At 40.6% G+C, this 144179-nt stretch overlaps 1 long non-coding RNA gene across 1 annotated transcript; it reads left to right on the forward strand.

Moving 5' to 3' along the window:
- Window positions 1–36191: 36191 nt before the first annotated feature.
- On the forward strand, window positions 36192–101142 carry LOC149179497 (uncharacterized). Its single transcript, XR_016258289.1, has 2 exons — window positions 36192–36301; window positions 101022–101142. It is a non-coding gene; the product is annotated as an uncharacterized LOC149179497 (long non-coding RNA).
- The last annotated feature ends 43037 nt before the right edge of the window (window positions 101143–144179 follow it).

Raw genomic sequence — 144179 nt, forward strand, 5'->3', positions numbered from 1 at the left:
AGTTAGACACTGCTCGTACAAAACAATGCACTGCTTCCGCGACTTTTTGATGGATGAAATTATGTGTACTTCCACTATCAATCAAGACTCCTACTGGACGATGTCTAATAAAACCTCTGATTTTGAGAGTTTGAGGTGAAGAAATCCCTGCCCAAGCATGCAGCGAAATAACTGGTTCATCAGGGACATTGTCCTTTTGGTTGTCCTCTTCCACCACCTCATTTTCCTTCAGTGGTGGATATTCCTCCGATGAGCTGTAATCAGTGGCATCAATTTGAAAAAATTTGGGATCCTTGCATTTATGACCTGGGGATTATTTTTCATCACAATAGTAACATAATCCTTGCTTTCTTCTTTCGACCATTTCTGCAAGTGACACCTTTTGAACCTTAAGTGTTTGAGTCGTGCTGTGAGCCTGTGGGGGGCGACCCTTAGCGGTGAAATTTGGGCGATTGTACTGGGCTGATAACACACGTTCCACGTTACGAGCTACCTTACAAGCCTTCGTCCATGTGGGAGGGTGGTGCAGTAAGACGTGGGCTTTTATGGCTTCTTTAAGACCGTTGATAAAACATTCCGTGTAGAACACATCTGAGAGACCCCTAGTGCGGAAGGCTAAGGCTTCAAAGGCTGTAATATATCATCCACTGTGCCAGTCTGTCGGAGCTTAGTAAGACGACCCAAAAAAGAAGATTCCTGGTCAAAGCGTTCTGTAAGAGCTTTTTTGAAGGAGTTCCAAGTCCTAAAAGGTCCATTGCAACGTTGATGCCATTCTCACCATTGCCACCTTTCATTGTCCAAGTACATGCTCCCCACCATAAGCTCAGTCTCATTATCTAAGATGTTATTCAGATTGAAATACTGCTCCATTTGTGCTATCCATGCTGCCGGGTGAGAACCATCAAATTTATGCATATCCAACTTGGAAGGTCGCGGACGGGATTGTTGGTGGGGGCCCTCGAGGTGAAGAGAGTGGCTAGAATCACCCTCACTGTGTCCATTGTCAATAGACGCCTCCTCATGGGCTTCCTCCTTGCCCGTCGGGATTATGCTCGAGATCATGCTATTTAGTCGGTCAAGCTGAATGTGGAGGGATTTCAAGGATTCTTCAAGTTTGTCCATCCTTTCATTGGCCATAGCTTGAGCTCTAGTTTCTACCATGCACTGACCTGATGTTCTTGAAAATTGGGACCGCCTAAAAAAAAATTCACTAAGAATTGAATGGTACCACCGTGCTCAGCTCGTCCTTCCTTATGAATACTGCAGTCGCCAAATGCTCAAAATGTCAATGTGGCCAAAAGTCCTGCGAAAATTATGCCCGGGTATAGGAACCCCACACAACTACTCAGATCTGGTGGATCTGAGAGATCTGAATGGCGGATCAAATAGCTCTGGGCGGCGGAACAGACTGCTGCTGCGGATCTGATGGATATAATAGATCGGAATGGCTGGTCTGCTAACTCGGAACTGCGGAACTGATGTCTGCTGTTGCTGCACCTCTTTGCGCACTGATCTGGCAGAGATGATGCGTGATCCCTAGATAGAAAAGGGAACTATGGTCTCGATGAGTGTCAGGTGCTACAAATCGCAATATACATAAGGGTGTGACAGTAGTACTCGGCCCAATGTTTTAGGGCTCTAACTAAGGAGGATCAACCGTACCCTTAGCCATACAACCCGACTACCTTATCGTACGAGCGAGTAATCTCTCCGAGTGTTGTTCTCGGTGTACTGTAGCAGCAAGACGGCCGACGGTTTATCTATAGCGAGGTTGCAGAGGAGCTAAGGGGCTTAAGTTTGGTGTCTGAAATTTGCTCCTACATTCCTTTACTTTATGTCCAAACTTGTTACACGCATACCATCTTACATGTTTCATATTCCTTTTATTGCAATCAATAGATTTGTGACCAAACATATTGCAAGCAAAACAATATCCCTTAAAATACCTGGAACGTGATGATCTTTCTGTGTGATGGTCGTGAACCATTCTACTTCTGCATCTGGCTGCAACATGTCCAAAATAATGACACATAAAACATTCAACATCATTCATCGAAGGAAATAACTGACTATCACTTCCACAGTTAGGAGTAAAAGATTTTCTTTGAAGAATTTCTTTCCTTGGTTGTTGATGGGTTGACTTTTTATTTCCTTGTTGAGCATCTCAGATTTTTCATTGGAGTTTCTTACCTTAACTTGTGAGCTAGATTCACCTTCATGAAAACCAAGACCTGTCTTTATAATGGGCGAATGTTGAACTTTGAGGATTTCATCTAACGTTTCTGATCCTTTAGCAAATCTAAGATTCAGAGTCTTTGTCTTTTCAAGTTCTTTTCTTAGACTTACTACTTCACATTCTAACACTTCATTGTGTTTGTCCTTTTCAGTGAGTTGATGTGTCATTGTTTAATGACTGTATCCTTTTTTTCCAAACTGATTTTAAGTTGACTGATTTCTTTAAGGAAATATTCCTTTTCTAAGGCATTATTTTCATATGCCATGAGTAGTTTAATTTCTTGATCACGTTCATCACTATCGGACAAGCCATCACTATCATCATGAATATAATAACTTCTATTACCTTCTTCAGATATCTTTCCTTTGTCATGAGGGCATCTAGCAGCGTAATGACCAACTATACCACAAGAAAAGCATTTTAAAGGTAGCTTAACTTTGAACCTTCCAGAACCTCGTTGAAGCTTCTTGACAAAATTTACCTCATCTTCTTCTTCTGAAATGTGTCCTGATTCATTCAGTTTTTCTTTTCCCTTTGCTGATGCTTTAAATGCGGCTTCTCTCATATTTGATGGTCCTCCTTTTCTCATCTCAAAGGCAGTTAAGATTTCGTGAAGCTGCATCATAGTGATATTCTGCAGATCCTGTTTTTCTTCTATGGCAAACACTTTGGGTTCAAATTTAGCAGACAAGGATCTCAAAACTTTCTTAACTAAGGCAACTTCCTTAATTTCTTGACCCAGATTCTTCATATAATTGACAACCTCATCTATATGTAGGAAGTAACTAGCTATGCTTTCATCACTATGCATCTTAAGAGTTTCATATTGAATTCTGAGAGTTTGAAGCTTAGCACATTTTACCTGAGAGTCTCCTTCGTAGCTTAGAACGATTTTGTCCCATATTTCTTTGGCTGATTTGAGCTGCATGACTTTGAAAAACTCTAATTTTGACAAACTTCCCAATAAAATAGTGACAACTTTGGCATTGGTTTCATAATCCTTTTTACTTGCCGTATTAGTAGGAATTGATGTTGGAAATGTATATCCTCCTTCCACAATTTCCCAAACATCCATTCCAAGAGATTGTAGATAGGTTGTGGTTCTTATTTTCCAGTAAACAAAATTGCTCCCATCGAAGATTGGTGGTCTGATGGATCCCATGCGTTCTTGATTATTCATGTTGATGGATCTCCCTTGAAGCGATCAAGCTTCTTCTGAAGGACCTGCTCTGATACCATGTTGGAAATAATACTGAGAGGGGGGGGGAGTGAATCAGTATTAGTCAAATCAATAACCTTTTTCCTTTCATACTAAAAAGTATATACGCTACTTCAATGAAGGTAACTCACGTGTATACACAACTATATTTAAGGCAACCAATGTATATCTAACAAACTTATGATTCAGTTAATTCATCATATGTTCATCTTTAATCAATGCATCAGTACTTAATTAACCATATAAACAGTAACCAGGCGCAGTAATAACATAACAAACCATCACACATGAGAAACATACATGAACACCAAGATTTAAGGTGGAAACCTAATGCGGGACAAAAACAACCTGCTGTTGTCTTCTTTTAATATAAGAAAAACCTATTTACAATCTTGTACTGGTGCATACTCATACCAGTACACATGCACCCACCTGCAGAAGGCTACAACCTTTTCTCTTTCTCCAACTTCTACTGGAAGGGAGATACAACCCCCTAGCTCTTGTACTAGTCAATATGTTTACTAGTACATAAACGCCGACCTACAGAAGGCTACAACCTTCTCTCTTCCTCCAGGGACCACATTTCATAAATTTTCAAACTGGATACTCCTAGAACACAACACCATAATATGAAGGCCACGTTTCATCCAATTTTCATACTGGACCCATCAACAACATTGAAGCTCAAAATCAATCACCACTGCAATACAACCATCAAATACATCTGCATTAACCAATCATTGAAACTCAATCGTAAATCTCTGAATCACCCACAACTGAATCGTTGAAAACCCATCGTCACTAAAGAAAATCACAATCAATCAATCTGAACATTCAGATTACTGTCATCAACACAGTCACCAAAACACAGAGCAGAACCTAGAATTCCGCAACAACAACCAGATCCAACTGCAACTTCAAATATCATATCTCATAGTGTATACGCTACTCTGATGAACTGAACCAGCGTGTATATGTGCTTTTACCAAATCCAACCAGCGTATACATCTCCAAATATTAATTCATAATTTTGCAGCTATTCCAGACTTCAGTTATACCCAGATCATAACATTTACAGAATAACACATGCGTAAGTATTCAGATCTAGACTATACATGATCAAACCATATACTGATAATTCATTTCAAGCCTTAAGATTACGATCCATCATTAGATCTTATCCCTCATCAACCGCTAAGGTTCATCCTTGGTTTAGATCAAGCAAAGCACCTTAAGTCGATAACCTGCATATTAGTTCTCACACTTCATCAGATATTCGATACTTGCACCCTTGGCCTAATGATCTTCTCCTCCTTATATAGTTTTAGGCCTTTCTTAATACCATGGATCAAAACCACTTAGGACCAATACCTTGGACCAAATACCTACGGTCAATACCTCGGACAAAATACCTTGGACTAATACCATGGATCAAAATACCTTGGACCAAATACCACGGACCAAAAACTTAGTTTTCCAACATATACGCCCTTTTCCTTCTGTGAAATTGCATGTGTACATATACGCTACTTATGTTCAGTGAACCTACGTGTATACACAGCTTGGTCAAGATGAACCTGCGTATGCCTCTCTTTCTTCATTCTTTGTAGTCTGATTTGTAATTCTTTGTTGCATCATGATCTTCCATCTGAGTTAGTTGCCATCAAGGACAACACTTGTATCATAATGCCAACATCATGTTACCTCGGCGTTGAGGCTCGCCATGGATGTAGAATTTCTTTTATCCAGATACCAAATCCTATTTCTTTTTCTTCGTTAAACTCTTTTATTTCTTGGCACTAAGGTTTGAGACTTTAGATTATTCCTTTCTTTTTTTGGATAATGTCTCTGTTTAGGTGTTAAAGGGTATTATAGGCGCTTGCTGTCAACTATTATTATTCTGATATTTGAGTCTTAAAAACCCAATATATTGTTGAAAATGGCAACAAGAAATGCTAAAAATAGCATTGTTATAAATAGCATTTCAGGTACCAGTGTTGGACATAGCAACAAGGAATGAAAAATGGAAATGCTAAAAATAGCATTGCTATAAATAGTATTTCAAGATAGATTCCAATTTTAGTTAATCCCTGAACTAAAAGTGAGAAGTAAAATTCGAATTTGATCTTAGCAACTGTTTGTAAAATAATTAATTAATTCATCTTGAGTTAATTAGTTGTAGAAAATCAAACATGAAGTCTATGTGAAGACATGCAACAGTTTCTCCATTGATTCAGGAAGTTATCCCTTAATTAAGGAGATCAGGATGAGTTGTACTTTGAGTTGTAATTAGTTAGCTCAGTTAACAGAGTAAAGTCCAGTTAGATTAGTTCCAATAGTTTGTGGACTTGATTGTGAGTTCAGTTAGTTAATGCATGCATGCATGTAACTACTGCACTTCAGATAATTGAATATTCTCTCATAAATAACTCATGCATGTCAGTTCAGTGAGAGACCCAGTTGAGATCAGATGATGGGACAATGTACTATCAGTTGAAGGATTTTTCCTATATTGGAAACTCATCCATGCAGAAGGAATTATCTCCTTTAGGATTGCGTAGTTATTTCTGAGTTTAGTGAGTGTGTGATGAGGCCGATTCACACAGGTGGCAGCATTGGACCCCAAGGAAAATTGTGCAAGGAAATAGGAGGCTTGGAGGGTAGAGGAAAAGGTTTGTGAGAAGCTTTTGACTGTCTATGAGCAGCAAAGGGATTGTACTGAGAGCATGATAGCTTGTGAACTAATGCTTTGTGTAATCCAGACATATTTCCACTTGTATGATAATACAGAGATCGGGGTTTTTAGCTGATGATTTCCCCATAGTATTCTTCTGTGTTCATGTGTGATTGATTTCTCATTCTCTGTTATATGTGTTCTATTTGATGTTTCTCATAATCAATTAAGCTTTCGCAAGTTTGTTTGTAGAAGTAGATCAAGTATTTTGCTTTAGTATATTGCATTATCAAGTGATATACAGTGAGAATTTCTACATGGTATCAAAGAAAAGGTGATCAAAGTGAAGAACAATATACAAAGAAGGGAGAAGTTTGAAGTTTGAAGTTCCTGATTATAGAATTTGAATCCTTATCACATCTCAAATTTCCCCAATGGCGTTCAATGGTTTAAGACCTGAGTATGCTCTTGATTGCAGCTCAAATTATATAGCCTGGAAGGATCGCATGGAAGTAGTATTAGAGGACAATGGTTTAAAGGACTTCATTGATCAAGAAGTCCCCAAGCCAGCAGCAGCTAATGCTACAAAATTGGCAGAATGGAAGAAATGTGTTGCTAGAGCGAGGAGAATCCTCCTAGAGGGAGTTCGAGACCACATTGTCTCGAGCCTCCATGGGAAGGAGACACCGATTTTGATGTGGAAAACATTGAAAGATCTATATCAGAACAACAACGATCAGAGGAAGCTAGTGCTGAAAGACAAGCTTCGGAAAATCAAGTGTGAAAAGGGCGACACGATCTTTACATATCTGAACAAGCTCACCACATGCAGGGATGAGCTTGGAAGTGTAGGGATCATGACAGCCGATGATGACATGGTGAGTCTTGCTCTCCTTGGTCTTCCTAAGAGCTGGCATAGCTACCAAGACTCAGTAAATGGAAGAGAGAAACTGCCAGATTGGGAATGACTTTGGCCGAATCTGATGCAGGAGGAGATAAGAAGAAGCATCAGAGATGGTTCTTCATCCAAGGAGGACGAAGAAAATTCCACCTTAGCGAGTAAGGAAAAGAAAGGGAAGGAGAAGGATTGTCATCCCAAATCAAGTTCTTCCCATGGTGGGAAGAAGTTTGACAAATCAAAAGTGTGATGCTTTCATTGTCATGAGGTGGGGAATTTTGCTACAAATTGTCCACTGAAGAAATCCAAGATGGGATCCGAGGAAGGATCTGAAGGTGAGGCATTGGCCTCACAGTGCGAGTTGGATTTCACCCCTCTTTGCGTGCATGGTTTCATCCATGGTGGGATGTGGTTAGTTTCTTGATAGTGGAGCTTCATTCCACATGACCAGCGATAAGAGTTTGTTCAGTACCTTGGAGGAGAAAGATCTCCAGATACTCATAGCGATGGGTAATGATGAAAAGTATGGTGTCTCAGGAGTAGGCATAGTTGTTTTTCAGAGGGAGCATGGAGCAGAAATTACCCTGACTAATGTAAAGTATGTACCAGGTCTGAAGAAGAATATTATGTCCGTCGCTATGTTGGAAGACAAAGGCTATGATGTAGTCTTCAGTAAGGGAAAGGTTTTCCTTAGACACGTCACCACGAGACATGTGAAGCAGATCGGTTCACGAGTCAAGAACCTGTATGCTCTTGAGGTTGAAGATGCATGAAAAGCCTTGAGGAGCAAGACAACTGTTGGAGACTGTTATGCTCTTAACCTGCAAAAAGATACCCAAATAGAGAATATGCAAAGAAAGATACCCATAACATAGAATAGTGAGAGACAACAGAAAATATTTTATTATTTAGAAAGCAATGTTCACTGGCCTCTTCGAGGGGGCAACCTCCAATAGAGCAGAGCTCGATACAAAAATAAGACACAATGCTCCTTGCAGGGAGTCTCTATCCTTTATATATGACTCATACATGCAATACCAAGGATCAATACCATGGGTTTTATTAATACCATCTATCTAATACTACGGCCCATTTGCAACTAACTGTGGTCCTGTCATTAATTGCGGGTTAACCACTTACAATTATTAATATGGGCTTTATTGACTCTTGACTATGACTCGATCCCATGACATAAATAAGGGGGTTAGGGTGGGACCCTAACATGCCCTCCCCCTTAAGACTAGCCTTGTCCTCAAGGCTGAAGATGCAGAAACTGCTGAAGAATAGTGGCTGGTTCCCAAGTTGCATCTTCCGGAGAGGTGTCTTTCCACTTGACAAGGACTTCCCTAATCATGTGGCCCCACAGGTGCCTGTCTCGTGTGTCTAGGACCTGTTCAGGTTGGAGCCAGATTGACCCTTCTTCGTCCAATTCAGGTAGACTGGTTTGAATTCTGCAATTGTTCTCAATAACTTTCTTGAGGCATGAGACATGGAAAACTGGATGGATTTTTGCAGTAGGTGGCAAAGCCAACTTGTAATCCACTTCTCCAATGCACTAAAATACTTGATATGGTCCGTAGAATTTTGGAGATAGTTTCTGACAACCCTTGTCTTTGAGTGATGTTTGCTTATATGGTTGCAGCCTCAAAAAGACCTGATCCCCTTCTTGAAATTGGCGCTCTGAGCGATGTTGGTCTACCTGTGGCTTCATGCGGTTTTGAGCTTGATGAAGATTCTCTCTAAGATGGGCGAGCATGGTTGCGCGGTGTTGTAGGAGTTGATCCACTGCTTGTACCTTTGAGCACCCCTTGATATAAGAAGTAGGGGAAGGAGGGAGTTGACCATATACTGCTTCATAGGGGGTCATTTTGGTGGTGGCATGATAGTTGGTGTTATACCACCATTCAGTCAGAGGTAACCACTGTACCCAAAGATGTTGCTTTTCTGAAGTGAAACACCTAAGGTAGGTTTCCAGACATTTGTTGACGACTTCAGTTTAACCATCTGTTTGCGGATGATAGGAAGTACTGAGTTTTAGTTGAGTGCCTTGTAGCCTGAAGAGTTCCTGCCAAAAATTACTAGTGAAGATCGGGTTGCGATCGGACACAATAGAAGTGGGTATGCCATGCAATTTGAATATTTGATCCATGAAAGATTGAGCGACCAAAGTCAGTGTAAACGGGTGGGGTAGGGCACAGAAATGAGCATACTTCGAAAGTCTGTCCACAACCACCATGATGACTGACTTGTTTCCTGACTTTGGAAGACCTATAATGAAATCCATAGAAACCTCTGTCCAAATTGATGCCGGGATGGGCAACGGTTGTAATGTGCCTGGTGTGTCGATGGTCTCCCCTTTGTGGTGTTGACAGACATCGCATTTTGCTACGAAAGTAAGGATGTCCTTTTTCATGCCTGTCCAAAAAAATGATCTTCTAGTGCGAGCATACGTCTTCTGAAAGCCTGAATGTCCTGCAATGGGGGATGAGTGCAATTATGCCAAAATGCGACTTTTGAGGGTGGATGTTGGTGATATTACGACTCTGTCCCTGTAGCGAAGAATCTCATCCTGCCACGAGTAGCCCTTGGTGGAATTTGGATCTACCTGCAATTGAGAAATGAGTTGGGAGAGCCCGGGATGTGAAAACCATTCCCTGCGAGCCTCTTCAATCCATTCTGGAATGGGGAGGGAAATTGCTAGCAGAGTACTTTCCTCCTCAAATTGGCGAGATAATGCATCTGCTACACTATTGTCTTGCCCTTTCTTGTAAATGATCTCATAATCATATCCCAGCATTTTGGTGAGCCATTTATTTTGTTGTGAAGAGGATAGGCGTTGCTCCAAAAAATATTTAAGACTGTGATGGTCTGTGTGGATTTGGAAACGTCGCCCCAATAAGTAAGGTCGCCAGGTCTCTACTGCATGTAAGATGGCCATCATTTCCTTCTCATAGGTAGATTGGCCCAGATTCTTCCCACTTAGTTGTTGGCTTGTGAAGGCCAAAGGTCGCCCTTCCTGCATTAAGACCGCACCAATACCTGTACCTGAAGCATCACTTTCAATGACAAAAGATTTGGTGAAGTCAGGTAGTGCTAAGATTGGAGTGGAACACATGGCATTTTTGAGAGCTGTAAATGCCTGTTGTGCGTCCTCATTCCAGAAGAATGAATTTTTCTTTAGGATTTGAGTGAGGGGCTTCGCTATGCGACCATAGTTGCGGACAAATTTACGATAATAGCCTGTGAGACCCAAAAATCCTCTCAAGCTCTTCAAGGTCTTAGGTTGAGGCCAATCCTGCATTGCCTGGATCTTTTTGGGGTCCACCTTGACACCTTCACGCCCCACAATATGGCCCAAATACTCAACTTCTTCCATGCCAAACGAACACTTGGACATCTTGACAAATAATTTATGCTTGCGGAGCAGTTGCAAGATTAGATCTACATGCTGAAGATGTGCGGCCCAAGTGTAACTATAGATGAGGATGTCATCGAAGAAGACAAGGACAAATTTCCTGAGATATGGTTTGAGAATGTGGTTCATAAGGCTCTGAAAAGTAGAGGGGGCATTACAAAGACCGAATGGCATGACCAGGAACTCATAATGGCCTTCATGAGTTCTGAAAGCAGTCTTGGGAATTTTGACTTCCTTCATGCGAATTTGGTGGTAGCCCGAGCGAAGATCCAGCTTAGTGAAGAATTGAGCCCCATTGAGTTCATCCAGCAAATCGTCAACCACCGGGATGGGAAATTTATCTTTGACTGTCAACTTATTAAGGGCCCTGAAGTCTGGAAACATCCGCCATTCCCCATCTTTCTTGAGCACCATGACCACCGGTGATGAATAAGGACTAATGCTGGGACGAATGACACCTGCTTCCAAAAGTTCCTTGATTATTTTTTCTATTTCATTCTTTTGGGTGAACGGATATCTGTATGGGCGCACATTTGGGGGTTGGGTCCCTGGAACCAAGGTGATGCTATGATCATGTTCCCCTCTCGAGGGTGGAAGCTCATGAGGCTTTTCAAAGACCAGCAAATGGTTATTTAAAATCTATTGCATCTCAGGATGAATCGGTAGAGACTTGGTTTCGATTGCCTGGATGGCATTAAATTGAGCTATAACTCCATGATGGCCCTTTTTTAGCAATTTTTCCATCCTATGCAAGCTGATGATAGAGGGAGCTCCCGCCTGGAGTCCACGGAGGGTATGTGTGGAGTTGTTCTGTTTAAAACTCATATATAACTCCTGGAAATCCATTGTGATTGGCCCAAGAGTGCGAAGCCATTCAGCACCGAGGACAATGTCGCACCCTCCCATGTGTATGGCAAACATGTGGGTCTTCAACTAATAATCCCCCATTTGAAGTTTGACATTTTCACAGCGGCCTTCACATTTCATTGTGCCCCCATCCGCAATTTGGACTTGGAAGTTAGACGTTGCTCGTACAAAACAATGCACTGCTTCCGCGACTTTTTGATGGATGAAATTATGTGTACTTCCACTATCAATCAAGACTACTACTAGACGATGTTTAATAAAACCTCTGATTTTGAGAGTTTGAGGTGAAGAAATCCCTGCCAAAGCATGCAGCGAAATAACTGGTTCGTCAGGGACATTGTCCTTTTGGTTGTCCTCTTCCACCACCTCATTTTCCTCCAGTGGTGGATATTCCTCCGATGAGCTGTAATCAGTGGCATCAATTTGAAAAAATTTGGGCTCCTTGCATTTATGACCTGGGGATTATTTTTCATCACAATAGTAACATAATCCTTGCTTTCTTCTTTCGACCATTTCTGCAGGTGACACCTTTTGAACCTTAAGTGTTTGAGTCATGTTGTGAGCCTGTGGGGGGCGACCCTTAGAAATGAAATTTGGGCGATTGTACTGGGCTGCTAACGCACGTTCCACGTTACGAGCTACCTTACAAGCCTTCGTCCATGTGGGAGGGTGGTGCAGTAAGACGTGGGCTTTTATGGCTTCTTTAAGACCGCTGATAAAACATTCCGTGTAGAACACAAATAAGAGACCCCTAGTGCGGAAGGCTAAGGCTTCAAAGGCTGTAATATATTCATCCACTGTGCCAGTCTGTCGGAGCTTAGTAAGACGACCCAAAAAAGAAGATTCCTGGTCAAAGTTTTCTGTAAGAGCTTTTTTGAAGGAGTTCCAAGTCCTAAAAGGTCCATTGCAACGTTGATGCCATTCCCACCATTGCCACCTTTCATTGTCCAAGTACATGCTCCCCACCATAAGCTCAGTCTCATTATCTAAGATGTTATTTAGATTGAAATACTGCTCCATTTGTGCTATCCATGCTGCCGGGTGAGAACCATCAAATTTATGCATATCCAACTTGGAAGGTCGCGGACGGGATTGTTGGTGGGGGCCCCCGAGGTGAAGAGAGTGGCTAGAATCACCCTCACTGTGTCCATTGCCAATAGACGCCTCCTCATGGGCTTCCTCCTTGCCCGTCGGGATTATGCTCGAGATCATGTTATTTAGTCGGTCAAGCTGAATGTGGAGGGATTTCAAGGATTCTTCAAGTTTGTCCATCCTTTCATTGGCCATAGCTTGAGCTCTAGTTTCTACCATGCACCGACCTGATGTTCTTGAAAATTGGGACCGCCTAAAAAAAAATTCACTAAGAATTGAATGGTACCACCGTGCTCAGCTCGTCCTTCCTTATGAATACTGCAGTCGCCAAATGCTCAAAATGTCAATGTGGCCAAAAGTCCTGCGAAAATTATGCCCGGGTATAGGAACCCCACACAACTACTCAGATCTGGTGGATCTGAGAGATCTGAATGGCGGATCAGATAGCTCTGGGCGGCGGAACAGACTGCTGCTGCGGATCTGATGGATCTAATAGATCGGAATGGCTGCTCTGCTAACTCGGAACTGCGGGACTGATGTCTGCTGCTGCTGCACCTCTTTGCGTGCTGATCTGGCAGAGATGATGCGTGATCCCTAGATATAAAAGGGAACTATGGTCTCGAGGAGTGTCAGGTGCTACAGATCGCAATATACATAAGGGTCTGACAATAGTACTCGGCCCAATGTTTCAGGGCTCTAACTAAGGAGGATCAACCGTACCCTTAGCCGTACAATCCGACTACCTTATTGTACGAGCGAGTAATCTCTCCGAGTGCTGTTCTCGGTGTACTGTAGCAGCAAGACGGCCGACGGTTTATCTATGGCGAGGTTGCAGAGGAGCTAAGGGGCTTCCGATATACCCAGAAGGTACTTGGAAGACAGTCCGTACGCAGTTCTGTCTAATGCGCTACTACTCGAAGGGGTAACCACAGGGGTTACAAGGGAGTCTAACAAACATGACCACCTCTTGTATTTCCTGCATGCATGCCTCCCCAAATCCGCAGGTTTATGCGCTCAACGACAGATCCCGTGGTTTAAAGACGCCGGAACACGTCTCTAGACAAAAAAAAAATTGCTAAGAAATGGAGATCCCACTAGCCCTGGAAAGTGCTCTGATACCACTTGTTATGCTCTTAACCTGCAAAAAGATACGCAAATACAAAATATGCGAAGAAAGATACCCAGGAACATAGAATAGTGAGAGACAACAACAAATATTTTATTATTCAGAAAGCAATGTTCACTGGCCTCTTCGACGGGGCAACCTCCAATAGAGCAGAGCTCGATACAAAAATAAGACACAATGCTCCTCGCAGGGAGTCTCTATCCTTTATATATGACTCATACATGCAATACCAAGGATCAATACCATAGGTTTTATTAATACCATCTATCTAATACTACGGCCCATTTGCAACTAACTGTGGTCCCGTCATTAATTGCGGGTTAACCACTTACAATTATTAATATGGGCTTTATTGACTCTTGACTATGACTCGATCCCATGACATAAATAAGGGGGTTAGGGTGGGACCCTAATAGAGACTTGGTGGTTGAGAGGGAGAGTACATTACCTCTCAACATGCAGCGCCAGAAGAAGTCTCAGACAATTGTAGAGGAGCCCCAATTGGTGAAGTAGCTTCAGGAGGTTGTGGAGCAGCCACAGCTAGAAAAGCCAATAGGAGACCAAGTGGAGGCATCCACTCATGCAGAGACCTCCAGTAGGGGGAAATTTCGAGCCAAGTGGGCATAGGGTTCACATGCATCCATACCTCCAGGTTGAAGGTGGGGCGATGTGGAGTGACAGTCCCAAGAAGGCCGGAATAGGGGCAGGATCATTAAGGTACCTAACCTCTTTGATTAGACCTTGCTACGGGAGCCCCGATGAGGAGTAGCAGGATTAGCTGAGTGGGTAGAGACAGATGCGCATGGTGCAACAGAGAGAGCTACAGTACAGGAACCCCAAGACAGTGCAGTGCTAGCAGACTGCAACAATGCGAGAGGCACAGGAGTGTTGCACTAGTGCAGGATGGCACAGAGAGGTGTGCAACGGTGTTAGATGCATGGAGTGTTGCAACAGCTTAGAGGTCATAGAGGGAGCACTTGTTAGCGGCAGAGGAAGCTTTAGAATTAGAGCATGTTTCTAGCCCAACAGGGAGGTCCGTTGGGAGTTTTTTTTGTTTCTAGAGTTGCTGGAGCATGCAACACTTGGGAGAAGTGTTGCATGCAGAACATTCCAAAGGTTCAGGATTAGGTTCGAGTTGAATGCCTTTCTTGTTGAGAGGGAGTGTTGAAAATGGCAACAAGAAATGCTAAAAATAGCATTGTTATAAATAGCATTTCAGGTACCAGTGTTGGACATAACAACAAGTAATGAAAAATGGAAATGCTAAAAATAGCATTACTATAAATAGTATTTCAGGATAGATTTCAATTTTAGTTAGTCCCTGAACTAAAATTGAGAAGTAAAATTCGAATTTGATCTTAACAGTTGTTTGTAAAATAATTAATTAATTCATCTTGAGTTAATTAGTTGTGAGAAATCAAACATGAAGTCTATGTGAAGACATGCAACAATTTCTCCATTGATTCAGGAAGTTATCCCTTAATTAAGGAGATCAGGATGATTTGTACTTTGAGTTGTAATTAGTTAGCTCGGTTAACTGAGTTAAGTCCAGTTAGATTAGTTCCAACAGTTTGTGGAACTGATTGTGAGTTCAGTTAGTTAATGCATGCATGCATGTAACTGTTGCACTTCAAATAACTGAATATTCTCTCATAAATATCTCATGCATGTCAATTCAGTGAGAGACGCAGTTGAGATCAGATGATGGGACAGTGTACTATCAGTTGGAGGATTTTTCCTATATAGGAAACTCATCCATGCAGAAGGAATTATCTCCTTCAGGATTGCGCAGTTATTTCTGAGTTTAGTGAGTGTGTGATGAGGCCAATTCACACAGGTGGCAGCATTGGACCCCAAGGAAAACTATGCAAGGAAATAGGAGGCTTGGAGGGTAGAGGAGAAGGTTTGTCAGAAGCCTTTGACTGTCTATGACCAACAGAGGGATTGTAATTAGAGAAGGATAGCTTGTGAGCTAATGCTTTACGTAATATGGACATATTTCCACTTGTATGATAATACAGAGATAAGGGTTTTTAGCTGAGGCTTTCCCTAGAGTATTCTTCTGTGTTCTTGTGTGATTGATTTCTCATTCTCTGTTATATGTTTTCTATTTGATCTTGCTCATAATCGATTAAGCTTCCGCAAGTTTGTTTGTAGAAGTAGATCAAGTATTTTGCTTTAATATTTTGCATTATCAAGTGATCTACAGTGAGAATTTCTACATGGTATCAGAGCAAAGGTGATCAAAGCAAAGAACAGTATACAAAGAAGGGAGAAGTTTCAAGTTTCAAGTTCCTGATTATAGAATTTGAATTCATATCACATCTCAAATTTCCCCAATGACGTTCAACAGTTTAAGACTCGAGTATGCTCTTGATGGTAGCTCGAATTATATAGCCTGGAAGGATCGCATGGAAGCAGTATTAAAGGACAATGGTCTAAAGGACTTCATTGATTAAGAAGTCCCAAAGCCTGCAACAGCTAATGCTACAGAATTGGCAGAATGGAAGAAATGTGTGGCTAGAGCGAGGAGAATCCTCCTGGAGGGATTTCGAGACCACATTGTCTCGAGCCTCCATGGGAAGGAGACACCGATTTCGATTTGGTAAACATTGAAAGATCTATATCAGAACAACAGTGATCAGAGGAAGCTGGCGCTGAAAGACAAGCTTCGGAAAATCAAGTGTGAAAAGGGCGAAACGATCTCTACATATCCGAACAAGCTCACCACATGCAGGGATGAGCTTGGAAGTGTAGGGATCACGACAGCCGATGATGACATGGTGAGTCTTGCTCTCCTTGGTCTTCCTCAGAGCTGGCATAGCTACCAAGACTCAGTAAATGGAAGAGAGAAACTACCAGATTGGGAACGACTTTGGTCAGATCCGATGTAGGAGGAGATAAGAAGAAGGACCAGAGATGGTTCTTCATCCAAGGAGGATGAAGAAAACTGCGCCTTAGCGAGTAAGGCAAAGAAAGGGAAGGAGAAGGATTCTCATCCCAAATCGAGTTCTTCCCATGGTGGGAAGAAGTTTGACAAATCGAAAGTGCGATGCTTTCATTGTCATGAGGTGGGCCATTTTGCTACAAATTGTCCACTGAATAAATCCAAGATGGGATCCAATGTAGGATCTGAAGGTGAGGCATTGGCCTCACAGTTCGAGTTGGATTTCACCCTCTTTGCATGCATGGTTTCATCCATGGTGGGATGTGGTTGGTTTCTTGACAGTGGAGCTTCATTCCACATGACTGACGATAAGAGTTTGTTCAGTACCTTGGAGGAGAAAGATCTCCAGATACTCATAGTGATGGGTAATGATGAAAAGTATAGTGTCTCAGGAGTAGGCACAGTTGTTTTTTCAGAGGAAGCATGGAGCTCGCATTACCCTGACTGATGTAAAGTATGTACCAGTTATGAAGAAGAATCTTGTGTCCGTCGCTATGTTGGAAGACAAAGGCTATGATGTAGTCTTTTGTGAGGGAAAGGTTTTCCTTAGACATGTCACCACGAGAAAGGTGAAGCATATCGGTTCATGAGTTAAGAACCTGTATGCTCTTGAGGTTCAAGATGCATGCAAAGCCTTGAGGAGCAAGGAAACTGTTGGAGACTTGGTGGTTGAGAAGGAGAGTACATTACCTCTCAACATGCAGTGCCAGAAGAAGTCTCAGACAATTGTGGAGGAGCCACAATTGGTGAAGTAGCTTCAGGAGGTTATGGAGCAGCCACAACTAGAGAATCCAAGAGGAGACCGACTGGAGGCATCCACTCATGCAGAGATCTCCAGTAGGGGGAAATTTCAAGCCAAGTGGGCAGAGGGATCACATGCACCCATACCTCCAGGTCGAAGGTGGGGCGATGTGGAGTGATAGTCCCAAGAAGGCTAGAATAGGGGCAGGATCATAGAGGTACCCAACCTCTTTGATTAGACCTTGCTATGGGAGCCCCGATGAGGAGTATCAGGACTGGCTGAGTGGGTAGAGACAAATGCGCATGGAGCGGCAGAGAGAGCTACAGTGCAGGAATCCCAAGACAGTGTAGAGCTAGCAGACTGCAATAATGCGAGAGGCACAAGAGTGTTGCACCAGTGCAAGATGGCACAAAGAGGTGTGCAACGGTGCTAGATGCATGGAGTGTTGCAACATCTCAGAGGTCACAGAGGGAGCACTTGTTAGTGACAGAGGAAGCTTCAACATTAGAGGATGTTTCTAGCCCAACAGGGAGGTCAGTTGGGAGTTTTTTTGTTTCTAGAGTTGCTGGAGCAACAACACATGAGAGAAGTGTTGCATGTAGAACATTCCAAAGGTTCAGGATCGGGTTCGAGTTGAATGCCTTTCTTGTTGAGAGGGAGCGTTGAAAATGGCAACAAGAAATGTTAAAAATAACATTGGTATAAATAGCATTTCATGTACCAGTGTTGGACATAACAACAAGGAATAAAAAATGGAAATGATAAAAATAGCAATGCTATAAATAGTATTTCGGGATAGATTCCAATTTTAGTTAGTCCCTGAACTAAAATTGAGAAGTAAAATTCGAATTTGATCTTAGCAACTGTTTGTAAAATAATTAATTAGTTCATCTTGAGTTAATTAGTTGTAGGAAATCAAACATGAAGTCTATGTGAAGACATGCAATAGTTTCTCCATTGATTGAGGAAGTTATCCCTTAATTAAGGAGATCGGGATGAGTTGTACTTTGAGTTGTAATTAGTTAGCTCAGTTAACTGAGTTAAGTCCAGTTAGATTAGTTCCAATAGTTTGCGGAACTAATTGTGAGTTCGGTTAGTTAATGCATGCATGCATGTAACTGCTGCACTTCAGATAACTGAATATTCTCTCATAAATAACTCATGCATGTCAGTTCAGTGAGAGACCCAGTTGAGATTAGATGATGGGACAATGTACTATCAGTTGGAGGATTTTTCCTATATAGGGAACTCATCCATGCAGAAGGAATTATCTCCTTCAGGATTACGTAGTTATTTCTGAGTTTAGTGAGTGTGTGATGAGGCCAATTCACACAGGTGGCAGCATTGGACCCCAAGGAAAACTGCGCAAGGAAATAGGAGGTATGGTGGGTAGAGGAAAAGGTTTGTGAGAAGCCTTTGACTGTCTATGAGCAACAGAGGGATTGTAATGAGAGCAGCATAGCTTGTGAGCTAATGCTTTGTGTAATCCAGACATATTTCCACTTGTATGATAATACAAAGATCGGGGTTTTTAGCTGAGGCTTTCCCCAAAGTATTCTTCTGTGTTCATGTGTGATTGATTTCTCATTATCTGTTATATGTGTTCTATTTGATCTTGCTCATAATCAATTAAGCTTCTGCAAGTTTGTTTGTAGAAGTAGGTCAAGTATTTTGCTTTAGTATATTGCATTATCAGGTGATCTACAATGAGAATTTCTACATATATTGTCTAAAATGGGAAACTTGACAACTGATTTTGAGTTTTTCATGCAGGACCTTCCAAGAGTCTTTTAGAACATTTCACTAACCCATAATTTATTCAGGGGTTTCAGAGCTTTCGTTGTCATCAAAGAGGGAACTCTAAAACAACACCCCCTAAACAAAAACTCCTTTGACGCATTCTATTCAAGGTCTTTGCAAAGGTAAGAACCGGTTCAATGTTTAGACATTTAAGATACTTAGGAGCAAAACCACTCTTAAAGACTCGAACCGATGACTCCTGCAATGTCATATCACCCTCTTAGGGTTTTTCTTTTAGGTAACACGAGGGTTTTTCTGCCTGAATTCCTTCTTGTGTTTCGATCTAGGATTTCTAACTTGAATTCCTTTCAAGGTTTCGAGTGATGACATCATCAGATGAAGAAGACTCATGTTGACTCGACATCGAGGCCCGCCATGGATGCAAAAAAAATTGTCCTGGTTTCGAATCCTATTTCCTTTTCTTTGTTAAACTCTTTTATTTCTTGTTACCAAGGTTTCAACCTTTAGATTATTTCTTTCTCTTCTCTGATAATGTCTCCATTTAGGTGTTAAAGGGTATTATTTCCTTTTCTGTGTTAAACTCTTTTATTTCTTGTTACCAAGGTTTGAGCCTTTAGATTATTCCTTTCTCTTTTCAGATAATGTCTCCATTTAGGTGTTAAAGGGTATTAGAGGCCCTTACTCTAAGCTTACTATGATGATGTTTGGGTCTTAGAGCCAAATATATTGTCTAAAAATGGTTTCATACTTTTGAATCCCTTCTCTGGTATATATGATTTAAATTGTTACTTTTGACCCTTGTTTTAATTGTTCAGGGTTTTTCTTATTTAAGTCCCTTTTAGGGTTTTTGACTAAGAACAACACCTGTTTAGGACAAACCATTGTCATCTCGGTGTCAAAATTTTGTCGTGGATGTGATAACCTTCAACTAAGTATAAACTAAAATATTTTTCTATGTATTCTTCTTTGTTTTCTTGATTACTAGATTTTTGGATTCTTGATATCATATTTTAGAGGAAAGGGTTTTGACCTTGTGAAACATTTTCCTCATGTTTATAAGCTTGTAACTTTGAATGAATCCTTACATCCTTGACCACCATTATGCTTTCAAGAAGTCATTCAAGGCCATAATAACCTCAAGGCCCTGAAGGTAATTTTTTGTTGTCAAGTCTTTCAGTGTAAGGGTTTTGTTTTAAAGCTTTAAGTTTTACGGTGAGGAAACTTACAAAATTTTCTTAGTATTCTTATAACGGGTTTGTTATCCATAACAAAACTCAAGATTTCTCAACATAGAACATTAATTTTACCTCTCCAGGTAAGAACCCCCTTAACATCACTTTTCTTCCACATGTATTTAATTGACATAGAGGATAATGTCGATTAGTGATGCCCATGGCTTCTTCTTTACAACTATTTGAATATGGTTTATCATTCTTGGTCTCAAGTTATGTTGCTAGCTTGAGGATTAAATCTTTGAACTTGATATTCTATATGTTAAACCATTTATGAAAATTTAACTCAAGAGTATGCTCAGATAAACACATTTTGGAGTTATTCATGTTTTATAATACTCTATACTCATTTTTTTGTGGCCAGGGTTCCTAAACCCACAATTTATGCATGGTTAATGTATATATTTGAAGCAAGTAATTTGAATATACTACTCTGTGTATGTGCGCTTAGTCTTTAAAATTTTCAGTTATTTTATGGCTTACTTCAGTATGATTTTCAACCAAGAATGTATGGTTGTTCTCTTTTTATTGATTCAATACCTCTTTGTTTTAACAACATATACTTCCTTTGTCCCATAATGTCTTAGTTTGCATTGGTAATTTCTCCTTTAAAACACTCAACCGAAGTCAAGCTCTAAATTCTTCTAAGCAGACTTTGTAAATAAAGGGTAGTTTTACGGTACCTATGCAAATACACAAATATGCCTATCTTTTCTTTGTTAATCATAATGTTGTATGTATATATTTACTTTGTTTACTGTGTAACATACATGCTCCCATGATTTACTTGCTGTCAAAAAATCACAAGCATTCATAAGAATTACTATCTATCTACCATTGCATGCTAATTATTTCTCTTCCTTTCCCTGTTCACTAAGTCAATTGTTTATCATTCATACTTTGTACAAACACCTACATGCTAAATATCCTTAGTAAACATGTGTTTCAAAACCTATCATTCCTAATAACAAAACAACTACAATATTCTTTTTAATTATCTAATCACTTGGAAATACAGTAGGAAACAACAAGTTCCTCCCAACCAGTGAATTGAAACCACAACAATTCCCCCCGAGCCTCTCGCCTCTCTATTGTTAGTGACTTAACATTATCTAATGATATTTTTCCTCCCTCCCTCCACAGACTCTAGAAGCATCCAAACTTTTCCAATGTTCGTCCTTTTCTTCTCTTACCGAGGATTTTATAGGTATATTCTTTTCTTATTCCTCAACATTGCATTTCTCTCCCACTATGTTGTTTCTTCTTCCACCCAACATAACATTTATCTCTAGTTATGTTTTCTCTTTGGTGGTGATTATTCCTCCTGGAATCTTGGGGAATCATGGGATGATATAACTTTGAAAATTGCCATCTTTACTTGTCCACTACGTGGGACTTCAACCACTTAAACAAGTATTGACAATAGAGTAGCTTGACTACTCATGTTGGTTCCCACAATATTTCTAAGAAAAAAACATTTTATTTATATTTTTGCACATAATTATTTACACCTATGAAAATACACATATATGTCTATCTTTTCCTTTGTTAGTCATAATGTCGTATGTATATATTTACTTTGTTTAATACGTAAAATACATGCACCCATGCTTTACTTGCTATCAAAAAATCACAAACATTCATAAGAATTACTATCTATCTACCATTGCATGCTAATTATTTCTTTTCCTTTCCCTGTTCACTAAGTGCACTGTTTATCGTTCATTCTCGGTGCAAACACCCACATGCTAAATATCACTTATTATACATGTGTTTCAAAACCTAACATTCCTAATAACAAAACAACTACAATATTCGTTTTACTTATCTAGACAGTAGGAAACAAGTTCTTCCCAACCAGTGAATTGCAATCGCAACAACCCCCCCCCCCCCCCGAGCCTCTGGCATCTCTACTGTTAGTGACTTAACATTATCCAATGATATTTTTCCTCCTTCCCCACACAGACTCTAGTAACGTCCTACCTTTTCCAATGTCTTCCTTTTCTTGTCTTACCTAGGATTTTGCAAGTATCTTTTTTTTCTTATCCCTCAACATTGTAGTTCTCTCCCGCTATGTTGTTTCTTTTTCCACCCAACATAACATTTATCTCCAATTACATTGTCTCTTTGGTGGTGATCATTCCTCTCGGAATCTTGGGAAATCATGGGAGGTTATAACTCTAACAATTGCCACCTTTACTTGTCCACTACCTGTGACTTCAACCACTTAAACAGTTACTAATAATAGAGCAACCTGACTAATCATGTGTTGGTTCCCATAACATTTCTAAGAAAAACAACATATTATTTATAATTGCACATAATTGTTTACACATGTCATTCAATTGTTCAGTTTTAGTCTTGGCCCCATGCCCCATGTTTCTCACTTAATTAATTACAAGTGAACATAAAATTGTAAAGTCTTGTAAAAGTGATTGCAACGTGGCTATTACAAAAACAAACTGAATGCTAATATAACAAACTCATCCATGCCCACATTATGATCTACAAACTTTTATAAGGCGATAACAAACCAAGAGATGGATTGCATCAAAGAAACATTACGATGTAACCAATAAAGAAGGGTTACAAATAGATAAATACCATGCCCATATGCTCAAGCTATTACATCATGTTTGGGTTGAAGTTAAGAGATTCTCTGACTCAACTCTTTTAGTGAACAAGCCTTGTTCAAAATCAGAATTGAAAGGACCAGGGCATTCATGTTATTTATTAATGCCATGCAAACTTGCCAAAAAATGGTGACTCAAAGCCTCTTCAACTAAGAGAGATACAAAATAATAAAAAATGAGTCAGTTGACAAGACAAAAAAAACTAAGATCATATGGCAGAACTTCAATGTCTAAGTATTTTCCTTCTCCCTGGCTTAAAATAATCTTAAAATATATGTAAATAATGAAAACTAATCAAATTGTTAATGTTGATAAGTAAGATATTTGTTATACACTTGTTTGGATCAAATACATGCATATTATCAATTAAGTTTACAACAACCTCATCCATGTTAGGAAATTTAAGAGCAAAAGGTTTCTTAGGGACATGTAGAAGTTGTTTGGTGTATCTAGACTAGTATTACCACTCTTAAAAAAGTTAATGTTGAAGTCATAGGATGAACCAATAAACTATAAAAATTAAACAAAGAACAAATTAGTAGGTGAGGATCCAAGATAGACAGAGTGACCTCTTTCAATCTGTATCTCAATTTTTTTTTATTGATGCCAAATAATTTATGTTTCAATTATAGGAGGAAAAAAGTAGCATTTACCTTAGTGATGAGCTTTAATTGCTAGACACAATTATTACCATGAAATAAGGGCTCCTATGTTAGTATCTTCATAAAAATGCAACTCACTGACAAGATATCAATGACAATTGTATACTTTGAACAAGTTAAACTCTAACAACAAGTGACAACATCCTCTATTATAGAGATTGTGTCTAAACTTCACAGACCAATCTCTTTACAATCACCCGAAATCTAAAATATATGAGAAATTTAGCAATACACACAAAACTCCACCAAGGCAGGTATAGAGCGATTTGTGAGGACAATAATGAAGTAAACAATTATATCACTAGATCAACTCTATCAATATAACCTTGATCAAACACTAGAAATACTCATCTTGTTGAATTGAGGCTTCTATGATCCATATTAAGTTTAAGAGAAATTATTCGGCGTAAATCACAAGATAAATCATTTGTCTTGTGATTTACGCCGAAGAATTTCTCTTAAACTAGAAATACAATGAGAAAAAGGCATAAAAGGCATAATAATTTTTCTCAAATGACAACCTCTTAGTGAAAACACACTTTGTTTTATATGAATATGGGCATGCAATCCCATAATTTTCTACATCACTCTTTCCATCATGGACAAGAGGGTCTTTGAGGTTGAATCCAATCCAACAAATGGATTTTACTAAAGCGCACCATCAAGTGGATATCTCATTATTTTTGTCTTTCCAATTGTACATCACCTCTTCAAAATCAATGTAAAAAGAATAGATACTTTTCCATATGGTTGTCCCATCTCTAGTGAAGTTGACGTAGTATTTCACTATCCCACTATCATGTTGTAGATTTGATCTAACATAGTATCTTGAGAAGTATCATCAATAGGCTCAGTGTAACATTGTCTCAAATAAGGTGTCCATCGAGATTTTTAGGGTTTGAGTGCTCTCCGCGGCCTCACCTCTCGCCTCTGGTTGAGGCCTCTCGGTGCCCTGAAAGCCATGGCAGATCCGCAACAACATCCTGGTGTCCGCTCCTTCAAGGATATGGTCACTAGTCGACCACCAGACTAGGCTTCCTTTTTCACAAAGTTTGCCTCCAGCTCCGCCTTCTGCACGCCACCAGGAGGAAACTCTGACAAAGAAGGAACAACACATCCACAATAAAAAGAGTTGAATCAGAGGAATGAAGATACATCGAAAAGGATAAACAAGGATACTTGTGCATAAAAAGGTAAGGTCGTAGACACGCCATTCCCTGCTAACGTAAATCATTCAAAAACTTAGGAGAAACCATGGCATCAGGGGAAAAATACTAAGAATAACTACAATCCCAAAGCCAAGAAAATCCCAGAACTAGAAATCCAGAACCCCGAGGTAGCAATATACAAAGAATACATGCAAGAACATGCAATAATATGCAAGTTCATGGGCATCTGGCCAACTAAAAGGGCCTTAAACTGGTGCATTCAAAGCAAATGGACACCCAAAGGGGAGATCAAACTTCAGTTGTGATCCAAAGGATTCTTTACAGTCATCTTTGACCTCCTAGAAGATAGAGCCCAAATATTTGAAGGAGGACCCTATTTCTACAATTCAACCAGTTTATATATGAGATTTTGGATGGATAACTTCACATCGAAAAAGGAGGATTTTACGAGGGTTCTATTATGGGTACGCCTCTACTCCTTACTAACTGATTACCAGGCTCCTTTGGTCTTGAAAGGTATAGGAGACCAGCTGGGGGAGTACATCAAAATGTCTGAAGGCACTAGAATGGGTCACTATGTTTCCTACGCCCGAATCTGCGTATATATAGACGTCTCTGGTGCCCTGCCAGAAGCAATTAAATTAATCTTCAGGGACGAAGTCTAGCTGCAAAGTATAGACTATGAACATATTCCCTTTTGATGCAGAAAGTGTCATGAGCATGGGCATCTCTTCCGAGACTGTCCAATGAATAAAACCCCTCAATCGCAAGAGCAAGCAAGTAAAAGAAAATATAGCGAAGGATTTACTAAAGTCATCTCCAGGAACAAGAACAACAGGAAAAAGGCTATCCCCAAGAAGAACCAATTTAAAGAAGCAGGCCAGAACCAGTTCAATGCATTGAACAACACCCAGGAGCAAATGGATCCTAACGACCTGATAGGAGATGAAGTAGGAGAAGATGAAATGATCCCAGTAGACAGAGAATACGATGAGAGGGACACAGGTTATACCAACAGAGGAAAGGAGCATACACTGTTGGCATTATGATACAGGTATGACTCAAGTGTTGTCCTTGATGGAAACTCACTCAGATGACAGATCACAGTTCAGACTCACAAAATGAAGAAAGAAAGGTATACACAGGTTCACTATATACCAAGTCGCGTATATATGCAGGTTCACTATATACCAAGTCGTGTACACACGCAGGTTCACTATATACCAAGTTGCGTATATACGCAGGTTCACTATATACCAAGTAGTGTATACACGCAGGTTCACTATATACAAAGGCGCGTATAACGTACACATGCACTTTCATAGAAGGAAAGGCGTGTACATGTCGGAAAACTAAGTTTTGGTCCGTGGTATTTGGTCCATGGTATTTTGGTATTTGGTTCGAGGTATTGACCCCAGGTATTGGGTCCAAGGTATTGGTCCTACGTGGTTTTGGACCATGGTATTGAGAGAGGCCTAAACCTATATAAGGAGAAGAAGATCATTAGGCCAATGTGCAAGTGTGCAAGATTTGAATATCTGATGAAGTGTGAGATCTAGTATGCTGGTTATGGGTTTGTGATGCTTTGCTTGATCTAAACCAAGGATGCACCTATGCGGTTGATGATGGATGATGGATTGGGATCATAAGGCTTGGAATGCATTATCATTATGTGGTTTGATCATGGATAGACTAGATCTGAATTATTGATGCATGTTTTATTGTATAAATGTTATGATTTGGGTATGACTGATGTTTGGAATAGCTGCAAAGTTATGAGTAAATATTTGTAGATCTGTACGCGGGTTGGCTTTGGTAAAAGTGTGTATACACGCTGGTTTGGTTCATCATAGTAGCGTATACATTGTGAGATATGATATTTGAAGTTGCAGTTGGATCTGGTTGTTGTTGCAGAGTTCTGTGTTCTGCTCTGTGTTCTGGTGACTGTGTTTTGTTGACAGGGTTTCAGTGATTCAGTGTTTAGTGATTCAGAAATGAATGATGCAAGTGTAGTTGATGGTTGTATTGCAATGGTGATTGATTTTGTGCTTCAATGTTGTTGATGGGTCCAGTATGAAAATTGGATGAAACATGGCCTTCATATTATGGTGTTGTGATGAATCAAGAAGGTTGTAGCCTTTAGTAGGCCGGCACCTATGTACTAGTAAACGGATCGGCTAGTACAAGAGCTAGGGGGTTGTAGCTCCCTTCCAGTAGTAGCTGGAGAACGAGAGAAGGTTGTAGCCTTCTGCAGGTGGGTGCCTGCGTACTGGTATGAGTCTGCGCCAGTACAAGATTGTAAACAAGTTTTTCTTATCTTAAAGAAAACAGCAACAGGTGGTTTTTGTCCCGCATTGGGTTTCCACCTTATATCATGGTGTTCATGTGTGCTTCTTATGTGTGATGATCTGTTCTGTTTTACTGCACCTGTTTACTATTCATATGGTTAATGAAGTTCTGATGCACTGATTAAAGATCAACATATAATGGATTAACTAAATCATAAGTTTACTGGATATACGCTAGTTGCATTAAACACAATTGCGTGTACACGCGGGTTCCCTTAATTGAAGCAGCATATATGAATCTAAGTATGGAAATGAAAAAGTTAGTGATTTGCTAATATTGATTCACCCCAACCCCCTCTCAGTATTATTTCCAACATACATAAGAGGATACATAAATGGAGCAAATAGAAACAGAGGAAACACTAGAGGAAAGCGCCATAGAGGAAGCTCTGGAGGGGGTAGACCTTGCAACAATTGCAGAGGAATGGAAACAAAATGGAATAAATGCCATATCAGAACACCAGCTACAAAAAATCAAAGGCGCTTATCTCCTCCAGGAAGATCTAAAACTCAAAGCTCACCATCCAGCACAAGAAAGCACAACATCAAAGGGCATATTAGCAAATATTCCAGTAGAAGGACTCAACCTCAAAGGCTCAAGCCAAAAGCGAGGTCGAAAGACCACCAGTCAGCTCCTCCAAGAACTGGGCGCCAAATTAATCAATGAAGGAAAGGTAAAGGCTCTGGCTCTATACCCATCTCCATGTCAATGAATTGCATTTCTTGGAATATTAGAGGACTGAACAATCCTGGGAAGAAACATATCTTAAAAAATAGAATCTTGTCTGATCATCCTGACATCCTGCTAATTCAAGAAACTAAACTAGAGTCAGCTCACCCCCCCTCCTTCTCAACTCTTGCTTCAAGCCATACAGCTCCTTAGCCAACACGACTACTGATTCGGCGGGGGGTATAATGACCTTTTGGAAAAACTCCAAATTTGACCTCATATCCTCTCTGGCCACTCATCATTCCATAACAATGATCCTGAGAATCATAGGTACCAACGAGAGCATTTGCATAACTAATATTTATGCCCCGCACAAGGTGACAGACCAAATCAAAATGCTCCAAAGCATCTCCAATCTCCTAGACCCATTACACCATCCTCTCAAAATCATAGCAGGTGATTTTAATATGATAACAAACTTGTCTGAGAAGAAAGGAGGTATCCGGAAGCTTGATAAGGACTCTGAGGCTTTCCTCACCACCATTGAAAACCTCAACCTCATCGACATTCCCACCAACAATGGCATTTTCACCTGGAATAACAGAAGAGGAGGAGACTGTCAAATTGCCTCCCGTTTAGATTGCTTCCTTTTATCCGAGGAAACTTATCTTACCTCCTGGGAAACAGAGGCGAGAATCCTACCGCAAGCAGGTTCTGATCACTAGCCAATCTCTCTCAAGATTCAAATTTCCAATGGTCCGAAAAATAAGCCTTTCAAATTCGAAGCCTTCTGGTTGGATCACCAGGACTTCATGGAAAAAATGAAACAATGGTGGACTTACACTCCCATCAGAATTGGAAACAAAATGTACACTTTCCAACAAAAGTTAAAACATATCAAAGAGGAAATCAAAAAATGGAACAAAGAAACATTTGGCAACATCATCACGGATAAAAAAAACTTGGAGCATCAATTGGAACTTCTCCAACAAATTATCATTGAAGAAGGGCTAACGGAGAATAGTAAGCAAGAGGAACAAAGATTACAACAAAGATGGGAGGAAAGAAACATCTAGGAATAAAAGTTGTGGCAACAAAAATCCATAATAAATTGGCTGAAATGTGGGGAAAGGAACACGACTTTTTTCCATAAAACAATGATGCAGCATAGGATAAACAATAGGATTTTGGCTTTGAAGAACCAAAATGGTCATCTCATTCACTATCAAGAGGGTTGGAAACAGAGCTCAATCACTATTTCAATTCTCTTCTCAAAGAGCCAAGGAATGACCAGGATCAGGACATTAAAAAAATCACCAAGCATATCCCCAAAATCCTCACAGAGGAACATAACAAAATGCTCCTAACGAAAATCTCCCTCCAGGAAGTGGAAGATGTGGTCATGGGAATGCCCAATGGAAAAGCTCGAGGTTCAGATGGTTTCACCATTGATTTCTACAAAGCTTGTTGGCCTATCCTCAATTTGGATGTGCATGCCCTTGTGGAAGAATCTCGAATTCAGAAGTCTGTCCTTAAAGCCCTTAACTCCACCTTCCTAACTTTGATTCCCAAGGGAAATTCTATTGATTCCCTAGACAAATTTAGGCCCATAGCCCTCTGCAATGTCATCTACAAAATAATCTCCAAAGTTCTCGCCAATCGAATTAAAGTCATCCTCCCTCTCCTCATCTCCCATCAATAGTCTGGCTATGTGGAAGGAAGGAAAATCATGGATAGTATCATCCTCTCTCATGAGCTTATCCACTCTCTTAAATTCCAAAAAAAAAATTGGTATGATGATTCAGCTAGATATTTCCAAAGCCTTTGATAAAATTAGTTGGGACTATATGAGACAGGTCCTCGCAGCGTTTGGGTTCCACAAAGACAACATCAAGTGGATCATGGCTATGGTGTCAGGAGATTTTTTCTCCATCCTCGTGAATGGTTCCCCTTCGCAACCCTTTAATCCTTCTAGGGGTATCAGGCAAGGGGATCCAATCTCTCCCTTCCTCTTTGTCATAATGGCTGAAGGGCTAAGCCGCTCAATCTTTGTTGCCTTGCAAGATAATAAGCTCTCTGGTCTCCAGCCCCATGCCTCTGCTCCCCCCTCCACGCACCAACAATTTGTGGATGACACCCTTCTCATGGGCCTCCCATCTATCAAAGAAGCTTCCTCTTTCATATCCATTATGTCTGACTTCTCTATTGCATCTGGAACCTCTATCAACCCTGAGAAGTCCAAGTTGTTCTTCTTTAACACTCCATCGCCCATTCGTAGGAACATCGCCAAACTCTTGGCCATTCCCATTAGTACCCTCCCCTCCACTTACCTTGGTTTTCCCCTTACGGACATGCTTCTCTCTCGGGCCACTTGGGAGGACCGCTTAACAAGCTGGAGAAAAGAATGGCCATTTGGACCTTCAAATCTCTCAATTTGGCAGGTCATCTTATCCTGGTCATATCTATTTTATAGGCATTCTGATCTACTTATAGTCGGCTTTGGCAACCCCAAAAGTGATTTCAAACAAAATCAGAAATCTACACAGGAACTTCTTATGGAGAGGCACAGAGGTAAACCAGAAATGGGCTCTGGTGGCATGGGAAAAATTTTGCAAGCCGGAAAAAGATGGTGGCCTTGGTCTTAGAGACATAGACCTCCTGGGAAAGGCCGTGGGAGCCAAAAACTTATGGAGATGGATTGCAAACCCCAACTCCCCTTAGGGAATCCTATGGAAAGCAAAGTATACCCCCTCCCTCTCGTAAGAGCAAATTATCAAGCTAAATGGAAATATCAAAGGTTCAATCATTTGGAACCAAGCGTGGGAGAACAAGGATATCATTCAAAATCATAGTTTCTAGGAAATAGGCAATGAAAACAAGGCTCTTTTCTGGGAGGACACTTGGCAACAAAGGTCAGAATTTGATCAAGATCATTATCACCAAATCAATGTTGATATGCAAAATAGAGGGAAGATAAAAGTCAACTAGTACTGGAAAACGAGTGACGAAAAGGACAGATGGAGAATTTGGATGGAACAAGAGGATTGGACTCCCCATATGAATCCCCAAGCCTGGTCGGACCTCTCATCAGAACTACAAAAAAGACAAATCCTACTTGACTCTGCCAAGGACAAACTCAGATAGGGAAAAAACTCAACAAGACATTTCAATTTAAAAGAAGCTTACGTATACATCGCCAAGTTAGATCAACTTCAACCAAACCCGAAGTGGAACTCAATCTAGGACAGGAAGCACTAGCCGAAAATATCTATCTTTCTATGGTTAGTCATGCATAGAAAGATTTTAACGTGGGACAACCTAAGAAGAAAAGGCTTTATTGGTCCATCGAGATGCCCTCTCTGCCAACAAGAAGAAGAAACCCCCAATCATCTGCTAAATGTATGCCCATACACGTCCAATTTATGGGATTGGATTTCACTAGTTTTCAACAGCTCTGATCGGGACCCCTCCTCCATTCAAAGCACCATCACGAACTGGAGATCTGTCTTCTCCTCACATCCTCTAGTTAATCGCGCATGGAATTTAACTCCTGGTCTGATCTGTTGGGCTTTGTGGAAGGAGCGTAATGCAAGAATCTTTCGTGGCATCTCCACCCAGGAGGAAATCATAATCTCGAAGATCAAAAGTGCGATCCGGGAAATAGTGACCTCTCTACCCACTCAGACTATCAAAGCCCCTCCCACCATCTTCGAAGATAGAATTCTCTCAATGCTGGATTTCCTTCAGATCAAGGTCCATAAAGTCACCCCCCTCTCTAAGCTTGAAAAAAAAACATTTGGAGGCTGCCAAAGAAGGGGACTTTCAAGCTCAACTACGACGCGCAGCTAAAGGGAATCCGGGTCAAGCTGGTTTTGGAGGATCCTTCAAAAACTCTAAAGGAGAGATAATCTGGATATATGAGGGAAATATAGGTTCAACCACAAACAATGCCATAGAACTTCATGCCCTGGAAAATGGCATCACCACAACGCACAACCTAAAGCTCAGTCCTCTGATTGTAGAAGGAGATTCCACATTGGCCACTCAGATTGGCAAAAAACTTCAGCAGGGCATCGAGGTGGACAAAATTTCGGAAAACTGGCGCCTAAACAAAATAATACAGCAGATCAAGCAGAGAATTGACAGCATGGTAGGCCTCCACTTTCAAGCCATGAGAAGGAAGGACAATAAAATCGCGGACAAACTGGCGAATGAGGGTATGGTTGGGACCCTACGCCTGAATTCCTGAGCATGGTAGGATTTGAAGGACGGTGAACTCCGTCAACAATGCGCATCAATCAATGACGAAGATAACCACTCCATCGAACAATAACTGTTCGCGTCCCCTTCATCATTTCAAGGTCGATTCTCTATTCCGTAGGAAGGACAGATGTATGGCGCATGCGCACAAACTCATCCTTGGCTTGCCTGATTCTAGAGCCCGTGTTGCCACCTCCCCTCTCCCTTGTGTGACCGCCGCCTCCCAGTCACATCCTCTCTGCTCAGACATTCTTCCACTGCCTCGCATCATATCTTCGCATGCTTCCCCTTCTCACCCCTTTTCCCTACTCCCGACCTCCCACCATCCCCCGACTTCTATATATTTCCCCCTCCCCCTTATCCCCCTCATTCTTCTCTCTGCCTTCATCCCTCTCTTTTGGTCCTTTGCTCTTTGGTTCCCCTCACTCCCCAACCCTTTTTCTTCTCTCATGGCCCCGAAGAATTGCTCCACCCTTGGTTCCAGTCAGGGAGGTGCGCACAGTTGCGCAGCCTCCCGCTGGCAGTCCCTGGGTTCGCCCCCCACCACTCACGCAGAGACCTCTGTAAGGCGAGAAGCGTTGGGCTACACGACAATGGTTAATCCTGAAATTCAACAATGCATTTCTGAATTAGAAGCCTAAGCAAATGATCTTCGTAGAGAGGTCACTACTAAGGAAGTCGATGTTGACTTTGCATGGATTCTGGACACTGCCTTCACCTGAGCACGCGAAAACCTCTACACACAAACTATCAAAACGTGGTGGAAAATGAAAACCATCATGGGGTTAGCGATGCAAGAGCAGGAGGAGCGCACCAAGGCACTGGAAACAAAGATTGACCGACTGATTGAGAAGTTTGTGATTTATGTCGAAGCCATCCACCACTGTAGATTCATTTCTCGGGATGCACCATAATACATTGTTATCAAGAAGAACTCGATGACAAAGGACCATTCGACCTCTGAAGGATCCCTAAGCATCAAGAAAGAGGCTTTTGGGGCCTCTACAAGTCGACAGAACACTACCGCGTAATAGGAGGGAAGCTCTGAGGAGACTCCCATTCGTTTGGACGAGGATCTGGTAACCACCAACCAGGAGTGACTTCGTCAACCTCCTTTTTTTCTTTCTTCCTCCGCGGAGGACTGTCTATCGTAGAGGAAAATGACTCTTGCCTTGTCAGCCTCACTATGGTTTTCTTCTATTCTCTCGGTTTCTATACTCTCAGTTTTGAGAATGTTGTAAAGAGGGTTCTTCTCGGTTTCCACCTTCGGATTCAAAACCCACTTTTGACAAGGCTGCACTGTAAAAAAAGACAAATCCATGGCCATTTCAAGGATTTCTGTTGGGTCTTGTTTCGAGCTCTCTCTCCCACACAACCCAAATTATGTAATCTGTCAGTTTCCACAGTAATATATTTTATCTTATTCACAAAAACAAACATTGTCTCAAATACAAGTCTAAAGGTTCTGTAACTTAGGAACTATCTACCTAAAAGATCATGAATTATTCCTTCAAATAATTATGGCATTATTTTAAAAATCCCACTCTATCTCCCACATAGAGGGACAAGGATCCATCTCATCTATAACTTAAATCAGATCAAAGTTCCCAACTATCCTTACACTAGTAAGATCTACCTCCTTCTCTAGCGAGGCAATAAGTGAGATACAAAGTTGATTGGTTAGGCACAGTTGGATTGGGGAGTAAACAAGCATGTGTTGATGCATATCTAACCATAGTTGTGAATTGAAAATGCCTATTATTATTGTTGTTTAAGTTTTTTGGATCCATATGTATCCAAATCAATGTATCTTGAATTGTTTGATTGGAGTGTTAGACTAAAGCAAATATATGTTGTTTGGATAGATAGTTCTTCCCTTTCCTCTTTTATGATTATATTATATACACACACATATTGATATGATCATGAATGGGATTTTGTCCCATCTGTTTACTCCCCTAATATTTTCATTTTGCTCATTAGTGCACTTAAATAATCACAATAATGCACGTAGGGGCAATTGTTCAATGTTTCAGTAAGAAGGTGTGTATTGTTCAATGTAATGAAGAAGGGCATGATATAGTTATGGATAACACGGCATTGGTTCATTATTTGGGTAAGAAGGCGTGTATTCATTCAATCCAATAGGGAGGGGCATGACATAGTTATGGATAGAAGGAATGCCCTATCCTCCATAAACTTGGGCCACAATTGTATGAGTATAATGCAAGCTAAATTATTAATGAAAAAAGGAAGAAGCTTTATCATGATAATATAGATGTTTAATGAGCACAAAGCTACCTCTGATACTTGCGAGTTCGATACAAAAACAAAATTATCTTTTTTTGCCCCAAACACCGTTGATAAAGTCAATTTACCAACCCACTTTACCCTGCAGCTCAAATACCTAGAAACATAACATTGAATATAGGGCAATGATTTTTAAGAACTAAAGTCAAGCATAATATCATAAGCAATTCCAACATACTAACTAAATCTTACAAACAAAATAGAATGCAAACGAGCATTCCCCCGATCAATTAAAATAGGTATGAGGGGAAAAACCCCATTGAAATAATCCATGGGCTCCCCCCCAAAAAAAAAACCTACTTATGCGAATTACAATTGGATCTAAATTGGTAAGTTCATTGAAGGTATCAAAAACCACCTGGGGGGAAACTATTGCTTTTTATATTGCCATTTTTCTTTCTCAAAATCCAATGCTTCTTCAACTCGGAATCTATAGAATTTTCGTATCACGTAAAGAAGAAGCTAAAGGGAGCCCTTAAGGATTTTCTCACATAAACACTGACCCAAAAGAAGTGAACTCGACAGTTTCTTGGCCTCGAATGTTCAAGTTGATGCCTACCATTTCATCTATATTAAATTATGGAAGAAGATATGAAGGATGAAGGAGGTTGGAAGTAGAGCAAAGGTGGTGCAAGTGGTAGGGGACGATGAGAGAGACAAACACATGGACATGCAGATTCAATGTAATGCATTCACAAAGGGAATGATAGATGATGTATTTTGATGTAGATGATGAAAATAGCCAAGCCCACCCCCCTTAAAAGAACACCATTGATGTAATTATTTAAACAAGTGCTTTATTAAAAAAAAACTACTTTCATGTTATATTACTAAAGTAGACATCTCACATTATCAAGATTAATTTTTTTATTATATAAAAATCATTTATATTACTAAAGTAGACATCTCACATTATAAAGATTTTTTTTTATTTTTTTTTTTTATTTTTTTTAAATTATAATTTTTTTTTTTAAATTTTATTATTATTGTGATTAATTATGAAAATAATTGACAAAAAAATACTCCAACGATAATAAATGATAAGAAATTTTGTGATAATGATTTTTTTTTAATTAAACTGAAAAGCAAAAAAAATTAAATACATTTGAGATAAATTTTAACTCTCTCATGACTATTATTAAAAATATTAAATCTTTCACATCCATAATGATTAATTAAATTAAAATCCTAAAACCTTTATATCAAAATAAACACACTTATTAAAAAATAATAATAAAATCACTTAATTAATAATTAAAAGAAATCTTTTTCAATAATCAAAAGACACTGCCCTAACAAGCTTGTTAAAATTCGGCCTGGAGTATGCCGTAAAACTGCTTCTGCTTAGCTAAGAGCTCGTCTTCCTCGGACGTAAGGAAACAGGTTAACGGCCCAAGACCCAGAGGCATCTGGCAGGAGTGAGAGCCTGCTCCCGATTACGGACCACCAGTAGGGTTATGCCAGGTGGCGTGGTTTTCCTATTTAACAGTGATGAGTCAAACCCAGCATTTGCGGCTAGTAGCCAGAGATGGCTGTCCTCACTGTTGGTTTGACACCTGAGTTGATAGGTTTTACCACCTTCGGAAAAACAAAAAAAGCTTGTTAAAATAAATATAAAAGCAAATTCACTTAATCGATAGCTTAACAGAAATCTTTCGTAATAATCGAAAGGCACACAAACAGCTTCGCCTTTGATGTACTTATTTAAACTAATTTGTTATCATCAAAATAACTCCTCTTATATTAAGGAGGACAACCCAATTAGTGGATTAAGATATATCTTTATGAATGAAATGAATTTTTACTAAGTAGTTTAAAAATTAATAAATTGTTTTTATTTTTAATTATTTTGTTTCCTGCATTATACATATGTTTAAATTTTCCAAAATATTTATATATTAAGTATATTTTTAATTTTCGTATGGAGAAGAATTGCTTATCCGTCGAAAATAAGATATTACATATAAATTGTCAAAAAGCCAAAGCACTGTCAACAGCGTTCGGAGAACTGAAGGCAGGAGTCCAAGACTAACCTAAACTGTAAGTTGAATCTCCCGTTTCCTATAGACAGGATGGGCCATTAATTTTGTTCGTTACGGTGAGTATATTTCTTTGTTGATATTATTTCAATCAATCTTGTTGGCATTTGCTTGATATAAATACATTTCAGACGATTTTCATTGAAACATTTAATCGCCTGCGCCTGGCATTCTTCTCTTCTCCAGCACCTGGGGCCATTAACTACCCTCTCACTCTCATTGTTCTTGAATAAAGAAAAACTTTCTGATCCATACACATTATCCATTTACACAAGATACAATTTTTTTTGTTTTAACGAGTCGGTCTAAATTAAATTTGACTAGAATATTTGATTTCCCCTCTATTCTTCAGATAGCTGACCATCAAATCCACTTTAGTTAGTCATTCTATGGGTTGCTATTCTAGTTTAATCTATTGGAAAGTGCTTTGAAATTCAAATAATTTATCTGGAGAAAGAGGTTCCGTCATTAGCTTTAGGGTTTCCATGCACTGTCTGATAAGGACCGTTTGCATTGTCTTTTAAGTTAAAGCAAGTGTAGAATATGGCGAGGTAAGATGTTCCTGTTATTATTCTTATTATTGATTTCTATTAAAGTAGATGACAGGGCATTTTAAGACACTGTCAAGATAGTAAGGAATTATTTCATCTCAAGCTTGTACAAAATAGCCTTAAATCAGTTGTCGTGTTTATTCTACTTTAACTTTATATGGAAAATCTTCAAGTAGTGGAAGGTGATTTTTCTCAAATAAATCACTTGCTTTTTTTTCGTTGTTGTTTTGTAAATGGTATTTTGTTAACAAAGTGGGTTCCATGCTCGACTTAGATGCCACAATCAAGGAGTATCTACTTGCATCTGGTTTTGTCAGTTGAGATACAATACGTGGAACAAACCGCCTAGGCTCATTAACATTAAGATAGAATGAGATAGCACACAATTGGCTGCATTGACATAATGAAATGTACTGGGGGGATTGCTCTCAGGTTTTTTGTTAATAAAGCTCACTTGATTTACTACTTGACCACAACCTGCTTGACAGGGTTTTAAAATTGATAAAGAGAACATGGTGTTGGGTTTGGGTATGTAATATGGTTACATTTACTCCTTTCCAAATGTGATCAGTTCAACCCCACATCTATGATGAGTCCACCCCAACATCTAGCCGCAACCATGAATACCTCAAGGTGCTAGGTAAAGTCCATGGAAATGGAACCTTGGCCAAAGGTATAAAGATGGCTTAGGGTGGGCTTGGGTTTATAATATATGCATAAGTTTGACCCCTACCTCTAGGTGCCCCTATGACTACCTTAAGGTGCTAGGTAAATCTTGTGGGAATGGAACCTTGGCCAATGTTGTGAAACTCTTCTTTTCCCAAGGTTAGTTCCAATCTCAAATCAAGCACAATTTTTTTTTGCCAAAGTTATTTCACTTCAATTTTAACCAAATTCCTAACTAGAATGCTGTGCAAGTAGATCCAAATAAGTTTAACATTTTAGTCTAATTTAGCCACATGTGATGGCCCTTAGTTAACCTTAACCTTAATAGATAATATTAACAGATTGCTGCTGAAATGAATAAAAATTGAGGAAGAGCTTATCATAGTTATCCATCTTTGTAACGTTGAACCTTATTTATCTGGTACTAAATTACTAATACCATTTGGAACTTGGAAGTATAAGTCTCTTTGAAACAACAATTATCATTTGGAACTTGAAAGTATAAGTCTGTTTGAAACAACAATTAGTCAAACTTTTGTTGATGGCTTTTTACTAATGTTACCAGAAATAAGAAGTGCAAAACGAACAAGAAATGAGTTTAGAATGGGATACCAAAATTCTCATCTTTCATAATGAGAAAGGCTTTCTGTAATGTCCCTAGGGAATTTTTGTCCTTAGGGTTACAAGATTACAAGATAAATTCTACAATATTTCCTTTTAAATCCAACAGAGATGATATAGAGCACATAGCAGTGTAGCTAAGGAGTAGTTTGCACAATACATCAATAGTTCACATCCATTTCAATTTACAGCTACTCCAATGATATAGAACACATAGCAGTGTAGCTAAGGAGTAATTTGCACAATACATCAATAGTTCACATCCATTTCAATTTACAACTACTCCTACACCAGTAAACCTGGTTGCATATAATAGACTAATTTTCAGATTCCATCTTTTCCATTAGTTCTTTTGGTGTGAAGAGGCAGAGGCACCGCCTTGACCAGATTTGGAATGTTATGAGACCTAGCATCTGTTATGCATTTCCTCATAACACCTCCAATGGTAGCTGATCATTAGCATCATCCCATGAATTGGGATTGTTATAGCTCAAATTGTACAGGTGAGATGTGACAACGATGAGGTCGGGGGCTGTCACTCTGATCCCCGACCTCTCCGTTCTAGTTGTCTTCTTGCAACAGATTATGGGGGGTAGTCCCTATGAAATATGAAGATTGAAAGACCTGTCGACAATTGACAAGTCCAAGAAACACAACTGAATGACCTAGCAACTTGGTTAATTTAGCAAGTTTAAGGATTAGATTAGATTATCTTGAAAGACTAGTGCCTTAATGGAGTCAAGTACTTGCTTTATATAAATTATTTACCAAGTAACCAAATGAATAGTTGTTGCCTTAGGATGCTTCACTATCCTATATGAAATGCAACACCTAAAAAAAACTAAGTGAAATGCAAGATCTTGGTTTATTTTAGATTAGATGCCTAACTAGGTTAATCCTTTCCCTTCGCTGTTTTGAAACTAGTCTCTAGAGTAGGTTGTGGAGAGAAGCCCAGGGAAAGATAGCAATTAGCGATACCTCCCCTGGAAATCTAACCACCCAATGCCTCCACCACTGCAGAGACTGTGGCTTTGACGACTGCAAGGTCGCCGTGTTAACCACTAAAGGGGTTCTAGACTTCACAAGCTAGATGAGAATGGTGGTCCCAAGAGTCCTACAACCAAGCTTATGCTTGGAGGTAAATTACTTAAATGTAAGTATAATCCTAGGATGCAAACGCAGTATGAGAGATTACCTTAAGTGAGATTGTTAAATGTTTTAATGTTAAAATTGACAACTAGGGCCAAATTCCACCTTGGGACAACTCATATGATGGAGATGATTATTGCATTGGATTCCTCTTTCCAAGAGGTCCAATTTTGATATAAATATCATCTCATTCGGACAAGTAGAAGTGGAATTTTGAATTTATTCTCTCTCATGCACAAATTGTTAAGGTCGACTTTAGCTTAATGTAGGCTCAAGAAGCCCAATAGATGTGTCCTTTCACCCTCAACGAATTGTATAAATAGGAGTGACCTCTCTCCTCATTTGGACATCACACACTTCATCATTCTTCTCTCTCCAAAACAGATTGGTTCGTACAACTTGGGATCTTCTCTCTCTCTCTCTCACACGTGCAGCTAGGAGGACAGTTTTCTGGGCTGAAACAGGATGAAAATTTCAAGATTGTTGACTTGCATTGACCACTGCTGTTTTGACCAAGTTTGACTGTGTTTTCTGGGGCAAAATTTCGCTCTCTTGAGGCTGTATTTATTGGCACAGAAATCGAGGTGTTTGGCACTGTTTGACCAATGTTGAATTTTGTTTTGACCGCAAAAAATCATAGTAGATTTTCTCCTTTGACCGAGCTATTTTGGGCTGCGTTTGACCTCCTCTTTAGGCTGAGTTTGATGAAGGAAAACCAAGCTGCTTTGGTGAAGTTTTGTCGTTGTTTTGACCAACGTTGACTTTCTGGTTAGGGTTGAAATTGACTACAATTGACTGCAGAATTTACAGGGCTGATTTGACTATTTATTGGGCAAGTGAATTGGATTATTGTACTCTCTCTCTCTCTCTACTGAACTATTGAATAATAATAAGAAGATTTGATCAAAGGGTTTCTCCACATTGGGGTTTTTCCCTGGCATCTGCCAAATCTAGTGTCCTCTTGTCTTGGCTTGTTTTGTGCATATGTTTTTATGTTCTATCTGCATTTACTGTCAATGTGATTACTACTAGAAATAATTTGAAATTGTCATTGGGCTGCTAAAGGAACATTGAAGTAAATTGTCCTAAGCATAAAACATACCATTGTTATCTAAAATTAACATGGTGTCAGAGCTCAGGTGAAGACAAAGCCCAAGCAAGAGTGAGGAAAAGCAATCACTAAGGGAAGCTGTTGGACAAGAACTTGGAACTAGTCCCAATGACGACTACATCTTACTTCAAATTTGAGGACAAGCTTAAGGACAAATCCGACTATCATGCATGGAAGATGTCTATAGATTTGGCTTTGGAAGAAAATGATGCCATGGATTATGTCAAAGGAAGAGTGGAGCCTCCTTCAAGTGCACCTGCTGTTGCAAAAACAAAGTACAAGAAAGGTGAGGTTAAAGCTAAGAAAATTGTTGTTGATTCTATTCACAAGCCTTTAGTTGCCTATATTTCTGATTTGGAAACATCTAAGGAGATATATGACAAGCTGGTTGGGATGTTCAAGGTAAATAATGCAAATCAAGTTCTCTTTATCAAGAACAAGTTGAAAGACATCAAGATGGATAGAGGAGAATCCATTCAATCCTACTTCATGAGGATTACTGAAATCAAGAATGATCTCCTATCTATTGGAGAAGTTATTGGTGACAGGGAGCTCACTCTTATTGCACTTGGAGGCCTTATAAGCGAATGGGATGTGTTTAACACTACCATCCTCAACAATGACAAGATTCCGGGATTTGATGAATTATTGGCTAGATGCACTCAAGAAGAAATAAGGATGATGGAAAGAGACAAGCCCTCAAATGGAAACAATCCTATCGCCTTTTCCGCTCATGCTAAAAGGAAGAACAATGCTGGTCCAAAAAGATAAGGTCAAGGGTTCAAGCCGAGATTCAAAGAAGGAAGAAAAGGAAGATGCTTCAATTGCAACAGGTTTCATCACTTTGCTAGAGAGTGTCCTCATAAGAAGGATACTCCAAGAGTTGATGACAATAATAACAAAAATTGCAAAGGCAATGACAATCAAAGGAACAACAGGTTCAACAACAAAGGAAAGAGGAATGCTCCCGTTGCTCAAAATGGAAATGGTCATCTTCCCAAGAAGTCGAGAAACTCCAAGTATGAAGAAGTTAATGTTGTAGAAAAGCAAAAATAATTTTATCTTATTTATGCCCTTACCACTGCCTCTCCTCCTAATACATTGGATAATTGGTTGATTGATAGTGATGCCACAAGCCACTTCACCGGGTAAACTGAGGCCCTCCCAAAATTGATTGAAAAGAAGACAAATATGGAGATTATACTTGGGGATAATGCCACTTATCCCGTGAAAGGAATTGGGATTGTTACTCTTCACTTAAATCAAGGTCAAACCCTTCATTTACAAGAAGTGTTGTATGTGCCTGATCTGAAAAAGAACTTGGTCTCTATTTCTGCGATGGAAGATAAAGGTTTCAAGGTGACATTCATTGATGGGAAGGCTTGTTTTTGGCAAAGGAGCCCGAATGATGCATTCACACTTGGATTAGTGTTGAAGGTCTCTATTAGGTTGGAGGAAGTCCATTGGGAGCAATGACTTGTGATACTTCTCTTCAATCCGAATTATGGCACCGAAGATTTGCTCACCTTCATTACAAAGCCTTACCTGATGTAAGGAAGATGGTCATAGGTATGCCCGAATTCAACTTAGATCATGAAGGAGTTTGTCAGGGTTGTGCAACTGGAAAACATACAAGGGGACCATTCCCCTCAAGTGAAAGTCAAACTATTGATATTCTTCAATTGGTCCATTCTGATCTATCAGGTATGTTGCCCGTAACATCTTTGGGAGGATATTTGTACTATGCAATTTTTGTGGATGACTTCTCTCACAAAACATGGATCTATTTCTTAAAGAAGAAGGACGAAGTGTTCAAATGGTTCCGCTCTTTCAAAGGGAAGAAGATCAAAATATTGAGGACCAATAATGGGACTGAATATGTGTCAAATGAATTCAATGACTATTGTAGAGACACTGGCATTAAGAGGGAGACCACTATTGCATATACTCCTGAACAAAATGATGTTGTCGAAAAGAAGAATCGAACTATCATAGGAGCCACTTGTGCCATGCTTCATGACCAAGGTCTACCGAAGTTCTTATGGGGAGAAGCTGCCAACACTGCTATGTATGTTCAAAATAGATGCCCGCATCAAGCATTAGACTTCAAGACACCTGAAGAAGTTTTCACTGGTAAGAAACCTTGTGTTTCTCATTTTAGAATTATTGGTTGTCTCGTATATTTTCATGTGCCGAAAGAGAAAAAAAAAAGCTAGATGCATCTAGGAAGAAAGGAACATTTGTGGCTACAGTGAAGCTTCGAAGGCATATAGAATCTATGTACCTGGTCAAAGAGAAGTGGAAATAAGTCATGATGTCACTTTCGATGAAGATTTTGCCCTTAGGAAAGTCCGAGATCTTCCTATCCCTAGGAAGGACAATGATGATGATGCAGGAAAGCAGGATGAATCTCTGACAAACGATTCAATGCCCGATGGATCCCATTGATCCACCTCCTAGTGAGCCCTCTACTTCAAGAAAAAAACCTTTGTGGCTCAAAGATTCTCTTGAAGATGTCGAGAGACATGTTGCACCAAGAGGAACATTTCGTGAAAGCAAGAAGCCGAACAGGTACAAAGGGTACTTAGCTGCCATGAGTACCATTGTACAATCTAAGCCATGTACATTCGAAGAAGCTGTAAAGCACCAAGTCTGGAAGGATGCGATGAACGAGGAATATGAGTTGATCATGAAGAATGATGTTTGGGATGTGGTTCCTACCCCCAAGGACAAGTCAGTGGTCACATCAAAATGGATTTACAAAATCAAACATGGAGCTGATGTGAGTGCTGAAAAGTTCAAGGCCAGGTTTGTTGCTTGAGGCTTCTCTCAAAAGGAAGTAGTGGACTATGATGAGATATTTGCACCGGTTGCTCGATATACCACTATAAGTTCGATCATAGCCCTTGCTGCCTTGCAAGGATGGAGCCTACACCAAATGGATGTCAAAACTGCTTTCTTGCATGGCTCACTTAAGGAGGAAGTCTATGTGAAACAACCTAAGGGGTTCAAAGTTCAAGATCGTAAGACACATATATGCAGGTTGAAGAAAGCCCTCTATGGGTTGAAGCAAGCCCCCAAGGCTTGGTATGAGAGGATAAATAGCTATCTTATGAAGCTGGGATTTACAAGGAGTGAAGCCGACCCGAACCTATACTTCAAGGTTGAAAATGACAAGCCTCTCATTCTGGTCCTTTATGTGGATGATCTCTCTCTGACTGGTGATGACTCTCTCATTCATCAATGCAAGAGGGAGTTAGCTTCCGAATTCGAGATGAACGACCTAGGACTGATGCATTATTTCCTATGGCTAGAGGTCTGGCAAAAGCTAGGTGAGATTTGCCTTTCTCAAGGAAAATACATTGTGAAGCTACTTGAGAGATGTGGGATGGTGGATTGCAAGTCCGTGTCTACTACGATGGAACTCAACTTCAAGAAGCTATGTGGAAGTTCTGCTGGGCCCGGATTAACAAACCCTTCCGAGTATCGTCAAGCTGTGGAGGCCCTGATGTTCTTTGTAAACTCCTGTCCTAACATATGCTTCGTTGTGAACACGTTAAGTCAATTTATGGTCGAGCCTCATCACATTCATTGGATTGCTGCTAAGAATCTCTTGAGATATCTCCGGGGCACAATCCACTATGGACTGAGATACACTGTCGGCAATTTGAGGCTACATGGATATACAGATGCTGACTGGGCTGGAAGTGTGGTGGATCATAAGAGCAGGTCTCGGTGCTGCTCTCTTTGGGGTTTGCTTCAATATCTTGGATGAGCAGGAAGCAAAAATCAGTTGCTTTAAGCACTGTTGAGGCTGAATACATTGCTATGAGTATGGCCTATTGTGAAGCTATTTGGTTGAGAAAGCTCTTCAGTGAGCTATTTGAGCATGTGCTGGATACCACTGTGATCTTTTGCGACAACCAGAGTGGGATTCGCCTTTCAGAGAATCCCGTGTTCCACGACCGCTCCAAGCACATTGATATCGGGTACCACTTTATCCAGGATATGGTATAATGGGGAGCAATAAGGCTCCGACACGTCAGGAGGGATGAGCAGGTCGCAAGCATTCTCACGAAGCCCTTGGGGAAGGTCAAATTCTTAACCTTCCGAGGGAGACTTGGAGTCATGGAAAGACCCTCTTATGAGGGTCCTGTATGAGTTGGACACTGAGTTCTGGGAGCTCCTGGGGCTTGGGGTACTTCTTGGAGCTATGAGCGACCACAGGGGGAGTGGTTCACCTTCCCTTAATGGTGCGCTATGTACAGGGTGAGTGGTTCACCTTCTCCTACGATTGACATATGCATATGATGAGTGGTTCACCTTCTCCTATGGCATATGAGCAAGATGAGTGGTTCACCTTCTCCTACCGATGCCCCAACGTACATCCTACCCATGGAGTCCGGGACTCATGGGAAGTACCTCTCATCTGCCCAATGAGTTGGGAAAAGTGGTTAGGGACCTTAACACTATCAATGGACGCATCGTGTACTGCTGTACTCCCAATGACTAGGATGCATGGTGTTCAACAACTTGATCTAGGATCAAGGACTGACTTTTGTCAGTGGAGAGTGGTAAGGTCTTGTAACTCACTCCCGATCACTTCTTCTTCATTATTACTTCATGGTTCAACAGAGTAGAGCAGTGATGACAAAGATGATACATGATGGTAGGATGGCATGATGATGACAGATGGATTGACAGGTGGAATTCTCCCTAGTTGAGAGGGAGTGTTAAAGTTGGCAACTAGGGCCAAATTCCACCTTGGGACAACTCATATGATGGAGATGATTATTGCATTGGATTCTTCTTTCCGAGAGGTCCAAATTTGATATAAAGATCATCTCATTCAGACAAGCAGAAGTGGAATTTTGAATTTATTCTCTCTCATGCACAAATTGTTAAGGTCGGCCTCAGCTTAATGTAGGATCAAGAAGCCCAATAGATGTGTCCTTTCACCCTTAACGAATTGTATAAATAGGAGTGACCTCTCTCCTCATTTGGACATCACACACTTCATCATTCTTCTCTCTCCAAAACTGATTGGTTTGTACAACTTGAGATCTTCTCTCTCTCTCACACATGCGGCTAGGAGGACAATTTTTTGAGTTGAAACAAGACGAAAATTTTAGGACTATTGACTTGTGTTGACCATTGTTGTTTTGACCAAGTTCGACTGCATTTTCTAGGGCAGAATTTCGCTCTCTTGAAGCCGCATTTATTGGCATAGAAATCGAGGTGTTTGGGACTGTTTGACCAACGTTGACTCCAGGTTGGCTTTTGTTTTGACTGCAAAAAATCACAACAGATTTTCTCTCTCCTTTGACCGAGTTTGACCAAGCTGTTTTGGGCTGCATTTGACCTCCTCTTTAGGCTGAGTTTGACCAAGGAAGACTGAGCTGCTTTGGTGAAGTTTTGCTGCTGTTTTGACCAACGTTGACTTTCTGGTTAGGGCTGAAATTGATTGTAGTTGACTGCAGAATTTTATAGGGCTGATTTGACTGTGTATTGGGCAAGTGATTATGATTAATGTACTCTCTCTCTCTCTCTCTGCTGAACTATTGAATAATAATAAGAAGATTTGATCAAAGGGTTTTCCCCACATTGGGGTTTTCCCTTGGCATCCGCCAAATCTGGTGTCCTCTTGTCTTGGCTTGTTTTTTGCATATGTTTTTATGTTCTGTTTGCTTTTACTGTCAATGTGATTGCTACTGGAAATAATTTGAAATTGTCATTGGGCTGCTAAAGGAACATTGAAGTAAATTGTGTTAAGCATAGAACATACCATTGTTATCTAAAATTAACACTAAAGCACTTAGGGACAAATTACAATGATATAACGAAGTACTTAAATCAATATACAATGACAACCTTCGCTAAAAGAGGATATGCTCAATGGAACAAGATAGAAGGCACCAAGATGTGTTAAGATCAATACAATTGCGCATGAAACAACCATAAACACAATGTATCTCTCAACAATGCTAGAATGCCAATTAGATAATGACAAATAACAATACAGTGCCAATGTGTTAATTAGATACAAGAAAGAGCGGGAGCTTAAACACAATTAGCAATTCCTCTTATGACGATTATGATTATCAACTGACTTGATCAACAAGAGTGTAAATTTAGATATAGAGCTCACTTGTGATGAACAATATTAGTTACACTTTTCACAAAAGAAATTTCCACAATAAATGCTTATTCCATATGACCATAAGAAACAATGTAACCAATTATTCAATTATCCAATTAATGTGATAGCAATGACAAGTAAAGATATTCCTTAGAACCAATGTCACAATGAAATGAGAGAAAAGAGCATTGATCCACAATGTTATTTCTTAGAGCAATGAGCCAATCTAATTAACCTTTTAGAGCACTTGTGAATTAGATTCGCCAATTATGTTCTTGAAACACTGAAGAGCACTTTAATGCAAAATGCTAATGCAAAAGATGACAAGACACTAATGATTCCTTTGACCAAAATTTAAGCCCAAATCATTTCAACAATAAATGTTTATGAATTAGATGAGTTCCTTAGTTATTTTTAGAGCCTTTAGTACAATTTATTATTGCTGCAACCTTGTATTCAGAGGTCTGCAAAACTATATCAGACTTTGCAATTATTATATCAGCACTTAGAAAACAATGCAAGATGTCAATAATGAGCTAGAAAATTGAAACAAGAGACCTTCCAATGATTGGCAATTAGTTTTATAGGCTATAGGTCAAACATTTAACTAAGAAACCGGATTCCTACCTTGGCCCCCTCATGTCCCAAATCGGGCGAATCAGACACGATTTAGCAGGACATGTGTCCTCTGGATTGTGTCCGATCGTGTCTCGATTCTGGGACACGTGTCCCGATTTTTGGACTTCTGCGCAACCATAAAAGGCGGATTTGGGCCATTCTAACATCACATTTCTCATTTTCTCTTGCTATGGGTTCGTTGTGGGTGTGAGAGCAAAGAGCAAAGGGTATGGGAGCATTTTGGAGGCGATTCAAGCAATAGGTAAGTGCATTTTGTCTCTATTTTTTTTGCATTTTTACTACAATAGTTTGCATGTACAATTTTTTTTACAATTTGTGCATTCTATTATTATTTTTTACAGCATTCATGGCTCAATCAAGGGCAACAGGGAAGGGGCAAAGGAAGGGGAAGAATGTCCCCATTGGAGATGCCCCTCCTGTTCCAATTTCATCAGGGTTTGCAAGTGTTCCCTCTATTGGAAGTGGGGCTGCAACAACAACTTCAAATGTTGAGGGAAGACAACAGCCTCAAGATAACAAATATCCCTTGTGGAAATATGTCACAAGAGAGCAAGGGCCAGGCAACAAGATGAAGGGAGGAGGCAATGTTGCTTGGAAATGCAACTATTGCAACAATCATTTCATGAGCACATATTACCGTGTGAAAGCTCATTTGTTGGCTTTACCAAGTTGTGGAATTGCAGCATGTACACAGGTGTCTTTAGCTAAGAGGAAAGAAATGGAAAAAGAGGCCAATGTTGGTATGGCAAAGGTGGCTGCAACATCTAAAAAAACAAGAATGATGATCCCCTTCCATTCTTGAGGAAAAGCAGCAACAAATTTCCATTTGAGAGTTCTGGTGGGGGACAAGCAACAAAAAGAAAGGTAATGGCACTTGGTCCAATGGACAAGATTGTTCAGACAGAGAAATGGGAAGAGCTTGATCTCACCATTGCATTTTTTCTATCAGAACTTCATATCTTTTAATGTGGCAATCTCACCTTTATTTATTGAGATGTGCCGAGCTCTAACTCAAGGGGATCCATCAAGGTATGTGCCTCTTGGGTCAGAGAAGCTTAGAACCACATTGTTGACGAAGTCAAAGAAAGAGGTGGACAAAATGCTTGAGCCTATTAAATCAGCGTGGCCAACATCTGGGGTTAGCATTGTTTCTGATGGATGGATAGATCCAGTATGACACCCACTCATCAACTTCATGGTGTCTTCCTTGAATGGTCCAGTTTTCTTGAATGCAGTGGATGCACTTGGACAATACAAGGATGCACAATATATGGGTGAGTTGTTTATTAAAGTTATTGAAGATGTAGGTGTTGATTCTTGTACGCAAATCATTATAGATAATGCACCTGTTTGCAAGGCTGCTAGCATGATTGTGGAAGCTAAATGTCCACAAGTATTTTGGACACCTTGCATTGTCCATTCTTTGAATTTAGCACTTAAATCTATTGCTTCTGATGTGCTTTGGGTTGGAAGCATTATTGAGGATGTACGACATATCCGCAACTTTGTACAAAATCATACAAATGCCCTCACTATCTACAAGGAGTACACCAATATATCATTGTTGAAGATTGCGGATACACGGTTTGCCTCTTCATTCATCATGTTGAAGAGGTTGAGGGAGGTCATGACCACTCTTGGGGCCATGGTTATTTCAGAGTTTTGGTCTTTTTGGAGAAAGACAAATCAAGCAACCTTAAAAAGAGTGAAGGACACTATGTTAGATGATGCTTGGTGGGAGAGAGTAGATCTACTTATTCAGATCATGGACCCTATCATTTCCTTGCTTTGATTTGCAGATACAGACCAACCCATCCTAGGAGAGGTTTATGAGGGGTGGGATTCCATGATTGAGTCTGTGAGGAGCATTATTTTACATAGGGAGTGCCGCGAGTATGAGACATCGTCAGAGGTCTTCTTCACCACCATACATGATATTCTTGTCAGCAGATGGGACAAGAATTGCACACCTTTACATTGTTTGGCTCACTCATTGAACCCAAAATACTACAACCATGAGTGGCTGAATGATGGACCTTGTTGCAGATTCCCTCACATGGATGGTGAAATTTCACATGGGAGGAAAGATGCATTGAGGGGGAATTTTCAGGATAGAGCATCCCTTGATGAGGTGGAGGATGCCTTTGCAGAGTTTTCCATTGGCATTGGTCGATTTGTAGGATACAATGTGATTAGAGATGGGGGGCTAAGAAGCCCTATTCTTGGTGGGCAACTCATGGGGCAACAAGCCCTCCTCTATAACAGTTAGCCATGAGGCTCCTCTCTTAGGTGATTTCATCCTCTTGTTGCGAGAGGAATTGGAGCACATATGGGGATTTGTATAGTGTCAAGAAGAGCAGGCTTGAGCAGTCCAGGGCAGAGACAATGGTGTATGTGCACACCAACCTTCGTCTTCTTTATAGTTAGAGGGATGAGTGGTTGAAGGGAAAGACAAAGATGTGGGATGTCTTTCCTGATGATATGGGTTTGGACAACAGTGTCGAGTTGGCATTGGCCAACTTATATCTTAATGAGCCAGTGCTGGAGTCTGTTACTTTTGATGATGGTGATACTGTAGAGGGGTCATCCTCCACACCAGCAGATGCAGAGATGACATTGGATACAGAGGAGGAGGATGCAACAGAGGAGAGCAGTGGTGACCATGATGATGAGTACAGTGATGCTAATTTTGATGATGAGGATTGATGACTCATGAGCTACCTACTGCCTTGAGGCTTGTAGTTGTTTTGTATTTGCTATTTCTATTTGCCATTGACATTGCTACTACCTATGTAACACATTTTGATTTTGATGACTTAATGAGAAAACTACAATATCTTTTTGTATTTGCTATTTCTATTTGCCATTGGCATTGCTACTACCTATGTAACACATTTTGATTTTGATGACTTAATGAGAAAACTACAATATCTTGTCTTTCTCCTATTGGATCATTGATGAATATGTATTATGTCACAATTGTATTTGTATGCATAATGTTACTTTGTAATTTTGTAAAACTTACATCTAGATGAAGATCTATGTTTGAATCAATGAATTTGTATCATGAATGAGAATTTGTGTAAGAAATGTCTAATTTTTAATAATATATTTTAATAAAATAATATATAATGTGTCCTGTTCTGGGGGGTCAACATGTTCATGTTTGACAATCGAATCCTCAAGTCCTTCGTGTCTCGTGTCCCCGTGTCAGGTGACTTAGACATTTAACATTCAGATCAAACCTTTAAATAACATATATCAAACCTATATCAACTTAGAAAATCAGTGATTCAGTCCTCCAAAAGCCAACAAGGTGCCAAATAACCAATGCCAATTGAACTCCAATGATTAGTTCATGAAGTTAAATGATTTTTAATGATCCTTGGTCACTTTTAATGATTTTTATTAGTGTTATGGTACTCAATGAATGGTTGCAGCAAAACAGAGAAGACAATGAGGTATAGAAGAGCAAACCAAGAGGCCTAAAGGACTAGTTGAGCGCTAGAAGGCTTGGAGATGATTTCCACTTCCTGCAACCACAATGTTAGCAAGAAAATTGCTGCAAACACAAGATGTTAGTCCATTACAATAATGCAAAAATCAGAGATGACTGAATATGGGGCTAGGGGAAGGCTTCAACGCTAGGAAAACCCCAACACTAGGGCTAGAAAAGGCAAAGGACAAGGCTAGAGGCCAAACAAGGGCAATGATAGGGAAAAAGAGGCCAGAAAGGGTCATGGCTAGGGGAACACAAGCCCACAAGGGCTGATGTCAAGCCCTAAAGGGCTGACACATGGCAAGGGAAAGGCCCTGTAGGGCTTGCGATAAGGGTTGAGGGCCTTAGGAGGTAGCCTAAGGCTGCTGCCAAGCCAAAAGAGTGGGGACGAGGGCTCAAAAAGGCTCTCTCAGGGCACGACCAGCCCTAAAAGGGTTGCGGCCTAGGGTTAAGACCCTAAAAAGGCTGCGGGTCACCCAAAGGAGTCTCTAGGGCTCTCGGCTAGCCCGAAAGGGCTAGTGGCTAGGTTGAAAAGGAAAAAAGGGAGGACGACAAGGCTAAAGGGGAGTACGACTAGGCCTTGGAGGCTTCACAAATTTCGACAACCTGCAATCACAAAATTTCTCCAAAAAATGGCTCAAAGATCACTTCAAAATGTTGGATGACTTCCCTTTTGAGTTGCTAGGAGCTGGGGAGGCCAGATCTTACCTGTGTGCTGAACAACACATGCGGACTTGGCTCACTGCTCAAGCGTGCTATGTCAAGAGACAAATTTTGAAATGATAGATGAATGAATGACCAAAATGAGTGCCTCTTCCTCTATTTATAATTCGTGGCCCCTTCTCTCCTTGTGGTCCCCACTCTCTCTCTCTCTCCTAATTCACATTCCCTTCTCTTTCCTCTCTCCTCCAAGAGTGCGAGTTCCCTCCTTGGGTCAAATTTCTCTTTCTTGTGGTCCCCACTTTCCACTAGAGTTGCGATATTCCCTTTTCTTCCTAAGTCCCGGTGTTGGAATTGCGTTCTCTCCCCAAACTCATCTCTAATGTTGAAAATCAAAATTCGGGATATTACAATCCTCCCTGACAAAAATTGCTTGTCCTTGAGCAATACCTGAATAAGCGCCTCCTTTGTTTGCTGATCACCCCTATCTCCATCAGTAATACCGGTGTCCGAAATGTGCCCCTGAGTCATCCCAGGTCTTTGCACTGTCTGGACATGAAGGAATCCCTCGATACGTGGATCCCAAGCCAACCTGATCACTATGGAGCGCTCACTGTCCAGCAAGGTATAGGTACAAGGAGCCCCCTGCGTACTATAAATAAGTAAGACATCATGATAATGTATGACCCTGTCCGACTCCTTATGAAATTGCCTTGCCGAGTAGTCCACCTCCTGCACTCCAAGAGTAAACTCCTGAAGATACAATTTAATCCCTGTGGGGATGATGTCTCTCGCGCATGGGCTTCCCCTGATATCCTCCTACTGGCCAACTTGCCATGTCGATGAAGTCCCCCATTCCATCAGCGAGTCACCAAAGCTCAATGGAAGACCTGAATGATCTTCCCCTGTAGAAACTAGCTCATCCCCAAGGGTAGCTGTACTGCCAAGTCCTATGATGCCCGGATCCCATGCTAGTCTAAAAAGGGTGCCACTATGCTGTCACTGCACAACTCTGATCACGATAGTTTGCCCCTCATGCCCAAGTTGTATCCACCTCTCCTGGGACCTGATGGCAAAACATCTATGGAGTCCCAACACGACTAGAACAAGCACCTCCATGATGTCACCTCCTACCCATCCAACGCTCACCCTAATATGTAGCGATAACAAGGAAAACCAACCTTTCCCTGCGATCAAGGCCTTGATGCTCCCCCACATGTCAAACCAAGGGTGAGCTGGGTCATTCCCCATCCTGATCCCACTCACTAGAAGCATCGTGTCCAATCGACCAACCAAACCCCTGAATCCCATAGCCAAAATGACTGTGGCATAGTCCTGACAACTGATGGAACCAACCTGCACCACGTCTCAGGTCCCTGCGTGCAATCAATATATGAACTCCATACATCACGAACCAATCTGGTGCGTGTGACACAACCCTGCATCGTCCTGCCTCCTAGAAGTGCTCCCCAATGCTGCTTGAAGTCTAAACATATGCCTGTAAGCAAGGTCCACCAACCGTTGTAGATGCTCCAGAGACACCTTAGAATGTCTCACCAAAAGGGGATCATGTATCACCTTGAGTGTGGGCTCAAGGGTGGTGCAAGTGCTACCTCTGCAGGAGATCGGACTACCCCCAAGCATGCATCCACCAACTCGCATCCTGATCACATGCCACAACTGGATAGCCTCTCTTCCAATGCACTGTGTCCCATCCAACTGTCTCAGATGAACTTCATGGGTCCTATTGCTCGTGATTAGAGCATCAAGAGATGATATCCAAGTCCCCTTTGTCAGTGTGCAATGCTGGAGAGTGATAAATGGAAGCTCATGGTCGGCCCTGTGATTAACTTGCTCTCCAAATCTGAGTGTGCCTAACCCAATGGTGTCCTTGATGCCCTTGTTAAGATATCTCTCTGGTGGCAACACTCTGACAACTTGTTGTGCATCATCTTGCTCGACTGCACACAAGTACATACCCCTACACATCTCTGCATAGCACTGAACTCGTTGGCACAACTCCATGCACCCCTGGATACCAACGGCCCCCATGTACCATAGGGAATCCCATATGTGCCCATGCAACCATCATGTTGCTAGTACACCTGCCACGAAGTGATCTACACCTCCTCATCTACCCTGGTATACTTGAGCGACCCAACTCCACACCTGCTAGAGGGGATATCTCTGCCATGCCGATCCTCAGTGACTCCTGTTCCCAATACCCCAATGGGAGAACAACATCTCCATATAATGCCTGGTCTGGTGGCCTACCCATGCCACCTCCTCCCACCAACACCTGCCAGAGAACGCTAATCATCTTGCGATCCCATGTGCAACCAACATGCCAATACAATCCATGGAGCCTGCTCACAAACCGCCTGTCCGCTAATGCCGACTGGAATTCCCCTAGGGAATGTATGTGCTTAGTCACTGGGTCAACTACCTCATCAATGCCATAGCCATCTCGCATGTCTGATATCGGATAGGGAGCTCCACCTAGATCCCAATGCCAACCTGGGCCTCTAGTGCCCTCGGTGTCTAAGAGCTCCCACTGAGCTTTACTCCAGACTATGACCATCTCCATGAGTCTAGTCCACTCCACCGGGTACCAACTCAAAATATCTCGCCATCCAACCCCAAGAGAGGGATCAAATGCACGAACTCTCGCACATAGAACAACCCCGACATGTGGATGTTGCACCTTGTGCAACTCTGATCGTCTCATCCTGCTATCCAGGTCAACACATGAGATTTGACTAGGAAGCTCTGTCTCTCTCCTTCCCATGCGTAGGGTGGGCTGATAACGCTGTAGATCTTGTCAGTGCGCCTCTGAAACGAACTGTGCTGGTATCCCAACGTGTGGTCTCTATGCTGCGCCTCATTAATGGCTAGTGCAAAGGATGGTTGCACATCCTCCATCATGGGCTCGACATGAGTCTCCACCTGCTCCTCCATAGACAACCCAACATGCAAGACATGCTCATTAGTCAACTGTAGGTGGCTGCCATTCTGAAGCTCTGTCATAGACCGGGATGCCTCATCAATGGATGTGTGCTCAATTACCTCCTCTAATCTGTCTATTGGGGCTACCAAAGGAAACTCCAACATGGGTGACTCTTGTGTCACACTAGGTGTATCCTCGTGCTCCTCCTGCGTGCCATTAGCCTCATGCTCAACTGGCTGGAACGTATCTAGATGAACTCCCTCCTCCAGGGGTATGTTCTCTCTCATCTCGTCACTACCTCCGCCTCCCATCTTTGTCTCTGTAGTATTACTACTAGCGTTTCGTTCAACAATAATGCTCCTCTTATTTTCTTCATCTGCGAGTTAACAACCACTGTTTCTTCTTGCTGCCCTTGTTGACAACCAATCTTTGAGAAGCCCCGCCAGTCTCTCGATGCTCCTAGTAACATTTTCAAATTTCTCCTGCTGAGACATTTTTGGGCATAAGTTCAATCTGGAGAATAATGTGGGACTAGTGTTTTAGCCTCTGGAATTCTAGTCTACAATAACAATTAAGCATTTGTGTGATTTAGACCCACAGCTGGCCAAAATCATGCTCTGATGCCACCATAATATCGCTAAGGAAAATTAACAGTAAATATGCAAATCAAAATAGACAAAAACACCATGAAACAATAACAAGCAATCAGACCACAAATTAACACCCAAAAACTGCGTTGTGTACTCTTTTTATTAATGGAAAGAGGTGTACAAATAGGTGCTGGAATGAGTGCACCTGGGCTTGCTCTAGGAAAGCTAGCAAAGCCCAAAATGACAAGTGAGACACCCTCCTCCAAAACTGCTGCTATGTTGCCCAAGTACTGTGTTTTGGATGCCCAGAAATGTGTTGTTGCCTAAAAGGATTTGCTGCTAGGGCCCTCTCCATTGCTCAGAAAATTCCGGGAAATTAATCTCGACCTCTCCTCAATAAACCTAGAATAACCCACAAAGGGTTTGGCCAAAGCTTGACCCCAGAAATTCGACCCTCTTTGGCTTGAGTGGCTCTGCTGCTGGGAAAATTGACCCACCTGTAGAATCTGCTGCTAAATGCTCCAAAAATGGCTGCAATCCTTGTTAGAAAGCTCCCTAAGCCTTCCCTCCAAGTTTCCACCTCAAACTCCACTCACTCCTCAACCTCCCAGAGTGTCTCTACCCAAGACCGCGCAGTCCTTGCGCTGCTGTTGCTTCCTCTCTACTGTAGTACGACCTCATTGTTGCTAGTACGATTTGGGACTAAGTAGAACTCCCTCCTTGATCCAGGTTATCTTTTGTTTATAGATGCATTAAAAGAATCACATATACGGTTTGTAGCTTAACCAAAGAGAAACTTTAAATGTGCACATGTGAGAGAAAGAAGAAGGAGAGCATGAGAAGACAAGAAGACAAGAACTTGATAATGGAGTTCGTCCCTCCTGGACTACATCTCCGGGCCCTACTCGATCAATGGGGAGGCCTTCATTCATTAAAAATGGCATCAAAAGAAGTTACATTCATCAATTTACAAAATGGAGCATTATACCTCCATGCTGAAAAGTGCCTGAAAATTGGAGAGCTCTGTTGCAGAAACTAACACCACCAATGGATTCCTGTTGCCAAGAGGTGCAAAATCCATATAAAACTTGCCCAATTCCGAGTCTGGGCCAAAATCACCTCACTGCAAAATTGCTGCTCAAGCAAGGTTCCAACAGTGTTTCTCAGCTGCTCAGGGTTCCGCCACCTGGTCTCAAAATTCGTGCCCGTTGATCTCTCTCTTGCAAATGGTAAAAAAATGAGTTTAAATAATTCTAGGCAGACTTAGCCATAATATGGTTATGGGTTATATTTATCAAAACCCATTTTTACATAACCATTTACCAACTTTAATAAACCGTATGCCATAATATATAAAATATATATTTGTTTGTCTTTGATTGGGGAGTGGGCCCGTACTCCACGGGACCGCACTTACCCACCCCAACCTACGACATCATTTTTTAAACTTAGGCTGTACGTTGAAGCTTTATGTGGGGCGGCGGGACCACCACGTGGCTGCCCCCAAGCCATGCGTATCTTACCATATCGTGTTTACCATGATACGTTGGTTCAACCATAATCTGCGTTGGGCTTTGTTTGGTTTATGTGCCATACATGGGTTGGCATGGTTACGTTGGTTATATTATGGTTCATGTTATAACCCTTTTTGATATGGTGGTTTAATATGTATAGTATATGGTTATGACTTTTACCATATTATGATATGGTTTTGATCTTTATATATATATATTTTTTAGATTTTGGTTATTTTTCCTTTTGATGTGATTTTTCAATTATAACCAAAATGTTTTCTTGTGCAGGTTTAGGAGGCTAATGACGAGCTGCCATGTGTCAGTGTTTAATGGGTTGCCATGTGGGTCCCACGTGCTGATTGGGATGCCATGTGGCGCACTGTGGGCCCCATTTTTCCCCTGCCATACCAAACTTTGAAGAGCTCTATCTTTTGCATACGAGCTCGGATTGACAAACCGTTCACGCCATCGCGATCAGGAAGACGAGCCCTCTCAACTGATGCCATCAACTTCTCCTTTCTGCCATTTTGAATTTCGAGCCTTTATCCATCCCCTTGGTGTCTCGAGATCCTCCTGGATCAATCCTCCCCACTGAGGAGCTTTTGGTCCTCCAAAAGCATGAAAGATACTCTGCAACTTCTTCTATACCCTGTCTGCATCACAAGCGCCCTGAAAAGGTCTCACTTCTATCTCCTTCACCTTTGTCCTTCGGAGCCTTAAGCGACGAACCGGCACCTGCTACCTCTGCAACCTGTAGTACATTGTTTTTTCAAATAACATGACCAAACTAATGACCCAAAATGTCCCATACTTGGCACGAGTTTATCACACTCGGTGGTCAAATTTACAATAATATGGACTCAATACCCCAGCTATGACAAAAAGGCCGACTTATCATGGTTGCTCCAACAAGTGATGGAAAACACCTCATCATTGCAACCCATGATCTACATTCATAAGGCCAAACATCATTTTCATAGTTTAACATGCAACTCAAAATACAACTCAAACATGACCATACATCATTGTCGCTGACCAAGTGATGGAAACATCTCATCACTTTTACACTAAAATGCAACAAATGATTTACAATGGTGGTCATAACAAGTTATTACCCTTAAAAAACCAACTCAATAAAGCAGACCATCGTGGACGGGGTGGTTGTATTGGTTGCACATATTCATCTTTCGGCTTTTCTGGCGATGGTTCCAAAGCATGAAGCATTGGACATGTGGTTTGTTGGTGTCCCTCTTTGTTACAATGACTGCAACGATTCTTTCTCCTCCAAACCTGCGGGGCTGTCTTGGGGCGCTTCCCCTTGGTGTTCCTTCGAAAGGTGTTCATGGAGCCTTCACTATCGCTGGATTGTGAGGAAGGAATTTCATCATTTGTCGTTGGCTGGTTACTGGCCATATCAGAGATTTTCCCCATCTCCTTTCGGACGTATCCGAGTCCTGCATAACACGACAACTCCTTGACTTTGATGGGGTTTATGATGCCTTGGCCTTGGGTGCCGAGGCCCTTTCCTTGATATCCCATTTTCTTCATTAGCTTGGATCCAATCCCTGTAGTATGTTTTTCAAAGGCAGCAAATTCATCATCATGAAATTCATATGAAATTGGAGAATCGCTTTTTACCTCGCGATAGCTTCGCTCCATGGCCTGCAACTGGTGTAGTAATCTTTGGTTTTCATCCCCTGTCTCCTGTAGAAGCCTCCTTAGCTCGACATTCTATGCTTGAAGGCGGTGGTTGATCTTGTCAAGTTCTGTTGAGGGAAGTGTCCTTTTTGTTATATTGTTGATTCATGGCCAGAATCAGACCCCAAATCGATGGGTCCTGTTGTCACGATCCCAAAGGCTGCGAACTTCGTCTCGTCACCGGAGTCAGACCCCAAGTCAATGGGCCTACCTCGTGCAAATCCCGTAGCTATGACTTTCCCATCTTCCTCTGGCTCGGAATCTTGGCTTTGCTGCACAGTGGCGTCGACCTTCTGTTTCCCCTTTCTGTCATTCCTCTCAAGTCTCAGCTCAGGATGCAACTTCCAGCAACTTCCTTCATCATGCCCCTCTTTCCCACAATGTATACAAGAGGGTTTTGCTCCCCTTCTCTTGGCTGCTGCGGTTCTCTTTGATTGGTCATCTTTGTCATATTTGCCCCTGTTCTCAATATGAATGGCCTTCACACTGGCCACACCAATGGTGGTTGGTTCAAACAATAACAATGAATGCCTAATATAATTATGTAACGATCCAATGTATTTAGTTACAATTTCAGGTGTATCAAGTGCAATACCCAAATTTAGTGCTTGCTTCCTAAATTCTTCTGTAAAACTCTGAACATCCTGACCTTTGCCTTGCCTTAAATACTGCCAGTTCATTAAAGCTTTTTGCATGTAACCCAACGGATAAAATTGTGCCTTTAATGCAGAAATGAAATTAGGCCAAGAGGAATAAAGATTACCAACATTCTTGCTGCTTTGCACTTTGCTTTCCCACCAAACGAGAGCAGTGCTGGTTAATCGCAAAGACGCCAACTAAATCTTTGCTTCATCCTCCACGATCTGCTGAATCCTGCAGTAGATCTCGATCTGCCTAATCCAATTATTAAGTTTTTCTGCATTGCTTTCACCATTGTACATGGGGAGATCAAATTTAACATCTAACTTAAAAAAAGGTTTCTTAGATGCATCTTTGGAATTTCGATTAAAATGATGGTGAGAAGAAGAAGAGGAACTTCCACTTGTGGAAGGTGAAGGAGGTGGATCTCCTCCATCATCATCTCCATGCACTGAACCTTGTCCTCCTGCACTTTCATGCTTTTCAAGCCTCGAGAATAACTGCTCAACACGATTTGCCATTATGTAAAAAGTCTTGTGGAAATTCCGCTCCTCATCATATCGAGCCTCGTCATCTGCCATGTTCCCTCTTCGATGTGCACGTCCTACCTCGGGATCGAAAGGCTGTAACTCCCCTTTTTCTCTTCCGAGCCTGTTTCTCGTTAGCATACAAACATGCAATTCACATCTAAAAACACCCGCTCTGATACCACTTGATCTAGGTTATCTTTTGTTTATAGATGCATTAAAAGAATCACATATACGGTTTGGAGCTTAACCAAAGAGAAACTTTAAATGTGCACATGTGAGAGAAAGAAGGAGAGCATGAGAAGACAAGAAGACAAGAACTTGATAACGGAGTTCGTCCCTCTTGGACTACGTCTCCGAGCCCTGCTCGATCAATGGGGAGGCCGTCATTCATTAAAAATGGCATAAAAAAAGTTACATTCATCAATTTACAAAATGGAGCATTATACCTCCATGCTGAAAAGTGCCCGAAAATTGGAGAGCTCTGTTGCAGAAACTGACACCACCAATGGATTCCTGTCGCCGAGAGGTGCAAAATCCATATAAAACTTGCCCAATTCTGAGTCTGGGCCAAAATCACCTTCCTGCAAAAACGCTGCTCAAGCAAGGTTCCACCAGTGTTTCTCAGCTGCTCAGGGTTCCGCCACCTGGTCTCAAAATCTGTGCCCATTGATCTCTCTCTTGCAAATGGTAAAAAAATGAGTTTAAATAATTCTGGGCGGACTTAGCCATAATATGGTTATGGGTTATATTTATCAAAACCCATTTTTACATAACCATTTACCAACTTTAATAAATGGTATGCCATAATATATAAAATATATATTTGTTTGTCTTTGATTGGGGAGTGGGCCCGTACTCCACGGGACTGCACTTACCCACCCCAACCTACGACATCCTTTCTTAAACTTAGGCTGTACGTTGAAGCTTTATGTGGGGCGGTGGGATCACCACGTCGCTGCCCCCAAGCCATGCGTATCTTACCATATCCTGTTTACCATGATACATTGGTTCAACAATAATCTGCGTTGGGCTTTGTTCGATTTATGTGCCATACATGGGTTGGCATGGTTACGTTGGTTATATTATGGTTCATGTTATAACCCTTTTTGATATGGTGGTTTAATATGTATAGTATATGGTTATGACTTTTACCATATTATGATATGGTTTTGATCTTTATATATATATTTTTTTAGATTTTTTGGTTGTTTTTCCTTTTGATTTGATTTTTCAATTATAACCAAAATGTTTTCTTGTGCAGGTTTAGGAGGCTAATGATTGGCTGCCATGTGTCAGCGTTTAATGGGCTACCATGTGGGACCCACGTGCTGACTGGGATGCCATGTGGCACACCGTGGGCCCCATTTTCCCCTGCCATACCAAACTTTGAAGAGCTCTATCTTTTGCATACGAGCTCGGATTGACAAACCGTTCGCGTATCGCGATCAGGAAGACGAGCCCTCTCAACTGATGCCATCAACTTCTCCTTTATACCATTTTGAATTTCGAGCCTTTATCCATCCCCTTGGTGTCTCGAGATCCTCCTGGATCACTCCTTGGGCTGACACTCGAAGTCCACCAAAGCAAGGGTTGGGATCTCCACTCGGAAACACCCGTGTGCTGAACAACACATGCAGACTTGTTTCACTACTCAAGCGTGCTATGTCAAGAGACAAATTTTGAAATGATATATGAATGAATGACCAAAATGAGTGCCTCTTGCTCTATTTATAATTCATGGCCCCTTCTCTCTTTGTGGTCCCCACTCTCCCTCTCTCTCCTAATTCACATTCCCTTCTCTTTCCTCTCTCCACCAAGAGTGCGAGTTCCCTCCTTGGGTCGAATTTCTCTTTCTTGTGGTTCTCACTTTCCACTAGAGCAACAATATTCCCTTTCCCTCCTAAGTCCCGGTGCCAGAATTGCGTCCTCTCCCCAAACTCATCTCTAATGCTGAAAATCAAAATTGGGGATATTACATTATCAAGTAAGGAGAATCAAACCCTAATCTATTTGCATTGATTTTCCAACAGTGCTCCCATTAGAGAGCTCTCCTCATGTCATGTGACTTAGCTCTCCTCCAAATATGTAGAACATGCCTTAAACAAAGTGTACCTTACCCAAATATCACAAGGGTGAAACATGCCTCTCAATATGTGGAATATGCCTCACATAATGTGTGATACCCCATCAAGTCACTTTAATATGTTCTAAATCAATTCTTGTTCAAAAAGTCCCTCCTACAAGAGCGTACACTCATGATCAAACAACCAAAATGTTCCCTTGAAGGGAATGTTGATCATCAAGTGACCTCCTTTGACCAAACAAGTACTTATGTTGCCAGCCTCATCCAAGCTAGGGAATTCCTGATCTGGCCCCTTTTCTTGTCACTTGTTATGTTCTAGCAATCCTTTGAATAGGGCATTTTCTCTCCCATGTGTGGGGAATTATTTCTTTTGGCTGTATTTGACCCCTAACTCTTCATAAATCATAATCTGGAACCCTAATATGGTAGGGCATTCCTATTCTATTGCTCCCTTCTTCACTTGTTCCAAGTGGGCCAAAATAAATACCCTAGTGCAATGTTCCTCTAGAAAGTCTCTATCGACCTGTAACTACTAATGAACTCCAAGTGTCTTCTGTTGAGCTCGATGAGAAAAGAAAGGCCCAATAAAATGCAAAATGAACTATGCATTTTCAAGGGGTAACAAGATGCACTGGGTCTGTACCCTACATTATTAGACACAGTTGTCAATTGCAACAAAATGTAGATAATAATAAAAAAATGAAGCATCTACATGGACTTTATTCATTAGGGGATTGATTGACTTCCTCAATGATGGAGTTGTGCCACAAGATAAGAGAAGAACATCAATGTTTACCATGACAAGGGGAGGCAAACTACAAGTAAGGAGCATGAATTTTGAAACAATCACAATAACCTTACGCAAGACATAAATGCAACCTAGTCAGCAATGCATTTTGTAAGCCTCAGAGATCACATGTTCAACTCCAAAAGGGTGTAGGGTGTGTGCATGTGAGCAAGCTGTTGATCGTGGAAATTAGTGTGGTGCTAGCAAGGTACCAACACTCTCATTCTTGCTTATGACTTAGAGAGTGGGATAAGCTATATTTTATAGGTGGCCCCCCATGCTATTTCTAGGAGATTGCTGGTTGAAATCCAGAGGGTAGGGTATGTACACCTCCAAAGACTTTAGTAGTCAATTTGCTGCATGGGGGGGTCACTAATCCCACAAACAAGGGAGTCTCATCCACCAATTTGGTGTTTGGCTCAACTGTGACGTTAAATTTAGATTTTCTATATATATATATATATATATAATAGCAGATCTGATATACATTATATGTATGAACTCTGGAATGTGGATTTATGAAATATGTGCTTGTACAGATGGACTGGAAGTGAAGGATCTTTCGTTTAAGTTGTTGACAATTTTTGTTGAACTATGAAGATTTCAATTGATATGTAGTGAATGGAGGGCTGAATATTGATAGGATATAATGGTTCTATTATGAAGACTGATGTGATAAATGTTGCCTGACAGGCTGTCCTTGAGAGGGCACATTTCGTATATGCTTTCCAGCCTTCATTGGCCCTCCCAAAGGACTGCATGTCTGGCAATATTTATCACATCAGTCTCCATAATAAAACTATTATATCCTATCAATAATCAACCCTCCATTTATCACGTAACTGTGACTACATACCAAATGAAATATTCATAGTTCAAAAAAAATTGTCAACAACTTAAGCTAAAGATCCTTCACTTCCAGTACATTTATACAAACATATATTTCATACAACAGAGGCTCAACAATAGATGGATGCATAACATTGAATAAACATATTGCACCAGTTGCAAAGGGAAACAATTAGAAGCAAAAAACCGATGGCTGCCTTGAAGATCTACAATGGAGGGTCTCTAGATTTAATGAATAACGTGCTCCTTGACAACAAGCTTTTCCATTTTCAATTCTTTTGAAGATGACTTCGACATCATCTGAGGAAATCCTGTTGCTCATATCAGAGATTTCACTCATTGATGTGGAAAAGAAGCGTGATGATTTGCAAGCCATTGCATGCTATATATGTGGCTTGCAGCCAAATTGAGGGGGCCATCATAACCAGAAAAATTTAGCTGCTGTGTACAAACCAATTCAAGGAGAATTTGATTATAGTGAAAAGTTGTGAATCTGTAAGACAAGGGGAGGACGTAGAGATCCTAAATCAAACAAATGGATGATTATTAAATCCGACACAATGCTCAGTTTGTTGGCATGGAGCGTGCAGGTATTTTGAGTTTCTCTTGATTAGAATTGGTGTTTTCATTGTTGTTCCTTGTCGCTGCCTCCTGGAAGAATTATGCAGAAAAGGATTATGGTCTCCATGATATAATTGTTCACCTCACAAATTCTTGAAGATTTGTTCGCATCATCACTCATCGTTGACATGGAATAGATCAGAGAATCTCGCTAATAGAATCACTATGAATGGGAATTCTGTTTGCCTTACAATTTGCATCTACGTGCCTGTGTTGACGAGAAAAAGTTGAAGTAGGAAGTGGATTAAATGGATTGCATAACCACTTGCCTGTGGTTTGCATGAGAATCAACAAAGCACTGCATTGTGTTTGAGGAATCAAAAGGAAATAAACATCAACTACCCATGGTGTCAGGCACAATTTGGTGTTGTCGCCGTTGAGGAGTCTCAGCGAACATATATCAACTTGAGGCACTGTCATCAGGGATCAAATTTGAAAGGAAGGGTTACATTTCAATTTGAAGTGTTAAGTTTATTTTAGCTTTTCAATATTGACAAGTTAAAATAAGCTATTCTTTTCATATGAAAGTGAAAATTAATTTTAAATTTCATATATACCTCACACATCATAGTCTTTACTATGTGAATTTGTGCAAACCTTAAATGAAGAATATTATCTAAAATACAGAACTCTAGGTACACTTGAATGAGTACACATAGATGACACTAGTTCAATGTTCAGCACTATTTTTTTATCAGGAAAATCTGTAGGCCTGTTGCTTGTAAACATGCAGACCTGGGATTGAGTCAGTGGGAGTATCTCTATACTCATGGCCTAACGCAATCGTCCCCAAGCCTCACTAGACAGGTAAACCTAGTTTCAAACCTGGGTGGGGCCCCTATATTAGTTGACAAACACCTTTCGCTGTGGGAAGTCAACACTTCAGCCTAGCTCGATGTGTTCAATGTTCACCACTATTACAATCTATACAGAAATTATATGGAGTAAATTTAAGAGGACCATTTACTTACACTCTATACATGAATCATATGAAGGGAGAATTCAATTGGGCTGTTTACTTATAATCAGTATAAGAATGATATGGAGCAAATTTAATAGGACCATCTTTTCTTTCATATCATGGACACCATTCTTCAAATACAATGAATCTATTTTTCTTTCTTAGAGGGTAAATGGCTCAATTGTTCCAAAACTTGCAATGAGTTTTCTAAAGGAAATCAAAATATAGCATTATTTTATGAGTATCATGGCAATGCCTAATAATAAAAAGAAAACAGAAAGAACTATTTAAAACCTCCAATAATGTAATTTCCATAAAAGAAATATGATTTCAAGAATCATTTCCATAAAAGAAATATAGCTTCCAAAAATCCTTTGCCATACAAATTATAGGCCTAATAATTAGTGCACAGGTGCATTATGATGCATGACACCACGACAAGAAAAACACATTAACAACATTCTTCTTTGTCAACAAAATTGAATGAATAATACTTATTATTTAGAGTTGAACTTTTGATAATAAGGAATCATATCTGCATTGAATCAATTTTGATACCTAGTGCCTATTGTTGTGTCTTCATATTAATTAGGCATAACATGAAGATAATATTCATAAATGCAAGCAAGGAGAGCAAGTAGTAAATGCAAGCAAGCTATGTAGGCAGTAAGTACAAACAATTGGAGTAAGTAGTAAGAAGATGTGCATGTGGAGCCATGGAGGATTGGTAGGTACCGTTTGTAAATCCAAACACCAAGAAGATGTGGAGCTTATTCATATTGCAATTGTATCTCCTATGTGAGGAGCAAAAGTATTCACCACAACCAAAGCTTTGATCTTCAATGCCCACTACTAAGATATAATTTCAATAAGTAGGTGATACATGGATGCATGAGCTCTATAACAATAAGATCCTTTTGTATAAAAATGTGATAACATTTTTTTTCTTGAACCCTCATGGAGAAAAATTGTGAACATTATTAGTTTTTTTTAAATGCTATGGTACATGGAAAAATTAAAAAAGAGCAAAAACTATAAAAATGATGCCAAGTAAAACATACTATGAAAGGTTTCCTTACCCTTCAATTGAAAAAAATCCAAAACAATTTCCATTTCAAAATTGACAAGTAATTTTTATTTTTAATTTTCATTTGCATGGGAAATAATTTTATACCCTTCTATGATGAGCTAAAGAGCTCTGGAAGAGAAATGACGACTTCAAATTTGAACCTTGACTGCCATCCATATCAAAGATTTAAAACTGTCATCTCAAGGATTTGAAGCCTCAAGAAAGTCATTGTTTTCGCGTACTGAAGCTTTGATAACAGGATTTTAAGCGGCTTGAGTATTACCGTATGCGCAAGTTAACCAACGATATGTTTAAAAAAGGGCAAACCCATTATTGAACCGTTGAATTCTTAATGATTCGTTGGTGCACAAATTTTGGTATAAAAAGAAAAGAAAGGTTTTATAAACTAGAAAAAGTTCTTAAAAGGTTCATTTTTTAATGGTTAAAATGTCCCTTTCCTTAAAAATATATATAAGAAGTCATAAAAAGGTTTTGATTATAAAAGAACGTTATGGCTTAACTGCCCTCATGAGAAAAGGGTATGTTGGGTATTGAAAGGGACGTGGTTGTACAAGGTTTATATTATTTAAAATTGTGGAGTCAAAGTTTAACTAAGTTGAGATTTTAAAATTAAGTCAAGTTTTAGCTAAAGAGAATATGAAGGCCATTAAATATGACTTCAAGTATAGTTTTGTATGGTAAAGTTGAGAGTCTACTAAACATCCAAGTAAAGTCATGAAAAGTTTGGAGAGTTTTGTTTTTTGGAATATGTCAAGTAAAAATTGGAAGTTTTACTAGTTGAGTCTAAGGTTAGAGACAAAGTCGATGTTGAAGTGTTCAAATTAAGATTTAAGGTGCATGATTGAGGTTACCCGACACCTTTATCATTGTAGTTGAAAGATGGGTGCATGATTGGTTGTACCCAACACCCTGTGTTTATTGTGCTCATTTCTCAGCAAGTGAGCATGAATCATTAGCAATTTTAACAATGTGCAAAAGAAGAAAACGACTACAAATTGCTAATCATGAAATTGAACTACTGCAACAAGATCTTGATGATGCTTTACAAGGAATAGACAGGTTATAGAAGCAAAATAATTCAATCATAGGCAAAGCTGCAAAACTTTGATCATGAGATAATGAACTTTATCACGGATTTGTTAGTTTTGTTATACAACACATGAACATATTAGAAGAAAAGTTATCATTAGATCAAATTTGTAGATCATCTCTTCAAAATTCACGATAAAAAAGACAAATTAATGGAATCATTGCAGCAACAACTATTGGGAGAATAAAATGTGTTGTCAGCACTTGAGAATGCAGTAAAACAATTAAATCAAGAGAAAGCAAACTGTGATGTAGTTTGTGATACTAGTGATCTCATTCAAAAGACTGATAGTTCTACTGATACTTGCCATTTGGTTGATGATAATAATATTGATGTACATATGTCTCTCTCTTGTTCTGATGCTCCGAATACTGATCCTTGTGATATTCCTAAAGATGAAAATGATGAATTAGGCTACTTTGAGAAGCACACAAAAGGAGTTGATGCCAAACTTCTGAATAAAACAACAAGATAGAAACAAGAGTTAGCTTTCCTTGTCAAGATGGGCCGCGCCTTAGAGTTAAAGAGCATGTTCTCGCAAGTATGTCTTTTGAAAGGCTTTGGATAAAAAAATACAATGAATTCTTGAGATGTTTATGGTCAAAAGTTTCAAGGGATGAATGTAGCACACGGTTCATCCACATTGTCTAATTACTATTTAAAAATAGCATATTACATGCATCTGTTACATAAATCTAGATCACTAAGTAGACCTTTTTGACAACCAAGTATCAGTTAGAAGCCCAAATGTTGGCAAGAGACAAGACCCAAAGTGGCTTAATGCAACTTTTTTGACCACATCAAAATCAAATAACGATGCCCATAATGCCAAATGAGTTCATTGCAAAGATATTCTTATTTAACATGCTTCGTCATCTCATTTCAGTGACTATAAATGATTAAAAGTTTTATGTTGAATGATACATTGATGGGTTATTTTACATTTTGATATTGTCATTATTGTATGTTTTTCACCGGGACCCGTTCCCACAAAAAAATCCATGTACCTTGTCTTCCTGTGGTTGGGGGACTTGTGGACCCTTAGAAAATGTCCCCAAACTGCTGGGGACTTCATTGGGGACTTGGGAACTTTTGGCTGTCCCCAAAACTGTTCTGGCAGATTTTAGGGACATTTTGGACAGATTTCAGAGATTTTCTGGGCAGATTTCAGGGATAATCCAGCCATATATCTTTAGTTGTGACAATCATGGACTTCAATAATTGAACAATATGATAATTTTTTTCCATCCATAACTTTTGTATTGCAGTGAATCTAATCTATTGTACAAGTTGCAGCTCAAAAAATGGGTTTTGTATGATGGGTTTCAATTTGGGTTTTTGGTGATTTAAATAATGTATTTTTAGTGACAAAATTACAAGAAGCAAAACCTCTATGTCAAGAAAACAGGAAATGCAACATTTGAAAGGGCTGAATCCTTGTAGTTATTGCTTTTTGTTCTTCTCATTTTTTTGGTCATTTCAGCATTTACATATTGTACTTGGGTTTCTAGTAGTCATTCAAGTCTAGTGCTTCTACCGTTGAATTTTTATAATATTCCTAACGGAAATATTAAGTTAATAACAGAAACATGCACTATAGCAACAACTAGGAAATTCAACACATACACAAGAAATCACAACACAAGGAAATGCACCAAAACTCTGAGCCATTTTATTTATTTCCAAGCAAATAGAGTACAAATGAGTATGAAAGAGGGACCTAGGCTTGCTACAACAAGCAAATCCAAACCCAGGTAATGATCAAGCTGCCCAAATGTCAGATGAGCTCCCCACCATGATTCTGTGCTAGCCCAGAAAATTATTGCCACTTCTGCTGTAGGTGAATTGAGATTTTGGCCCTCAAATCTACTCCAAAAATTCTGCAAAATTAAATGTAGGCTCTCCACACCAGCTCCAACAAAACCAGAAATATCTCACGGACCTAAGTGTTGGAAACAGTTGTGGCGTAAATTGCGCCCTCCTCCAACAATTTATGCTGCTAACTGTTGAATGGAACTAGGAATTCTGCCCTTAGAAGTGCTCAGAAAATTCTATAAAATTAATCCTAGCTTTCTCTCACCAAACTCACAAAAATCCAGAAAGGGTTTGAGCTGAATCTACTGACCTCCGGTGACCCCCAACAAGTGTAAGTTGTGCAATTTGGCCAGAAAACGACATACAGTTTAGATATTGCTGAATTTGACCCAAATCTCCCTCCAATAAATCCTCCCCAACTCCTACAAATTTCTCCCCTCAATCACCAAGCAGATCCCAACTCGAATGCTCCCCAAATTCTGAATCTCTGCAAGTGCACAGAAGATGCCAGTAAACCTTTGCGCAGGCCTTGGAATAGATAAATTTGGTCCTCCAAAATGCAACACTCTCGGCCTTGTAAATCCCCAAGGAAAAACTCATCCTCCCTATGGATAATTCTCTGCAAATTCTTTGGCCAAAACTCCACTGTCTACTACCTTCTCTCAACCCCTTTGAATTTCCTTCTGCGTCCTAGGAGAAGCACACTCTAGCTAGAAATAGTATGCTCCTAGAGAAGCTTTGAGATGGACTCCTTACTCCCCAAGGGTGACACTTGAAGTCCACCAAAGGTAGAGGTGGAATTCCTGGCGCTAAACAACACTTTTCTTCTTGTGCTAAACAACCCCAAGAGAAGATGAAAGGTGAAATGTAATAGTCATTAGCAAATGAGTCCATCCTTGTTTTATAATTTCTCTCCATGCTTCTAAACTCCTTTTTTAATTATTATTTTATTGTTGGGGGCCATTTTTCACTAAGTGACTTTTGCCTCAATTTTAATTAAATAATAATTTACCGCCAATCTCCAATAAAATAATACTAGATATCATTTTTGGGATTCAACTGCGTTAAGTAAGTCATTCAAACGTATGACCATTTCCATGAGAGGTAGTCGTAACTGACTAATTTCTCATGATTTTTGAATAGTTCACTTAGCACTCATTGCATCGGGTGATGCTCACAGGGGTGAAGAAGGGGTAAATAATATTTACCCCTTTACTTAATATCACCAAAATTAGGCAAAATTACCATGCTCACAAAATTAGGGATATTACAGTCCTCCCCGCCAAAAATTGCTTGTCCTCAAGCAATGTCGGAACAAGCGCCCCCTCTGCCTGCTAATCACCACTATCATCACCAGTAATACCAGGGTCCCAAATGTGCCACTGATTCAACCCCGATCTCTGCACTGTCTGATCATGAAGGAATCTCTCAATACCAGGATCCCAAGGCATCCTGATCAATGTGAAGCACCCCTTGCTCCACTCACCGTCCAACTAGGTATAAGCTCCAGAAGCCCTTTGCATACTATCAATAAGTATAGCATCATGATAATGTAGGACTTTGTCCAACTCTCCATGAAGCTGCCCTACCAAGTAGTCCACTTGATGCACACCAAGAGTAAACTCTTGAAGATACAGCCCAATCCCTATGGGGACAAAGTCTCTCCCGCATGTGCTCTTCCTGCTATCCTCTTGCTAACCAACCTACCATGCTGATGAAGTCTCACACGCCATCAGCGAGTCACTGAAGCCCAACAGAAAATCTGAGTAATCTCCCCCTATAGCAGCCAACTCATCCTTAAAGGTTGCCGAGTTGTCTAGTACTGCGATGCTCGAGTCCCATGCTCGTCTCATAAAAGTGCCACTATGCTATCATTGCACCACTCTGAATCAAATAGGGCGCCCATCGTGTGCACACTACAACCTCCTCCCCTGAAACCTGGTGGTGACATATCGACGAAGGCCAAGCTCATCCTGCCCAGGTGTCTCTATGATGTCAATATCTACCCACTCGTCGCTAGTTTCGATCCTGAGTTGCAACTAAAGAAGCTTGGCTCGCCAAACAATGGAGGTCTCAGTGATCCCACATGTGTCAACCCAAAAGTGAGCTAGATCACCCTCTGCTATGGTCTTGCTCCTCACGAGATGGAGTGGCCTATCAACCAACTGAATCAATGGATCCCCTAGCAGGACCTGTCGCGACATAGCTCTAACAATTGCTAGAATCTGTTTGTTCCTCGTCCCTAGTTCCTGCATGCAATCGACATATAGGCCCCATATATCATGAATTAATTTGGTGCATACTAAACTGCCCTATGCATGTGACTGCGTAGTATTGATGACTGCTGGAAGCCACATGTGCCAAATAACTACCCCCTTAAGACAACCAATAGATGGGTATCTGATACTCGCAATCGACTTAGTGTATGCGGACCCGTCCTGCTGCTGCCAACTATCACCACTGAGTCTACCATCCGTGTTGTCGATAATGTGCCAATACAATCTCTGGAGGTCGGACACATACTGGGAAGCTGCCTTAGTTGTACACAGTATCCTCTGCTCATGCATGGTCTTGACATGCCCTGTGGAAAGAGTGACACATGTCTCCCTCGTGATTAGCTCCCCAGGTGTAGGCGCACTGATGAATGATATGCCACCCCTGGAGATGATCACCTCATCCCCCAACCTGAGGCTATCACCTCGTGCACCAACCAAATGCCACCGCTGAGAAGTCTCTCCCCTTCTGTGTTGAGTTTTGATTTCTGGTAGCATCGGATGTGCTCTAAGCCTCAAAATTTCCAAGGAGGCTTGGACACATGTATTCCACAATACCCATAAATCAATTTGGGAAATTCCACGCGGGGACAATTTTATTAAAATAATTAATTATTTTTAATGGGTGCCTAAGTCTAAACTTAGGAAATTAAAATAATTAAAGGGTATTAATCAAACTAGGGGTGAAACTTCTAGAAGAAGATGAGGATTGAGCCAAAATGATCTAAGCCGTTGATTAGAATCTAATCTGGGCCGTTGGTTCTCAACGAGAAGATTATAAGAGAAGGCTTGATGGGCATTTGAAAAACACATCGGAGAGAGATCAAGAGATCAAATTTCTCAGAGAGAGCAGCGCAACAATTGCTAGAGAGAAGATCGAAGAGATTTCTTGCAATGAGGGGCGGGGATAGTTCTGGTTGGAGAGTTTCTTGATACGGGAATACATCGCAAAGGAGGCATAGAGAGATCCAAAAGAGGCAACGCAGAGGCTATGCTGGGCAACATAGGCTGATGCAGAAGCAACGTAGAGCCTGAGAGGAGATTCATATTTTGTTGGAGAAGTCGAGTTCTGAAGTCAGAAGTCGGGGTGTGAGACCGGGAGGGCAGAAGTCGAAGATCCAGAAACCAAACGATCAGCCAGAAGGAGTGACACAGACCCCAGAAGCAGTGATGCAGAACAATGCAGCGATTGCGCAAAAACTGCGTAGAGGCTGCTAGGGGCTAGCCATTCAATGGTTGGATCAGTCTTGGATCGCCAGTGATAGTGTGAGGTATCTCTCACTATTCTCTTTGTCAGTCAGTTTCTCTTTGTATTGGATAGCCAGTAAGGCATCCAAAGATTGTATTCAGAAAACTACTGCTTAATAATACAAATCCTCAGCTGCTGCACTGATTTTCCCACATTGGGTTTTTCCGGGGACATTTGTCCAAAAATAACGGTGTCACTTGTGTTGAGTATTTTCTTCTTGCTCAATTTCTTGTTTCCGCATTTAATTTAAATTGGTGAAGGCTGTAGTGTATTATTTTCGGTATTTGCTGTAGGATGCAGTAAATAATTTGTTCAGTAATTAACAAATAGAAGGAACTTAATCAGTTGGTGCAGTAGAAATTTGGGCTTCCAAATTTTCACATGGTATTAGAGCTGCATGTGAAGCAAGACAGCAGAGCCGAAAGAGCCTAGCGCTGAAGAGAAAGTGGGAAGTCGAAGTGCTGTGTAGGCAACAAATGAAATCTCCAGAGGGATTGCACAGTCCAAGCCAAGAGGGCAAATTTTTTCGAGGAAAGTCTCTCTCTGAGTGAGTTGACAGAGAGAAAGACTTCCAGATTGAAGTTTGCCAGTATCAGAGGGAGCAACACAGAAGCATCAGCGCAAAGCAGATTTCTGGTGAGACGCAGTTTTTTGCAGCAATTGCTGGGGCAGAAAAACGTCAAAAGAGAGAAGGAGACACTACCTTGAGGGAATTCTTCCTCAGAGGACTTCCAGCCAAGAAGTCCGAATTCTCATTTGCTGAGCAGCAACAGGGAGCAACAGATCTACTAACTCTAGCAGGGAGTGCATAGGCTAGCCTAGCAGCAGCACATAGGAGAGAGGATGCAGTTCGACATTTTGTTGGCAGAGATGGCAGCTAATGGGTTGCGAGATCAGGATCGGTTGGAGGGTGCATCCAACTATGTGATCTAGAAGGCAAGGATCTCATGTCTTCTGGATGAGCACGATCTCAAAACCTATGTCGACAATGTGGTAGCTGTACCCGCGGATCTAGATTCGCTCAAGAAGTACAAGGCTGAGATGGTAAAGGCGAAATGATCGATCCTCGATGGAGTGAGAGATCACGTAGTATGTCACATTGCCGGCAAGGATACTGCTCGACAGACGTGGGAAGCATTGGCCATGCTATACAAAGGATCTTCCGAGCAGGGAAAGATGTACTTGGATCAGAAGATGAGATCCACGCAGATGCAGAAGGGGGAATGCATTGATTCGTTCCTAACAAAGCTTCAAGAAATCCGAGACTTGATGGCAGCTGTGGGGTCAACACCTTAGCGTACTGAGATGGTGAGGTTGGCCCTGAATTCAGTCTCAGAAGAATGGCAAGTGTTTGTCCAGAGCATCCTGTGCAGAGAAAGATTGCTAGATTGGGAAGGGATGTGGGCCGCTCTTTAGCAGGAAGAGTTGAGGAGAGACTTGGTCAAGTGCAAACTTGATAGCAACAACAACAGTGGAATGAAGCCCAAGGAGGAGGAAGAAAATGCAACCCTTGCATCTAAGGGGTAGCATGAGCAGCGAAAGAAGAAGAAAGATGTCTCGAAGATCAAGTGCTTCCGGTGTGGTGAACTTGGTCACTACGCTACGCAGTGTCCTCTCAAGAAGAAGGACAAGGATGAGAAACATGATTTGAAGGTTGCATCCACAAAGATTGAGGAGGAGAAGTTTTCCATGATTGCCTAGATACCTCTAGGGGAGAGGTGGGGTGATCTAGAACTGTAGTTTGAAAGAACTACAAATGGGCAGGATCCTTGAGGAGTCCACCTCTTGGATCAATACCTTGCTACGGGAGCCCAGATCAGAAGTAGCAGGATGACCAGTGTTGGTGCAGAGGAGTGCCGGAGTGATAGTTGCAGTGGCTAGGAGCGCCAGCGATTGAGCAGCGTGGAGCAGAATTGGCAACAGTGCAGTTGGCATAGTGTAGAGTCGGCAACAACGCGAAGGCTTTAGAGGGTCAGCGCCGAGACTAGCAATAGTTAGAACTCCAGCAATAGATGCATCATGTTGAACACCTGCTTAGTAATTTTGGATGATTTTCTGTTGCTGATGTAGTAGCAACAACAGTTGGAGAAGGTTACAGTGCAGATGCATTATTGGTAGTGGCAGTGCTAGCGGCAACACAGATGCAGAACTTATGAGGGTTGTAGTATTGGTAGTGGCAGTGTCAGCAGCAATACATATGCAACATTTGCACAGTAGTTAGTGGGCAACGACGTCAGACATCAACAACGCAGAGGGAGATGTTTCAGAGTCAAAGTAATGCTTCATTAGGTTGCATTATTAGAGCACATTCCTCGCTAAGAGGGAGTGTTGATTTCTGGTAGCATCTACTGTGCTCTAAGCCTCAAAATTTGTAGGGAGGCTTGGACACATGTATTTCAGAATACCAATAAATCGTTTTGGAAATTCCACCCGGAGGCAATTTTATTAAAATAATTAATTATTTTTAATGGGTACCTAAGTCTAAACTTAGGAAATTAAAATAATTAAAGGGTATTAATCAAACTAAGGGTGAAACTTCTAGAAGAAAATGAGGATCAAGCCAAAATGATCTAAGCTGTTGATTAGAATCTAATCTGGTCTGTTGGTTTTCAACGAGAAGATTATAAGAGGAGGCTTGATGGGCATTTGGAAAACACAACAGAGAGAGATCAAGAGATTGAATTTCTCAGAGAGAGCAGCGCAACAGTTGCTAGAGAGAAGATCAAAGTGATTTCTTGCAGTGAGGGGCAGGGATAGTTCTAGTTGGAGAGTTTCCTGATTTGGGAATACATTGCAAAGAGGCAGAGAGAGATCCAGAAGAGGCAGCGCAGAGGCTACGTTGGGTAGCATAGGCTGATGCAGAAGCAACGCAAAGCCTGAGAGGAGATTCGTATTTTGCTGGAGAAGTTGAGTTCCGAAGCCAGAAGCCGGGGTGTGAGACTGGGAGGGCAGAAGTCGAAGATCCAGAAGCAAAATGATAAGCCAAAAGGAGTGAAGCAGACCCCAGAAGTAGTGACGCAGAACAACGTAGTGATTGCGCAGAAACTGCGTAGAGGCTGCTAGGGGCTAGCCATTCAATGGATGGATCAGTCTTGGATCGCCAGTGATAGTGTGATGTATTTCTGACTAATCTCTTTGTCAGTCAGTTTCTCTCTGTATTGGATAGCCAGTAAGGCATCCAAAGATTGTATTCAGAAAACTACTGCTTAATAATACAAACCTTCAACTGCTGCACTGGTTTTCCCGCATTGGGTTTTTTCGGGGACATTTGTCCAAAAATAACGGTGTCATTTGTGTTGTTGTGTATTTCCTTCTTGCTCAGTTTCTTGTTTCTGCATTTAATTTAAATTGGTGAAGGTTGCAGTGTATTAGTTTCAGTCTTTGCTGTAGGATGCAGTAAATAATTTGTTCAGTGATTAACAAATAGAAGGAACTTAATCAGTTGGTGTAGGAATTTACAGGGTAAGTTCCTCAGAAAGAATACCAAAAGGACATCGCTCACAACCAGATCTCAAATCAATACACCAGTATTTTTGACGTGGTTAAAACCCTCAAAGTGCAAGGAGGGAAACAGTCCACGACCTGTCCCAACGTGGGTACTACAGGCAATTTATTAATCAAAGAATGAAAATTTACATAAGCTTCTCTCATGCACGGATTACCCGAACAATGACCCTCCATGCGCTTTAAATAGAACTCATGGACCAATCGGGTGTCAAGCCACGGATCAAGTGTCGGTAATACCGAGGTGAGAGTGAACCGTCGGATCACTACATATCGTGACCGTCGGATTGTAAGTTACAAAATGTACAACGGTAAAGAAACACACTTTACCTAACTCTAACCTAACTCTATACTAGACCAAGTTGAACTTAACTATATCCTATGTGTCGGAATATCCTAACATCCCCCCTTAAGAACAACTTGGGATAGGATTGAAGGATTTACAAATATGACACAATAGGAGAAGGAAGGAGGCACTAGAGCCTATCCCCCCTTAGTGACAACTTCCTGAACTCCAAGCATATATCGAAGTTTAGTGAACTTCGCCTCTGTGAGAGCCTTTGTGAAGATGTCTGCAACCTGATCATCTGTTGGACAATATTGCACTTCAAGAACATGGTCATGAATGAGCTTTCTGATGAAGTGCATGTGTAGTTCAATGTGTTTGCTGCGCTGATGCTGGACTGGATCTTTGCATAGCTGAATGGCACTTTGATTATCACACCAAAGTGTGGTTGGATGCTGCTGCTCAAAGCCAAACTCTGATAGGATCTGACGAAGCCACAAGGCTTCCTTACTAGCTTCCACGGCACCACGATACTCTGCTTCTGCTGACGAAAGAGAAATGGCAGCCTGTTTCTTACAAGCCCATGTAATAGGTCCTGAACCAAGAGTGAAGACATAACCGGCAGTAGACTTCCGATCATCAGGGTCACCAGCCCAATCAGAATCAGTGAAACCAACTAACAGAGGAGCTGCTTTGGCACTGTAATGAATCCCAAACTGTACTGTACCTCGAACATAACGAAGTATTCTTTTAGCTGCTTTCCAATGACTTTCACGAGGGTTTTGCATAAAACGAGCAACAAGGCCAACAGCAAAGGAAAGATCAGGACGAGTATGGGTTAAATACAAGAGTTTTCCGACAAGTTGACGGTATAAGGTAGCATCAACTTCAGGAGAAGTACAAGAGACTGAAAGTTTGACTCCAGACTGAAAGGGAGAAGGGGCTGGCTTACAGTCTTCCATGTGAAAATGACGAAGAATATCACAAGCATACTTGGACTGGGAAAGGAAAATACCCTCTTGGGATTGCAAGACTTGAAGACCGAGAAAATAGTGTAAGTGTCCTAAGTCTGTCATTTCAAATTTCTTTTTAAGGCTGGACTTCACATGGTTTATAAGGTTGGGATCACTACCAGTAAGAATAAGATCATCAACATAAAGAACAAGGATGATAAGAGAGTTGCCCACTTTCTTGGTGTAGACAGTATTGTCAGAATGACACCTAGAAAAGCCAGATTCTAAAAGAAAGCTATCCATTTTGGCATACCAAGCCCGAGGAGCTTGCTTGAGGCCATAAAGGGATTTCTTAAGTCGACAAACAAGGCTGGAGTCTGTTTGTATGAAGCCAATGGGTTGTTCCATATAGATTTCTTCCTGCAAGTCCCCATGCAAGAAGGCAGATTTAACATCCATCTGATGGACTTCCCATTTTAAAGAGGCAGCAAGGGAAAGAACAAGGCGGATAGAGTTCATTTTGGCAACAGGGGAGAAGGTTTCAGTGTAGTCAATGCCTTCAACCTGTGAAAAGCCCTTAGCAACGAGACGAGCTTTATGTTTATCAACTTTCCCATCTGGTCCATACTTGGTTCTGTAAACCCATTTACATCTAACAAGTTTGCGTCCCTTTGGTAGAGGAACAAGATCCCATGTATCATTTGTCATCAATGAATGATATTCTTCATTCATAGCTGCTTCCCAATGTGGATGGCCTGAAGCTTCTGCAAAAGTGTCAGGATCATGATTTACTGGAGCTTGAGCCAGTAAAGAAGAGGCTCTTTCAAACTGAGAACGTGTACGTCGCTGATCTGTAGGATCACCGGCAAGATCACCTGCTGCATCCCGAGTAGCACGGACCCATCTTGGAAGTTGAGGATCCTGAGAAGGTGGGGGAGGATTATCATCCTCGCTTTCATCATCTGAAGAAGAAATGTTTTCAAAAGTAGAAGAGATAGGAAGAGGTGGCACATCCGCCGGACTAGGCTCGCAGGCCGATTTATTTTCATCAAATTTTACATCTCTTCTAATGATAACATTTTTGGACTTAAATGGAATAAGTCTATAACCTTTTACATCTTCAGAATATCCAACAAAAGTACATTTCTCACTCTTAGGTTCTAAAGCTTTATGCTTTTCATCTGGAATATGGGCCCATGCTTCACTTCCAAACACACGAAAGTGACTTACATCTGGTTTAATGGAACTCCAAGCTTCTTCTGGAGTGATATTCTCTAGAACCTTAGTAGGAGTGCGATTGATTATATAATTTGCACAATTAATTGCTTCGGCCCAAAAACTAAGACTGAGTCCTTTAGATTGCAGCATACAATTAGCCATTTCCTTTAAGGTGCGATTTTTCCTTTCAGCTACACCATTTTGTTGTGGAGTGTATGGAACAGTATGTTGCATTTGAATTCCATTTTCGGTGCAAAAGTTGATGAATGTGTTTTTAACATATTCTCCACCATTATCAGTTCTTAGCTTAAGAATTTGATGTCCAGATTGTTTTTCAACAAAGGCTTTGAAGGCCAAAAAAGTGTTAAATACTTCGCTCTTGAGTTTTAAGAAGTATACCCAAGTGCGTCTGGAGAAATCATCAATGAAAGTTAAGAAGTACTTGCAGCCAGAGAATGAAGCAACAGGAAGTGGACCACATAAATCACTGTGCACAAGCTGTAAAGGGGCTGAGGCGTGCCAAGAGGCACGTTTGTCAAAACTGTCCCGATGATGTTTTCCGAGTACACATCCGGAACAAACACCATCTCTGCAAGATACCATAGGAAGACCTGTCACCATATTTTCTTTACATAGATGCTGAAGGGAGCGATAGTTTAAGTGACCAAATCGCTCATGCCAAAGTTTGCTCACTTCATCATTATGAGCAACAAATACTGAGGGAAGATTTGATGACCCAAAGTTGTGAAACTTATACAACCTTTTGGAATCATCAGCAAGACCAGTAGCTAGAATCTGTTTAGGATCTTTTAGATCCTTGATTACAACATCATGAGGTGAAAATTCAACAATTTTACCTTCACCTGAATGAGTTATCTGATAGACAGATAGAAGGTTGCAGGATAAGGTTGGAACACATAATACATCATTAAACTGACCATTGTCTAGATGAACAGTTCCAGTCCCTACAACATTAAGAGATCTATCATCACCAATATATATATTTTTGGTGTTACAATCATTTAAAGAAGAAAACATGGCTTGGTTTTTGGCCATGTGACAAGAGGCTCCAGAATCAATGAGCCACTCATGAGAATGAGAAGAAGAAGAAGATACATTTAATGCATAACCAGACTGAGATGATTGACAATGACATGCAGAAAGTGCCATTCCGGAAGTTGAAGTTGAAGTAGGCTCCACATGGATGTTATGTTTCTTCATTGCGGCTTCCAAGGCTTCCATCTTCTTAAAGCATTTAGATTCTAAGTGGCCATCTCGATTACAAAAGTTACAATGTCTATCAGTCTTCTTCCATTTGTTTTTATTGGTCTTATCATTTTGCTGAAATGATCTTTCATTTTGAGGCTGAGATGGTTTAGGACCATTCTTTTGAGGATATGACTTCTTAGGATTCTTTGAATTTGGTTGCTGCTGGGCGGCTAACGCTTTCGTGGAAGAGTTTCCAAGATTAAGAAGACCAAGGTGTAAGAGTTTTTCTTGTTCTCTTATTAAGGAATCACAAAAGGAGTCAAAGGAAGGGGCCTTGTAGTCTTGTCCTTGACAAATGAAAGCTTCCCTTGTAGAATGGAAAGTGGAAACAAATACAGAGTAGGCTGGTCCCAACTTAGTAAGGATGGAATAAATAAGGTTACCATCTTCTTTCTTAACTTTAACACCTTCCAAGAGATATCTAAGGGTCTTGAATTTGGACAAGAAATCTTCAATGCAAGAAAAATTATTAGGATCCAAAGTAAGCAGCTCATTTTCAAGTTGATGGGCTCTAATTTCATTTTTAATCCCAAAAACTTTAGCAAGTTTTTCTAATGCTTCATGAGGAGTCTCAAGTTCTGCAATGTGGAATCTAAGATCAGGAGAAATAGACATCCCTATCAAACCACGTGCTTGATCTTGTCTATTTTCCCATTTTGCCGCCTTGTCTTCATCTTTTGGTTTCTTCTCTTGGTCTGTGGCTATTCTGAAGAGACCTTTACTTCTAAGTAAATCTTCCATGTAGGCTACCCATTGGAAGTAGTTAGTGCTGTCAAGAATGACTTGGCATGGACTTTCCATTTTTAAAAAAAACTGAAGCTGAAGATGCTGAAAGTAAGTGTTCCAATGGATAGATCTCGAAAAAATAGGCGGTTTTAAAAAAAACGGCTCTGAAAAAGGCTTCCGGATGAAGAAGTTATGGCTTTTTGAAAAAAAAATTGTTGACGTTGCCGGCAAAGTGCGCGAATGTGCGGGAATGAAAAAAATCCGCCCCCACAAAATGGAGACTTGAACCCAAGACCTCTACTCTCTTAAAATAGCTTTGAACCAATTGATCTATACAAAAAATTTGAGAGAGAGAGAGAGGGGGGGGGGGCCTTGGTTTGCGTGCTTGCCTTGAGAAAGCTCTTTTTCCCTACAAAACACAAAACACAAAACCCAACACGAATATGCAAAGAAAAACGAACCTTGCGGCTCGAAGTTAGCTTTAGCCAAAAAACTAGAAATTTTAAAAAAATCTCAAAGTTAGCTTTAGCCGAAAAACTAAATATTTTTCTCAATGTTTCTGATTTTCCGAGATCACACTAAGGTGCAGGGAAAAGAGCATACGCATGAGAAAAATCCTTCCTTTCTGTTTCTGATTTGCCCAGATCGCACAGAGTCGCAGGGCAAAGAGCATACGCAGAAATGAAAGGTATAGATCCGGTTAAAAAAAAGGCTAAATAAACTGAGACCGAAATAAGCAGAGAGAAAATAACAGTAAACTGCAAAAAACACTGTATACCTCCCGATCTGAAAAATGACGCAGCTAGGGCTACCGGAAACCTTTTCGCGTGAAACGAAAGGGGTTCCTCACTGGAACAGATGCTCCGAACGCAACAGAGCAGTCCTCTCGGCCCGAAAGCAGTCAGAAACAACAGATCTAGGAAACGACAGCCGCATGCAGTTCTACCGGCTTCAGATTTGGATCACCAACGGACGCGGCCCTCAAATAGCTCTGATACCATGTAGGAATTTACAGGGTAAGTTCCTCAGAAAGAATACCAAAAGGACACCGCTCACAACCAGATCTCAAATCAATACACCAGTATTTTTGACGTGGTTAAAACCCTCAAAGTGCAAGGAGGGAAACAGTCCACGGCCTGTCCCAACGTGGGTACTACAGGCAATTTATTAATCAAAGAATGAAAATTTACATAAGCTTCTCTCATACATGGATTACCCGAACAATGACCCTCCATGCGCTTTAAATAGAACTCATGGACCAATCGGGTGTCAAGCCACAGATCAAGTGTCGGTAATACCGAGGTGAGAGTGAACCGTCGGATCACTACATATCGTGACCGTCGGATTGTAAGTTACAAAATGTACAACGGTAAAGAAACACACTTTACCTAACTCTAACTTAACTCTATACTAGACCAAGTTGAACTTAACTATATCCTATGTGTCGGAATATCCTAACAGTTGGTGCAGTAGAAATTTGGGCTTCCAAATTTTCACATTGAGTGTCATCCCAATATCTCGGGTGAGCTCCATGTCCCCTGCTGCTAGCGTCCAGAGTGTCAAAGGACAACAGCCAAATCGTTTGTGCCTGTAAGTGATGTATAAGAGGGGCAGGTGTGTGAGTCCCCATGGACACCATCGAGTATTGCTCATCTGCGTCCTTGTCGAACTTGCGTGAACTACACCCAAAGGTATGCTCGGTGTCTCCGTCCATAAGTCTCCTTGGAGGCAACCCTCCAAGACCTCGCTGTGCAACACTATATGCCCCTGCATCCCACCTAGTATCCCTGTACTCTTCAACCTGGCATTCTACCCTGCAACCTATCCCTGTACACCACTAGATACCTCGTGCTACTGTTGTATCACTCTGTACCGTCTCGTATCCTGCTTGTGTCATTGTACCTGACACTCCCCATGTGTACTCAATGCGATGTGAGTCGCTCAATGCAAACCAACATGCTACATCAAACAACCACACATCTCCATGCTCCTTTGTGAGCCACTGCTCATCACTGCATACCTTTATACAAGACTAGATGGTAGGGTCTAAAATTGGGTCTGTATTGTTGGTCAAAGTTGTCATTGATGTCAATAGAATGTTGCCATTGTTGAAGATAATGGAAACCCCAGGTCTGTGCTAATACCCTTGTTGTGCAAACCCTATATCTTAAACAAATGAAACCTTAAAATCCCTATCTTATAAAACCTTAAAAACCCTAACCCTAAAATTCCTAAAAACTAGCCCTAAATAATATTCATTTGACTTCATAAAAAAATTAAAAATCCTAAATTCTAAACCTTCCTATAAAATCCCTAAACCCTAACCATACATTTACACTACCATACATTACCTTATGCTACGATATATTATCTTACATTACACATTACAAAACATATTTAATAAACATAATCCTTGGCTCCAAATATCTTTTGAAACAACATAAAAATTCCTTATTAACAACAATGAAATAACTTTGATTAATGGCAGACAAACATGGCATACATGTTCCCTATGACCATACATGGCAAACATAATGCAGGCAGCATGGTGTAACACATCACTCATGGGATACAACACTTGCATGGCAGACAAGGTCTTATATGATTCATCTTTCACATGGCAGACAAGGTCTTATATGATCCATCTTTCACATGGCAGACAAGGTCCTATATTATCCATCACATGGCAGATAGATGTAATGCATACATCACATGGCAGACAAATAAAAAAATAGTTAAAAAAATATCCTAAAGATATGTCGGCTACTAAAAATATGATTGTCGGCTCTCCTTCATACATAACAATTCGACTCATAAAAAGGTATATATACACGTTTGTGCACCTCGCTCTAAAAGAAGAGATCTCAGTCAATCAATATAAGGAGAAGTAAAAATAAAAAGTTCACATCTTGTGAACTTGAAGAAGAAGATCAAGAAGAATATGAAGGGGACTTAATTGCAGTTTCTGTGGGAAATTCTGGGAGATTCTGTGCATCTTTCGGACCTTTTGGTAACTAAAAATTGCAGAGACCTAAGGATCATCTGAGTAAGGAAGATAGAACAAAAAGAGGATTTTTGCAGAGACCTAAGGATCATCTGAGTAAGGAAGATAGAACAAAAGGAGGATTTTTGCAGAGATCTAAGGATCATCCGATAAAGGAAGATAGAACAAAAAGAGGATTTGTTTGCTTCTTCCACAGATCAGTGCAGCGTTGTGACTTCCCTTTGGATCGTTGAAGAGATTCTACAAGGATTTGTTAAGACTATACAAGTCCTGTAACTAAATGCAGCTTGTGGAGGATGTGTGGTAAAGTGTAACAATATATGAAGGACCAGTTGTAAAGTGTAGAGGACCTATTGAAGCTTGCCATGAATAACAAGTGGAGCATTTGAATTCAGACCTATGGAGGCATCTAAGCAATTCTATTGCAGATCTACAGTGAGATAGTATTGCAGACTTTGGTTGGAGGCATTGTTTTTGTTTGCAAGCACAATTTTGGCCTTGGTCTGCTGATTTCTAGAAGCACAAGTGTTGACAAACATTGGAGGCATTTTGAAGCCATTATTTGTACAAGGTTCTGAAGCAAACTTGAAGGCTATCTTGACATTGTTGAGCTGCTTGTTGAAGGTGCTTACAGCAGTCTTGAAGTTGTACTGTTTCTGAATTTTAATCATAGACTTGGAGCAGGTTGAGCAGAATTTTGGGGCAGTTTGAAATCCTTGTCAAAGCAATCTTTCGAAGTTGTTAAAATCCTTGTTATAGCAGCTTTGTTGTGCAGACCTTGGGCTGGTTAAATCAAGACATATCTTGGAGACATTGTTTTCAAGGCTTGTTGAAGTAGATCTAATAGAACATTGTTATGTAAAAAATTAGTTAATTTTAGGTTTAGTTAGACGAAAGGGCACGATCATAAGATCATGCCCTTTCCCAAAGGGTGCCCATGGCGGTATATAAGCCAGGCAACCCATTTTAAACATTCATCATCGGTATTTCATCGTTTTAATAAAGTATTTATTCATATATATTTTGCGTATCATACGTTTTTCCGCTTCATCTGGTATCAGAGCGTACGATCCTCGGTTGCTCTGCTGTGCACAGGTCTAAATAGCCATTCGTTTCCACCGTTTAGTTTTTTCTTTCCACCGTCCGACTGTGCCAATCCGCTGTTCTGCCTGCTGCATCTATCTTCTACACCCCCAACCCCTGTCCACTTCGTTGCTTCCGCCTTTCCAGCCGTCCGTGTATAACTGTTTCCACGCCCGCAACAGTGATCCGCTTGCCCATTCTGCCGCGACTGTCTTACACACTTAACCGTTACCGACCCCTGCACGTTGTCGTCTATCAACTGACACCCTTCAGACCGGTTCCTTGTGTCATCTGCCCTGTTGTCACGGGCCAAGTGTATTTATTCTAAAACGCAGACAACAGTTCTGTTGATTTTTTCTGTCGGGAAGTCGTTACGCCGAGTGGTGATACGGGTGTGAGACGTGATACCATTTGAAGTGGATCACCACATCATATTACGAAAACATTGCGTTAATACACAAACAAAACGTGACCCTTCCTTGAGACGTGACCATCCATTATACGCATACACGTTATATATAAAAATACATATGAATTATAATTCTATGTAGTTTTAATTATATATATAATTATATATAGTTTTAATTATATAGTTATAATTACATATATAACGTGAATTTATATATATATATAATTATATTTTATATTATATATAATATATGTAATTTAATTAATTAAATTTATTTTAATTAATTAAAAATTATATATATATACATATAAGTTAATTTAATTAATTAAATTTATTTTAATTAATTAAAATTTATATGTATAAAATTTATTTTAGCTAATTAAAAAAAAAAAAAGAGGGAGAAAAAATATTTTAGCTGGCAAATAAATACACGCCCCCGCAAACCCGCTCAATGTCGACAATGACAATGGCGGATTTCCAAAAAAAATTGTTGGATGCAGAGCATAAGATAAATAGCAACCACGATGAGGTAAATAAAAGATTAAATGAATTCTAGATCAAGCTTGGGGAGCAAGCTGATGAAATAAAAAATCTTCACGATACGACAAATCGAATAGAAATAAAGATGGAAAATTACCATGTTCAGACAGAAGCAAGCATCAGAGAGGTCTTAACAATGCTGAAAATTTTGTGTAAAAGGTCGAATTGTACACCCGAACAACTACTAAAAGAAGGTGAAGAGAATCAAGAACACATCTCGTCAGATTCAACAAAGTCAACAGGCTCTCATGAGAAAGTTGAATCCCCAAAAAAATCAATGACACCCCACCAAGAAGTGAGTAACATAGCCTTTACAAACAAGCAACTCTGGGATAACTTTACCAATCAACACCTTTTTTCGCGCAACCAGTAGCAACATACCAGCGACGGGCAAAAGTCGAGATGCCTAAATTCGATGGAAACGAAAAAAACAATGTTGCATGGATAAATAAAGCAGAAGAATACTTTGAGATATATGACATCAATGATGATGACGAAAAGCTCAGGCATGCATCCATGAAAATGGAAGGAGAAGCATATAACTGGTATATGTGGTGGAAAAAGACAACACACGTCATTAGCTGGAGAAAATTTAAAGATGCATTCTTCAAAACATTCCAAGGTGTAAAGGAAGAAGAATTCTTTTCAAAACTCATCAAATTACGACAAAAAGGAAGTGTGGATGAATACACTCAAGAATGGGAGACCTTAGTAACACGAGTACCTGGGTTATCAGAATCTCGTCTAATTCAGTCATACATCTCGGGACTCAAAACCCATTTACAAGCAGAACTTGAGATGCATGACATTACATCTATAGAAGTAGCAAGACGAAAAGCAAAAACAGCCGAAAAGAAATCCGAACCAATATTTTGGTCAAAAGCGGAAAAAACTTATGCAAGACGAAGGATACCCCAGTATGTGGACTCAAATAATACAAGATATGTTCCACCACATCGTCGTGAAGATGAAAAATCTAATGTGGAAATGCAAAGGATAAAAGAGGGTAAATGTAAATGCTGTGGTGAGAAGTGGGACCCCAAACATAGATGTGCTAAAGGAAAAGAACCAAAGAACTTATATAATCGTGAAGCAACCAATGATTCAAACAGTGAAGATTATGACATAGAAGACATAGAAGACGCCTCAGAATTCTCACCAGAACTAGATGATGGAAGTATTCCACAAGTGTCATTATCAGCTATGACAGGTATATCACAACCTCAGACTTTAAAGTTAAAAGGACACATAAAGAAGAACAACGTAGTGGTTCTCGTCGACTCTGGAAGCACACACAATTTTCTAGATGCAACCGTGGCAAAGAGACTCAATATCTTTTCATTTCCCTTACCAAACATGAAAGTGATGGTAGCTAATGGTAAGAAGATTGAAAAGGTAGGGAAATGTCATAAGGTCAATTTGCAGATTCAAGACTTTAATCTAGAGTCTCCATTTTTCACGGTACCGTTAGGAGGAGTAGATGTAGTCCTAGGTATCCAATGACTACGAACTTTAGGCACTTATGCCGCCAACCATCAAGTACAATTTATAAAATTCAAATGGGGAGGTCAGAAGTACAAGTTACACAGATTCCAAGCACCAGAAAATCAAGTTGTATCATCATCTCAGATGATGAAGCTGAGTCGAGAAGAGTCACCAGAGATACAAGATCTGATTTGGAAGCATGAAAAAGTATTTCAAGACCTACCTATGAAGATGCTGCCTAATAGGGAAATTGAGCATACAATAGAAGTCAAGGCAAGATCAGACCCCGTCAACATCAAGCCATGCCGATATTCACATCACCAAAAAACGGAAATTGAGAGACTAATCCAAGACCTTCTAAAGTGTGGGACCTTGATCATCTTGGAATATATAATCAAGTGGAAGGACTTATCGAAGAAGACGCTTCTTGGGAGAATGAAGCATTTTGTCAACAACATCCGTCGTTGCGCATGCTTTGAGGACAAAGCATTCTTTCGAGAGGAAGGCAATGTTATGTAAAAAATTAGTTAATTTTAGGTTTATTGTTTAATTTAGGTTTAGTTAGACGAAAGGGCACAATCATAAGACCATGCCCTTTCCCAAAGGGTGCCCATGGCGGTATATAAGCCAGGCAACCCATTGTAAACATTCATCATCGGTATTTCATCGTTTTAATAAAGTATTTATTCATATATATTCTGCGTATCATAAGTTTTTCTGCTTCAAACATTGTTAACTGCACTTGAAAATACTTGAAAATCAGCCTTGTTGAGATTGAAGATTTGTCTCGTGAGTTCCTTGGAGAGTCATCTAGAAGCAACTTAATCTTAAAGAGTATCTTTGAGCAATTCACTGAAGATATCTTGTTCGGAAGCATTGGAGACCTCATGATGCATGTTTGAAGCCCTCATGGAGTGACATTGAAGGAACTTATATTGAGAATCATAAAGAGCTTTGAAGACTCTTTCAGTGATTGATAAAGTTGTCATTGATGAATGAAGGGTTACTGAAGATTGATTGAGAGCATCGTTGAAGATACTGTCAGGGTTTGTTGCTGAAGACATTGGAAGCCTTGAAGAACCATTGACCTTATCTTGAATTGAAGCCGTGGGGTGGAGCCCTAGAGGATAGGAGTCCTCAAGAAGACCAGGTTGGAGCCTGTACCAGAGATATGGTTGGAGCCCTAGAGGTTGGTGCCTCAAAGTGACACGGTTGGAGCCTCGGGAAGATAGGTTTGGAGCCTTGTGAAGTCCAAGTTGGTTCTTGGCAAAGTACAAGTTGGAGCCTATTGGATTGGAGATTTGTGTCTTCATCTAAGGTTGGAGCCCTAATTATTATTGTACTTGATTCATTGTAAAGAGGATTGGAGTCCTTGTCATTGATTAATAAAATTATTATTCTATCATTGTTCATTTTGTGTTCTAATTATAAGTGATATTAACTGGTAAAAATAACAATTGAAAAGAAATACTGATTCACCCCCCTCAGTATTTCTAGCATGTATGCATCAAGCTGCATCCCTCTGCATAACACCAGACCCTGTGGCATATCCCTGTGCACCCATGGTACCACTGCCCACTGTCGTACCACCCTGTATCATATGCCATTCTGCATGTGCCAACACATCCACCACTGTGCTAGTAAGCCCTCCGAAATAGAGTACAATTTTCTGCCAAGTAATTACTTCCTAATGATTTTCAACCAATGTTTATGTCATTGCTATCATTGAATAATTACACTTCAGAAAATCTCAACAGTAAATGCAACGGAAACAGTAAAGATTATAGAAAGACAACCATGCACAATAGAGACAATAATTTTTACCCTGGGAAACCCAACCTTAAGAGAAATTTAGCAACTTTTCTCAGGAGAAATTATTCTTCAGCAAGGTTTACAAACTAGGAATTTGTCTAGAAATTTGTGCCAATATAAAAGACCAAATACTGGTTAAACCTAGTCTAATCATTTGCTGGTCAACACTGGTCAAACTATTCAAAACAATACAAAATCAACCTTGGTCAAAGTGCTGCCTGTGGTCAACTTGCACGTGCAACCCTGTGGTTGGTCAAACTGAGGCCAAATCCACATGTGCGGACTACAGTCAAATCTTCGGTTAATGTTGTATGGTTTGCGGTCAAATCAGAGATCAAACAACTCAGTTAACACAAGTCAAACTCAACAAATAGTCAACTTTTCTTCACACGTGCTGCTGGTCAAACTCGGCCTGTTCTCCCACTTGCAGCTGTCCAAGAGAGAAAAGAGAGCAAAATACTTACTCTTCGTTGGTATAGAAAATGAGATGTCACATCATCTATTTATACTTGTTGAATGGGGTAAAATAATCCAAGGGACACACCCTTTCATTGGCTGGGCTGACTTGACTTCCTAGGCTGATTTATCTCTCCAAAAATAAATTTTATTTTAATCTTTTCTAAGTCAACTCAGTGACCCCTTTAGCCATGCGGGAATAACTCCCGATGCTACAAAAAATCAACACTCCCTCTTAGCGAGGGAGGTATTCTCCTTAGTTGCAAACAAATTGAAATTTCCCCTTAGTTGAAATTTCTCCTTCCACAAGAAAAGTTCATGAGCTTGCTATGTTGATGTAGTGTCTTTTCACATGCACGTCTATAGATATAGATCATTCCATCCTATAGCAGACAATGTTAGTAACTTGGGCCATTTACCCCTGGCCAAATGAGCATGGCCCATCGAAATCAACATGGCTTCTCAGGGAAATGCATCCAACTCCCCTGGTCAAATTAGCATGACCCAGTCAAATCAGCATGGCTTTGCAGGAGAAGGTATGCCCCTGGGCCATTCACCCATATGGTCAAATTAGCATGGCCTAGCCAAATCAACATGGCTACTCAACTGAATGTATCCAACTCCCTTGGTCAAATCAACATGACCCATCCAAACCAACATGGCTTCTCAGGGGATGGTCTGCCTGATCCTGCAAAGACATCAACACTCCTCAATGAGGGAGACATTCTGCATCACGCCAAGCTTGTCTCTGAAGTATACAAACTTCGCTTTAGGCAGTGGCTTAGTGAGAATGTACGCAACTTGTTCGTTTGTGGATATGTACTGGAGCTTCACTGCTCCCTTCTGCACCACGTCTCGAATGAAGTGACCTGATCAAATAGTCCTGCAAGAAGCTTCCGAAGCCACACTACTTCATGACTTGTGACCGTAGCTGCAATATACTCTGCCTTTGCTATGCTGTGTGCGACAAAAGTCTGCTTCCTGCTAAACCAGGATATCATAGTTGATCCCAAGTTGAAGCAACACCCCGAGGTCCTCTTTCTGTCCTCTATACACTCCTAACCCAATCTGAATCAGTATATCCTTGCAGCCTCACTTCACCACTTGAGACATATCTCAAACCATATCCAACTGTACCTCGCAAGCACCTCAACACATGCTTTGCTGCAACCCATTGTACTTACCTCAGCTCAACCATATGCTGGATGAAGGTGTTCACTGCAAAGCAAATATCAAGCTTGGTGTTAACCAAGTATATCAAAGATCTGATCAACTACTTGTACATTGTGGGATCCACCAAATTTGAATTTGAAGAAGAATCACTCAGCTTCTTTAGATTGGTCACCATAGGTGTAGTCACAGGCTTGCAGTCCATCACGTTGAATCTCCTCAAAATTTGAACAATGTACTTCCCTTATCCGAGAAAGATCTCATCGTCTCTACCGCACCTCTAATCTTATGAAATAGTGTATCAGGCCAAGATCCTTCATCTCGAACTTTGAGGCCAACTCTCTCTTACACCAAACAATGAGCCTCTTTGCCCCAATAAGGAACATATCATCCACATACAACACCAAGATCAAAGGATCGCCATCAACAATCATGAAGTAAAGATCAGGATCTGCAACAGTCTTGGTGAAGCCCAAGCTCGTCAAGTATCCATCAATCCTGGAATACCAAGCCTTGGGTGCTTGCTCGAGTCCATACAAAGCCTTCTTCAATCTGCAAACATCAGACTCTTTCCCATGTACCTTGATGCCCTGAGGTTGTTCTATGTAAACTTCCTCCTCAATCACACCATTGAGGAAATCGATCTTTGCATCCATCTGCTATATCTTCCAACCCATAACTGAAGCAATAGAAATAACAATTCTAATAGAAATGTACCTGGTGACTAGAGAAAACGTCTCGTCATAGTCCACTTCCTCTTTCTGTGAGAACCCTCTCGCCACAAACCTTGCTTTGCCCTTCTTGATGCTACCATCTGCCGCATGCTTTATCTTATAGATCCAATTGAAGGTCACCATTGGCTTCCCCTTTGGTCTCAAAACTATCTCCCACACATCATTCTTCACGATGGACTAATACTCCTCCATCATGGCATCCTTCCAAACTTGCTAGCTTGCTGCTTCCTCATAATTGGAAGGCTCAGAATCAATGATGTTTCTCATCAATGCTGTATAGCTCAAGAAGCTCTGTGGTCGTTTATTCTCCTTGAAAGTACCATGGGGAGTTGCATGTCCTTCTATGTCCTACAAAGTATCACAAAGCCATGCTGGCCTCTTCTTGATCATTTGAAGGATGAACAACTAGAATAGGAAGACCTGTACCTACATCCTTTGGAGCCTCTTGCTCCTCACTATCAATCTCCATGTGGGATTCTCTGGACCTCCCGAAGGCTACCTTCTCATCAAAAGTAACATCCTGACTAACCTCAATCTAATACTGTTTTGGAATGTAGATTTTGTAGGCCTTCGAAGTCTTGTTGTATCCTACAAAAATGCCCTTCTTACCAGAAGGTTCCGACTTCTTCCTCTTCTCCTTGGGCGCATGAAAATATACTGGACAACCGAAGATCCCCAAATGACTGATCTTTAGCTTCACTCATGTGAGTGCCTCCTCGGGAGTCGTGTCCTCCAATATTTGATGAGGACTCCTGTTCTAAACATAAACAACTGTGTTGGATGCCTCTACCCATAAGAACATGGGTAGATCTTGATCATGAATCATCGCCTTCACAACTTCCACAATGGATCTATTCTTTCTTTCCACAACCGTATTATGTTGAGGGTTGTAAGGAACGATCCACTCCCTCTTGATCCCTGCCTCCATGCAAAAATCACTAAAGTCTCTGGAAGTATACTCTCCTCCATTATTTGACTTGAAGACCTTGATCTTCTTCTCTGTCTGGTTCTCTACCTGAGCCCTGAACTCTTGGAACATGCTAAAGACCTCATCCTTGGTCTTCGTGAAATCGATCGAAGTCTTCTGGGAGAAATCATCGATGAAAGTCACATAGTACAAGTAACCCCCCAAAGATGATACTGTCATTGGTCCACATACATCAAAATGCACTAGATCCAAGATCCTCTTGGATCCACTATCACTGCTCAGAAAAGATGCTTTGGCATTCTTGCTAAGTGCACATCCCCTGCAAACACCATCATGCTCCACCTGAAGCTTTGGAAGGCTTGTAACAATCTTCCTCAATGTTGGTAAAGCCCTGTAATGTAGGTGGTCAAATTGTTGAAGAATGTAACTAGGTTCAGTCTTCATAATTGTATAATGTAATATATTTGTCAAAATAAATTTTATTATTAATAAAAATGACTTATTAAAGGATGGGTTTCATGCTTGGGTCATCATTTTAAAGTCAAAAGCCTCCATTGTAGGCTTCTAAGTTTTATATTGAGTCAATAGAGTCATTACCAATTTCATTAGACCCTTCTTGGGCTTTTTGGTATCATGTAAAAAGAACTATTTTTGAGTCAAATAGGTCATTTGACACCTCCACACCAAGTCAACCCTATCATGATGAAGTTGGCCTACATTAAGGCAATTCGACCCACATAAAAGGCTATATATAGAGAGGTAGTTCGATCCATTTGCACCACTCACTCAACAAGTTCGATACACAAGAAAGAGTGGCAAAAAAAGTGTGAAATTCCTAGAGAAGGACAGGGGAAGACAAAATCGAAGTTTTGGGCCATCTATATCTCACATGTGCGAAGTTACTGGGCATTTGAAGGGGTCGAAAATCTGAATTTTATTGCGGTGGAAGTTTTGTTGTAGGGAGGCCGAAATTCTGCTACAACAAAGTTGAAGTTCTAGATCGAAGTTGCTGCTGGGAAGTTATCACTTGAAGAAGGAAGGGCTGAATTGGTGATTGGAGGAAGTTTGTGTCTAGGTCAAAGAGTCTTGGATCATCTCATTTTGTCTTTGAATCTACTGAAGGAAGAGTTCTGAATGGGTTTTCCCCTCGTAGGGGTTTTTCGCTCGCTGTCTGCCTACATCTTGTGTCTCTTGTTTTTGTGATCTTCATACACATAATTTGGTAATTACTGGATGAAACATAATTTAATAAAGAAGTAAAAGAAGCCAACATAATTCACAATTATCAAGAAGAGGAATAAAAAAACCCTAATTCCTATTAGCATTGGTTTCTTAACATGGTATTAGAGCTAAGGTTGAAGAAGGTTGGAGATCACTTTGTTGGCTTGGAAGAAAGGGTTACTCCCTCTATGACAAGTTACTTGAAGATGGGGTGCAATATCATAAGAATTGCATGAAGCTGGATTGGAAGGATCAACTACAACTTATCTAAGAAAGTCAAAAGTGAAGGGTTTTTGGCTACACTTACAGGTACTCTTGATGATGACAATGCATGGATCATTGATAGTGGAGCATCAAGACATATGACAGGAGAAAGTGGACAACTTCATACTCTATCAAAGGAACAATCATCTCATGCAGTGGAGCTAGGAGACAACAACAATTTTGCAGTCAAGGGCCTTGGATCTACATCTTTGAAGCTGGAAAATGGAGCAAAGCTATACCTCAACAATATACTCTATGTTCTAGGTTTGAAAAATAATTTGCTTTCAATCTTTTGTTTAGAAGATAAAGGAGATAGGGTTGCCTTTGTAGATGGTAAAGTTTTGGTTTGGGGAAAGGATTCAAGCATTGAAAAAGCAAGAGTTATTGGAGTTCGTGAAGGAAGACTATATAGAGTTATAACACCATCTCCTTAAGCCCTAGTTCACATGGAAATCAATCCTATCAAACTATGGCATAGAAGATATGGGCATATGTTGATTTTTGGTAGCATCAAATGTGCACTAAGCCTGAAAATTTGCAAGGAGGCTAGGACACATGTATTCTAGAATACCCAGAAATCGTTTGGGAAATTCCACTCGGAGAAGGTTTTATTAAAATAATTAATTATTTTAAATGGATGCCTAAGTCAAAATTTAGGAAATTAAAATAATTAAAGGGTATTAATTAAACTGGGGGTGAAACTTCTAAAAGAAGACGAGGATGAAGCCAAAATGATCTGAGCCATTGATTAGAATCTAATTTGGGCCGTTGATTGATCAACGAGAGGATTATAAGAAGAGGCTTGATGGGCATTTGGAAAACACATCAGGTAAGAGATCAAGAGATCGATTTCTGAAGAGAGCAACGCAGTAGTTGTTGAAGTGATCGAGGTGATTTCTTGCAGTGAGAGGCAGAGATAGTTTCCGTTTGGAGAGTTTCTTGATCCGGGGATACATCACACAAGAGTTAGAGAGAGATCTAGAAGAGGCAGCGCAGAGCCACGCAATGCCTAAGAGGAGATCCGAAATTTGCTAGAGAATCGAGTTCCAGAGCCAGAAGTCAGGGTGTGAGACCGGAGCGCAGAAAGTTGAAGTTCCATAGGCAAATCGATCAACCAAAGGAGTGACACAGTCCCCAGAAGTTGTGATGCAGAGCAATGCAGTGATTGCGCAGAGGCAGCTAGGGGCTAGCCATTCAGTGGCTGGATCAGTGTTGGATCGCCAGTGATAGTGTGAGGTATATCTCACTCATCTCTCTATCAGTCAGATTCTCTGTATTGGATAGCCAACAAGGCATCCAAAGATTGTATTCAGAAATTACTGCTTAATAATACAAACCCTCAATTGCTGCACCGATTTTCCCACATTGGGTTTTTCTGGGGACATTGGTCCAAAAATAACGGTGTCACTTGTGTGTTATTTCTTTCTTGCTCAGATTCTTGTTTCCGCATATTATTTAAAATTGTGAAGGCTGCAATTGTATTTACTTCGATATTTACAGTAGAACACAGTAAATAACTTGCATGGATTAACAAGTAGGAGAAGTAATATCAGTTTGCTGCAGTAGTAATTCGGGGATTCTCGAATTTTCACAGCATATACATTACAAGATCATTCCCTCTCAATCAAATGGTAAATGGCGTCCCTAACATCAAGGAAGATTGTGATGGAGTATGTAAGGGATGTGCTTTGGGAAAGAATACAAGGAAGCCTTTTACAAGCAGTGATACTAAGTCTAAGGAAATATTAGACCTCATTCATTGCGATGTGGGTGGGCCATTGTCTAACAAATCACTGGAAGGCCATCTTTATTATGTGACCTTCATTGATGATCACTCTAGGAAGACATGGCTCTACCTTCTCAAGACAAAGGACGAAGTATTTGAAAAATTCAAGGAGTTTAGATTTGAAGTGGAGACCTTAACCGAAAGAAAGATAAAAACCTTGAGATTCGACAATGGTGGAGAATACACTTCAAAAGAACTAGTTGCATATTGTAAAGAAGCAGGTATTAAGAGGGAGCTCATTGTTCCCTACAATCCCGAACAAAATGGAGTTGCAGAAACGAAAAATAGAACAATTGAAGAATGTATGCGAACTATGATATTTGATCAAGATCTACCAAAGTTTCTATAAGGTGAAACAACCATGAAAACAATATATATACAAAATAGAAGTCCTCATTAAATCCTTGAGAATATGACACCTGAAGAAGCATTCATAGGGAAGAAGCCATGTGTGGAGCATCTTCGAATTTTTGGGTGTCCCATGTACATTCATGTTCCAAAGAACAAGCGAAAGAAACTAGATTCTACAGGTATTAAAGGGATCTTTGTTGGCTATAGTCTTTCTTCAAAAGCATATAGAATCTACATCAAGGAAGGAGGACAAATTGAAGTAAGCAGGGATGTTATATTCGATGAAAATCATGCCTATAAAAAATCCAAGGATATTCTAATTGATTTCGATGATGAAGATACACCACTATTTGAAGAAGAAGAGCATCATGATAAGACAACTACAAACCAAGAAGAAGAAGATGAAGGACCAAGTGAGTTGATTCAACCTGTGATCATACCCAAAACAAGGAAGAGGCCAAATTGGTTAAAAGCTACTCTTGAAGATGCTAAAGGACATGGAGCTGCTAAAGGAACTTTTAGAGAAAGAAAAAGACCAAAAAGGTATTCAGGATATGTAGCATATCTGACAAAATTAGTAGAAGCTGAACCAACTACATTTGAAGAAGTTGCTCATCAAGAAGAATGGAAGAAGGCAATGCAAGAAGAATATCAATCCATCATGAAGAATGGAGTCTGAGAAATCGTTCCTAGGCCAAGTGACAAATCAGTTGTCACCTCAAAATGGATTTACAAAATCAAACATGTTGTTGATGGAAGTATAGATAAATACAAAGCTAGATTTGTTGCAAGGGGATTCTCTCAAAAGGAAGGTATAGACTATGAAGAAACCTTATGACCATGAAGCCTCGTCATGACCATTGGAAGGCTCTATGAAATTTTGACTATGAAGCAAAATATGACTGCTAGGTATACTACTATAAGATCTTTGGTTTCACTAGCTGCTACAATGGGATGGAATATTCATCAAATGGATGTAAAAACAACATTTCTGAATGGGACCATTGATGAAGAAGTATACATTGAACAACCGGAAGGCTTTGAAATAAATAGCAAGGACACACATGTTTGCAGACTTAAGAAAGCCCTATATGGCTTGAAGCAAGCTCCTAGGGCATGGTATGCAAGGATGGATGCATATCTCTTAAGAATTGGGTTCATCAAAAATTCTGTAGATCCAAATCTCTACATTAAGGTAGTGAACAATGAACCAGTCATTATACTACTATATGTAGATGATTTGTTCATTACAAGTGTGGAGCGAAGAATACAAGAATGCAAGAAGATGTTGGCAGTGAATTGAAATGAAAGATCTGGGACTTATGCACTATTACTTGGGTTTGGAAGTCTAGTAGAAACCTTGAGAGATATATCTGGGTCAAGGTAAATACATAATTGAGATATTACAGAGCTTCAATATGATGGATTCCAAACCTATGACTAATCCCATGATCACTAATCTCAAGAAGTTGAGAAGCTCCGACACCAGTCTTGTCGATCCTACCAGCTATCGTAAGTTGGCGGGTTCTCTGTTGTACCTGGTAAATACAAGACTTGATATATGTTTCGCTGTAAATATTCTTAGTCAATTTCAGTTGGAGCCTTGTCATGACCATTGGATAGCTAAAGTATGATGGAAAGAAAGTTAGGTTGACAGGTTTCACAGATACAGTTAGGGTGGCAGTGAGACTGATGGCAAAAGCACTACCAATGGATGTTTCAGTTTGGGAGCTACAATGACTTCATGGATGAGTAGAAAACAAGATCCTGTTGCGCTAAGTAGTGCCTAAGTTGAATACGTTGCTGCATGTGAAGTAGGAAAGGAAGCTGTTTGGTTAAGAAAACTCTTGTTAGATTTGTTTGGAAAGCCTCTGGATCCTACAATAATAAATTGTGATAATCAAAGCAACATCAAGATGTCCGAAGACCCTGTATTCCATGCAAGGATGAAGCATATCAACAACAAGTACCACTACATTAGAAGCTTGGTACAAGATGGGGTCGTAAAGCTACAATATATTCCGACAGATGAACAGGTAGTTGATGTGTTGACGAAGTCTCTTCCGAATAAGAAGTTTGAGTATTTTAGAAGCATGCTTGGATTGGTTGACATTACAGATTTAGTTGATAAGGAGAGATGAAGCATCTAATGGCGGATGCTTGGGAGGACATCTGGCCGGCCTATGTGTGTTTGATGTCTAGACCCCGAAGAGGGAGGGCGGCGTTGGTCTTGGAGCTCTGACCTTGGATACACACCTAGATCCTTGGTTGATGGTTAGTTAGTAAGCCTAATGGTACCTAGATTGGCTGAAAGCTTTAGTCCATCTTAGTCCCACTCGGATAGATAACCCTATTCAGGTATCTAGTCCGTGACATTGAGTGTGCCTGAACTCTTTGTAGTTCATGTGTTTTTGAGATCTTCCATGTACTTGTATATATACATGAATACCTCCCTAGTTGAGAGGGAGTGTTGAAGAATGTAACTAGGTTTGGTCTTCATTATTGTATAATGTAATATATTTGTTAAAAGAAATTTTATTATTAATAAAAATGACTTATTAAAGCATGGGTTTCATGCTTGGGTCATAATTTTTAGGTCAAAAGCTTCCATTTGTAGGCTTCTAGGTTTTATAGTGAGTCAATAGAGTCATTGTCAATTTTATTAGACCCTTGGGCTTTTGTATCATGTAAAAATAATTATTTTTGAGTCAAATAGGTCATTTGACACCTCCACACCAAGTCATCCCTATCCTAATGAAGTCGGCCTACATTAGGGCAATTCGACCCACAGAAAAGGCTATATATAGAGAGGCAATTCGATCCATTTGCACCACTCACTCAACAAGTTCGATACACAAGAAAGAGAGGCAAAAAAAGTGTGAAATTCCTCGAGAAGGAAGAAGATGGCATGGGAAGACAAAATCGAAGTTTTGGGCCATCTATCTCTAACACGTGCGAAGTCATTGGGCATTTGTAGGGGTCAAAAATCTGAATTTTACTGCAGTTCGAAGTTTTGTTGCAGGGAGGCCGGAATTCTGCTGCTGCAAGGTTGAAGTTCTAGATCAAAGTTGTTGTTGGGAAGTTATCACTTGAAGAAGAAGGAAGGGCTGACTTGGTGATTGGAGGAAGTTTGTGTGTAGGTCAAAGAGTCTTGGATTATCTCATCTTGTGTTTGAATCCACTGAAGGAAGAGTTATGACTGGGTTTTCCTCTCATAGTGGTTTTGCCCTAACTATCCGACTACATCTTGTGTCTCTTGTTCTTGTGATCTTCATACACATAATTTGGTAATTACTTGATGAAACATAATTTAATAAAGAAGTAAAAGAAGTTAACATAATTCACAAGTAATTATCAAGAAGAGGAATAAAAAAAACCCTAATTCCTACTAGCATTGATTTTGCAACACAAATCTGTGATGCCATGACTCACATAGACTAATACTATCATGTACCAATGCCTGGGCTAGGCTTCCTATTAGTCGGTATAGCCTTCCCTCTCAAACACCAATTATTTCTGCAGAGTCTATGTTTGAGCCCTTAGGCCATACAAGAACCTGTCCATCCACAAATGCAACTCTGTATCCTCTATCCTTCAATGCTGAGATAGAGAGCAAGTTCTTCTTCAATCCTGGTACAAACAAAACATCTCTCATGTGAAGTGAATCTCTAGACTCTAGCTGAAATGATGTTGATCCAACTCCTTTCACTGCATATTTGGTTTTATCCCCAAGTTCCACTTGCAATGCTGAATTCTATCTCTTAGGCTAACTTCAATGGCTGCTCTTTCAACAAGGCTTTGATACCATGTTGAATTTTCTACAAGATGTACAGTTGAATAGAGTTTTCTTCCAAGTATTTACTTCCTAATGATTTTCAACCAACATTTATACCACTGCTATCATTGAATAATTACACTACAGAAAATCTCAACAGTGAATGCAATGGAAACAATAAAGATCACAAAAAGACAACCATGCACAATAGAGACAATAATTTTTACCCCGGGAAACCCAGCCTTGGGAGAAAACCCAACAACACTTCTTAGGGAAATTATTCTTCAGCATGGTTTACAAATCAGCAATTTATCTAGAAATCTGTGCCAATATACAAGAACAAATACCAGTCAAACCTGGTCAACTTTAGTCAAACCAGTCAAAAAATCAGCCCTAGTCAAACTGCTGCATGCGGTCAACCCACATGTGTGGCCCTGTGGTTGGTCAGACGGAGGTCAAATCTGCATATGTGCAGACTGCAGTCAAATCTTTGGTCAATATTGTATGGTCTGTGGTCAAATTAGAGGTCAAATAGCTCCCTCAACCCCAAGTCAAACTTGTTCAAATAGTCAACGTTTATTCACACATGCTGCTGGTCAAACTCGATCTGTTCTTCTTCCACGTGTGGCTGTCCAAGAGAGATAAGAGAGAAAAATAATTGCTCTTTGTTGATATAGAAAATGAGATGTCATATCATCTATTTATACTTGCCGAATGAGATAAAATATTCCAAGGGACACACCCTTTCATTGGTTGGGCCGATTTGACTTCCTTGGCCAATTTGTCGCTCCAAAAATAAATTTTATTTTAATTTTTCTAGGCTGACTGGGAGACCCCTTTAGCCATGTGGGAATACCTCCTGATGCTACAAAAAATCAACACAATTGCAACCTCATGCATTGTGAAAACAGTCAGATTTTAGTGACTTGGATTGGGTACTGAATGTTTGAATAAGTTCCTATTCAATAACCTTCTTAATCTAAAATAGGAATATAATATCTTTGAAGAACCCAAGTATCTTAGAGTGGTTTTCAACACAACTGTAAAAGTCTACGAAAGACATCGAGAAGAGAATGCCTTTTACATTCTGACATAATCATGATCTTGTTAAGAAGAAATATGAGGAAGAAAGTTGCTATAGAAAGTTGTGTGTTTCATAGACCCTTCATGGAAGTTATTGTAAATTGAAAATAATTATGCTTAAGTTTTCTAAAGCTAAACTGCATTCTGCTCATGTATAGCAGCCAGTGATGGAATGTCACTCGGCCCTTTTTTAAATTGCTTGAGATTTTTCAGGATTGGCAAGTGTAAGGGCTGTGCATAAAACTATATAGTATAGCTTGTTCTGCTGACAAGCTTGAAACAACAACAAATGTTTTATTTTTGATATATTTCCTGTGGTTCATGGACCCCGGAGATCGGTCACTGCTACGTCCATGGAATATTTGTGCCAGGAAGATCCACCCACAGGGATCACTTCCTGCTGGCTCAACCATAGGACCTGACCCCGAGATTGTCGAGAGGATTTAACCTGTGACCTCTCAATTGCAAGGTGTTTTAACGACAGGGACTCGACCAATTGAGCTAACCCTTGGGGCTGAAGCAACTATACAAATGTTAATAGTGAATTCTGAATTTTTAATATATATATATATATATATATAGCTGTCCCCAACCCAATTTGGGGGTGTGCTGTAGCTGTCTCAGGGATGCATCCCCCATCCCTGTGGCTCCTCTGTCCCGAAAGCCAGTGCTATATATATATATATATATATATATGGTTCAAGCAACATATAATGATACACATTCTTTATATTAAGCCACTGCAATGGATTGTTTCTTACCATCATTAGTTTCGTATATATGATTTCAAGCTTAACCTTAGGTAAATTAAGACGGTATTACACTTTGTATTGTTTGGCAGGATAGAAATTATTATTTAATTATTCAGATACCTTACAGTTTATATGATGCAGGATCAACCTGCTCTCTTGTGTTACGAGTTTCTGAACATCTACCAAGCAATCCATCTCTGGTTTGTTGAAGTACCCCGGGAACATGGCAGAGGACCAAAAGCAAGTAAATTTAAGTGGAGTACCAAGACTTTTTCATGAATTGGACTCGTTACTTGCTGAGATGTTGAAGAAAAGAAATGGTGAATCGTCAAAGAAAGTGGACTTGAGTCCTAAATTGGATCCCCTTCTTGTCCGGGCAATTGATGATGTATACAAGACATATCAACCATTTTATGTTAAAGATCCACGTCCTATAAGACCTGATGACCACTATTTGGAGATCATGCGCCTGAAGGGATGGTTGGATCTGGATTTGAATGATCCTGATTTAGCACCACTGTTTAAGTAAAACTTTTTGACTGGTAGGTTAGCAGATTCATTATGGATTTGAATGATCCTGATTTAGCACCACTGTTTAGTAAAACTCTGATTAGTAGGTTAGCAGATTCATTATATGCTATTTATTATTCATGACATCTTGGGCAGTATGTAGTAGATTCAATATCTAATGATACGACATTTTTTTTAGTGGATAATAAAGGCAGAAATTTATATTAAAATATAGAGCAGTACGTTACACAGATTCATCAGGTCACTCTCTTTCTACCTGGTATGAGGATTCCAGGTGAATGACACCAAAAGTATCAAAACAGGCTCAACTTATTCCCTAGCTATACGTTTTCTGAACAGGTCAAAACTGATTACATAGCCTAACTCCATGCTGATGTCATTGTTTGCCAGTGCAGAAGAATGTTTAAGACAGATAAACTGTGGTAAATCATCTCAAATATCAACCTGTCATGCGTGAACTAGCATGGAGTCCTGTATTACGTCCTCTTTTCCCATTTGTTTTGCTGTCTCATATTCTTCTCTCTGTTTCTTCTTTGCCTGCGCTCTGAACCTCAACTTGCCTTTCTTCTTCGTTTTTATCTATGTTTCCCGGCAAGTATTTGAGGACATTTCCACTTCCCAATCAACTCCTGTTGTCATCCTACTTGACCTACAGGTAGTTGTCCTCTTCTCTTTGCCACAGGTTTGTCTCCCTGAATCAGATTGCAAATCCTTTGACTGTGGTTGTATAGATTAGCAAAGAACACTGGATCATACTCCATGACGCTAAAGTCAGGATTGTATGGATGATATTATTTCTCGAAGAAGTTGAAGAGGAAATCTCAAGTCTCCAAATAAATTCAGATCAAGCTCGGGGAGTGGTGTAAACCACTAAGAATTTTATTGTGTTCCAATACTATACAATTAGTGCATAGGCTAATTTTTAGCTAAAAGAGGTATATATTTTGTAATTGCAGGGCTTGGGGAGATTGGGAATTACTTGTGCAACTATCTATGCTTGCTCATTTGCTTTGTTTTGTTAATTAGCTATGCATTGTTTCACAACTTAATTGGGACACACATGGAGTGATTTTTGCTACATAAAGTTCAGGAATGTGCATAACAATTAATTTGAAATGGTATGGTTTATTTTGTTTCTGTGAGAATTTTTTATTTTTATGGTAAATTAGACCAAACAAGGATCTGAAAGTAGGGAGACGCATGTCACTTCTTTGAATTGGAAAACATGCTTATCTTTCTTGAATAAAATGCTTCCATTGAGTATTAATTGATCAAAAATATGTAGAAGGCATTTATCTATTGCAGCCACCACAAGCTAAGAGCTGCAGCACCATAGATAGCTGGATAGTTTACAAGCGAAAAGAACAAAATTGCTAAACAGGGTATATGTCCAGTACAATCATTAAAATTGATAGACACAAAAGATAAGTCAGTGTCTGTTGCCTTGCACAAATTGTTAAGTCACATAGCTGCGAAATCATGCTTGTATCAGGTGAAGGGTCATCTTTGTCTTTGTGAGGTAACCTTCTAGCTTGAAAACCAAGCTCAGGATGTAATATTCCTAGTGGGAAATATTAAGTGATAACAACAAATAAAGCGTAAACATGTAACAATAAAACTAACACAGCAACATAATGACAAATTGCACCAGAAATTGTACCAAGAGATGAGCCATTTTATTAACTGAGAAAACAAGGTACGTAAACATGAAGAAGAGGAACTTGGGCTTCCTACAACAAGCTAGTCAAGGCCCAAGTGGAAATGGAGTTGCCCAAGTGTTGGGAATTGCTCTCCCAAGTCTTTGTGTTGGTGCAGTAAACTCTGTTATTGCTCGCTAGAAATGAATTGGTGTTTCGGGCCTCTAAATTGCTCAGAAAATTCCAGGAAATTAACGGAGCCTCCACATAAGGAACCCAAAATAACCCATAAATATCTCATGGACCCCACGATGGAAATGGTCCCAGAATAAACTGTGTCCTCCAACAATTTCCGCTGCTGACTGCTGAGATGTACTAGGAATTCTATCCTCAGGAGTGCTTAGAAAATTTTGCAAAATTAATCATAGCCTCCTCTCATAAAGCCCACAAAAACCCAGAAAGGGTTTGGGCTGAGTCCAATGTGCCCTAGTGACCCTAATTTGTGTGTGGATTTCTAACTGGCTAGTAAACTCACTGTAGATGAAATCCGCTTCAAAATGATCCAAATATCACCTAGAAAATCACCTTCCCACTAGGTTACTTCCTTCCAAATTTTCCCTTATTCCTCTGTAGCCACACCATAGATTCTCCTTGCCCAAGTGATTGTGTAACAATGCCCAATGAGCCCCTGCGCAGGCCAAGAATTGGAGCAATTCAGCTCTCCCAAACGCCTCACCAACAAACCTGCAAATTGACAAGAAACTTCAGTGCTCTTTGTGGAAGGATTCTCTGCTAATTCGCTGACCCAAATTCCCCTTTTCGATGGCCCTCTTAAGAGCCACAAATTTCTCTCCTGTGTCCAAGGAAAACTCGCTCCAGTTGAAGGAAATCACTATAAATGTGCCCAATGGAAACTCTAAAGTAAGCTCCCCAATTGCTTCACTACAGAGACACTCGAAGTTCTCTGAAATGAGGGTGGAATTCCCGCTCAGGTATTCCTTGTGCTGAACAACATGGTTGTCTCGGCTAAGCAACTCCAGAGAACTAATGTTAAATTGTCAAATGATCAAAAGTACCAAATGGAGGCCTCCAAGCTTTATTTATAATTGTTGGACCTCTCTCCCTTAGTGATCCCCACCTTCCACTAATTCACACTCCTTACTTTATATCCCTTCTCACTAGTGCGAATTACTCCATTGGGTCGAATTTCCTTCTCTTGAGGACCCCACATTACACTAGAGTTATAATTTTCTATTTCTCCTAAGCCCCATGTTAGAAAATCATAAAGGCAGAAGTATTTTCTTTATATCGATAATTACTTGTGATATTCTTATGTTTTCTTATGTTCCTCTTTTATCTTTAGTTCATCAAGCAATTACCAAAACAATAGCACAAAGATCATATACACCAGATGTAGGCAGATAACAAGGGAAAAACCTCTATCTAGGGGAAAACCCAGTCAACGACTCTTCCTTAATAATTTCGCGAGATGATCCAAGACTTCTTGACCTAGACACATACTTTCTCCACACCAAGTCAATCCTTTCTTCCTTTTGTAGATGATAACCCTTTAAACAACAACGTCGACTTAGCAACAACAACTGGCAGCAACAACTTCGACCTAGCAGCAACAATTTCGTGCCAGCAAAATTTTGACCCAGTAGTAGCTTAGCGAATACTTCGACCTAACAGAAAGGATTTGATCCAGTAGCAGCACTTCGACCCTCTCGTAGTAGACCAAAAAATCCACACGTGTGAAAGAAAGATGACCCAAAAACTTCAATCTTGTCCTTCCCAACAATTCTCCTCCTTTCGTTGGAATTTCGCACTTTTTCTACCTCCTCTTGGATATTGAACTTGTGTGAGAGATGTCTCCAAATGAATTCGAACTTCTTGTATATATAGGCTTATGGTGAGGTCGAATTACCCTGTTTTAGGCCCACTTGATCTCCTCGAGGCTGACTTGGTGTGGAGATGACAAATGACTTATTTTACTCAATATTAATTCTTTTTATATGATTCAAAATCCCAAGAAGGGTCTCTTTAAATGGACAATGACTCTAATGACTCAAGACAAAACCTAGAAGTCCTCAATGGGGACTTTAACCTAAAACATGATGACCTAAGCATGAAACCCATGCTTTAATAAGTCATATTAATAATAATAAAAAAAATCTTTTTCTTTCTTTGATAAATAGATTTCATTATGACTCAAATACGATTATGAAGAGCAAACTTAGTTACATTCTTCAACACTCCCTCTTAACTAGGGAGATATTCATACATACATATACAAGTACATTGAAGATCTCAAAACACATGAACCATGAAGCGTTTAGGCACTTACGGTGCCATAGACTAGTTTCCTAACCAAGGAAATCTATCCGGGTGGGACTAAGATGGAATAAAGCTTTTAGCCTCTCTAGGTACCATTAGGCTTATTTGCTAACCATCAACACAGGGAACTAGGTGCATAATGCAAAGTCAGAGCTCTATGACCAACGCCACCCTACCTACTACTTCGAGAACTAGACATCAACATATACACCGACCAAATGTCCTCCTAAGCATTTTACACACACAATGCCTCAACACATCAAATCTCTCCCGATCAAACGAATCGATAACATAAAACATGCTTTCAAAACTTCAAGAGATTTTCCTGTGCAAACACAACCCTAATTAGTAACAATCTTTCAAATACTAATAAGTAAACACAAACCTCCGGGGTCTTTAGAAATCTTGATGATGCCTCACAATTCATCATAGTAGGACTTTGAGGCTTCCCAAACAAATCTTAACAAAGGTTTTCTCAATCATTCAACTTCCTTTCCTACTTCACATGCAACAACCAAATCCTTCTTTCCTTCTTTTGGCAATTCCTCAATATACATTCTTCAATTTCTTCTTCAAGGTATCCATCATGACTATAATATGCTGACCCTCTCAACTTGGGAGATATACTCTTATTGTTGTCTAGGCTCCCTCTTAACTTAGGGAGATTAACTTCTTTATTTGACATCCGAGAATCTTTCATGGCTTCCATCCTACTTATAAAAGTCATCTCTATTATCATCATTCATATAACTTCCTTCATCATGCTTATCAATCAAATCAACTTTACTTATGAACATTTTCATCATTTTGAAGATTATGTACCTGCACAACTTAGACATTAAGTACAACCAAATACATATATTTTAGCGTGATGTTAACTATATCAGAATCATATAATAATGGAAGCATTAGGCTTAGACATCAAAAACCTAAACTTAGTTAGGTTCATAATTAACAAGAGACATATGCTTTTATATTATAATTTCTTGCTAGGGTTTTGTCCTAAACCCTAGACTTCATCATTAAGACTTTGAGAAACTCAATCAGGATAACAATCTTCCTTATATCTAGGGTCTCAATATTTCTTCCAGAAATATGACATACTCTACTATAATATATTGCACACACTAGAGTAATTCAAACAAGTACATTCACAATGCATCTAACAACTTTAGGATTCACATGATAGACTTCTACTAGGATTTAATGCAAACCCTAGATTCCATACATGAGACACTAAGTCTTAGATGTCAACAATCAAAACCAATGACAACACAAACTAAAGTTTCAACTAAATGGCCAACTTCTACTAGGGTTTGTAGTAAAACAATATCATCACATCATATCCTAGAATATCAAACTTCCACTAGGGCTTAGTTGCAAACCCTAGAATTTATCAACAAATAGGACAATCATGCACAAACATATCATAACATATATATGACAAACCCAAGGCACAAATATCAATGAAGCCATACATATAATGATCTTGATTAGTCTAGGGTTTTGATCAGATAGACAAACATACACCTACGGTTTCATTCCTAGGAGCTTACTCTCGATACATAAGGGTTTTACTCATAAACCCCAATTTACCAAAACCTCAAGGTCTAGGAACACTTTACCATCCAACCCTAAAGGACTAGGGTTATCATAATAATACTAAAACTCCAAACATGACAACACCATCAAAATCCCAAACATCAAAATAATCATATTTTCTAGATTTCATTAGTAACCCTAAGTAGACTAGGGTTTTTCACATTAGTATTGACATACCCTTAGGTTAGGGTTTTATAGGGAACCTATTAGGGTTCCACAAACATAATTATTTTAATGAGGATAGATTCAATGTAATGATTAATCTCCCAAACAAGAATCTCTATGATTCAAAGGTCCTAGACATAACAATTGTTAGTAATGTAAAACAAATTTCTTAGAATGAATTAATATACCTTTATCATGAAGAGAAACAAAACTTATAGTCTAAGACATGCCTTTGAGTTGTTTTCTAGACGAACCTTATAGGACATCAATTCCAATGCTTTGTCTTGTGAGGTCTTCTTCATAGCCCTTGATACATCAACAAGCTTTTCCTAAACAAGGAAAATATATAAAAAGAAATGTTATTAGTATCTAGTGTAAATACATCTAGATAAGAAAAGGAAAACCAAATATAAAAGATAATACAAGGAGTAAGATACTTATTTTTGGAAAATGGTGAGGGCTCTCTCGTAATCCAATCTTGAGGGATACCTATAACTTTAAAAACAATGTTTTTCCAAAGCATGTTAAACCTATAAGTACTAAAAATTAAAAATACAAAACAATTCAAAAACTTAGAGTAGAAGGATATAGTCCCTAAGAGTCCCTAGCAAATAAGTCTTTGACTTCAAATTCTTCCTTCTTGTTCTTCTTTGGTGGTCCTTCATCAACAACATTTGCATGTTTCCTTTCTTTCTTCTTATTTCTCGGATTCTCAAGGCAATCTCTTCTACAGTGACCCATCTTGTGACAATTGTAGCATTCAATCTTGGATAGGTCTCCCTTCTTTCTAGGCCTTTTATACTTCTGGAAGGTTCATTTGTTCATGTGATGAGCGGAATAGGCATTTGAAACTTTCTCCTCTTCATTTTCTTTGTTGCTTACTAATAAAATTCAGACTTCTTTTTGACTGCATGCATTCCATAGTTGTTTGCATGTAGGAGTTTCCTTCCAACTGTTGAGACTTGATAAGAAGGCACTCCAAGATGTTGGTAATCCTAGAAGTGTAATGATTACAAGTTCCTTTTCAGGGACTATCTCATTGATTGCCTGGAGATCATCTCTGATTATAGCTATTCTCACAAAGAAGGAAACCACAATGTCTTCTTTTGTCATTATATAGATCTTAGTTCATTCTTAAGGCTTTCTATTTAACCAAGATTCTTGATAGTGAATAATTTGGATAATGCCTCATACATCTCTTGAGCAAAATCTATGTTGGATATATATAGAATGAGGTTATTACATCCACCATTAGTGTCATGGCCAATATTTATGTTTCCCTGAATTTTGCCTTTTCTGCATCACTTGACTCATTTGTAAGTTTCTTTACTTTTCCTTTGACTAAATCCAATACTTTATTCTTCTCGAGGATGAGGTCTATCATCTTCTTCCATGCCCTGTAGTTGGATGTTCCTTCTAATTTGTTTTCTCCCTTCATTGAGTTAGACATTGTCCTTGAAGATGGTAGGTTTGAATTCTTATATGACCCTTATTTAAGCTTCTTAAAACTCTTTATTCTACTTTCAATAGATCTTTGAGCATCCTTTTTCCTTCTCTTTCAACTTAGCTCTGATACCATGTGTTGTAGCAGCTGCAACACTCTCCAAAATATTTGGCTTGCACTCAAATTTCAGAGCCTTCCTTAGTCTTTTTCTTTATTGTTGTAAGCACTCGAGCTCATTTCATGAGCTTCCTCAGAGTCTTTTCATCTCTTTTGCTTGTTTGAGCAATTATCGTCTTTTGGCTTGTTGGAGTGTTTTATCACGCTTGCGATTCTTTTCTGGTGAGTTCGAAGGTTTGTCTTTGTGTGTTCAAGCTGCCCTAGCTTTGTAAACATTGGTTGCACTCATACACAAAGTTTTAAGCACCGTCGCACAAGTGTTATCACGGTCATCCAAGGGTCTATTTCAAGTGTCGCACTTGTTGCTTTTTGTTCTAGACAATGTCACAGAGGGTAATGCTTTGTCTTGTTGTTACGGTGGTCTATGTTGTCGTGTCGAAGAAATATGCTAAGTGTGTGATCACAATTTCAAGTTCCTCACAAGTGCACTTGCCTTCCATACTTGGCCATTTTTCCGAAAATATTTCCGACTGGGCAACTCTTTCATTGGACCCTGACTGACTTGCGCACTGTGCAGTCTCAATTCTTATTGATGCAACCTTGCGGGGAGCGAGGGAGAGGAGGGAGGGCAGGTGTGGAGTGTGGTAGGGCGGGTAGGGGTGAGCAGGGGTCTGAATTGCGCACTGTGCAGTCTCAGTTCTTAGTGATGCAACCTTGCGGGGAGCGAGGGAGGGGTGGAGTGGGGAGGGGAGGGGAGGCGAGGGCTGGTGTGGAGTGTGGTAGGGCGGGTAGGGGTGAGCAGGGGTAGGGTGGAGCAAGGGTGCGAGTGGGTGGTTTGGGAGGGGAATTTTTGTTATTTTTATTTTTAATTTTAAAATTTGTTATATTTATTTTTTAATTTAAATATATATATATATATATATATATATATATATATATATATATATATATTTCTTTTTTGAATCTTTTTATTTATTTATTTAAATTTTCTTTTGGTAATTATTTAACCCTTTTTTTTAAACGAGGCTTTTATTTTTATTTTTAACTTTAAAAAATGGTTTTATTTTTAATTTTTTTTCTTAAATTATATATATATATATATATATATATATATATATATATATTTTAAGTTAATTTTGATTTTTCTTTTTACATTTTTATTGTTTTTTTTTTATTTATTTTTTGTTATGAATCGTCCCTTTGCCACCCCGTTGGGATTAGGGGTGGCCACCTAATTTTTTTTTTAATATTTTTTAATGTTTTATTTTATTTTATTTTATTTTTGTAATTTTGTAATTTTTCTTATTTTTTAACGGTTATTTTCTTTTATTTGGTTTTTATTTTATTTACTCTTTTTTTTTGTTTTTTTATTTTTAAATTTTACATTGTATGGTTAATTTTTATACATTTTATAGTTTTTTTTAATGTCATTTTTGTATATTTTTTATATTTGAGTGTTTTTATGTTCTATTACTTCCTATTATTTTTTAATAATTTTTTTTTTCCAATATTTGAATTTTTGTTTTTTGTTTTTTAATGTATCTTTCTTTTATATATATATATAATTTTTTTGTAGGGTCTGTGTCAATGCTAGTCTAGTACCCTGATCCCATTATGTGCAATTTGATAACTAATTTAAAATTTTTCGTTATAATAAATAGAGTCTTCCGCACAATGTGTGAATTTCATGGTTGATCTTTAAGTTTTTATTACTATGGGTTGAACTCACCTACACTGTATGTTAATTTGATAGTTGATTTTTTTTTTTAAACCGCAATGTATCAAGTTTTCTTAGGCTAAAATTTTAAAATCGCTATACATTTAACATTTAAAAAAATTACTCTTGATATAATAACTCTTTCATTCAGGGGTTCATTTTTAAAGTTTTTTTAGTCATAATTTTTTTTCCCATAATGTCATGCTTGAAATATTTTGAAAACTTAAGATTGTTTTGTAGTCATAATCTTTGGTTTTAATTCCATGGTTGAAAAATTGTCAATATTTTAATGTTTTTATAAGTCGTGATGTTTTATCTTTAATGTTATGGTTGAAAATAATTATAGTATTTTTTCTTAGCACCATGCTTGAAACTTGTTGGAATTTTAAAGTTTTTCAAATAAGTGATATTTTAAATTTAATGTCATGCTTATTGTTGGAATTTTAAGGCTTTTCAAAGACGTGATATTTTATCTTTAATGTCATGCTTGAAAATTGTTGGAAATTTAAAGTTTTTGAGAGTCATGATATTTTATTTTAATGTCATTATTAAAAAATGTTGAAAATGTACCCTGAAAAAAAAGACATTATTTCGGCATCAACACTTTTCGATTTCAATGTGTTTTTTGCGCCAAACAAAATGGTTTTTATTATTTTTTATTGTTATTTTTAAAAAATATTGACAATTTACTCTGGAAAAACGGTGATACAGAATCAACACTTTTTATTTTTGGGTTGTTTTTTTATGTTTTTTTTGGGTTTTTCGGCTCGAGTACCCGTTTTGAGGTAATAGTTCCTGTTTGATCGGTAACTATGTTTCATGAGTTGTCAAAGGCCACATCACTATTATGGGCCATATCTATTGTAAATTGAATGTAATATAAAGTGGAAGTCCAATGGACACACATGAATATGAAGAGTCATGTCAGTTGAAAAGTCATAGGAAATTGAACAATCATGAGGGTAGCCCAAGAGTCACAAGGGTCAAGAATCACCCTTTTTATATATACCCCCTTCATTGTATGAGTAAGGATTTTTCACCTTGGCTCCTCCCACAAAGCATAGAGAGTTTTAGTCAGTTCTTTGAGGAGCAAGGAGTGGCTCCAATGTCCCACTACTGGGGCTAGTGATGTATGATGTAAATATGTGCCTTGGGGCTTTTGCTTAATACAGAGGCCTGTTCAGGCCAACACGTTTCCATGCATGACTTGTAGATGTTTGTAAGACTATTCTTTGAGCATTTGTAATTCATGTTTGTTTCACATGTACTAAGATAGTTGAATTATTTCAGTTGTTTTAGTGCTTACCTTGTTGGGAATGTGCTGTATTGGTTATCAATGCTGTCTCATCCTTGTGGACTACTCTGCAGGATACTTGATCCAGGTGGATGTTGGTGGCCACCCACCTATCCGATTTGGACCCCCACAATTGTCTCTTTCAGCTTTTTCAGTTTCCTAAATGGTAGCACAGTTTACTATTTTTAGCAGTTTTTCGGGTCCTGGACTTCCGGAGCCGTTTTCAAGCCCTAAACGACGTTTTTTGGGAAATCTGGGGGCAACATGGATCCATGGACCGATGTTTCTCTACCCAAAGTTGAAGTGATCGGATAGATCTTTCTAATGAGCTATTGTACGCTTCAAACGGAGATCGTATGCCAAAGTTATGACCCCGAGAAATTGATGTACCAATTTACCCAAACGGGGCCCATTATTTAGCGTTTCATCTTCTAGGGTTAGGTTTTGGGATGTGAAGGGTTTTCCATTGTTTCTCAACAATAAATAGGCCTTCGAGCCTCATTGTAACACAGATTAGAACAGTTGAGAGGCATGTAGCCACCACATCTCTTCTCAGAGATAAGCTACCATCGCCCTAGCTGGTTTATTTCCATTACTGTTTGTAAGCATATTTCAGTATTTTACATTAATGAAATGAAGTATTATTTCTGCTACATACCTGTGTTTATGATTATCTCTGTAATTTGTTGCGTTCCTATTTAAGCCCGGATTAGTGGTATCAAAGCGGTTTGCTTTTTCTCTGTTTTTCTTTGCATGTCCCCAACGAGGTCGGGATATAAGGAGTTAGGGCTTGAACTGGTCGAACCTTTGCAAGACCAGCCTCGCAAATCCCGACGACCTCCCATGGCGGATGAGAAGAAAGACGAGGGGGCAGGATATCCTATCAAAATATTGCTCGAAGAAGTCCTCGAGCGACAACGGAACGCGATGATGGACAACTTTGCCCAGATCCTTCAGCGGCTACCCAGAAGCGATGCATCGGCTTCTAACAACTACTATGGAAACGCCACACCCTTTAAGGTACAAGTTAATTTTGAAATCCCCATATTCGAGGGTCAGATAGATGCAGATTCTGTAGATAAATGGTTAAATCTGCTAGAGGGTTATTTTTCTGTTCATGAATTTTCGAGTCGGAAAAAGATTGTTTTCGCTCTTCTCAGAGCAGCCCCCCGTTGGTGGGAAACCTACTACGAGCAGAAGGATGAAAGTACAGGCTCACTATTTTCAGCTGCAACCACTTGGAATGACTTTCGGGATGCCATCAAGGAGCAGTACTACCCTGTCAAAAGCTATGAGGACAAATACATCAAATGGACCACACTGCGGCAGGGACGAGACCAAGATGTGCCAGAGTTCACAAACATTTTTCATACCCTTCGCACACAGTTGGGTATCAAAGATTCTGAGTTGCATCTAGTACTCAAATACTGCAGCTGCCTACACAGATACATCCAGGAAGAGATGGAGTTCTTGAATATCTCCTCACTCGGTACAACATACTGATACACTGTCAAAATTGAGCAAAAGTTCAAACAGAAGAAGCGAGACTTTGGATCTGCAAATCCGAAGCCCAAAGGACAAAGCCAAGGCGGGGTGACCCAAGACAACCCGTCGAAGCCACAAGAAAAGAACAACACCATGAAGCCGAAGAAGGACATAGGAAAGTGGTGTGAGTTCCATAAGAGTCCCACTCATAACACAAGTGAGTGTCGGACCAAGCAGTCGTTGGTGGCCGAGTTGAAGGCTTCCGAATCAGATGCATGTTCCGACCCTGAGCCAAAACCCGATAAGGAGAATGACAAAGGGAAGTAGATCATTGATGCGGATCCCAGCGCCACTGTTGCCACTGCCAAGATCCAGAAAAATGAGCCCGAAAATCCAGAGGAAGGGGAGCGTCTTTTCCACTCACAAATGTGGTTGAAGGGTTTGCCGCTGCAATTCATTGTCGACAGCGACAGCCAAAAGAACCTCGTTTCAGCAGAGGTCGTGAAGCAGTTGGGCCTACTGACTACACCACACCCTGATCCAGGTGGATATTGGTGGCCACCTGCCAAGTCCACCTGGACCCCCACCATTGTCTTTCTCAGCATTTTCAGTTTCCTTAATTGTAGCACAACTTACTATTTTTAGCAGTTTTTCGGGTCCTGAACTTCCGGAGCCGTTTTGAGGCCCTAAACGACGTTTTTTGGGGAATCCGGGGGCAACACGAGTCCATGAAATGGAATGGACTCGTGTTGCCCGTTCCAACAATGATAGTGCTCGGATAGATCTTTCTAATGAGCTATTGTACGCGTCAAACGGAGATCATATGCCAAAGTTACGACCCCGGGAAGTTGATGTACCAACTTACCCCCAAACGGGGCCCACAGTTTGGCGTTTCATCTCCTAGGGTTAGGTTTTGGAATGTTAAGGGTTTTTCCATTGTTTCTCAACAATAAATAGGCCTTCGAGCCTCATTGTAACACAGTTCAGAGGCATGTAGCCATCACATCTCTTCTCAGAGATAAGCTACCATCGCCCTAGCTAGTTTATTGCCATTTCTGTTTGTAAGCATATTTCAGTATTTTCCATTAATGAAATGAAGTATTATTTCCGCTGCATCTTTGTGTATATGGTTATCTCTGTAATTTGTTGCGTTCCTGTTTAAATCCGGATCAGTGGTATCAGAGCGGTCTGCTTTTTCTCTGTTTTTCTTTGCATGTCCCCAACAAGGTCGGGATATAAGGAGTTAGGGCTTGAACTGGTTGAACCTTTGCAAGACCAGCCTCGCAAATCCCGACGGCCTCCCATGGCGGACGAGAAGAAAGACGAGGGGGCAGGAGATCCCATCAAAATCTTGCTCGAAGAAGCGCTCGAGCGACAACGGAACGCGATGATGGACAGCTTTGCGCAGATCCTTCAGCGGCTACCCAGAAGCGGCGCATCGGCTTCCAGCAGCTCCTCTGGAAACGCCACACCCTTTAAGGTACAAGTTAATTTTGAAATCCCCATATTCGAGGGTCAGATAGACGCCGATGCCGTAGATAAATGGTTAAATCTGCTAGAGGGTTATTTTTCTGTTCATGAATTTTCGAGTCGGGAAAAGATTGTTTGCTCTTCTCAAAGCAGCCCCCCACGTCAAGGACTGGTGGGAAACCTACTGCGAGCAGAAGGATGAAAGTACTGGCTCACTATTTTCAGCCGCACCCACCTGGGATTCGTTCCGGGATGCCATCAAGGAGCAGTACTACCCTGTCGGAAGCTATGAGGATGAATACATAAAGTGGACCACGCTGCGGCAGGGAAGGGACCAAGACGTGCCGGAGTTCACCAATCTTTTCCATACCCTTCGCACAAAGTTGGGTATCAAGGATTCGGAGCAACATTTGATACTCAAATACCGTGGCTGCCTGCACAAGTACATCCAGGAAGAAATACAGTTCCTAAACATCCCCTCGCTCGGCGCAGCATACCGGTATGCCGTCAAGGTCGAGCAGAAGTTTAAACAAAAGAAGCGAGACTTTGGATCTGCGAATCCAAAGCAGGGGAAAGGTGCCCCTAAACCACAGAACAAAGGACAAAGCCAAGGCGGGACAGCCCAAGACAACCAGCCGAAGCTGCAAGCAAAGAGCAACGCCGCGAAGCCGAGAAAGGACACTGGAAAATGGTGCGAGTTCCATAAGAGCTCCACTCACAACACAAGTGAGTGTCGGGCCAAGCAGTCACTGGTGGCTGAGCTAAAGGTTTCAGAATCAGATGCATGTTCCGACTCTGAGTCAGAACCCGATAAGGGGTATGAAAAAGGGAAGCAGATCATTGATGCGGATCCCAGCGCCACTGTTGCTACCGCAAAGATCCAGAAAAATGAACCCGAAGATCCAGAGGAGGAGGAGCGTCTCTTCCACTCCCAGATGTGGGTAAAGGGCTCCCCGATACAGTTCATTGTTGATAGCGGGAGTCAAAAGAACCTCATTTCGGCAGAGGTCGTGAAGCGGTTGGGCTTACCGACCACAGCACATCCACAACCATACACCATTGGGTGGCTTCACCAAGGGCGAGATCTTCGCGTGAGCCAGCAGTGTCGCCTTCCATACAACATCAAGCCCTTCACGGATGAGGTATTGTGTGACATTGCTCCCCTTGAAGTTTGTGATGTATTACTAGGACAACCATACTTGTGGAAGCGACATGCTGTGTATGAATCAAGGCCCCGTGCTGTTATTATTACATTGGGAAATAAGTTGTTCAGGATACCAGAGGTAGCACCACCTGCCGCCATCTCTTTGATTACTGCAAAACAATGCAGTAAGATCATTTCCAAAACCAGGAAATTTGTTTTCCTGATGATACGCCCTCAAGGGAAGAAGAAGACAGTGGCCGCGGCCTCCAAACGGGGTCCCTCTGCACGGCAGCTACAGATGGACAAGATTGTGGAGGAGTACGAAGACATCTTCACCTCCCCGGCAGGGGTTCCTCTGCACTGTCAAGTCAAGCACTCCATCGATCTGACCCCAGGTGCGCCGCTACCCAATGGACCAATTTATCGGCGCTCCGTTCTGGAGAACAATGAAATCAAGAGGCAGATTCAGGAGCTCCTGCAGAAAGGTCACATCCGTCCGAGTTCTTCGCCCTGTGGGAGCCCGATAGTGTTGGTACAGAAGAAGGATGGGACGTGGAGACTCTGTATTGACTATCGGGCGCTGAACAAGATCACTGTCCGTAATAGGTACCCGATCCCGCGGATTGATGACCTCCTAGACCAACTAAAGGGGGCGAAATATTTCAGCAAGATCGATCTGAAGTCAGGATATCACCAGGTACCAATTGAACCCTCAGATGTGTGGAAGACTGCCTTCAAATCCAAGGAGGGCCTCTTCGAATGGTTGGTCATGCCTTTCGGATTGACGAATGCTCCTGCAACCTTTATGAGGCTAATGGATGACATCTTGCGGCCATTCACCAACTCCTTTGTAGTAGTATACTTGGATGACATTCTGATCTTCAGCCAGAGTTGGGAAGAGCACCTCCACCACATCCGACAGGTTCTCCAAACACTGCGGCAACACAAGCTATGTGCCAATTTGGAGAAATGCACTTTTGGCATGACCGAGGTTCAGTATCTGGGATACATCATTGATGAACAGGGGGTGCATGTCGATCCAGCCAAGGTCCAAGTCATTCGGGATTGGCCCTCTCCAACCACTCTAACAGAGCTCCGCAGCTTTCTAGGTCTTGCCAACTTCTACCGCAGGTTTGTGTTGGGATTTTCTCATATTTCTTGGCCCTTGAGTCAAGTCACCAAGGGCGGGGCGAAAGCAAAATTCTTTTGGTCTGAATCTCAACAGAAGGCATTCAGGGAGTTGAAGGATCGCCTCTGCACGGCACCAGTGCTCGCGTTACCAGATTTACAACAACCATTTGAGGTCGAGACAGATGCCTCTGACTATGCTATTGGGGCAGTCCTTACTCAACATGGACATCCAGTGGCATATCACAGTGAAACACTTTCAGACACAGTCCGGAAGTACCCCACTTATGATAAAGAGATGTATTCCATTGTACAGGCCTGCCGACAATGGAAGCATTACATTTTGGGGAAGGAAACGGTCATCCACACAGACCACCGACCTCTGCAGTTCATACAGACCCAAGGGAAATTGCAGAATGATCGCCATCAGAAGTGGTCTACATACCTGCAACAGTTTCACTTGAATATCAAGTATAAAAAGGGCAGCACCAATAATGTTGCAGATTGCCTCAGTCGACCACCGATCATGGCGCTAACCACCGTGCTCAACTCTTGCGGGCACGAGACTTCTGATTGGCCACTTCTCTACAAAAGCGACCCAGAATTCGGCCACACATACCAGACACTCTTGGAGGGTCGGCAGGTTGCAGATTTTCACCTCCAGGATGCCCTATTATGCCACCTCGGTCACCTTTGTGTTCCTTCAAGCGAGCGTGCCAAGATGATTTGGGAAGCACACTACAGTCGGGCTGCTGGGCATTTCGGGGTCGAGAAAACAGTGGCAGTACTGCAAAACTATTTCTATTGGCCGAATCTTCGACAGGATGTTGGGAAGTACATCCGATCATGTACTGCCTGTGCCATTGCCAAACCGACCATTAAGAAGCAAGGCCTCTATACCCCGTTGCCTACCCCTAGTCGACCTTGGGAATCCATCTCCATGGATTACATGTCAGGCCTTCCTTCCACTAAGCATGGAAATGACTGTGTTTTTGTGGTCGTCGACAGGTTCTCAAAGATGGCCATTATGATGGCCTGCAAGAAGAATATCACAGCAGAAGCCACTGCTAAACTCTTCTTTGAACGAGTGTGGGTGCACTTTGGGATCCCACAGTCTATCATCTCAGATCGGGACAGTCGGTTTCTCAGCACCTTTTGGTCCAGTCTCTGGTCAATGCTGGACACCAAACTCACGAAGTCCACAGCCTTCCATCCTCAAACTGATGGCCAGACAGAGGTTGTCAATAGGATGATTGTGCACATTCTGCGCATGTATAACTCAAAGCATCCACGCACATGGGACGAGAGCCTCCCCTACGTTCAGCACAGCTACAACCGAGCTCTTCACAGCTCCACTGGCCATAGCCCTTTTCAGGTGGGTTTGGGATTCCAGCCACTATGCCCCATTGATGTGGCCATGCCACTTGCAGCTACTCACATGAATTCAGCTCATGTCCAGTCCGAAACAGATAAGGCCACCAGCTTCATTGAGCGCATCCAACATATTCGCCAGCAGGTCCATGACATTCTTGAGAAATCAAATGCCAAGTACAAGCAGCGACATGATCAACATCGGGTGCCACACAAGTTTCAGGTGGGCGACAAAGTCTGGTTGCATTTGCAAAAGGAACGCCTTACTGGAGCCTATCGGAAATTGAGACCACTCCGATATGGTCCTTACACCATTACTAAGGCTATGGGAGACAATGCATTTGAGCTCAACATTCCCCCATTCCTTGGCCTGCACCCAGTATTTAATGTGGACCGCCTTCGGCCATACTTTCCACCATTGCTAGACACATCCGACATTGCAGAACAGCTCAAACCCACAGAATTAAATCCAGATTGCATGGAACAAGCTGCAACTGATCGGATCATGGACACACAGATCAAGAACACTCGCCAACAGAATATCCAACTGTATCGAGTTGTCAAAGCGGGCCAACTCCTTCAGCAGGGCAAGTGGCTCACCAGGGAACAAGTTCAGCAGAAGTTTCCTCATCTCATGGAGGAGCTCAACGCAATGGGGACCATTGCTTCCTAAGGGGGGAGGAATGATCCAGGTGGATATTGGTGGCCACCTGCCAAGTCCACCTGGACCCCCACCATTGTCTTTCTCAGCATTTTCAGTTTCCTTAATTGTAGCACAACTTACTATTTTTAGCAGTTTTTCGGGTCCTGAACTTCCGGAGCCGTTTTGAGGCCCTAAACGACGTTTTTTGGGGAATCCGGGGGCAACACGAGTCCATTCCAATGATAGTGCTCGGATAGATCTTTCTAATGAGCTATTGTACGCGTCAAACGGAGATCATATGCCAAAGTTACGACCCCGGGAAGTTGATGTACCAACTTACCCCCAAACGGGGCCCACAGTTTGGCGTTTCATCTCCTAGGGTTAGGTTTTGGAATGTTAAGGGTTTTTCCATTGTTTCTCAACAATAAATAGGCCTTCGAGCCTCATTGTAACACAGTTCAGAGGCATGTAGCCATCACATCTCTTCTCAGAGATAAGCTACCATCGCCCTAGCTAGTTTATTGCCATTTCTGTTTGTAAGCATATTTCAGTATTTTCCATTAATGAAATGAAGTATTATTTCCGCTGCATCTTTGTTTATATGGTTATCTCTGTAATTTGTTGCGTTCCTGTTTAAATCCAGATCACACCCGCAGCTGTACAGTATCGGGTGGCTTCATGAAGGACGAGATCTCAAAGTTTGCCAGCAGTGCCGCCTTCCCTACAGCATCAAGCCCTTCACAGACGAGGTATTGTGTGATGTTACACCTCTAGATGTTTGTGATGTACTACTAGGTCAACCATACTTGTGGAGGCGACATGCTGTGTATGAGTCAAGGCCTTGCACTGTCATTATTTCTTTGGGTGATTCATTATACAGGATACCGGAGGTAGCCCCACCTACCACCACCTCTTTGATCACTGCTAAGAAAGGCAGCAAACTCCTCTCACAGACTAAGAAATTTATTTCCGTCTGGTTCGCTCCCAAAGTAAGGGGAAGATTGTTGCTACATCCATGACCCCTGCAAAGGGTTCCTCCATGCAGCAGCAACCGCAAAGGGATACGGTTATGACAGAACATAGGAACAACTTATCCTCACCCACAGGGGTTCCACACAAGTTTCAGGTGGGCGACAAAGTTTAGTTACATCTGCAGAGAGAACGCCTTATCAGAACCCATCAGAAACTCATGCGACTCCGACATGGTCCTTACACCAGTACCAAGGGTACAGGCAACAATGCTTTGAAACACAACATTCCTCCATTCCTTCTCCTGCACTAAATATTCAATGTGTACTGCCCTCGACCATGCTTCCCACCATTATTGGATACTTCCGAGATTGCAGAACAGCGCACCAGGGACCAAGTTCAGCAGATGGAGGAACTCAACGCAATGGGGACCATTGCTTCCTAAGGGGGGAGGAATGATCTAGGTGGATGTTGGTGGCCACCGACCTATCCCATTTGGACCCCCACAATTGTCTCTTTCAGCTTTTTCAGTTTCCTAAATGGTAGCACAGTTTACTATTTTTAGTAGTTTTTTGGGTCCTGAACTTTTGGAGCTGTTTTGAGGCCCTAAATAACGTTTTTTGGGAAATATGGGGGCAACATGGGTCCATGGACCGATGTTGCCTTACCCAAAGTTGTAGTGCTCGGATAGATCTTTCTAATGAGCTATTGTACGTGTCAAACGGAGATCGTATGCCAAAGGTACGATCTCGGGAAATTGATGTACCAATTTACCCAAACAGGGCCCATAATTTGGCATTTCATCTTCTAGGGTTAGGTTTTGGGATGTGAAGGGTTTTCCATTGTTTCTCAACAATAAATAGGCCTTCGAGCCTCATTGTAACACAGATTAGAACAATTGAGAGGCATGTAGCCACCACATCTCTTCCCAGAGATAAGCTACCATCGCCCTAGCTGGTTTATTTCCATTACTGTTTGTAAGCATATTTTAGTATTTTACATTAATGAAATGAAGTATTATTTCTGCTGCATACCTGTGTTTATGGTTATCTCTGTAATTTGTTGCGTTTCTATTTAAGCCCGGATCAATACTAGAAAAACCTTTCTCGCTTACTTGTTATAACGACCGTTACGTCTGTTGTGGACTATTCCACTGGAAGGTGGACGAATCTTTCCCTGTACTTTGGTTTTAACGATTGCCACATCCGTTGTGGACTATTCCGCTGGATGTCGGACAAACCTTCTTGGTTTGCATGTGTCTCTTCCTAGATGGTACTATTAGCTCTCACTTAGAAGCTCACCCCCTTGCCCCCCCCTTTGTAGTAAGAGAACCTAGACATAGTTACGTTGCACACTCACTAGGCACACTCACCTTGATTTTCGAAGGTACTAGTGTAACACTCTCATGTGCTGAACAACAAGAGATGAGAGAAATCTCTAAGTATAGGGCAACTGTGCCATCATACCGGATGGGAATCCTACACCAAACGATCTGAGGTCTTGTTGGGACCTCATATTTGGGAGATCCCATGAATGTTGGTGGATCTAGCATCGTCAACATCATGTTAGAAAATCATAAAGGCAAAAATATTTTCTTTATGTTCCTCTTTTATCTTTAGTTCATTAAGAAATTACCAAAACAATAGCACAAAGATCGCAAACACTAAATGTAGGCGAACAACTAGGGAAAAACTCCTATCTAGGGGAAAACCCAGTTAACAATTCTTTCTTAATAATTTCACGAAATGATCCAAGACTTCTTGACCTAGACACAAACTTCCTCCACACCAAATCAACACTTTCTTCCTTTTGTAGATGATAACCCTTTCAATGACAAATTTGAATTAGCAACAACAATTGGCAACAATAACTTCGATTTAGCAGCAACAACTGGCAACAACAACATCGATCTAGCAACAAGAACTTCGACCCAACAAAATTTCGACCGAGTAGTATCCCAACTAATACTTCGACCTAGTAGAAAGACTTTGATCCAACAACAAAACTTCGACCCTCCAGTAGTAGACCAGAAAATCTACATGTGTGGGAGAGAGATGACCCAAAAACTTGGATCTTGTCCTTCCCAGCAATTCTCCTTCTTTCCTTGGAATTTCACACTTTTTCTGTCTCCTTCTCTTGGATATCAAAATTGTGTGAGAGATGTCTTCAAATGAATTCGAACTGCTTGTATATATAAGCTTCTGGCGAGGTCGAATTACGCTGTTTGAGGCTGACTTGATCTCCTTGAGGCCGAATTGGTGTGAAGATGAAAAATGACTTATTTTACTCAATATTAATTATTTTTATATGATTCAAAAGCCCAAGAAGAGTCTCTTTAAATGGATAACGACTCTAATGGCTCAAGACAAAACCCATAATTCCTCAATGGGGACTTTGACCTGAAACATGATGACCCAAGCATGAAACCCATGCTTTAATAAGTCATATTAATAATAATAATAATAATAATAATTTCTTTGTTCTTTCTTTGATAAATACATTTTGTTATGACTCAAATACAATTATGCAAACCAAACCTAGTTACATTCATCAATGTTCCATACACCAAAAATGTCTCCAATGCTCAAATTACAAAATCGTGTTGTGCTTAGGACTTCCCCGATAAAATCCATTAATCTCCTCATGAAAAATCAAAATTGGGGATATTACAATCCTCCCCACCAAAATTTGCTTGTCATGACTGTGGATCCCCACTATCACTGCAAACTATACTAGGGTCCCAAATCTTCCACTGGATCGTCCTTGTTCTTTGCACTATCCTGTAGTGAAGGAGTCCCTCGATACTAGGATCCCAAGCCAACCTGATCAACATGAAGAACCCCTTGCTCCACTCACTATCCTGCCAGATATAGGCGAAGCCCTCTGCCTACCGCCAATAAGTAGAGCATATTGGTAATGTAAAATTATGTCCAAATCCTCATGAAGCTGCCCTATCGAGTAGTCCATCTCATGCACTCTGATGGTGAGCTCTTGAAGATACAACCCAATCCCTATGCGAATGAAGTCTCTCCTGCATGAGCTCCTCCTGACCAACCTGCCATTCTAATGAAGTCCCCCACGCCATCAGCGAGTCATTAAAGCCCAATGGAAGATCTGAGTGACCCCCCTTTATCTGCTAGTTCATCCCTAAAGGTCGCCGAGCTGTCAAGTATTGTGATGCTTGGGGCCCATGCTAGTCTTAAAAGGAAACTATTCTATCGGACCTGCAACACTCTGGTCATGACTAGCCACCTAATATCCTTGTACCAAAACCTCCTCTCCTGTAACTCTCGACCATAATTTATGTGATGATCGAGGTTATGTCCAACCTACCAAGGTGACTCAACAATGCCTGCGCCTATCACTCCATGGCTGGCCGCAATCCTAAACAACCACCTACCTCACCATACAATGAAGGCCTTAATGATTCCCCATATGTCAACCTGATAATGAAACAAATCACCTGCTATCTTGACTGTACTCACTAAGTGGTGGAGTGTCCCACCGATCAACTAGATCCCTAGATCCCATACCCATATTGGAGGTCCACGAATCCCCATCCTCACTGCTTGTTGTTGTGAAATGCTGTTGGTTGTTGGGACCTCCTTGTGCCTCGTCCTTGACCCTTGTATGTATCCAATGGATGGGCACCCAACATTAAGGATCTGTCCCACATATGACAAAATTCTCTACTTGTGCTAGACCACACAACGAAATTTTATATCCCAGCTTCTGATGATGTACCCAAACACTGCTTGGAGCTTAGGAATCCTCCTGCTAACGAGTACTACCATCCCCTGTACCTCGTGCTCAAATAACACCTTGGGTTGTCTGCCGATAGTGCACCTTGTAGCTCACTCATGGTCACCTCCCTAAGCTTGCACCCATCAGCTCATGCCTTGACCAAATACCACCACTGATAAGTCTCCCCCTGGATACTCTATGTCATAACTCACTGTCTCAAGAGAGCCTCTCGTGTGCTGCTGCTCGTGATGAAGTTATCAAGGGATAACACCCAACTCCTCTGTGCCTGCAAACAATGTAGAAGTGAGATAGGCACACAATTCCCTATGGATATCATCAAATGATGCTCATCTGTGTTCTCATCGATCCTGGGTGATCGATACCCAATGGAATGCCTATCGTCTCTATCAGGCGGTCTCCTTGGTGGTAATGCTCCAAAATCCCAATGGGAATCATCACACATCACTACATATGACCAAGCATCCCTGCGCTCCCTAGCATAAGAACATGCATCTCTGTGTCCCTTGGCACACGAATGCACCCATTTGAACACCCTTGTGAATCGCTGGAAACCACTACCAACCACTATATCATCCCGAATTATCTGGTATCCCTCCTTTGACGAAGTAGCTGTCACTCCATGCGAAACGTCAAGGTGGTGTGACTTGATCCTCCTACTCCATAGTGAAAGTCCGCACAACACGACACTCCTTTGTGCACCTCTCTGCTCCTCTGCAGAACACTGAACTCTATGGCATGACTCTGCGCACCACCGAACACCTACTCCAACTACTGCACCACCCTGCATCCTCGACCATTCCATATGCATCCATGCATCCACTACTCTGCTAGTGAATCCACTACATGCTAACAAAAATGATACTGTTGTGCCTAGCCTCAGTAGGTCCTACGTCCAATATACCAATAAGAGAGCATTTTCTCCATACAATGCCCTGACTGATGGAACCTCCTCCGACCATCCCTTGCCAGAGTATGCTAATCATCCTACAATCCCATGTATGCCCAACATCCTCAGAAAACCCGCAGAGTCTGCCTGCCCCCCTGTCAATCTAACCCGACACTAGTTTTGATGGAGAGCTGAAAGTGTGTGGGTGCTCGATCACCGAATCCATCGTACTGCTAATACCATAACTAACCAAGCCCATGTTGTGATGGGGAATCCCAATTGGATCCCAACAACAATCTGACCCTTGTACTCCCCTAGTAATCCACAACCTTTGCTGAAGTATGACCATGGTTGTACCCAAATGCCTAACCTGGTCCATCAAATACCAGCTCAGTACCTCTCGCCATCCAATCCAAAAGGAGGGATTGAATGTACAATCTCTTGTGTACGGAACAAGCCCTCCATGCTGATGCTTTTCCATACTCAACTCAGGTCGCTGGCCCCTGCTGACTTGGTCATCCCCTATGATTTGTCTAGAAAACTCTGCCTCTCTCCATCCAACACGTAAGGGTGAGATAATAACGTTGTAGTCTTTGTCAGCGTGCCTCTGAAGCGAACTGTGCTGGAATCCCAACATGTTCTCTTCACACTGCCCTTCATTGTAATGTCCCTTCTCAATAAATTTTACTAAAGGAAGGAACTACCATTTTTTCAATTTTGAGGCCAACACAATTTTGGACACAATTTAGGAAAAGTGGGTTGAAATACTTGAGATGGTGGAATGTGGGGGCCACCCCCACATGAAATATGCACCCCTTGGAAGAGAAATTAACTTGTCTAAGGAAAATCGAAATATTTGGGTGGAGGGACCCACATGGGGAAGGAAGACATCAAGTATAAATAAGAGAAGGATAGTAGCTATTGGGACTTTTTGACAATATATCATTTACCATTGTTTCAAACTGTTCAACTGGGTCACAAATGTTGTTGAGCACAAGAGTTTTACAAGGAGAAGACTCACCCTTTCTTTGGTGGACCTTGAGTGCCAACCTAGGGAGGTATCACAAAAATTAATGTAGGGATTGTGGGGAAAGATAGTGGTACTTTTTGCTAAATTTTCCTGAGCCAGTTCGTACTCCAGAGGGGACGCAAAATCCAAGTCGTACCACTTAGAAGAGCGAGTTCCCATGGGTATTTTGGCAAGAGAAAATTGGAGTTATTTCAGCAGGGGAAGATGAGCATTTATAAGGAGTTTTGGAGCTAGGAATTGCTGCTTTAAGGGAGGTCGAATTTGTTCTTTCTGGGCCTGCGCTAGAGGTCACAAGGTAGAATTTCGAGGAGTTGGGGTCAACCCTCTTGTGTGGGATTTTGTGGTGGAAACTACTCCTCTTTTCCCAACATAATTTCTGGAGCACTTTTACAGCTGATTGAGGAGAGATAATGCCATATTCAGCAACATAGGACTTGAGGGACACCGTTTTTTGGCGAGGAGGGCGTAGCACAAAATTGGGGCAATTCCGGGAGGTCAGAATTAGCCAAATTCGCTTCTGGGTTTTGCTGAGATAGACTTCAAGAGAACACTCCTAATTTGAGAAAATTTTTGGAGATGTTTTGAGCCCTCAAACTCTTGTTTCTAGTAGCAGTAGTGTAGAAATTTGTGGGTGCAACATACAACCTTTTTGAGCCAATTTCGTGGGGAATTTCTAACTATCTCCACTTGGGTATTTGTTTGCTTTTATAGCAGGCCCAGGGGCATAATTTCCACCACCTATTGTAATAATATTTCAGCTCTTTTTTAATAAAAAATGCTCAGAATTCTTGTTGCTGCAATATGGGTTTTTAACTTGTGCATGCTTGTGGTATTTTCCAGAAATTTTTACTTGTTTTATGCACTGTAGCTAGTGCATGTCTTTGATATTTCACTTAATATTTCCATTAGGAATATTACAGTGGTATCAGAGCATGTTCCTGGCTAGTGTGGGGAACAAGAGCGGGTGATGCCACCAAGGTACCAAGGAGTGGTTTTCCAGAGGGGTCGTGGAAGAGGAAGAGGCAGGGGTTGAGGTAGAGAGGGAGCACCAGACCCATTTTTTGATACAGAGGTGGAAAACATCAGGGGTCACATGGACAATCAAGAGGACAACGAGAAACCCAGACAAGAGGGCCAAAACCATATTTTAGAGGAATTGTTGAGGATGAACCAACAAATGTTAAGGCAGGGGAAGCTCATGATGGATATGATGTAGCAGGTGATGGGCCTACAGGTGAATGGGAGACCAAAGGGAGAGCACCAAGGTGATGGGAGTTCCAGAGTCGGGGGAGGAAACCATAGCTTTCAACCCCTACACACTCCTCTGCGTGGTCAGACATGCCATCCCACCATGCCTCATTTTTTGGATGAGGTGAAGCATGAGAGGGAGCCAGACCTAGTTGCGGATATAGTCCACTCATTTGCATCAGGAATTGATGAGTACGAGGGGATGGATTCCAGGATTAAGAGGGTAATGCCCTTTTGGGAGTATATACACCTCAAGGAGAGGCGTACCACTGGGGCTGTAACTCACTATAGAGGTGGGTAGTCTAGCCAGGAGGTGCAAAAGATAGTGGGGAAGTTTACACTCCCCAACTTTAATGGGTCAGCTAAGAGTTCAACCATAACATGGGTTCAAAAGCTAGACATATACTTCCACTTGAACCCCATGCGTGAGATAAATGCTATCCAGTTTTCTACTTTACACCTGGAGGGTGATGCACAAGAGTGGTCGTACCACATACTGATTGGGGCATATCCACATCACTTCTTACGATGAGTTCACCCAGAGACTGATTGAGAGGTTCAAGAGGAAGGACCCTGAGCTAGATTTCAAGGAGTTGGCCCACCTGAGGCAGACTAGCAGTGCAAAGGTCTATATTTCAGACTTTCAGAGGCTGGCTGTGATGGTGAACGATATCTCAGAGGACCGATTGATTATGTTGTTTGTGGAAGGGTTTGTTGAGCCATTATGTGGTTGGGTGAGGGCCTGCAATCCCACGTCCTTATTTGACGCTATCTGAAATCCAACTTGGGACATGATTTACGTTGTGCCTAAGGCTCGGGCCTTAGTTCCCACTAGACCCATTGCGCCACAAGGGGAATGGGACACTCAACCACCTCAGAGGGATGAAGGACGTAGACAACTGGATGAGGAGACCAGGAGGGACCTCAAGAGTAGGAAGTTATGCTTCATGACCAGGAGCCTTGGGCACCTGGGCACAAATTCACCAAGGGAAAGGCCCATTACATTGAGGTGTATTCATACAATGAGCTAGATGAGTAGGCTGGGCTAGGTGCAGATCAAGGAGATGAGGAGGCATAGTCATTAGAGGGAGAACCACTACCACCCCATGGAGGAGGACCGTTTTTCTCCATTTGGGGGATTTCTTGCTTCACTTTGGGGGTTTTGAAGTACTTGACACTCAGGATCAGAGGGACTATCCAGGGATAACGAGTATAAGTTCTAGTAGACAATGGGGCCACCCACAACTTTATTTATGCCCATATGCAGGAGCGGAGGGACATTCACACAGAGACATTAGAGGGGTTCTCGGTGTTGGTGTTGGGAGACCGAACGATGCAGTGCACAAAGTATGTTCCCAACTTGACTCTAACGATGAGGAACTACTCAGTCATTGACCATTCTTTTGTGGTTGATGTTCCAGACACTAAAATGGTGATGGGTGTCTAGTGGTTGTACTCATTGGGGAGGGTCACCACTGATTGGTAGAAGCTAGTGATGGAGTTTATAGGCTCAGATGGGAAGCCAATAGTGCTGAGGGGAATGCACTCTTACCCACCCTAGGAGGTTTCTTCTCATTAGATGGAGGCAGATTTACGACATGGGGACATAGAGTGGGTAGTGGAGCTTAGGATTTCAAAGACAAGGGCTCAAACACAACTTATGCATCCAAACATACTAGCCTTGTTGGAGAGACACCAGGGGGTTTTTGGGGAGATTCCTCTAGGAAAACCACCAGACAGAGGATTTGAGCACACTATCAAGCTAGAGGAGGGGGTGCACGCAGTCATCACTACTCCTTATAGGCACCCCAAAGCCTATCAAGATGAGATTGAGAGGGCGATACATGAGTTACTGAGATTGGGGAACATCAGGTCCAATTCGACTCCCTTTTCTTCTTCTGTGGTGTTGGTGAAGAAGAAGGATGGGACTCTCCGTATGTGCATCAACTATAGGGCCCTAAATAAGAAGACACTGAATAATATATACCCCATCTCACACATTGATGAGTTGATGGGTGAGCTTAGGGGAGCGAGATACTTCTCCAATATAGATCTGCGCTCGGGTTATCACCAGATCTGGGTGAGGGAATAAGACATCCCCAAGACTGCCTTTCGCTACCACTATGGAAACTTTGAGTTTTTGGTGATGCCCTTTGAGCTAACCAATGCTCCAACCACATTTTAGTCCTGTATGAACCACATGTTTCGTGGGAAGTTGCGATGATTTGTCCTTGTCTTCTTTGACGTCATTCTTATCTATATTTGAACTTGGGAGGAGCACCTCCAACAACTGGAGGAAGTACTTTTCATACTTGAGGAGAAAAAGTTGTATACGAAGATGTCCAAATGTGAGTTTGGGCTAACGGAGATGTTGTACCTAGGGCACATGATAAGAGAGGATGGAGTGAAGGTACACCAAGATAAGATTAGGGCCATTCTGTATTTGCCAATGCCCAAGAATGTGACACAGTTGAGGGGATTCCTAGGCATTTACACATACTACATGAGATTCGTGAGATAATTCTCACAGCTTGTAGCACCCCTCACAAACTTGATGAAGAAGGGGGCCTTGCAGTTGACGCAGGTATCACAGGAAGCATTTGAGCGCCTTAAGAAGGTCATGAGTAGATGTCTTGTTTTGGCATTGCCTGATTTCACACAACCATTTGTGTTGGAGTGTCATGCCTCTGGTGAGGGGGTTGAGGCGGTGTTGACGCAGAGGGGGCACCCTATCACATTTGAGAGGAGGAAACTGCTGCCCCATGAGAAGTTGTACTGTATTTATGACAAAGAGATGCTGGTCATGATGCATGCATTGGCCAAGTTCATAAAATATTTGGTGGGCAATCGGTTCAAGGTGAAGACTAATCACAACAGTCTTAAATTTTTCCTAGAGTAACAGACAGTGCAAGAGAGACAACAAAGTCGGTGAGTATAATCTAGGCATACGATTTCAAGATTAAGTATGTCAAGGGAAAGCAGAACGTAGTAGCATATGCCCTTTCCTGAAGGCCCACGATATTATCTCTAATGGACGTCACTCATGATTGGAATACTCAACTCTAGGTTGAGTATTGCAAGGATGGGCAGACTTGTGAGATATTGGATGGAACATGTGGGGATGACAAGTTCAGAGTGATGGATGGTGCGATATATTATAAGGAAAAGATGCTTTTGGTGCTCAGATCTCAGCTCAAGGAGAGGATTATGCAGGAAACTCATGACTCACCTCTAGCTAGGCATCATAGATTCCTCAAGACATACCATGTCATCATGGAGCATTTCTCATGGAGGGTTCTCAAGGGAGATGTATTAAGACATGTGCATGAGTGTGTAGTATGTCATAAGAATAAGGGGGAGCTATCAAACCTAATAGGGCTACTTCAGCCACTCCCTATGCCAGAGCGGAAATGGGAGAGTGTATCCATGGACTTCATCATGGGGATTCCAACTGTATAGGGACGAGATTGTATTTATGTGGTGTTGGACAAACTGAACAATTTTTCTCACTTCTTTGCCACCCCCTTGTGGTCTTCCGCCTCTCAGCTAACAAAGCTGCTCTTCAAAGAGGTATTCCAGCTACATGGTCTTCCAAATACCATAGTCAATATCCGAGACATCAGATTTATGGGGGCGTTTTGGCATGAGTTGTTCAGGCTAGTGGGGATAGCGCTTACTCCCAGCACTAGTTATCACCCTCAGAGAAAGGTAGACTGAGTTTGTGAACAAGTGGCTGGAGGGGTACCACGTAACTATATGACTGAGCAATAGAGAGCATGGGCGAAGTGGCTCCACCTGGGGGAGTTATGCTACAACACTACTTACCATATGTCGATTGTTATGTCTCCTTTCTGAACTGTTTATAGATAATATGCACTTTATTTTCCTGACATGATTTTTGGCGATAGCAGAGCCCCTGGGACAAAGGACTGGTTCTAAGACAGACAAGAGATCCTTAGGGCTCTCAAGGACAACTTATAGATGGCACATAACCGACAAAAATTGTACGCTGATAAGCACATAGTAGAGAGGACGTTTTAGGTGGGGGATATGGTTTACTTACGTCTTCAACCCTACTGACAGTCATCACTAAACCAGAGCGGGATGGAAATATCTACCTTATAGGGTGGTCAGAAGAGTTGGGGAGGTAGCATACGAGTTGGAGTTACCCCATAGAGACAGATTCATAATGTGTTTCACGTCTCATCCCTGAAAAGGGCCTTGGGGCAGCAGGTTATAACAACCACTGAACTGCCTCCTTTGGATGATGAGGGGCACTTGGTACTGACACTAGAAGCCATCTTGGAGACACGGGAGAGGAAGCTGAGGAGCAGGGTCATCCGAGAGTACTTGGTTAGATGGAAGGATTTTCTGGTTGAGGATGCCACGTGGGAGAGTGAACAGATCTTGCAACATCCAACATTGCAGTTGCTTGAGGACAAGCAACATTTGGGAGGGGAGGACTGTAATGTCCCTTCTCAGTAAACTTTGCCAAAGGAAGGAACTACCATTTTTGCAATTTTGAGGCGATCATAATTTTGGACACAACTTAGGAAAAGTGGGTCGAAATACTTGAGGTGGTGGAATGTGGGGGTCACCCCCACATGAAATACACACCCGTTGGAAGAGAAATCGACTTTACTAAGGAAAATCAAAATATTTGGGTGGAGGGACCCACATGGTGAAGGAAGACATCAAGTATAAATAAGAGAAGGATAGCAACTATTTGGACTTTTTGACAATCTATCATTTACCATTGTTTCTCATGCTGTTTAGCTGGGTCACAAGTGCTGTTGAGCACAACAGTTTTCCAAGGAGAAGACTCACCGTTTCTTCAGTGGACCTTGAGTGCCACGCTAGGGAGATATCACAAAAATTCAGTGGAGGGATTGTGGGGGAAGATTGTGGTACTTTCAACTGAATTTTCCTCAGCCAGTTCGTACTCCAGAAGGATCGTAGAAGCCAAGTCATACCTTTTAGAAGAGAAAGTTCCTAGGGGGTATTTTGGCTGGAGAAATTTGGAGTGATTTCACCAGGGAAGACCAACATTTTTGAGGAGTTTTGGAGCTAGGAATTACTGCTTTTGGGGAGGTTGAAATTGTTCTTTGTCGGCCTGTGGTGGAGGTCATTGGGTAAAATTTCATGGAGCTGGGGTCAACCCTATCGTGTGGGATTTTGGGGTGGAAATTCCTCCTCTCTTCCAAGCATAATTTATGGAGCACTTTTACAATAGATTGAGGGGAGATAAGTCCACATTCAACAACAAAGGACTTGGGGGACACATTTTTCTGGCCAAGATGGCGTAGCACAAAATTGGGGCAATTCTGAGAGGTTGGAAGTAGCCAAATTCCCTTCTGGGTTTTTTTGAGCTAGACTTCATGAGCACACTTCTAATTTGGAAGAATTTTTGGAGGTGTTTTGAGCCCTCAAAATCTAGTTTCCAGTAGCAGTAGTGCATAAATTTCTAGGTGCAACATACAACCTTTTTGAGGCAATTTCATTGGGAATTTCCAACTATCTCCACTTAGGTATTTTATTGCTTTTACAGCAGTCCCAGGTGCACAATTTCCACCAACTATTGTACTAATATTTCAGCTCATTATTTATAAAAGGGCTCATAATTCTTGTTGCTGCAATATGGGTTTTTAACCCATGCATGTTTGTGATATTTTCTAGAAATTTGTACTTGTTTTATGAGCTACAGTTAGTGCATGTCTTTGATATTTCACTTAATATTTCCATTAGGAATATTACATTTTCCAATGTCTAGCCCCAAGGACGACTACACATCCTCCTCCATCAAGACATCAACTTGAGCCTCCAACTTCTCCTCCACCGACAACCCATCATATAAAACATCATCACCGATCCGCTGTAGGTGACTGCCGTCTCACAACTCTGTCATATATTTGGATGCCTCTGTACCTATCATCTCCTCATCAATTGTGGAGATGTCTCTCGACACTTCATCAACCTGTGGTGTGTTGTTATCACTTGAAAAATCAGTCACAACATTGGGTACCTCATCAACTGTCGACATCTCATCAATGGGTGTATGCTCAACAATCTCCTTGCCAACCATGGCCCCTTCAACTACTTTTTCATCTTCTGTCTTGATCCTCCTCATCATACATGCATAATTACATTGAATTCCCATTGATTTTTGCATGTCCCTTAGTTCACAGAAATCCCAAAAGGAGAGGGACGCTTGAACATCATGTCCCAATGATTCGTATGCCCTCCAATTTGCTGCCAATAACTCCACATAAGTTGCAATCATGTCTTGCCATCTTTATGCATTATCCATAATTTTGGGCATAGTGGATTTGTTGTATAATTGAGAATGGTCCTGATTCCCAATTGTGGTATGAATCAACTTCTCCCCGACACCAATCATCATTTGTTGCATCCTAATCACCCCATTTAAGGTTACTACCATGTTGTTTGATTTCAACCTTTCTCTCGATCCCATGATTTATTAGATTTTTATTTTGGTCTTGTCATCACTTCGCTTAAGGCCCACAACTTCGCTAAGATCATGCTTTGATACCACTGTAATATTCTTAGTGGGAAATATTAAGTGATAACATCAAATAAGACATAAACATGTAACCATAAAACTAACACACCAACATAATGACAAATTGCACCAAAAATTGTACCAAGAGTTGAGCTATTTTATTAATTGAGAAAACAAGGTACATAAAAATAAAAAAGAGGAACTTGGGCTTGCTACAACAAACTAGTCAAGTCCTAGGTGGAAATGGAGTTTCCTAAGTGTTGGGAACTGCTCTGCCAAGTCTCTGCGCTGACGCAGTAAATTCTGCTACTTCTCACTGGAAATGAATTGGTGTTTCAAGCCTCTAAACTACTCATAAAATTCCATGAAATTAACCAGAGTCTCCTCACAAGGAACCTAGAATAACCCAAAAAAATCTCATGGATCCCAATGGTGGAATTGGTCCCATAATAAATTGAGTCTTCCTCCAATAATTTTTGATGTTGACTATTGAGTGGTACTAGGAATTTTTCCCTCAGGAGTGGTCATAAAATTCTACAAAATTAATCTTAACCTCGTCTCATAAAACCCACAAAAACCCAGAAAGTTTTTGGGCTAAGTCCAATGTGCCCCGTTGTCCCAATTTGTGCATGGACCTCTAACTAGCTAGCAAACTGGTTATAGATTAAATCCACTACAAAATGCTCCAAATCTCTCTTAGAAAGTCACCTTCCCACTAGGTTACTTCCTGCCAAATTTTCCATTATTCCTCCATAGCCACACCGTAAATTCTCCTTACCCAAGTGATTGTACAAAAATGCATAGTGAGCCCCTGCCCAGGCCAAAAATTGGAGCAGCTCAACTCTCCTGAACGCTTCACTAATAGACTTGCAAATTGACAAGAAAATCCAACCCTCTTTACGGAAGGATTCTCTACTAATTGGCTAGCCCAAATTCCCATTTTTGTTGGCCCTCCCAAAAGCCACAAGTTTCTCTCTTGCGTCCAAGGAAAACTCGCTCAAGTCGAAGGAAACGACTGTAAATGTTGTTAGAATCTTAAAGGCAAAACTATTTTCTTATGTTGATAATTAGTTGTGATATCTTATGTTTTTATTAAATTTGTTATGTTCTTATTTTATCATTGTTTCATCAAACAATTATCAAAAGAAAAATATGAAGATCAGGGACACTAGATATAGGCAGATAGCCAGGGCTAAAACCCCTATATAGGGGAAAACCCAATCAAGAACTCTTCCTTCAGTAATTTGAATTGAGATGGACTAAGACCCTAGACCAATAGACCTTCCTCCACCAAGTCAGGGTTCCAAGATGATATAATAGTCTCTTCTTATTTAGCAGCTTCATTCCAACAATAATCCAACAATTCGACTTCCCAGTTGCATAATTTCGACCCCCTGCAGCATAATTTTGGCCTCCCAATTACTATAGAATTTCAGCCTCCTTCCAACAGTTGTACGTATTCACACGTGTGAGAAAGAGAGAAAATTTCAACTTTTATGCTTAAGAGGGTCTTCCTTCTTCTCTATCCTTCTTCTTCTTCTCCTTTGAATTTTGCACATTTTGTGGCCCAGTCACTGTAGATCGAACTTGTGGAGAGAGAGTGTCAATGAGGTCAAGTTGCTGCCTTTATATAGTGGTCATGCTGCCCAATTCTAAGCTGACTTGTCCAGTTTTGAGGCTGACTTGGTGGAGGAGGCCTAGAAGACCTAAAATACAATAAAAAAGTTATTTTTTGACAAAAAAAATCCTAAGAAGGGGTATTTACATTATGACATGGGCAAGGACACTTGATATAAACCCTAGAAGCCTGTAATGGAGGCTTTGACCTAAAAACAATTGAACCAAACATGAAACCCATGCTTTAATAAGTCAATATTATTAATAATATTTTTTTTATAAATATATTTCATTATGACTCAAGTACAATAATGAAGACCGAACCTAGTTACATTCTTCAACAATCCCTCTTAACTAGGGAGGTATTCATAATTATTTATATATGAAGGTACATGGAAAATATCCAAAATGAATTATGAAGAGTCCTGGCACACTCAGTGCCTCAGACTATGTAACATCCCTGGTGAAAATTCCATGTAGTAAAAGTTAATTAAGGAAAAATAATAACCACGGTTGATGGGACACTTATTTCAAGCTGAATTTTGGGAAAAATCCTAGTGATGGGGATCACTTGTGATTGTTTATGGCTAAGGAAATTGGCAAAGACAATGGCTAAGGATTTGGAAAGACAAAATGACATTTTTGGCACATTTATTTATGAAAATAATGGAAATTAGGAGAAAAAGGAGGTGAAAAGTCACAGGGTGCATGTGAGGAGGAAATTGAAGGAAAATAATGGAAAATGAAGAAAATAGAGGCCTCATTCATAAAAAGGCTTATGAGGATCAGTTGGTAAAATTTTTTTAGTTCAGTTTGGGAGCTCTCTCATTATTCTATCTTTCTCTCATACTCTTGGAGACTTAGAGTTTTCTTGGAGCACTCTTGGTGGGTGTGGCATACTTGGATTCTTGGAGTAAGAAGGCAAAGGAAGAGCAGGAAAGCGCAAGAGGGCATCACGATCAAGAGCTACATCATATTTGCTTGCAGGTACCGAGTTGCATGTACTATTTCTTCACTAGTTTTGGCATGCATGACATATGCATGTGGATTATTGGTTGTGATCTGTCATTGACATGGAGAATTGCCTGGATTGCCAGTGGATTTCCTAACTTTTCCATTTCTGGATAACCATGGTGATTGTGGGTTTACTTTCATTGTTTTTTTTGTTGGCTCTCATGTTTCCTTAGCTTGGGTTGAGTTATTAGTTCCTGGAAGCTCTAGTTGGAAAAACCCTGTAACAACTTGGGTTGAGCTACTAGTCCTGGATGCCTTGGTTGGAAAAACACTCTAGAAGACCTTGGTGGGTTGAGTTACTAATCCTGGAAGCCTTGGTTGGACAAACGCTTTGGAAGCCCAACGACAGCTATGGGTTGAGTTACTAGTTTTGGAAGCCTTGGTTGGAACAAATGCTCTGGAAGCCCCAGAAGGCTAGGATGGAGACCAATTTGATGATGGTTTTGTGATGTCCGACCGTGAGGTGGAATCATTGTTTGATGGGTTGAGGTAGATGGCCTCTGGAATCCTTAAATGAGTTTTGATTGATGTGTTCTATGAAATCCCACATTCATGCTTGGAATATGCACGAGGGTGAATAGATGAAGAGAGATTTGGCTAAGCCATTCTACAGTCGGGTGGAACGTGGAAGTACCATCCCGGGTTTGGAATTTGCATCATTAATGAAAGGTTATTTTTAATTGTATTTCTATGAGCATGTTGATGGATTATATGTGGTCTATATGGCTGTACTTTCATGAGTATTTCTACTGCTATTATGTTGGTTATGTATGTGTTTTATGAAAACAACAATGTATAGCTTTCACCATGTTTTTACTTATATTTGAATGTTCAATGTATCTATGGCCTAATAGATGGAATGAAAGTTGATGTGTTGAGGCATTAATGGCTCTTAGAGATTCTCAACTAAGTATGATATCCCTATGCTCATAACTGTTATTTACACCTGTAGTTTACATGTTCGTGATATATTTGACTAAATGCCTGTCATGGCTAGTAGGGGTCTAGTTAAGGTCTTAAACAAGTATTTTCTTTAGTACTGTCATTTCCATGTTATTTTACTGTTCTGAATAGATGGTTCAATTCTGGGCAGTGCCCTGGGCTTGAAATAGTGGCTCAAATCCCAAGGACGTTGGCATAGCACTGACTAAATGAGTCACTGGACACTGGCAGGCAAGCTTGTGAGAGTGACTCTAGGTTTTTGGACATTTTCATGCTTATAGCGTGAGAGCGACTGAGGCTTAAGTTGTCTAAAATCTCAGTGGGACCCAAGGGAAAGCTGTCTAAAGTGTTGGATTGGTTCCTAGGGGTCTTGAAGCTAATGTTGATTGTCTATATGGCGTGTTTCCGTCGGTTCCACTTCCTTAACGTGACTTAGGATATCGAATCATATCATAGTGGCCTCTCATCGCATGTTTAAAGCATGGTTCATCCTTCAGACTGGATGAGCTATGTGTTGGTCATGCATGCATGTTAGTTGCATGTGTGTCTCTCACACTTGTATTCCATGTGATTGTTGAATTTGTATGATGCTGTTCATGGTTGTAGTGATGTCATCATGTGAAATTTGAAGTTGTTATTGTGGAATACAACGTCATGAGTGTATGACTGGTTACATGTCGAGTTATGTTGCTTACATGTATTGTTGTAGTATGTTTGGTTACATTCTTGTATGCTTAGTTGCATGCATCATTCTTGTAGGTTTGGTTCAAGTATTGTTCATTCATGCTTGATCATGTGTGCTTATGCATTTTCATGTTTGCATGTGGTTAAGTGTACAATGATGTAGTGGTTATAGTCATGGATGAGGTCGTGGTGTGTGTTGTTAAGGTCATGCATTTCTGACTGGACCCTAGCTAGAATGAAGGTTGCATGGTTATATGCTTAGATGTTATGCTTTTATATGTTGTCATGATTATGTTGTACATGTATCACGTTGATTTGTTGATTTTGAAAACAAGGTATCCTCCCCAAGCTATGCTAAGGTATGTTGGTTTATTGTGATTTGGTTTAGCTAACATGATATACCTTGTAGGAAGAAATATCAAATGGCTAGCAAGATGGTTGACTACAAAGACTCTCCCTATGAATCCGAAGAGCAGTATGGTGTTGGGAACTCTTCTGATTTGGAAGTTACATTGAGAAGCTTAAAGGAAGAAATAAGGAGTTGTAAGGTAGATAATGACAAAATCATGCAGGCATAGGAGAAACAAGCAGAGGTAAATGTAGTGATACTTCAGAGTTTGTCAGATTTGCAGCGACAGGGACCACTTTAGATCAGCGATGAGCAGGAGGATAGAACTATCAGGGCATATGGTAGTCAGTCGCATGGTGGTCACAGGTGAGATAGAGATGACACAGTCAAAGATGGCAGATTGTTGGACAATCCATATAGGAGAGGTGATAGACACAAGTATTATTCTAGTTATGATTCATATAGGCATCATGATCGTCATCGATATTATCCTTACAAGAGGAGTGATAGGGGATATTTGCTGAATTAGTTTAAGAAAGCATATAACCATGGATTACCAATTGAATTCAAAGACAGGATTGAGTTCGATGAGCTTAGATAATTATAGGAGGCCATCCGAAAGCTAAGGCATTGCTATGAGCAATTGAAGCACAAAACTGAGACGACTCCATACTGGAGAGGTAATGCAAAGAACAAAGGAAAACGAGACAGAAAGCGAGCGAGGCTTTAGGATACAGGTAACAAGGAGAATGTTGCACCATCTAAGAAGTTTAATGCATCCAATAGAGGGCAGGGATTCTGATGAGGATAACAAAACAAGGAGACAAGCTGGAAGCCTATAGAGTGTTGGACTTGTGGAAAAGACCATGCATGAGAGATTGTCCGCAGAATCAGGGTGGTAGATCTCATATTTACAGTACGCAGGAGGTACAAATTGTTGGGGATGTTGGTAAGAGTATTCCACGTATTTATGCAACATTGGATAAAAAAAGGCAAAGCATCAGATATCTATCATTGAGATGGACGGTAAGCTTTGTGATCAAGTTATTTCTATTTTGATTGACCCTGGATTTAATTATAACTATGTTAGTCCCGAATTGGTGGATAAGCGTGGTTTGAGTAAGGAATTGCATGTAGAGTCTTGGTTCGTGTAGCTTGCTACATGTATGAAGAAGCGAGTTCATCATTAGGTAAGAGCTTGTGCGTTTGATTTGAATGGTATGCCTACCGCAACACATTTAAATGTATTACCGTTGGGATCATACAATATGTTGTTGGGCATGGATTGGTTGTATCTTCATAGAATCAAGGTAGACTATTATGACAAAGCCATTGAGTGTGTTGATGACAATGGAGAACCAAGAGTCTTACATGGTAAGAAGAAAGATACATCAGTTAGAATGGTGACAACTATGCAAGCAAAGCATAATCATAAAAAAGGTGTAAGTTATTTGCAATGCACATTTCTAGTGATAAGGGTAAGGAAGTTGAAGATGTAGATGTGTTGAGCAGATACCTAGGATTTCTTGAGGACATTTCAGAGTTTCCACCTCACAGGGAGGTATAATCCTCTATTATTAGTGCCAAGGGCAGCTCCAGCATCAAAAACACCTTACAAGATGAGCACACTTGAGTTGGTTGAGTTAAAGTTGTAGTTGAAAGAAATGTTGGACAAGGGATATATTAGGCCAAGTGTATCACTATGAGGTGCACCAGTATTATTTGTGAAGAAGAAGTATGGTACTCTCAGATTATGCATTGACTACATGCAGTTGAACAAGGTGATTATCAAGAACATGTATTTTTTACTGAGGATTGATGACTTCTTCGATCAGCTGAAGGGAGCAACAATGTTCTCAAAGATTGATATGATATTTGGATATCATTAGGTACGCATCAAAGAAGAGGACATTTACAAGATTGCATTCAAGACCAGGTATGGGCATTATGAGTTTGTTGTAGTTCAATTTGGATTAACTAATGCTTTGACTACATTTATATGTTTGATGAATAGTGTATTGCGTCCATATTTAGATAAGTTTTTTATTGTGTTCATTGATGATATATCGGTATATTATAAAAATGAGGAAGAACATGCCGAACATTTAGCAGCGATGCTGAGGTTGTTGAGAGAACATTAGTTGTATGCTAATCTTAGCAAGTGTAGTTTATTTCAGACTGAGGTACAATACTTGGGGAATGTTTTCTCCAAGGAGGGCATTGCAGTAGATCCAGAAAAGATAAGACCCATCATGGAATGGGTAGCTCCTAAGAATGTGTATGAGGTGAGATCTTTCATGGGGTTGGCAGACTGTTATAGGAGGTTCATCAGGAACTTCTCACAGATTGTTTATCCTATTACTTCATTGCAAAAGAAAGGTAAGAAGTTTGAATGGACAGAGGAGTGTGAGGCTAGTTTTGAGTAGCTTAAACCATTGTTGACACACACACAAGTGTTAAAGATTGCAGATCCAGACAAAGAGTTTGTAGTATGCACAAACGCTTGCAAGAAAGGACTTGGTGGAGTCCTTATGCAGGACGGATATGTGGTATGTTATGAGTCACAGAAATTGAATGAGCATGAACAAAACTATCACACGCATGATCTTGAATCGAAAACTATTATACATGCATTGAAGATGTGGAGACACTATCTTCTGGGCAGGAGGTTCACATTAATGAGTGATCTCAATGGTTTGCGATAACTATTTGACCAACTGAATCTGAATGGCAGGCAGGGTCAGTGGTTGGATATGATCAATGAGTTTGATTTTGAGATAAGGTATATCAAAGGTAAAGAGAACAAAGTGGAAAATGCTCTTAGCAGGCGGATATAGGTAAATCAGTTAGCAACTATGAGCTCCTATGGGACAGACTTACAGGACAAGATATTGCAGGCAGGGCAGCAGGATGTTAGATATATGGAGATTTTGCATAGGTTCTGACAGAGTACAGGTACATGTATAGGTGATGGTACATGTATAGGTGATAATATAGATATAGGTACATGTGATGGTACATGTACATGTGATAGTACATGTACTGGTACAGGGGACGGTACATGTACATGTGATAGTATAGGTACATGTACAGGTACATGTGATGTACATGGTGATAGTACAAGTACATGTCATGGTACATGTATAGGTGCAGGTGCACAGGATGTGGATCATTTCCTTACAACAAATGGATTGGTCATGTTATGAGATAGGATATATGTGCAAGATATTAGTGAGCTCAAGAAGGTGATCTTGAGAGAGTTTCATGCGAAACCATATTCAAGTCACCCAGGTTATCAGAAGACGTTAATAGCAGTGAAGAGATTTTACTATTGGCCGAATTTGAAGAAGGATGTAGCAGAGTTGGATTTCAGTACAACTTATCATCTGTAGACATATGGACATACAAGGAGGGTCAACAACATATTGGAGGACATGTTGAGGATGTATGTGATGCATCAACAATGAAAGTAGGAAGAGTACCTTACACTAGTAGAGTTCGCGTAAAATCATGGTTATCAGGAATCTTTGAGGATGAGTCCTTTTGATGCATTGTATGGAAGAATTTGTAACACTCCAATCAATTGGAGTGATCTAGTTAACAAGATGTTGATTGGACCACATATTTTAGCAGACATGGAACAATAAATGCAGGTGATCAAGAAGAATCTAAAGGCATCATATGATAGGTAGAAGAGCTATGCAAATCAAAACATGTTGTTCAAGGAGTTCTAGGTTGGGGAACAAGTGTACTTGCACATCAAACCGAAGAAGAGCTCCTTACAGATTGGGTCATGTGCCAAGCTGGCACCATGGTTTTGTGGACCCTTCAATATCATTTAGAGGATTGGGCCAATAGCCTATCGACTTGCACTGCCTCTGACAATGAAAGTCCATGATGCTTTTCATGTATCATTGCTTAAGAAGTATGTTAAGAATGTTTATCATGTGATTGACTGGTCAGTATTGTAGGTGGAACCAGATGGAGAATTCTAGCCAGTGCTTCAGTGTATATTGCATAAAAAGGTGCTCATGCTCCGGAACCAAGAAGTTGAGCAAGTTAAGGTGTAGTGGAAGCACTTTGGGTCTGATGAAGCTACATGAGAGATGGCGGATCAGATGCAGGCAATGTATCCTTCCTTGTTTTCTAGTTGAGGCAAAGCAATTTTGATATGGTGTTTTGGTGTAGCTTTTGTATATGATGTGGTATATGTTTTGATGATGTTGGTTTATGTACATATGTATATGGATGTAAATACCACCATGAGCTATGTCATAAAGTTCCAATAAGCGGTATGGGTGTTGTGTCATTATGATGTTATGTTTTCATGTTGGTTTGCTTCTTAGTAGGTTGATCATTGTAAATATTGCATCAAGCTAAGTTATAATGCTCTATCGATAATATGTTTTGCTTATGACAGTCTTGTGGTTATAAGTGTTTTTGAACACTGAGGATGGTGTTCCCCCAAGGGGGAGGGTTCTGTAACAACCCTGGTGACAATTCCATGTAATCAAAGTTAATAAAGGAAAAATAATAACCACGGTTGATGGGACACTTATTCCAAGTTGAATGTTGGGAAAATTCGTAGTGATGGGGATCACTTGTGATTTGTTATAGCTAAGGAAATTGGCAAAGGAAATGACTAAGGCTTTGGAAAGACAAAACAACATTTTTGGCATATTTATTTATGAAAATAATGGAAATTAGGAGAAAGAGGAGGTGAAAGGTCATAGGTTTCATGTGAGGAGGAAATTGAAAGAAAATAATGGAAAACGAAGAAAATAGAGGCCTCATTCATAAAAAAGCTTCTGAGGATCAGTTGGTAAGCTTTTGTCAGTTCAATTTTGGAGGTCTTTCATTATTCTCTCTTTCTCTCATACTTTTGGAGACTTAGAGTTTTCTTGGAGCACTCTTGGTGGGTGTGGCATACTTGGATTCTTGGAGAAAGAATACAAAGGAAGAGTAGGAAAGCGCAAGTGAGCATTGGGATCAACAACTACATCAAATTTTCTTGCAGGTACCGAGTTGCATGTATGATTTCTTCACTAGTTTTGGCATGCATGTGGATTATTGATTTTGATCTGTCATTGGCATGGAGGATTACCTAGATTGACAATTGATTGCATAGCCTTGCCATTTCTTGGATATCCATGGTGATTGTGGGTTTACTTTCATTGTTTTGTTTTGGTTGGTTCTCATGTTTCCTTAGCTTGGGTTGAGTTATTAGTTCCTGGAAGCCTTGTTTGGAAAAATGCTCTAGAAGCCTTGTAACAACTTGGGTTGAGTTACTAGTCTTGGAAGCCTTGGTTAGACAGATGCTTTGGAAGACCTTGGTGGGTTGAGTTACTAGTCCTGGAAGCCTCGGTTGGACAAACGCTTTGGAAGCCTGATGACAGCTATGGGTTGAGTTACTAGTCTTGGAAGCCTTGGTTGAAACAAACGCTTTGAAAGCCCTGGAAGGCTAGGATGGAGACCAATCTAGTGATGGTTTTGTGATGTCCGTCCATGAGGTGGAATCACTGTTTTATGGGTTGAGGTGGATGGCCTTTGGAAGCCTAGGATGAGTTTTGATTGATGTGTTCTATGAGATCCCACATTCATGCTTGGAATATGGCACGAGGGTGAATGGATGAAGAGAGATTTGGATCAACCATTCTACGGTCGAGTGGAATGTGGAAGTCTCATCCCGGGTTTGGATTTTGCATCATTAATGAAAGGTTATTTCTCCTTGTATTTCTATGAATTTTTTTATGGATTAAATATGGTCTATATGGCTGTACTTTCATGAGTATTTTTGCTGCTATTATGCTGGTTATGTATGTGTTTTATGACAAAATCCATATATGGATTTCACCATGTTTTTTACTTTTAATTGAATGATCAATGTATCTATGATCTAATGGATGGAATGACAGTTGATGTGTTGAGGCATCAATGGCTCATAGTGATTCTCATCTAAGTATAAGACCCTTATGCTCAGAACTGTTATTTACACCTATAGTTTACATGTTCGTGATATGTTTGATGAAATGCATGTCATGGCTAGTAGTGGTCTAGTTAAGGTATTAAAAAGTATTTTCTTTAGTACTATCATTTCCATGTTATTTTACTGTTATGAAGAGGTGGTTCCATTTGGGAAGTGACCTGGGCTCTGGGCCTGAAAAAGTGGCTCAAGTGTCGGGGATGCTAG

Source organism: Pinus tabuliformis, chromosome 4_1 (assembly GCF_031772625.1).
Source record: "Pinus tabuliformis cultivar Carrire ecotype Pingquan chromosome 4_1, CPIR1, whole genome shotgun sequence".
Lineage (NCBI taxonomy): Eukaryota > Viridiplantae > Streptophyta > Pinopsida > Pinales > Pinaceae > Pinus > Pinus tabuliformis.